We start from the raw sequence: 144,179 nt of genomic DNA, 5'->3' as shown, positions 1-144,179 counted from the left end.
CACTTCAATCCAATGATTTGTGTCATGTCTTCCAACATAATCGTCATCTTAAAGTCTCCAAAGTTGAATACATTTGACGATGGACTCCAAAACTGCACAATTGAATTTACGAGACATTAACTGATGTTCACGGCGTGATCTTAAAGAATTTTAAAAAATGCATCCAATCCAAAAAATCTTTATGGGACTCCCTCAGTACTAGAAACCACAAGTATTCTTTATGCCAGAAAAATCAGTGTACGAGGGGTGGTGGAGGTCGGTGTGGTTGTTGGACTCACATGCACATATTCAATAGTTATAACAATTTCACTTATTAAAATGCAAGTACACAAATACACAAATAAACACGTGGTTATGCATAGGATGCATGATGCATATACACAGACTAGTGATAATTATATAAAGTGCATAATAAACATAATTTAGTAGATTAAGAATGTTAGCTATGTTCATTATTATTGCATAAGCACTCCAACTGTTAATGTATGATAAAAGAAAAACCTGTTATAAGCCATGGTACTTTTGATCTTAATCCAAGAGTTGTTAATAAAAACCAAAACTGAGTAAATCATTAAGATTTCATTAGATTCTTTTAGTGATGTGTGTGTTTATTGTGGTCCTGAACAACTATAACTTGTGGTAATATACTCTTGATTTACATAGATATAATATCACAAAATATGGTAGTATCTATGCTTACACACACATACAAACATCGAATGACAGTTATATATGACATTTTTAACAATTATTGAATATGAAATTGATAATTAATATAGAAAATAAATATAGAAAAATATATGTACCTTGACACTAGATATTGTTTGTTGTTGTGACTTCCTACTCGAAGCATGCACTCTCGCCAAATGAGGGAGAGGAGAAATATTTTGTGCACTATATAGCCCAACATGACTCTCCTCTACATCTAGGCTTTTACTCTCCTCCACATTTGGGCCAAAAGGTAGAGGTAAAATTGCCTCCATCTCTATCTCTCCACTACCACTACAAGTGGCCACATCTCTAGCTTTCTCTATTCAGAGATTGAGGTTAGTAACAACCTCTCAACCAATTGGTGAAACTTTTTTACCATTGAGACCCCCTCCTTCAATGTTTATGGGATGTGAGACAAATATTTGGCCGCAATCTCACAAATTTTTCTTTTAGAATTAGCAAGACTTGTGGGCCAGTCAAATTTTTTTAGCAGTTGAAAGTGCATACAACTGCTTGGATGAGCACATATTTTTACGCTATAGATCATTAAGGCTATATTTTTTGGTGGACAAGTTTTGACAGCCAGATTTTTTGTGTTGGAGCAGGATCCCTCTTTATCAGAGTGATAAACCTATTGTATGTGTCAAGAAGTGTCTCATGAAACACCACATAATCTTCAAATCCTAGAGGCAGGCATCAGGCTGGCTGGCCTGAGTTTGTTTAGAGCTCAACCCACCGAGCTTTAAGTGCAGCCCAACTTAGAGATGGCCTAACCCATTTACTAACGGGTCGAGCTTTGGCCCGTTTCTTAACGGGCTCGGGTTTGAAGAGTAGCCCATGACCCGACCCATTGGCTCAATGTGAAGCGGGTTGAGTTGAGCCTGACTCGACCCAAACCCAACTAATTAGTGCAACTAATTAGGTAACAAATAAATAGTTAACAAGTTTACATGTACCCAACTAATTATCTTTCTAGTTTTCATAAAACTAATGCAATTGATTAGGTAAATAATAATAGTTACCAAGTAGCTATGCCATTAATTAAAAATTTAAAATAAAAAAATTAAAAAATTAAAAAAATTATATTATTAATAATTAATAAATAGCACTGGCTTAGCGGGTCGGCCTGGTAGCCTGCGGGCCGACACGAACCCGACAGCCCGTAGGCCGACCGGCCCCAACCCACTATATAGCTGGCCAGGTTTTGGCTTGGGAACTAACGGGCTTGGGCCTAAAACCTTGAACCAAACCCGATAAATTGCGAGCCAGGTCAGCTTGGACCATTGGGTCGCCCAACTCGTTGCCCACCCCTAGGCTTAGTAAATTGTGTGTTCTTTATCTTCTTTGTTGTCATCTCGAAATAAAAAAAACTTAATTCCTATGATAACAAGAGGGGTACAACCATAATTCAAACAAGCGACCAAGACAAACAATTTTCTATATTTAAAATGAGATAAATGAACACAGAAGCAATAGTAACGCAATAAAATAGACATGCAAAAACAAGCCAGTCGAAGGATATAATCGACACATACAACCAATTTTAAAAAAATTATAAACTTTTTGAAAAAACAACAACAAAAAACTATTCACCAAAAAACCTATTCATCAATAATTTTACCGAAAAACTCATTTGAGGGGCACCAGTGAAGTCATTGTCGATGGGTTTACCAGAATATTCGTAAGAGGTTGCCAAAAAAATTGCCAAAGGGAGGCCAAATTTTAGGGTTTTTCACCACTAGTGAATCGTTGCCGATAAGGAATTTTTGCAAAGTCATCGTACAACGGAATATTGACCAGAATGTTGTTGGAATGTCATCGGAAGATTGCTAGAATGATTGGGGACCACAAGAAATTTAGGGTTACAAAAATAGGGCATCAAGATGCAAAAAAAAGAGGTTAAGTAATGAAGCATTATTTATATGGGATGAATTTTCGTAAGAAAAAAGAATTTCAGAATAGAAGTGTTATGCAATTAAAAATTTTTGCAATGTCGGACTTTCGTAAGTTTTTCATAATTTTGCAATACTTCATGTGATACTCTTTCAAAATTTCATAAGGTAAAGACTTGCGCAATACTTGAAGGATTTTCGCAACGTACCTTGTGATACTCGTCACGAGTTTCACAAGTGTTTTGGAATATCGCAACCTCATATATGTTTTTGTTGACGAGTTTTGTGAGTCCACCAACTTTTAGCGTCGTGACCTAAGAAAATTAAAAATTCGCAGTTGCAAGGGGTAAAAGCATCTAAAAAAATGGAAACCTACAAAATTATTCATTTGGCGGATTTGGTAAATCGTGGGGCATTTTTTGAAATGGGTCATTTTTTCCGTACAATACAGTTATTTTCCATACATATGTGTGTGTGTAAAGTGTTTAATGAACTAATGAATTAGAAATCATAAGTGCAAGTTGTATTGACTCAATCTAACCACATAGATGTGTTCAACACAATTTGTTTGCTATGAAACAAGCATTCGATAGTGCATTTCTAATGTAAAAATGTAATTTTTTGAGTTTATGAAATTTTGGCACAATATGAGCTGTTGATTTTTTAACCCCTTTAAAAACCTAATTACTTATCATAATCACATTATTCAAAACAAGATCTACTAAACAAACCATGTAGGTAACATATGTAACATTTGATCTACAACAAATTGGAAGTTGTTACTCATTAGCTTTCCTCACCTTCATTAGTAGCATAAATATATATGATTCAAAATGCGTATACATTTTCAAAGGCTCAAAAATTATGTTTTTTTATTGGAAATACATAATCAAGGTGTTGATTCCCAACAAATCTAATCATGCCAAACACAACTCTAGGGTCAGATTTGAGAGAAGTGTTTGACATGCTTAGTTCACAACTACGTTGAAGTTTACGTGGTTCATGGTTTACATAGTATTCCCTCTCTCTCTCTCTCTCTCTCTCTCTCTCTATATATATATATATATATATATATATATATATATATATATATATATATATATATATGAAAAAGTAGTTGTTGTCTATCAATTTTATGGTCTATCGCCAACCTACCACAAGCGAATGAGTGTTTTCAAGTTATTTTTTGCAAATCCGACCCTGTAAATGATCCAAGAGTCGGTTCTCACTAAATCGAGCATGCTAAACACATTTAACGATTCATATCTATCATAAAACACTTAAAACCTATGGGGTGCAATGAGAAATGGGGCCTAATATGTTCAGTTTTGAACATATGATGCCCCATTTCTCATTCTGGTTCATTCTGCCCCGTATGTTTTAAGTGTTTTATGATAGATCTGAACTGTTAGATGTGTTTAGCATGCTTGATTTAATGGGAATTGACTCTTGGATCTTGTTTTTTTGATGAAAAAACATATTTTTTGAGTCGGGAAAAACTTATACCTTCATAGCCATTGATTCTGGATCTCCACAAAAACCTGTATACAGGTCAGATTCTGGTGATCCAAAAGCCGGTTCTCACTAAACAAAATCTATAGATGACATCTATGGTGTTAGATGTCGATTTTTGATGGGGCCTAATGAGACCTAACAAAAAAGAGGGCTTAAGAAACACATCAAAAACGCATATATATAGTAGCTACTTATTGTCAGCCTACCATATGCAAACTGATATTTTTGTATTGTTTTTTTGTAAATCTAACCATGCAGATGTCTTCAGCATTTTCAATTTACTAGGAAACAACATTTGGATAGTGTTTTTCTGATACAAAACATGATTTTTAAAGCCTTGAATATTTATAAAAATTTTAGACTTGATTTTTAAACCTTATAATCTTACCTCCATGTTCGAATAAGATCATTCAAGAGTTTACATCTATACGATATGATTTAAAAAAACATGAAAAGACCTTCAAAAGCCTGATAGGCAGGTGGTAAGCTGAAAAGGAGTAAGCAACTACTACCACACACACACACACACATATATATATATATATATATATATATATATATAGAGAGAGAGAGAGAGAGAGAGAGAGAGAGAGAGAGAGAGAGAGAGAGAGAGAGAGAGAGTAGGGTGTATCGTTTAAAGTGTGATGATTTTTGAATAATTGTGCGGGATCAGCGGTGCAAAAAAAAAAAAAAGTTTGCACACAAAAAGGTCTTTAGCGGCAGTCAAAATCACGCCAAAAACCTGGGTAGAAAAATGAGTTTTAACGATGGTTTTGAATCGCGCTAAAAATATTTTTTTTCACAAAAAAAGATGTGGTGCAAGGCCGTGCGTGACTTTTGTCTGACTAAAGGGGGTTCTGATGATACCCCTTTCATGTGTGTATATGTATCTAATCCCAACCATGATGCACATAACCTTAGAAAAGTAGGACGAAGCTAGCGGTTAGTCCGACGCCCAATTGTTCAAGTTGTTGCTGGATAATCTTGATGAAAGGAGGTAGAGGTTCGGTGTTACCTTGGAGGAAGCCCACCAAAGCATGATTTTTTACGGTAGTGGGAAGACACTATATACATATATCCATTCCCAACCATGGTGCACGTAAGCTTAGAAAAGCAAGACAAATCTGGTGGTATTACAATGAATCCAGTGGATCATGAAAGGAGGTAGACCTTCAGTGTTACCTTGGAGAAGTCCCATTAAAGTAGGATTTCAGAATCTTGCAAATTTTACTGTCGCATTTCAACTTAATAGGATAATTTTACATAAAATACCTCTTAGTTTTATTTAGAATTTTTATATAAAGATTGTGAGTCTCTAACAAAACAAAAAGACTAATGCCTAAAGGTAGGGGTGGCAATCATGTTTGCGGGTCGTCTCGTCGGGTCAGCATACCTCAACACAAACCCGACCCGTTTATTAAACAGGTCGGCTGTGGCAAACATGAACTCGACCCATTTATTAAATGGGTAACACGACACAGTTAACCCATTTAATAAACGGGTCGGGTCGGGTAAACGAGTTGGCAAGTTAGCGAGCTGGTTGGCGGGTCGGATTTGTGTTGGCGGTCGGGTCGGGTTTGGGTAAACGGGTTGACCCACCCACCTAACCCATTTATTAAACGGCTCAGTCGGGTTGGCATACCCCTAACACAAACCCGGACCATTTAATAAATGGGTTAGTCGGGTCAACCCGTTTATGACACGAATCCTTTTAAGCCAAACCCGAACCCACCTAAGAAGGGGGTTGGCGAGCAGGATCAGATTTTGCCACCCCTGCCTAGAGGACATTGGAAAACCTAGCTGTTGCATGAGGGATGGAGGGAAGGCAAAAGACCAAGAAAGAGGGAAAACAAAGAGGGAAGGAGAGTTTTGAGGGTAAATTAACAAATTTACCCTTTTAACTCGATTTGTGATAACCTAGTCTATGAGAGTTTCTTTTTAGTTAGCGTTAGAAAATCTAGGTGAGTTTTCACAAATATCCAAAGGATGCAAACGGGTCGGGTTTCAGATCCCGAAATACATTGGAGAGTCAGATCGGTTCGAATCCGAAAACGCCAAACTACAAAAGACATCTCCCAAATCATTCAATAAGCGGCATCCTTTTCTTCTTTCTTTTTCTTCTCCTCCTTCCTCAGGCTCGAAAAGTTTGCAGAAAGGAATGAAGTCTTCTGCAAAATCGGGGCAGGAGAAGCACACGAAGAAGAAGAAGCACCCGGCCCACCCTCTCCCTCTCATCGGCGTTGACCCTTCCTCCAAGCTCCTGCCTTCGAGGCACGAGCTCTTTCAGCTCCTCGCCGTTGCCATCATTGCCATCATCGTCGCCGCCTCCTGCAACCTCGCCTCTAACCGCCTTCTCCGCCGCCAGAGCAAGCCCTTCTGCGGTAACGGCGAGGTTTCCTGTAAGTTATCGTGGTTTTCGCGATCCCTTTATTGTTTTTGAATCCGACGACTTTTGTTGTTGAATCCTGCAAATTATTTGTGTGTGTTATGCGTTTAAATTGTTTCATCTGCATTTTTTTGGCGAGGGGAAAGAAACGAATCCGTGTGTGTGAAATTTGAATTAGGGTTTTTATTTTCCTCTGGGATTCCAATTGGAGGATTGATTTTATGGAGCGGATGGACGTGCGGGTTTCCGTTCTTTAGTCTTGTTGAATTTGGGCATGGGATCATCGGCTGGGTGGAAATTGACTTTGGAGTAGTTGGAAATCGGGGTATGTCGGGAGATAGGAATTGGAGAATGCGGTGTGATAGAACGATCAAAGAGAATTGGATGGGTGAAGGTCGATGGGGCAGGCGGATCTTAGTTCAGAAAACTTGAGGAAAATCTCTTCCATAATGACAAGCGTCGAAGGGAAAGGGAAAAGAAGTTCAGTCCAATTCCGAGGCCACTCATCCAGCCACCCTTGAGCCCAGCAGCATGGCCAAGTTGAGCTAGGGTTGCACTCAAGCTAGGCTACGTCAGAGTCAAGAATTGGGTTCAATACTGCAATGAAAAGGCACCTAAACTAGGTGGCTCTGGGTTTTGATGTGGCACTCGATGCAAGAGAACCATGCCTGGGTCAAGTAGGTCTAGGTTGGGCATTTTAGGTCACTGCTAGGCGATCTGCCCAGCCACTAGCATTGATTTGCTTGGCCATTGACCAAGAAGGGTGCAAGGAACTACGATAGAGATCACATAGATAAGGCTTCTTTTGAATGAGTTAAAATTAAAAAATACCAAGATCATTTCTATTTTGTGAAATCAAAATTTTGTTGATTTTTTTATGGGAGTGGAAAACCGCCTCTAGAATTGGAGACCTGATTGCGCTGGTCTTAGCTTGCTGTACTTACGATCTTCATCCCGGTGGCATAAAACCGCGGTGTACTTCCCTCGACCCCCAGGATGAGCCACCATGCTTCACCTTGCAGAAGGAGCACCCACATGGGGACTCAAACTTGGAATAGGGGGAAAGTTCCCTATCTACAAGCCAGAGACCAAGTGGGCAACCCCTTGGGGTCCTTTGTCAGTGGGCAACCCCATGGGGTCCTTCGTCAATTTTGGTTCAACATGAAAAATAATTGCATCAAGATTCATGAACATTTTATGAGACACAAGGTTGAGGATTGAGAATTGGAAGCAAGGTTTATTGGGTTGAAGGACCAAGTTGCTGATCTATTTACAAAGGTTTCACAAAAGAACATTTTGGTTTCTAGAATACATGTTGTCCATGGTTAAAGCCCATGTAGAACTTGAGGGAGGCCATTAGAATTAGTGTATGGTGGACTTATGTTTCTTAATGCTTTTATTATGCTAGACTAATTAGGGACAGTTTGGAAATTTCACCTCTAACTGATAATCAGTGGCATTTTTGTTGTTTGTTTTAATATTGAGTATATACAAGAAGGTTAAAAATCAGGATCCACATAGGGGTTTTTAGCTCAATTTCTCTAACTCCTCCATTCTTTCTTCTTCAGGTCATTATCTCCTAAGAAAAACTTTTACTGAAGTGGGTTATGAATTATGATGCAATGGAACGAGTGCCTAGTAACTATAATGATCATTTCAAAGATTCATATAATTGACATGATGTTGGCAACAACGATCATAATATGTCCATGAGAAACATAGAGTAGGGGGTTTTGGATTGAAAATCATAATTTATATCATATAACAAAATTAGAAGAAAGATACGTTGTGTTTCTAGACGAGCACAGGTGATGCAAGAGCACTACAAAAGGAATCAAGTTTGAAAAAGTCTATCTGGATCCATTTTATTATTTTGGATTCTTTTCGTATTCGGATCTTATCTTTAGATCCATCTAGAATTAGAGTTTAATGTTTGCTTATAAATAGTTATGAGAGATTTGTAGATGGTTGATTGATTGAGATTCTTGGTATTTTTCTTCAATTTATAAATTATTTTATTGTTTAATTTTCATTGTTTTTGCTTTCTTGCTTTTCATAGTATAGCTTGCATAGATGTAGAGGTAAATTAGATTTTCTCTGTAAATTTGGTGACGATTTTACATCAATTGGTATCAGAGCGAGTTTGTTCCCTCAATTCGTTCACATGAACGATTCGAGGGATAGTTGGCATCGAGAAAGTGAACAACTTGGAGAGCAACATCGATCAATCACATGTCTTATGATTACCCTGATCGATGACAAGTTTGGCCGCCAACAAAAAGGTTGCGTGGCCGCATGATCAATCACAACATCTACCCATGATGACCACCAACCAGCTGTATCTCGTGGTCTCTGATTTGTCACGACATCAATTAATGGCGATCCAGGTGCCACAACCACCACCATCTTCATATGCTCCTTCACCTACCACTACCATCAATTGGCTGGTGGCCACCATGGATGGGTAGCGACTCAGGCCATTCAATGACCTGTCGGTTGGCCCCCATACTTCTCCCTATTCCCTTCTTCTCCTTCTACTCCTTTTAATCCACTACTTGAAACCAGTTCAGAATTCCAGAACCGGTTCTAACCCTCATTAACCCCATTCACTCTGGTTCAAACCTGAATCCATCTCAAAAACCTATAAACCCAATCTGGTATAACCCACTCCATTAAACCACTAATATCCCTCTTGTGTCCCATATCTACTTCAGAGACCACTTTAACCTACCCAATTGGGTCAAAATCTGACAAAAAGTTTTAGTCCTAATCCATCATACCCTCCCATGGACCTTATTGAACTCGGACATAACCCCAACTTCAATATGAATCAGGTCAATACCAGACCCAAAAATATTATGGGATTGGATTGGGTTTAGACCAAACTTTTTATCCCCCAAACCTTGATCCAGAACCGGTCTCAACCAAAATCGGGTTCAACGACATATTATTATTCAGATACAGTAGCGATCCAACCAGATCCTACCCAAGCCCATCTCCCTACCTGTCCACCCCTAACCCAATTCAAGATCCAAAGTTAGTTCAAACCCTATCACAAACCCAAAACATCTCACAGGTCCTAAGACCCAATCCTATCAAGCCACAACACAAGCAGAAAGTGGATCCAGTAGAACCAAATTCACGTGAGGCTTATGGAGATCCAATGGCAGAATTTAAAGTGTTTATGTCTCACTTATGATGTTGCCTTCTTTACCAAGGTTTGAAGTCTATGTAGGAGTATACTGAACGGTATTGCTAGAAGTCCAGATTCAAGAGACCACCAAGGAGAAGGTCAAGAAGTATATTTTTGGATTATGTTTTGCATACGTGATGAATTCAATGGTGTTGAGATCTCGTCTTTGGAGAAAACTATTCACTATGCTCTAGATATCGAAAAAAAGTTGGCAGGGGAAAAGGAGAAGCCTCTACATGTTCCTAAAACTACCCAAACCCACCCAGTCCAAAAGAGCCTACTGTGAAACCTCTTACAATGCCCATTTCAAGCCCTGATCCAATTAAGGAAGACTTGGATTCAAAACCACTTAGTGCATCAAAACTTATTTTATTGGATCCCTCTAAACCTAATTTGGACTTGGTGCTAAACCCACTTAACCCGCTCCAAAGTGAATTTCTCCAAAACCTACCTATGCTAAAATCTATTTAGGATCTAAACCCCAATAACCAGATCCAAAACTGTCATATACCCATCTTCCTTAACCCAAACACATTCAAGAGCTTGGACTCACTTAAATCAAATTATCATGAGAATAAATACATAACAGATACCTTGATGTTTGGATCACGAATAGCTACTGGCGAGATTCCTTTAGAGTGGATCTAGAAGAGAAAGAAGATGAGGGTGTCAACCGTTGGCGGCCAAGCTTGCCGCCGGTCAAGAACTGCTGGCGGGTAGACGGTTGGCCCATTTTGTGGTGGTAGAGAATAAGGTGAAGTGGAAGACAATGATGATGGTGGTGGAGAGTAAGAAAGCAGTTTTGTGGTGGTAAAGAATAGGGTGAAGTGGAAGATGGTGGTGGTGGTGACTAGGTCGCCATTGTTTGATGCTTTGATGAATCGAGTGACCACGTAGTACTGCCTGCCATGGATAGATGTTGTGGTGGACCATGCGGCCACACAACCTCACTTGTCGACATCCATGCTTGTCGTCGATCTGGAAAATAATAAGACGTGATCTATTGATGTCGCTTCCTGGGTTCTTCACGTTCTTGATGCCACAAGACCGTCCCTTTAATAGTTCGTGCGAACGAATCTAGGCAACAAACCTGCTATGATTAGGAGTGTCAACGGGTCGGGTTTACCCAATCTCGACCCAAACCAAACCCTATAAGGTTCGAGTATGGTGATAAATAAGAAGACCCGATTAAGATCCGGGTCCGGACCTGAAGGTCTAATGCATGGATCTGGGTATAGTTTGTGAAATTTTATACCAAACCCAGACCCAACCCGAGTTTTGATTAAGACCCGCAATTTTTCAATGTAAAAATGATAAAAAAATATGGTTTTATCGGGTATGGTCCGAGTCTGGTTCATATAGTTATTATCGGGTCCGAGTATATTTTTTCTTATAGTATCGGGTTCGGACCCGATATCATACTCGAAAATCGGGTCCAAGTCTGGTTCCACCTGGGTCCGAACCAAACCCGACCTGATGACACCCCAAACTATGATACTAACTGATGCAAACCTATAGTCAGATTTATAGAGAAATCTAATTTACCTCTATTCATATGCAAGTTATACTACAAAAAGCAAAAAGACATGAACAATGAAAATTAAATAATAAAATAATTTATAAATTGAAGAAAAATATCAAGAATCTCAATCAATCAACTATCTATAAATCCCTTGTAACAACTATTTATAAGCAAACATTAAATCCTAATTCTAGATTGATCTTTAGATAATATCTGAATATGAAAAGAGTGTAAAATAATAAAATAGATTCGGATAGACTCAGTTCCCTTTGTGGCACTCATGCATTAACAAATCTTATTCCACCTTGGGGTATGATGCTGGGAGCACCTTGGCTAGATGATTAGGTCCATGGGTTGGATCTTGAGGCATTTGGGTGTAGTCTAGAATTTTTTGAACTTTATGTTGAACCAATCGCAATAGATTTGGATCTACATATGGTTGTTATCCCAGACATCTAATTTCAGGGTTTTCGTGGTTGTTGGTATAATTTGGTATGTTTTTCTTCAAATCAGGGAAGGGGTTCTCATAAAATCTTCTGAAATCGACATTATTAATGTTATTTTATTCTTGAACAATGAATACTGATATTTGTGTTTTGATTGCTTTCTTTGAGTTTAATCATCTTTTGAAATGGAATAACGAAATCATGTTAGTAGTGTTAATCAATTGATGATGGGCTAATCTTAAGGAAGGAGTATCACTGTCACGGGCCTATTTCTTCAATAGGCCAGTGCGGTGCGACGGTCCTTCCTTACCGCTGCAAGCCTTCCGGTTGCTCACTTGCTACTCGGAAGCTTTGATAACTGAGAGTGTAAGAGAGCAATATAATAGAGAGGGAGAGAAAATCGCAATCACTCGAAAGCAATCACAACGAGGGTGAACAAAAGAAAGCTCTTCGCATTTGCATTCATTTACATGTTTGCCCAAGGGCACATTACAGTTCAGATCTACGGGCTGACCCTTCAGGGTATTTTTCAACCTGAACCAAAGCACATGGGTGGCTCTAAGAAAGTTACGAGTGACTCGACACTTTACATCAAGACTCAACCAAAGCAAAACAGACTCTAGACACAACTGTACAAAGTAGGTCGCAGGAGAACGGGCTCCCCCCCTTCAAGTCATGCATCACACTCGGTGCCATCTGCTTTGTGGTAGGCCCTGACTTCGGCCGGATAGCGGTTCTTCATCCGGAATGCTGGCTCCCACGTCGGCTTCGCTGTCTCCTCCCACTGCATCAGATACTTCTTCGCTTCGCCCAAATAATTGACCTTGTGGCGAAGGATCTTGTTGAGATGCTTCTCGGCCCGTTGTGCTGTCGGGGCCCTCTGCAGGATAGGAGCGTGTTGTGGCACACTATGTTCTGGATCTTCCTCATCCGCATGGAATGGTTTCAGGTTGCACACATGGAACACCGGGTGCACCTTGAAGTTTGGGGGCAGGTCCAGCTTGTACGCTAGGTTGCCCACTTTGTTGGTGATGGTGAATGGTCCCTCGTACTTTCTGATCAGTTCGCGGTGCCGTCCACGGAAGATGCCTGTGCGATTCGGGTAGAGTTTCACTAACACCTGGTCCCAAACATGGAACCCAATAGGACGACAATGCTTGTTCGTCCACTTCTTCATCCTCTTGGCCGCTTTGTGTAGAAATGACTTTGCCAGTTCGGTCTGCTCGTGTCAATCTTGAACAAATTGATAGGCAAGTGATGGCATTCCATTCTCGTCCAGCTGCTTACTCAACTCTTTCAATTCAGTCAGCCTCATGCGATAGGGGGGCTTTGCTCCAGGGGTCAACTTTAACTTGTAGTCGACTTCGCATCTCGGTGGTAGACGTTTCAGTAGTTTTGGGGGCATCACTCCTCGAAACTCAGCCAATAGTGGAGAAAGGGTCAGCGACATTGTTGTTTTCACCTTCCGTTCTTCGGTGCGTAGACGACTAGGGATGTCTGATCTTTCCGCTTGATACTCTTCTTCAATTGCATAGTAGATAGCATTGAAGACTTAACTCTAAGAGTAAGGCACTGCAACGTGTGAAAAGTTTGGCCCCATGATTGTCAATGAGTTGAACTTCGGCAACATCATCACATTCTGGTTGCGAAAAAACTCCATGCCATAATCATTTTGAAGTCGTCTAGAGACACCACTAAGAAGTTGATTTTGCTGGCCCAACTCTCGATTTGGATAGCTACATCCTTTGCTTCACCAAGGATTGACTTAGTCTCAGAGTTCCACCGTCTTGATGGTCCTCTGTTTTGGCCCAAACTCATGCCCAACTGCTTCGCCTCTTCCCGCGAGACGAAGTTATGCTTGGCTCCAGAGTGTATCATTGTTGTAGTAGACTTTCCATTCACAATGACTTTCAGATACATGAGCTCTTTGCTAACCAGCATGCTCTCAGCTGCACAACTTCTAATTGCGTTGATCGTTTGCATGACTCTCATCTTTGGTTGGACAACCTCGACGTCACTACTCTCCGCCTGCACTGCATTGACCTGTCCGTCGTCCTTCACGATGCGCTTTGGACATTGCCTGGCAATGTGTCTCTCGCCACAAAACCAACAAGTCACAACCGACCTTTTGTTGCCGTTATTGTTGTGCTTTCTATAATTCTGCTTCTTATCAAAATGGTGTTAGGTCGATGACTCACCTTTATTGTTACGCTGATCCTTCTTCTTGCCTCCGTAGTCTGACTTCTTCCCAGCCTTAGTCGACGGAGTGAAGGACTTGCGCTGTGTATCCACTAGTCGCTCGACCGTTACATATGCATCTTTCAAAGTCTAGGGATTGCTGATTTTCACTTTGGACTGTGCCAAGACTGTAGTCCTACAATAAACCAGTTGAGTTTGTCTTCATCCGATATATTGGGTACGTCTAGCATGAGCTTCATTTACGTCCAGTGTGTTTGAGTTCTGCCACCATCCGATAAGCTTGGCGTTGTACATGTTTTAACATAAAGTAGTTTCGTAGCTCATTTTTGAAGGCTTCAAAGGTATCAATCACGCAGTGACCCCTTTCCATGTCGCTACACTTCCGTCTCCACCAGGCTATAACATCTTCGTCAAGTAGAGTTGTTGCCTCCTTCACCCTGAGGTCTTCAACCAATACATTTTGAATGTTCAAGTAGTCTTCCACCTGGAACTATTGAATTTAGTTGGCCTCGACACATCTATCTTTGATGGCTTATTGCCACTTCCGCCATTGAGGGTAACTGTCTGCTGCAGAGTGCGGTTCTTCGGTTCTTCAACTAAAGCTCCTCAACTTCAATATGCAGGTTGGTCCCTGTTGTAGTCAGCGAAGTAACCTGCTTCATCAACAAGTTTACCTGCTCTCGCAGGCTTGTCACCTCGTTGTCCAGTCCTCTGAACGACTCAACTGCCCGTGAAATCGCTTTCTTTTGCGAAGTCACATCAACCACCAATCTGTTGACGATCGCGGCCATCTGCTTATGGCCTCGAGGTGAACCTATCTCCTCGGCCTCGACAACTGCCTTTCCTTTAGTGCTCTGAAAGTTATAACGGTGTGCCACGATGTCTTGCTCACAAATTGAGGCTTGTCGGCGCGTCTCTCGACACCGACTCCTGAGGCCTTTCCTAGCTCGAGAACGGGCTCTGGTACCACTTGTCACGGGCCTACTTCTTCAATAGGCCAGGGCGACACGATGGTCCTTACCACCGCAAGCCTTTCGGTCGTTCACTTGCCGTTGCGGAAGCTTTGATAACTGAGAGTGCAAGAGAGGGAGAGAAAATCGCAATCACTCGAAAGTAGTCACAACGAGGGTGAACAAAAGAAAGCTCTTTGCATTTGCATTCATACACATTTTTGCTCAAGGGCACATTACAATTCAGATCTACAGGCTGACCCTTCAGGGTATTTTTCAACCTGAACCAAAGCACATGGGCGGCCCAGAGAAAGTTACAAGTGACTCAACACTTTACATCAAGACTCAACCAAAGCAAAACAGACTCTAGATACAACTGTACAAAGTAGGTCGGAGGGGAACAATCACATTATTTTGAGCAATTGTGGGGTTACTTTGGTGGGAAGGCCCATGTCATGTATCCCACTTTATAAGAAGAACCTGAATTTCAATTATCATGTAGCTTGTGTTCATATGTGCTCTTTCACTTTTAGCTTCTTGCTTTTTCTTTATGTTCATTAATTGTGTGGTCATACTATAATTTGTTCACTTGCATTTATATTTGTCTTCGTGTCTCCATGTTGTGTGGCATGAATCATGCTCTCTCTTCTTGCCTCATGTTTTACTTAGTTTTCTGCTATTTTCTCACTTGTATCTTGATCTAGACTTGGTTTTGATCTAGACTTGGTTTTCGGCTTGTAGAAAAAGACACCACAATTTGGTTCAAGCTGGATGTGATAATTTGACTCCTTATTAACTAGTCTTTCACTATGCAAAATTAGGAAGCAATGTTGTGAATAGCATTGAGGCGTAACGAGGCGCACGACCTACTCATGAAGCGAGGCATAAGCCTCAAGGCGCAAAGCGTAAGCTTCAAAAAAATTATTTAAAAAGCTTATCAAATAAAAAAAAAACTGTGCATCATTGATAAACCAATAATGAATAATTGGATATTAAATAGTGAATTTCATATAAATTACAAAATGAATTTCAAGCAATGACTATAATGCAATAATTTAATTGATCCAACAAAGAAGATGTGATCATTTAACCAAAGAACAATTGACAACTAATATTAATACAACATAGACAAATAAGTAGTGTGAACTGTGAAGTAAAAACTAATAAAATATCAACCAGAGTTATTAAACATAATAGTTAATGCACTTTTATAAATGGAAAGTGCAACAAATTTTACAAGCTTTACGTTACTGGAATCATAGACTCAACATCCATATAAGAAACAAAACTAAAGAAGAATTGCCTATGTCCCTATGCTATAAACTAAGCTCCATCATATTAATGTAATATACGTGAACAAATTGGAAACCTATCACATAGGCACATTGTACTATAAAAAACTTTGTTAAGAAACCGATTGGAAACTATGTCACATGGGTGCGGGTGCGGCACTTCCAAAAAACCCGGGTGCGGGGGTGCGGCAGGGGAAAAAATGTAAAAAAAAAAAAAAATATATATATATATATATATATAATTTTGAAGTTTTAACAGTTTTAACATTTAAGAGTAAACATTGTCATAATATGATTCATCATGCATGCAGTATATCAACCTAAATATCAAATTATCAATCAAATAAGTAAAGCAATTACATAAATCGACCTAAATATCAATCAAAAAGGGAAAAGAGGCTAGAAAGAGTAAAGAGAAAAAGGAAAAGAGAAAAAAAATTGCAATGATCACAGGTATCCAATAATATACCATTAGGGTAAAATGCTGCCAAATAAATCCATGTATGGTCACAACAAGCAAGACAATGATCAAAATAAAGACCAAATTCCTTGTTTGTTCAGCCATTAAATCAGTTTTAGGCTTGCATTATCCTTGAAACTGTGATCATTGTGACATGACCATCTATGATCAGAGAAAAAAAATTTAAGTTCAGCCACATTCATTGCAATAAGGAGCAGATAGGGAACCAAAATGATTCAGAGATAGTAGATATGAAACAAAGAATCCGCCATTTGGTTGATTACTTATTCATTAAAGTAAAGCCATCTATAAAGAACCCCAATTTTTTTCACAAAGACCTCTATAAAGAAAACCCAAAGCTTTCATCACTGAAGAACCCATGAATCATGAAACCCCGATAGCATACCTTCATCCATCTTTCCACCAACAAAAGCTAAATTACATTTTCTACTAAAAATCAAGCCATTCTTTGAAGTAAACGCAGGTTTTAGGCGAAATGGACCCATCAGGGGTGGACTCATGAATCACCAGACAAACCCCACAAGGAACCGATACGAACGACGAGTGCTCGGGGGCCCCTTTCTCGCAGAACCTATAGCAGACCTTCCTCACCGGAACCCCCGAGAAGATCCCCTTCCCCGTGCTCACAACCTCTTCGACATTCCTCTCCAGAACCAGAGCGTCAATCAAAAAAAGAGCCAGATGGGGGAGGGGCTCGGCCCCTCCCCTGTCGACCCAAAAAAAGAGCCAAGGGGGGGGGGGGGGGCTCGGCCCCTCCTGTGCCGAAAAACGAGGGAGCAGGGGGGGCTCAGCCCCTCCCCTGCCGACCCAACAAGAGACCGAGAGAGGGGGGGGGGGGCTTGGCCCCTTCCCTGTCGACCCAACAAGAGAGCGAGAAGGGAAGGGGGTGCTCGGCCCCCTCCCCTGCCGACCCAAGAAGAGAGTGAGAGAGGGTACATACCTGCGAAAGGAGAGGAGGAGCCGAGAGGCGGAGCTGGGGCGGCGATGGGAGAGAGCTCGAGCTCAAGGGGAGAGGAGAGGAGAGATTAGGGCAATTTTTTTTTGCCCTAATCCTCATTTTCATCGGGGATTTTTTTTTAACGCCCAAACAGTGGATAAAAATGACTCTGGGTGCGTTGACCGCACCCAGGGTCGTGTTGACCGCACCCGGTGCCGCACCCGCGTTGCGTCTCGTCGACGCGGGTGCGACATCTGTTTTGCCGAGTCCCTGTGACATAGATTGGAAACAAAAAAAAGTAAACAAAGATACACAAATTACACACACTTGCAGATACACACACGTACACACTGCACCCAACACACACAGGCTCTACATTCATATATACACTAAGCACATTCATTCACACAGAACACATACACCATTGAGCACACTTACACACAGACACCCACCCACCCTGTGACGCCCCGAAAGTTTTGAGATATTTTCTTATAATAACTCTTTTAGAAAACACAACGGAAGTCTCATTTTTTTTGAAACTGCGATAACCTTGGGCATGCCTCAAATTTAAAGTAAAAACCATTCATTCATTTAAAGTAACCAAAATAATTTCATTCATTTCATTGAATGAAATATTAGAGTTTTACAACCAAAATAACAATAGACTCTTGGATGTAGTCCAATTCATTCCAAAAATATCCTTGAGTTCCTGTGTACTGCGTTATCCATCCGCCTACTCTTGTGAGCCTGGAAAATATTTTAAAAAAAGCGTGAGACAACTTAATGTCTCGTATGATTCCACTGACCTTTACTCGGTCTCTAGTATGCAACGCACATAAAGCAAATAGAACATTTTTAATCAACAAGTCATCATTTATATGACATTACATCGTAACATGTAATTGAGGCATACCAATTATGCATATGGCATGACTTACCTGCATGACATGAAATAATTTATATCTTTTCATTTAAATTACTTTTGAAATTATATGACATGCTTGCAACCATCGCAATTTAAATGATCATTCTGATTTAATTTTGGAGACACCACTTCTCGGGCTACTTTGGGTTCTTAAGCCTCTAAGGGGTGTTCTTTCAAACATTTCATTTTATATTTTAAACCTCTGGAAGAATACTAAGATACTTATACCAGAGTCTATGATTCTTCATCAAGACATCCCTCTCCCTGGGATTAAGAGTCCGAGACATTTCATCCCTATCCCTGTAGTCAACGTAGTACACCACTAGACATATGGCTGCAGCTCCACCTCTACCTCGAGTATCAGAGTCAGTTGTCTCCTAATCCATCTTAGAGGGGGAGACAGGTTCACATTTGACCCAAGACATGATTGCCGAAACGTACCCATGTCAACACATATTCCATGGAATTGGTGTTTACACCAATTCACATTTGACCGACTTGCTCGTCCACATTTGACAAGCTCTAAATTATTAGTGCAACTTTTCTGAGAATATTTTCTCAATGCATGCCATTTTTTAAAATAAATGCAGCATACTCAAAATTTACAATAAGTTGCACTTTTTTGGTCAATACCCATAAAATTTTTCATACTATGCAATATGCATTTTGAAAGTAACCATGAATAACATGAATTTACAATTGAAGATACTTTTATTTTATCACATATTTATGCATTACAATATGCATTTCAAAACATTTAAACATAAATGATTATAAAAAATGATGCAACATTTGTATCAACATAATTCAACGCATCATATCATGCTTTTTCAATCATTAAATTATGAATGAATCTCTGGACAATTCCAAAATCCTAGGTTAACACTCATGGCTTAACCACAATCTTATGTATATATGTTGATCTTAGCATACACATCAGATACAAGTCTCATAATTGTTTTTTAATATAAGGGATCTAAACCTGATCTTAGCATACTCATCACATATAAGTCTCATAATTGTTTTTTAATATAAGGGATCTAAACCTGGAATCCATGAAAATAAGAGTGTTGGATATTTTCAACTATCTTAGGAAAATAGTGCCAACCTTAGGGCCTACAATTTTATTTCACATCCTCCACAATATAGAAAATTAAATTCTAAAAATTAAATAATAATTCAAATAAGTTTGTAGGATTCATTATGAGGTTTTTTTCCCATTTTGAGATTTTTTGAAATATCAGAAAATACCTGTTCTAAATCAGATTATAGTACAATTTTTTTTTTTAAAATTTGAACAACCTTTGCTCTATTTTTGAGCAATAATGCCTATGAATTTACTGAAATTTGAACAATATTTGGTCTATTTTAATTTGAAAAATTCATAAATTGTTTTGAAAATTTTGACATAACTTCCTCTCTATCAAGTCATAAATGAGAATTTTAACTAAAACCTACATTATAATAAGTCATAATTTCTAAAAATTTTGCCAGAACCTAGTTTATAACAAGTCACAATTTCTGAAAATTTTGCCAGAACCTAGTTTATGAAAAAGGAGAATAGTGTTTCGGGTATGGATCTTGTACCAGACCCGAATTCCATTCCTGTATAAGTCTGTTTTTATTTGTATCCGGGTTCAGATAATACGCCAGGCCCGACCCGAACCACTGTATTCACTTAAGTGTATTTATATTAACATTAGGTCACGATTTCGATAATGAAGAAATCGTGAGTCGTAGCCCCCTTCTCATAAACCTTTTTCGTCTCTCTCTTTCTCTCTCTCTCGTTTTCTCAATGCAGGAAAAAAGGTGGAATTCTAAGATGGTATCAGAGCAGAGATCTGCCTAAGGGTCGGAAAGGGTTCTCGTGAGGTGCGACTCGGCTTCCTCTTCTTCTTTCAGCGAGCCACCTTCATCTCCTTCAGTCGAACCCATCAACAGCCCCTTCAGCGAGTCCTCTCCATCTTCAGCCGAGCCCATCAACAACCTCTTCAGCGAGTCCTCTCCATCTTCTTCAGCTGAACCCATCAACAACCAATCTGAAGCCCTCATCTCTTCTAAACAGGTTCTGATATTCACAACAACAACAACAACAACAACTACGCCTTCATCCCAAAACAATTGGGGTCAGCAATATGAACCAAAAAAGAAATTCATTTTGGGTCTTCCACATGAATCCTTTTCCTCCAATCATTTCTATCCAACGCCATGTCCTCGGTGAGGTTCAAAGCATTCATATCCTTTCCTATCATCTCCATCCAAGTCTTCCTAGGCCTACCCCGACCTCTTTTAACTAATATATTTTCCCATTTCTCCAACCTTCTAACTGGAGCATCATTAGGCCTTCGCCGAATATGTCCAAACCACCGTAAACGATTCTCTCGCATCTTATTTTCAATGGGTGCAACACCTACCTTCTTACGTATCTCTTCGTTCCGAATCTTATCTTTTATTGTATTTCCACACATCCATCTAAGCATCCGCATCTCAGCTACACTCATTTTTTGAATATGATGTCTCTTGGCAGCCCAACATTCTGTACCATATAGTAAAGCGGGTCTAATAGTCGTCCTATAAAACTTTCCCTTCAACCGCAATGGCATTCTACGATCGCACAACACTCCAGTAGCACTTTTCCATTTCATCCACCCAACCTTTATCCTATGATTTACATCTCCATCAATTTCTCCATACTTTTGAATGATGGATCCCAAATATTTGAAATAATCATTCACCGGTATATCTTGCTCACCAAGCTTCACTACACTCCCATCACTACTTCGTTGCTTACTAAACTGACATTCCATATATTCTGTCTTACTCTTACTCAACGTAAAACCTCTTGCTTCCAAAGTCCGTCTCCATAATTCTAACTTTGCATTAACCCCAACTCTGGACTCATCAATCAAAACAATATCATTAACAAACATACACCACGGCACATTTTCTTGAATTGATCTCGTAAGTTCATCTATCACTATAGCAAAAAGGAAAGGGCTTAAAGCAGATCCTTGATGTAACCCAACCGTTATCGGAAAATTGGTTGTCACCCCTCCACAAGTGCGGACATTGGTTACTACTCCTTCATACATATCTTTAATTATACTAATGTACTTGAGAGAAACACCTTTCTTCATCATTGTCCACCATAGAACGTCCCTAGGTACTCTATCGTATGCCTTCTCTAAATCAATAAAAACCATATGCAAATCTTTGTTCCTCTCTCTATATCTTTCAATAAGTTGTCTAAGAAGATGTATAGCTTCCATAGTTGATCTTCCAGGCATAAAACCAAATTGATTCTCCGATATCATGACAACCTTCCTCAACCTAGACTCAATCACCCTCTCCCAAAGTTTCATAGTATGACTCATGAGTTTTATACCACGATAGTTTGTGCAATCTTGTATATCACCCTTATTCTTATATAAAGGCACCAAAGTACTCTTCCTCCACTCATTAGGCATCTTATTTGTTCGCCAAATCAAGTTAAAAAGATTTGTCAACCATTCTAAACCTTTCTCTCCCAAGCATTTCCAAGCCTCGATAGGTATACCATCTGGGCCAACTGCCCTTCTTGATTTCATTTTCTTCAAAGCCTCTGCAATTTCTTTCTTTTGAATCTTGCGCATGAAGTCACGATTTATCTCATGAAAAGGAATGGAGAAGTCTCCAAGATCTTGAGCATGACTATCATTAAATAGCTTATCAAAATAATCTTTCCATCTCTCCTTAATCTCCTCATCTTTGACTAAAACCCTTTGCGTTTAATCTTTGATACATCTAACCATACCCAAATCCTTCGATTTCCTATCTCTCATCTTTGCAAGCCTATAAATATCCTTCTCGCCTTCTTTGGTATCCAACTTGTCATAAACCTCCTTATATACCTTAGCCCTCGCGTTTCGAACAACTTTTTTAGCTTCCTTCTTTGCTATCATATACTTCTCCAAATTCTCATTATCACGACTCTTACTTAGATTTCTATAACACTCTCTTTTAACCTTAATAGCTAATTTGACATTCTCGTTCCACCATGATGTATCCTTACCTAGTGGTGCACCGCCTTTAGACTCACCCAATACCTCCTTAGCTACTTTTCTCATACCACCCGCTATCTTATTCCACATTGATTCTGAATCCTCCTCGAGACACCAATCAACTTCCTTAACTACCTGCTCTACAAACATTCCTTGTTTAGCTCCTTTCAGTGCCCACCACTTAATTCTAGGATCTATCCTATGTCTATCCCTTTTGCGGCATTGTCTAATTCTAAGATCTAAAATTAAGACTCTATGTTGTGTAGCTACACTTTCTCCTGGTATAACCTTACAATCGATGCAACAACCCCTATCTCTCTTTCTAAGTAGGAAAAAATCTATCTGACTCGTATTAACCCCACTTTTAAATGTTACTAGGTGAGACTCCCTCTTCCTAAACCAAGTGTTTGCTAAGATCATATCATAGGACAAACAAAAATCTAAAATCCTTTCTCCACTTTCATTTCTTTCTCCTATACCATAGCCTCCATGGATATTCTCAAATCCATCCCTACTAATGCCTACATGTCCATTAAGGTCACCGCCGATGAAAAGCTTTTCTCCATAAGATGTCTCTTGTACTACTCCATCTAAATCTTCCCAAAATTGATGCTTAATGGAATCATCTAAACCTACTTGAGGTGCATAAACACTAATAATATTAATAATATCCGTACCTAATACTAATTTAATAAGTAAAATTCTATCACCCTTCCTACGGACCTCAACTACATTATCTATAAACTGACGACTCATAGCAATCCCTACTCCATTCCTATTCCTATTTATTCCTGTATACCAAATCTTATATCCCCAAGGTTTTATCACTTTAGCTTTCTCACCTACCCATTTAGTCTCTTGAAGACATAAAATATCAATCTTTCTCCTACACATAACATCTACTAACTCTACCAACTTACCAGTTAAAGACCCTATGTTCCAAGTGGCTAACCTAATTTTATGGTCTTGGACTAACTTCTTTACCCCCACCCGTCCAACAAAGTGAGGGAACCCTTGCCTATTTGACACCACACCCGGGCGCCGGTGTGACGCGTCGCTTCTGGGCGACGACCTAGCAACCCTTGCACATTTATCACTGCCTCCGGGCCTAGAGAGTACAGCGCGTCGCTCAGTAGGGAACGCCCCAACGAAATTCTCATATTGGTTCATTTTCATAGGATATGACAAAGTTTTTATGCTGGCTGTCACAGGCCTACCGCAACCCTCCTCCTTTATCCGGGATTGGGACCGGCAGTGTATAACTACACAGGCGGAGTTAGGTTCTGATATTCAATCGAATTTTTAATCTTTTTTACACTTTATCTACTCTTCTTCTTTTCTCCTCTTCTTCCCTCATCCTTCTCTTTTCTGAATTATACTGTGCACCCACACCTCAAGTGGGTCTCTCTCTCTCTCTCTATCTCTTGGATCTGAGGCTCACGTGAATTCTGTTCACGCTAATCCAAACCGTAACATGAGTGGTTGTGTTTCATGTGAATCGCTGAAATCGACACACGTGAAACACCAGACCAATCACAATTCCTGTTTCTTTCATTGATATTACCTGTTGGATCTTCTTGGGTCCACCCTTCTTTTTGCACTTGCACATTCAAATATATGTTTACTGTTCTGATTCTTATTTCTGCAAATATATTTAACGTGTGAAGGTATTTTTCACACATCGTTGAATAGCACAAGTTGAACCTGCGTTCCTGCATCCTCTGACTGATTCTGTCCATTTACGACCTTCTGTTAAAAAAAAAGGTTAGAATTTTTTGTGGATACTTCTGTTGATTCTAATTCTCAATGGATCCTTATCACTCTCAATCAAACCTCTCTTCAAGTTTTCTCAACCAGCTTGTTTATGAAAAGTTAAACATCTCAAATTTCTTGATTTGGAAGAGACAAATTATTCATTTCATAAGGAGTCAAGGCCTCTTAGGCCACCTGGATGGAACCACTTCAGTCTCACCAGAATTTGTCTCGAGAGAGGAAAAAGATGACATGACTCTGAAGGGATTCTCAGAAGAAACTCATAATCATCCAAATACTCAAGAAGTTTTGACCACAGGAGTGACTTATGGTAGAGGACGGAGACGAGGACAAGGGCGAAGTGGACACGGAGGGCGTGGTTTGCTTCCCACTCCAAACATGTCAGCTCATGCGCAGAGACCAAGATCCACTCCTACTTGCTTCTTTTGTAACAAGAAGGGGCATATCAAGGCGAATTGTTGGCATAATCAAGAGAATAAAGGAAAGGGTTTGTAGACAGAAACCAAAAGAAAGTTCACAAATACCAGAGACAGTGGAGAGATTAAAGATTTGTTGATATCTGCCTTGTCAGAGTTAAAATTGAAGCAGAGTGATGAAGGCACATGGTTTGTCGATTCAGGGGCAGCAACTCATGTAACAGGTGATGCAGGTAAAATTTCTAACCCTATTCCTTATTTCGGAAAAAGTAAGATTGTCACTGGAGACGGATCCCACCATCCTGTTTCTCATGTTGGAAAGACTGTCATTCCCATGTCACATTCCACTCTTACTCTTTCTGACGTTCTTCATGCTCCTGACATTAAGAAAAATATTGTCTCCGTCTCTAAACTTATTGATGATAATAATGCTTCAGTTGAATTCACTCCCTTCTCTGTGCAGGTCAAGGACCTACACACGAGGGAAACATTCGCTGAAGGAAAGAGACGAGGCAACATGTATGTCTTTGAAGGAGCTCCATGTCATGATGTTCGCCCTGCTCACCTGATTTCGAAGCCTTCGTTAGAGTCATGTTCATCTTCTTCTTCCAGTGTTTTTAATATCTCTGAATGTAATAAGCCATTCTTATGGCATAGTCGGTTAGGACATTGTGGGAGTCATTTCATTGAGAAACTTGTTTCTAATAATCTCATTCCAAAAGAAAGTCTTAATGGGGATGAGAGTAATCATAAATGTTCTAGTTGTCTTTCATGTAAGAGTCATGTATTGCCTTTCCATTCCATTAATAAGAGAGCTTCAAAACCTTTTGAGATTATTTGTTCTGATGTGTGAGGACCTGCCCCAATTGTCTCTGGGTCTGGAAGCAGATATTATCTAATCTTTGTTGATAGTTATTCTCGATACACTTGGATATATTTCATAAAAAATAAGTCAGAAGTCTTCTCTTTGTTTCAAAATTTCCTTTCCTTGGTCAAAAATCAATTTTCTGAGTCCATTCAATTTTTCCAATGTGATGGAGGTGGGGAATTCTCATCCCGTGATTTTATTTCTTTTCTTCGAAATAACAGAATAGGAAGAAGGGTGTCCTACCCTCACACTCCTCAACAAAATGGCATTGCTGAACTAAAACATAGACATATTGTTGAAAGTGCCATGAGTATACTTCATGACCGCAATCTTCCCATCAACCTATGGACAAAAGCTTTTCATTCTGCCGTGCATGTGATAAATAGATTGCCCATGGTCGTTCTGGAAAATAAGTCTCCTTATCACTGTCTCTTTGGAGCTCATCCTAGTTATCATGATCTGCGTGTTTTTGGATGTGTTTGCTATGTGCATATTAATCGGTCCCTGAGAAACAAGTTTCAGGACAAGGCCCAGAAGTGTAGGTTTGTGGGATACGCAGATGACTACAAAGGATATCAGTGTTATCATCCCACCAACAAACGTATCAGAATCTCAAGAAATGTTGTCTTTGAAGAACAAAATTTTGATGACAGAGCTGATGCAACGAATATACCAACTGAAGTTTACTATCCTTGGTTGAGTTCATAACTTTTTGCTGGCTCCAATGAAGCATGTTCATCAGATTGTGTGCAGCGAGGAGAAGAGATGTCTGAGAACACTGAGACATCGGGGCCACAGAATTTAGAGAAAGTACCGGACAGATACAAAGGCATTGTCTATTCTAGACAGAGACCGACAACATCAAGCCATTCAGATCATGTCTCAGTCAGCAATCCGACTTCTTCTCACACTCTTGAAGTCAGAAAATCAAGTCGCATACGACATCCCATTGACAGGTGGGTTAGCTATAACAACTTCTCTTTGGATCTTCAACTCTTTTTAATTGCTCTCAATAAGGAAGATGAGCCCATTATGTATTATCAGGCAGCCACTTCTACCAAGTGGGTAGAAGCCATGAATGATGAAATGCAAGCTTTGCATGAATGTGGAACCTGAGAAGTTGTTCCCAGACCACCTGAAAAAAATGTTGTCGGATGTAAATGGGTCTACAAGATAAAGTACAAGCCATATAGAACCATTGAACGATACAAGGCAAGGCTCGTGGCAAAATGATTCACTCAAGAAGCAGGGCAAGACTATGATGAGACTTTTAGTCCAATTGTAAGAATGAGAACAATTCGGATTATTATTTCTCTGGCTGTTGAACATGGATGGAAGTTGAGTCAGCTTGATGTAAAAAATGCTTTCCTGCATGGGGACTTGAAGGAGGAAGTGTATATGAAGCAACCCCCTGGATATCAAGAACAAAATTGTAAAACTCATGTGTGCAGGTTAAAAAGAGCTATCTATGGTCTGAAGCAAGCATCTCGCTCTTGGTTTGACAACTTCTCACTAGAGATTCAGAAACATGGATTTTCACGTTCCATGCTGGACCACTCATTGTTTATTTTCAGAAGTCAGACTGTGACCACTCTGTTATTAATATATGTCGATGATATTGTTATCACAGGAAACTCTGCGGCCCACATCCAAGAAGTAAAAGTCTTACTAGGTCAGAGGTTCAAAATGAAAGATCTTGGAGCTCTACGCTATTTTCTTGGTGTAGAAGTTGATAATCAGGCTCATGGCTTAACACTCACTCAGCACAAGTACACCATAGATGTTCTCAGCAAGGCAGACGTGAAAGACTGCAAACCTCTGGGAACTCCGAGCGTGCTTCATCAAAAACTTAGCGCTCATGATGGAAATCTGTGTGATGATCCCACCAGGTATCGAAGCATAATAGGAATGTTACCGTACCTCACATTCACCAGACCTGATATTGTTTATTCAGTCAATCAAGTGTTTCAATTTATGCATGCACCACGTACTGGATATATGGAAGCTGTCAAGAGAATCCTTAGATATCTGAAAGGGATTATTGGGGATGGATTGACATACTCACCATAGTCATATGACAAAGATGATCATAGACTCACTGTATATTGTGATGCAAACTGGGCACGAGATCCTGATGAACGAAGATCTACATCAGGACATTGTGTCTTCATTGGAGGAAATTTAGTCTCTTGGAGCAGTAAAAAACAAAAGGCTATCGCTAGATCAAGTACTGAGGCTGAGTATAGATCTATGGCTGCTGCTACTGCCGAAGTCACATGGATCAGACATCTACTGACTGAAGTAGGAGAAAAGATCTCCCACACTATCTTGCTATGTGACAACTAAAGTGCTATAAACATGTCATTCAATCCAGTACATCACAGTCGTGCTAAGCACATTGAGATTGACCAACACGTTGTGAGACAGAAAGTTGAAGAAAAAGAGATTGAGCCTGAGTTCGTCAATACTGAAAGACAAGTTGCGGACCTATTTACGAAAGGGTTAACCAAGGATCGTTTTTGGTCGCTTAAAGGCAAGTTGTGCATGGTCCATAACCATGATCAACTTGAGGGGGGGTGAAAAAGGAGAATAGTGTTTCGGGTCTGGATCCTGTACCAGACCCGAATTCCATTCATGTATAAGTCTGTTTTTATTGTATGTTTTTATTTGTATCCGGGTTCGGATAATACACCAGGCCCGACCCGAACCACTGTATTCACTTAAGTGTATTTATATTAACATTAGGTCACGATTTCGATAATGAAGAAATCATGAGCCGCAGCCCCCTTCTCATAAACCTTTTTCGTCTCTCTCTCTTTCTCTCTCTCTCGTTTTCTCAATGCAGGAAAGAAGGTGGAATTCTAAGAGTTTATAGCAATTCATAATTTCTGAAAATTTTGCTATAATCACCGCATAAATCTATATGAGGGACCAGATGAGTTCTACGAGTTCATACCTGATTTTACCAAAATTTCAACAAGGCTTTCGTGGTGTTATCTCAAAATTGCCGCCAAATTGGGTAGAACCTCTGTTGGCCAAGCTCCAAGGGCCGAATTTGTTTGGGTAGGACTAACCCAAGCAAACTAAAATCGTAGGAAGGTAGAGGCAAGGGTTATTAAACTTTCTATCACAGTAGATCGGAAAAATAATGGAGTCTAGGTTGATTTTTTTAGAAAGGGTTTTAGAGAGAGAAAAAGGGAAAAGGGAAAGAGAAGGGAAAAGTGGGAGAGAGAGAGAGCTAGATAGAGAAATGGGAGGGGCGAGTTGTTAAAACATATGTAATAATATATCTATATCTATATATATATATATATATAAATATAGATGTATATTCACCATAATACCCGATAGGGGTATTATGGTCTTTTCACAAGTACCCAATAGGGGTACTTGTTTTATTTATTTTATTTTGCTGTTTTTTATTTTTGTTTTTTTATTTTTTAAAATGTATTTTGGATACCGAAAAGGGGCCCCACAATGGAGTCGTTGGGGGGCCCCCCAACGGTCACAATTGTGACCGTTGGGAGCTCCCAACGACTCTATTGGGAGCCCCTTTGGTCTCCTTTTCTTATAAATAGGGGGAACCCCCCTTGTATGTTGTATTGCTCTTGAGAGCTCCTCTTCAATAATAGTGATATTATTTTTCATGTGTGTAGCCTTTTTATAAGGCCTTTCGTATATCCCTTAGTGGATTTCCTCTCTTTTGCTTGTTGCATTTGTCCGTGTGGGACATAGTGAATGATTTAGCATTCTTGGATTCTTCCGCATATTTCATTACATGGTATCAGAGCCATACGATCTTCTAAGGTAAAATCGTGTATCTCTCTACTTCCTTTTTTTTTTTTTCTCTCACCTCCATTTTGTAGCAATGGAAGTCAAGATCGATCTATCATTCAAGCTCAATGGGAAAAATTACATGATGTGGGCATCCGCAATGGAGAATAATCTCAAAGGCAAGAAGCTTTGGGGTTATGTAATGGGGGCCATTCCGGAACCCCAACTTAAGCTCACAAAGATGGAAGAAGATCAAGAGAAAGCACTTGAAGGCGATGCTCGTCTCAAGGCTATTGAAGATTATCATCATCAAATGGAAGATTGGGAGAGTAACCATGCAAAAATCCTAGCATGGTTTATGAACAATGTTGAACTTAAGGTATATGCAAATATTGCAAAATTTCGCCGGGCAAATGAAGTTTGGTTTTTTATGAAGGGTATGTTTACCCAAAAGGATCTTGCAAGAGCTTATTTTTTGCAAGAAAAAGTGAGAACCACAAAACAAGGTGACATGAGCATACAAGACTATTATAGTGCTCTAAATCCTTTGTGAGATGAATTGGCTCTTTTAGAGCCTAAATGGGTGTCTATGGAGGATGTGGTACTAAGACAAAAACAAATGGAACAAGCTAGATTGTTTCAATTTTTATTTGGGCTTCGTCCCGAATTTGAACAAGTTAGATCCTCACTTCTCCATAGATCTACGTTTCCTCCCTTAGAAAAGGCTATTGCCGAGATTACTCAAGAAGAGACTAGGCATAATATGGGTAAAAGCATTGATGAAGTTCTTGCCGTATCTAAACCCGGCAATCATGTCAAAACATACAAACCACCTCATTTTGGTAAGCAAGGGAGTGGTGGAAGAAAAATGATTATATGTCATCATTGTTATGAGCCGGGGCATATTAAACCCGTTTGCCTAAAGCTAAATGGAGCATTCAAGCCAAAGGTGGCTTCCGTTGAAGAATCATCCACCAAAGAAGATGACGGCAAGAACGGGGATCTCAAAGATACTCTTGGACAAATTTCCTTGGCTCTCCAACAAATTCTAAAGGCTACTTCTTCTACCTCCGGTGCCGCCATTGCCTCATCATCACCTCCCGGTACGTACTCTTGGATTTTAGATTCCGGAGCTTCCTTTCACATGACCCCTCATGAAAATGCATTAACCAATGTGCACACCAATTCAAAAATGTCTTGTGTCTCTACGGCCGATGGAACTTTTCTCAAAATAAATGGTGTTGGAACTCTTGATTCTAAAAATGTTCAAAATTTCCTTGTTCCAAAAGTTAGAATAGTTCCAAAATTAAATCTTAACCTCTTTTCCGTTTCTCAAATAGCCGACCATGGATGTGAAATATCTTTCTTATCCCAAGGGTGCTTTGTGCAGGATCTCCGGTCCGGGAAGCGGATTGGGCAAGGCCATAGGAAGGGAGACCTTTATTTTATGGATAACTTAATGCTTCCAAATACCTCATTTTGTACTTATGTCCAAGACAAAAATATTGAAACTTGGCATAAAAGGCTTGGACATCCAAGTTACTCTAAAATGTATCTTTTTCCTTTTGGACACAAGTTTTGTAAAGAAAAAGATATCAATTGCAAAGATTGCATTTTTGGCAAAATGAAGTCTACTCCTTTTCCTATTAGATCCTTTGTGACAACAAGACCTTTTGAATTGGTGCATTCCGATGTGTGGGGGCTATCTCCGGTTCTATCTAAAGGTGGTTATTCGTATTATGTTACTTTTATTGATGATTATACCAGATATGTATGGATTTATTTTCTTAACTTTAAATCGGAAGTTTTTAACTTCTTTAAAGAATTCCATGCAAAAGTTCAAAATCAATTTCAAAGTCAAATATCCATTCTTAGATCCGATTCGGGTGGAGAGTACTTATCAAATGATTTTCAATCATATCTAAAACAACATGGCATTTGTCATCAAAAATCTTGCCCAAGAACTCCTCAACAAAACGGTCTAGCGGAAAGAAAACATAGGCATATTTTGGAAACCACTAGATCCTTACTCATTTCTAAAAATATTCCTAAAAATTTTTGGGCCGAAGCCGTGTTAACCTCCACCTATTTAATCAATAGGATGCCATCTTCAAAATTGAACAATATCTCTCATTATGAAAAACTTTTTAATATGACACCCGACTACAATCGTCTTCGAATCTTTGGGTGTAAATGCTTTGTTCTTTTACATAAAAGAGATAAATTGTCACCTAAAGCAATAGAATGTGTATTTTTAGGATATGGTGAAAATAAAAAAGGCTATAGATGCTTTGACCATAAAAACAATAAATTATTTGTCTTCAAAGATGTGACCTTTTTAGAAGATGAAAATGGATTTGAAATATTGGAAAAACCAAATGAAATTGATTATATGTTTATCAATGATCTTTTAGAAGATTCAAATGACTCTTTGAGTCATCCGGAAGTTTTAGAAAATACTCATGATTCTCATGATAATGATGTATCACCAACTAATGGTGACAATCTCCAAGTATACACTCGGCGTGAGGAAGCCCAACCTATTAGTGCTTTAGAAAAATTCTTGCGGCTTAATGAACCCCTAGAAGAGACCTCCCTTAGGCGTTCTTCTAGAGCATCAATTCCACCTAATAGGTTTGTCTCATATGAAACTCTCTCACCTAACTATAGAGCTTGTCTAATTGCCTTGCATTCTTACTATGAACCTTCCCATTATAATCAAGCAAAAAGTATACCTCATTGGGTTGAAGCAATGCAAGTTGAACTAGATGCTTTAAATAAAGCTAAAACTTGGGAAATAGTTCACCTTCCTCTAAATAAGAAAGCTATAGGATGTCGATGGGTCTACAAAGTCAAAACAAAAAGTGATGGTTCCCTAGAACGTTATAAAGCTAGATTAGTTGCTAAGGGATACTCACAAGAGTATGACATCGATTATGAGGAGACTTTTGCTCCCGTGGCTCGCATGACAAGCGTTAGAACTTTAATTGCGGTAGCATCATCTAACAAATGACCTATATTCCAATTAGATGTTAAAAATGCCTTTCTTAATGGTCAGTTGAATGAAGAAGTATATATGGACCCTCCGCCGGGAATCAGTGTTAACCAAGGTCAAACCCTTCGGTTATTAAAAGCTTTATATGGTCTTAAACAAGCCCTTAAGGCTTGGTATGATAGATTTAGTGCTATCATGTTACAATTGGGATTTCGCTCATGTTATACTGACACTCTCTTTTTGTTAAACGTGCAAGTAATAGTATCATCATCCTTCTGCTTTATGTTGATGATATGATCATCACTGGCAATGATGAAAGTGGTATTCTTAAAGTTAAAAATATGTTAAAACATAATTTTGATATGTCTGATCTGGGTTTTCTCAGGTACTTTCTTGGTATAGAAGTTGCATACTCTCCTCGAGGGTATATATTGTCACAGATGAAGCTTGCTGCAGACATATGTTCCAAATCTGGGATTTCAGATGATAAAAAGGTGGAGACTCCCGAGGTTATCAATGCTAAACTACGACTGGAGGATGGAGTTCTGCTGGATGATCCTACGCCCTACAGGCAACTCATAGGCTCCCTCACCTATCTGACTATCACCAGGCCGGATATTGCTCATGTTGTGCACTCTGCAAGCCAATTTCAGCATGCTCCTACATCTGTGCATATGAGTGCTGTGCTCCGGATCATTCGATATATTAAAAATACTTTGACTAAAGGGCTATTCCTATCCTCAATCTCTTCCTTAGATTTACTAGCTTATACTGATGCTGACTGGGGAGGAAACCCAAATGATCGAATCTCAACTACTGGCTTTTGTGTTTTCCTAGGAGATTCGCTAATTGCTTGGAGGTGCAAGAAACAGCAGAAAGTCTCATTGTCTTCTACTGAAGCAGAATACAGGGCTATGGCAACTACTACAATGGAGCTGGTGTGGCTTCGAAGTCTTCTTCAAGATACGGGAGTCGAAATTACCGGTGCTTCGAAGCTTTGTTGCGACAACAAAAGTGCCATCTACATTGCCAGCAACCACACTTTCCATGAGAGGACTAAACATATTGAAATGGATTGTCATTATGTACGTGACGAATATCTTCGTGGGACAGTTACACTGCCATATGTCACTTCAGAATATCAACTTGCAGATTTCTTCACCAAAGCCCTGCCTGCTCCTCGCTTCTTGTTCCTTCTTGGCAAACTTTCGGTCATTCCCCCGTAAAGTTTGAGGGGGGGTGTTAAAACATATGTAATAATATATCTATATATATATAAATATAGATGTATATTCACCATAATACCCGATAGGGGTATTATGGTCTTTTCACAAGTACCCAATAGGGGTACTTGTTTTATTTCTTTTATTTTGCTGTTTTTTATTTTTGTTTTTTTATTTTTTAAAATGTATTTTGGATACCGAAAAGGGGCCCCACAATGGAGTCGTTGGGGCCCCCCAACGGTCACAATTGTGACCGTTGGGAGCTCCCAACGACTCTATTGGGAGCCCCTTTGGTCTCCTTTTCTTATAAATAGGGGGAACCCCCCTTGTATGTTGTATTGCTCTTGAGAGCTCCTTTTCAATAATAGTGATATTATTTTTCATGTGTGTAACCTTTTTATAAGGCCTTTCGTATATCCCTTAGTGGATTTCCTCTCTTTTGCTTGTTGCATTTGTTCGAGTGGGACATAGTGAATGCTTTAGCATTCTTGGATTCTTCCGCATATTTCATTACACGAGTGGGATGAGAGAAAGCGAGACACCCCTTGGGGTATTTAGGGGAGCCCCCCCCGTGTGTCGCCAAAATGGAAGGGTTGCCATGTGTTGGCAAAGAGTGAAAATCGTCCCCCCCTCCTTTCTGGGTGTCAACACTTGAGAGGAGAGAGAGGGAGATATGGTTTTCGAATTGATTCTGGGTGGTGGTTTTTTGAAAACCATGCCCAGTATTTTCGAAACCCCCCTGAATTATCAAAATTTCAAAAGAATCTCACCCTTTTGTAGTTTAAGTATTTACCAGAATATGCCCTTAGGGTGGTAACTTATCATTTTACTCCTAGATAATTTAATTATTTCTCGGAATATATCCTTGATTGTAAAATTATTATTTTGTCCTTGGATAATTTAAATATTTATGGATCCAAATAAATATTCAAATCCACAAAAAATATCTATTTGGATAATATCGAGATCCATTAAAAGATCTATATGAATTTATTTAACATTTAAAAATTATAATTATTAAACACCCACCCAAACACACACAACGCTAACTGAAAACACCCATATGTTAATCCACACGTTACAAGTGTCACCTTCGAATGTCAAAATCCCCTTTGCATGACAAGAGGGCAATAACAACCGCAGAAAAGAAAAACAGTAAAAAGAAAGACAAGAAAAAAGAACAGAGAAGAAATAAAAAGAAAGAAAGAAGAAGAAAATGAAAGAAGAAAAAATGAAGATGAAGATGTGGCGGAAAGGAGAAAATGGAAGAGAAGAAAAAGAAGAAGAAGAAGATTGGCAGGAAAGGAGAAGAATGGAAGAGAAGAAAAAGAAGAAGATGGGGCGGAAAGGAGAATAATGGAAGAGAAGAAAAGGAAGAAGAAGAAGAAGGGGCAGAAAGGAAAATAAGGTGGGATGGAAATGAGAAGAATGGAAGAGAAGAAAAAGAACGGTGGAAGAATAAGAAGATGAAGAAGAAGAAGAGGTGTAGAGAGAGAGAGTACTTGTGGGGGAGGGGGATCTCGCTTCTGTCAATGGTTGCCGGAAAATTCACAGCCGATGGCTGTCGGTTGAAGGGAGAATGAAGAGGAGAAAAGGGAAAGGGACCTAATCGATCGCCCCCACCCCCACTCTCTTTCTTAAAGTTTTTTATTTTTTTTTTAACAAAGTTGGTGAAATGAGGGCTTTGACCTGCAATTGACCACAACTTTATGATACGAGGCATGCGCCTCATGGCCGAGGCACACCTCAAGGCCAATGAGGCCTACGCCTCTACCCCACTTGCGCTTTTCATGAGCGCTACAAAATTTTTGTTCCAACGGTTCGCTTCGAGGCACACTTTTTGCACCTCGAAGCACGCTTATAACAACACTGCTAAGATGCAACTTCAACCTCTTAAATAACTTTAAAATATCTTTGGTCCAAAATTTCCCTTAAAATTTTTGAGTAATTTGTGTTACACCACATAAGTGGGGTTAGTGCAGCTAAAACAAATTGTTCAATTTTCTTATTTATGTTAAAGGAAGCTTCATGCATACTTCCCTTTTGATATACTATGGAAGATAATTTGTTCTTTGTGAGTCCTCTTAAAGCTGTTGTTCCTTTTCTCAGTTTGCTGTACTTTATTGTACAGTGGTAAATGTCATTTGATTTTCTTGAGTTGTTAAATCTCATTAATTGTCATGGGGTGGGTTTTCTTTTGCGTATGTGGATTTTTTATCATCTTGGTCTGATAGCAAACCTGAGATCTTCTTGAAATTTGGGTTTCTTTTTTCCCTTTTCAGTTTAATGAGATGAACATTCTACCTAATTTGCTCAGTTTGTGCTAAAAGAAATTCCAGAACATTTAGTGTTGTGCTAATATTTGATTATTTGTAATGCAGTGTCCGCAGCAGTTGCATAACTGATAATATTCTTATTGCAGATTTATGTGAGCCTTGCCCAGCTAATGGTGTGTGTTTTGAAGGCAAGTGGCAGTGTGTACATGGGTATAGAAAGCATGGGAGATTATGTGTAGAAGATGGAGAGATTAATCAAACAACTAGGAAACTTGTGTGTGACAGGCAATCTTTCTTTATAAGCTCTTGAGGCCTTAGAGAGTTTCTGTGTATTCTTAAAACAATATAAACTTTTTGTGTAACACATTGTTTAAATGCAGTCAGAATGGGTTCTACTTCATATCTGCGGAGCACATGCGCAATTTATGTGCACAGGAGCGGGGAAAGAGTGGGTCTGTCTTCAAATCTATTTGATTACATGAACTTCAGACATTGCCTTCTAGGAAATTTATGTATGAAAATAAAAAATATGCATAGCTTTGTCTATCTGTATTTGCAATTCATTCAGTTATGCACTAAGATTTTTGCTTGTTCTTTAAGTGACATATATTTGCTTAATCTTGATTTAGATTTTTGGGCTATTTATTAGTTTAAGGAAGAGGAGGTCACAAACATACTTGATGGATATGAGTTGCCTGCTCTTGGTTCAAAAAGCAATTTGTGTGTATTTATGAAGCAAAAGGCAATGGAATTATTGCTCACTGTACTGGAGACAAAGGCAGGCTATGATGGGTATGGTGTTTCTCCATTCCTTCTAATTTTTGTTATACCAGCCTGAGGACCTTGTTCCTTAATCTGATTGCTTTGGTTGTAATTTTGAGCAGGACCAAGGAGTTTAAGTGCCCAGACTCACTTGCAGAAAAGTACAAACCAATTCTCTGCCTTGTCAGTGAGTGGATCTTCAAGCATGTTTTGATTTTAGTGGCTGTAACCCCCTTGGTATCGCTTCATCCTTAGTTTGCAAAAGGTTACCTCATAGTTTTCAAATATTGATGTATTAACCACTTACAGTTTACAGATGATGGCTTTCATAAGGATTTTTTTGAGAACTCATCAAAATAGAAAACTCTCGGCAAGAGCTGAGCAACTCTATGTACAGGTATGCTTACAAGTTATGTTTCAGCCGTCCAAATCTGTTACTAATACACAGTTGGGTTTAGCCTTTCAAAGTGGGGGGGAGGGGGAGAAAAAGCAGTTTGGCTTGTAAAATTATTTTACTGTGCATATGATTGTTTTTCATTTGGTTTATTATTTAATAGTTAGATTGGGGATTAAAGGGCCTAAGGAACAGAAGTTAATCCGAACTTGGCTTGTTTTGCCTCATTCAGCGAATCCTTGGTTCTCAGACAGCTCCAACCTATGATCAGCATGCTTAGACCTACTCAACTAGGCACTGCACTGCCTGCCATGTTGTTGGGGTTCATGATCATACAAAGACAGTGCTGACTTGGGCTTTCTGAGGCTTATGGTGTTCTGGTCCAAGTTCTTTAAATTTTCCTATTTTTCTTTTTCCTACCAAAGTTCGCTAAAATTTACTGTATATCTATATGTGAACTTGATATTGCTCCAATCCATTATGCATAAGGATGCACATGCATGCATGGAAATTCATGGTAACACAACCTACCAGAGCTTCTGTGTTTGGAAAACAAATTAACCATTACCTGTACTTCCCTTATGTAACTTTATTTGCATTTTTTGCATAAAAAACTCAGTTGGTTCCACTATCTTTTAACTGGCATTGCTATTGTTAATTAGTTAAGTGAGAACTGTATTTTTCCTTGCATGCTGGTCCGTTAAATTGGCAACTGCAGTGACAACTCCTATTTGACAAAATATTATTTTTTGAGTTCCTTTGTTGTCAAGATATTATGTTTGAAATCCTCTTGTTTCAGCCTGATAGACCTCCATAAATGACTGAATGCAGTTCCATTTGGTCAGTGAAAACTTGGGGGAGTTACCAGAATTCTGCTGATCATTTTTTTGATATGTTAACTTGCTTTGCAAACAACTTTGCATCTAGATATTTCACATGTTTTGGTTGTTGAAAATGTTGTTCAAAGTTCAAACATTTTATGGAATGGTGCTTCTCTGCAGTCGATACCATAAAATAATGTTCTTGGTGTTATTTCAGAAAATCCATCATAGTATTTTTTGCTATTTGCTTTGCCTGCACTTTATCTTGGAGTTGAGCTGCAAACTTGGATCCTACCGGACGTTTTCCCTGTTATTTTTGCTGTGCAGAATGTGTACTTAACATGCCTTCATTGTATCTATTGCACATCTTTGAACCTAAAATTAAAGGTAGCCAAATGGTTTATGTGGCTGTCTCTTGCCTAGAGATGCAAACGGTTCGGATTTCAGATTGGAAAATGCATTGGGGAGTCAGATCAGTTCGTATCCGGGGCAGCCAAAATTTGCAAAATCCCCTTCCTGAATCAGACCCGTTTGCAACCCTACTCTTTCCCCGCTGGCAACTAAAACATCAGGTTAACTCGGTTATGAGTCTGGTTATGGGCAGTTATTTGTTTTATTTCTGGCATAATATCTTTTATTTATTTTCCCCAATATTTGTCAACAGCTTAATCTTTTCATTTTTGTAGTTAAGCTGTTTGCTTGATCATTGAATCTTGACTGATTGACACTCAGTCTGATGTGATGCATCCAAGTCCTGAGTTTGTCATTTATGCACGTGATGTTGGTCTATATCTTAAGCCGAACTTTATTATCTATAACTCTTACCTTCATTCTTCTGCTTTTGCTTGAAATGCGTTCTAGAAAATTGTGCTTGTGAAATATTGTGTAATCTATGTCAAGTTTAATGTTCTTTTAGCTGTAGGATATTGCATTTTGGGAATAATAAAATGAATTTACAACATTTCTGCAGTCAGTATATTTCTCTGATATGCATTAACTTGGCCGCTTTGTCAGAAATATAAGATACTATAGCTACTTTGTCAGGTGTGTGAAATACTTGAGGAAACCGCCATAATGGCAAAGGATGCAGGTGTGGCAGGTGAATCTTGGGTGGTTGCATCTCGGCTACGGGATCATCTACTTTCTCCAAGAGAAAGGAAGAACAATGCTCTTTGGAAAAAGGTATTTCTACTTCTTAAACAACAAATACCTGTTGCATGTCTCCTTTTTAACCACGCAAATTCAGTTCAACTTTTATTTATATAATAGAGCAACATAGTTCTCTATTACTTGCATTTTGGTATTTTTCAGAGTTTGTTATACTTCTCTTCTGTTGGGATGTTGATTATTTTAAAATATAAGCCGTGTGAAGGTAGTAACGGTATCAGAAGTTTGATCATATTGTATCAGTATTTCTGAACTTATCTATCGATGTATTATCATCCTTATTCTTTTTTCAGTTTTTCCAAATATTCTTTCGGACTTCCTGGAAAAAAGCCCAAACCCAGCATCAGCAAATGCATTCTCAATATTTTTATTTTTTAGGCGATAAAGTAGCTACATGTTGAGCTCCTAGGGGAACCACAGACTCTTCTAGTATGTGTCGCCTGGTTACGAAACTGGGAATAAAGAAGATATGAAACCAGGAATGTGAAGCTGTTTGGAAATTGTGCTGAATGAACTGAAGTTACTTTTGCATAAGTCAGCTTAGCTATGATTAAAAACTCAAAATGTTTTTGCTATGACAGAAGGCAGATAGCTAAGGTGATCATTCAACTCATGAAACATGAACAGTTGAATCTAGTTGCCAACTTGTGTAAATGTTCTTGAACCATATTGATATGAATCCAGGTGCTACTCTTGTACATGTATTGATCTTCTCCCAATTCAAGGACCCTATCTCTAGGGTCAATTCCCAAAAAGGGACCAAGAAGAGAGAATTCTTATTATGATGGATGAGTGAATTCTATGTAGTTGAATCCCTCCTCGGCTCTCGACGAGGCTGCCTAGGCGCAAGTCTACCACCTAGGAGTGCCTAGGTTCCTAGGCAAGTAGCTAGGTTGGAGGAGGGACACCAAGGTTGATATTTTACATTTGTTTTTATAATATTTAAAAGCATTATAATTATGTTTTGTTTTTTGAGTATTTTGAAATATTTAAGTGTCTTGTTTTTTTTTCTCTTATGTTTATGTTTTTCATATTTTTTTTATGCATCTCTAGGTGACAGTTAAAGAAATATTTATTTAGATGAAGTTGAATGTTAGAAATGTAATTATGTTTTAATTATTTTGATTCATTCATGATTTTTTTTTAAGTTTTGGGTGTTTAGCTTCATAAACTGTGTTGAATATGTATGTTATATTATTTTTAAGAATTTATTGTAATTAATTGTCTTTTTATTGGTCCCAGCTAAGCCGGCTAATCCCGACTAGGCCTCTTAGGAAGCTGGCGCCTAGGTGCCGACTAATGCTTTTGGCCACTTGGAGTGCATTACAAGAGACTCATACTTGAGAAGCTAGTCAATGGACCCAAGCTACTATCCATATCCAAACCCAATATGGACCTAAAGACCCATTATAGGCCCGTTTTATTTACATATGTGGATCCCATTCATACCAATCACTATATACAATCCTCTCTTGAGGCCGACCTTGGGTGAGGTACACAACACATACCTTTCTAATATTGCGTTGAACCATGGGAGAGTCCACGTGACAGTGCTACCTTATGCCACTCTTTTCTCTACAGTCATGTATATCATGTATATCATGATAAATGGTCAAGCATGACAAATCATTTGATCTTTGAACCCTAACAAGATTAACCAAATTCAGGACTTCCTATCACCTCATCTCTCATGGTTAAGGTACAAAAGGCATATGCTAGAGATTCACATATTGTGGCCATCTAGCAGTGTGTTCAATGAACTATTAAGATTGTCCAGACATTGGGACTTCTTGTTATTGTCATGACTCATGGCTAGGGTACATAGGCTTGCCATGACGTATCCTTCCTTTTCGCATCACTTTTGGGGACTGATGTGGAGCTACAAATTATACTTTTATGGCATGAAGTCTCAGATTTGCTGTGTATCATATTGTCACAGGCATAGAATTTTTCGCAAACCTGCGACGCGCCAGACTGCCCAGGCTGGCCAGCCTAACGGCCAAAGGCCACACACCAACACTTTTTCATGTGCTAAATCATTTCATTGGCCCTGAACACCACCTCGTGCGCAACTGCCTAGCGGAAGTGGATCAAGTACATTTTCAAATGCGTATTCTATCTAGTCCATGCCACTTTGTTCATAGCCGCCTCATACCAACTATCATTTTCGAAAATGACAAACTTGCCTTAGCCTTGCGTGCCATAGAGCGTATTGCGACTCCATGCGCACGCTACAACTAAACCTCGCCACTGAAGGAACAAGACCTTTCGGCTCTCAGTCCGAAGATCAGTTGATGATTGAACACCGTAGCGAAGAGCACCACCTAGACTCATACGTCGACGCTTAGGCATTCACTCGCCTAGCCTCGAGTCACCATACTCGGTTGGAATCACTTAAGGTAATCCATGAGAGAATTAGCCCTAACCCACACGCACCCCTGTGCATCCAAACGCTACCCGTGGGAAACTCCTGCAAGCCGAGAGGTCCTTAACCAAATCTCCAAAGGCTTCATTTTCTGATCCGCTGGCATTGCTTAACCAAATAATGCTTCACGTCTGTGCCGCCACACAACGATGCACTAACGACGATATTGTTGCCTATCACGTACCGTGCTATCACCGCATGTCACCGATCAAGGCAATGCATATCGCACATTCCTACACTCGATGCATTTTCCACTTAGTAGAGATCCACACTACACATGCCCCATTCCGAAGGCTCGGTTCGGGACAATATGGCTTACAGCCATGGCTGATTCCCCAATGTATGTAATGACCATGTTGGGAAGTGATGGTCCATGTTGATTTTATGCATAGGATGAATTGCCCAGATCCACTTTTATCTTACCATTAGGGATCCACCTATGTCACAGGGATTCGGCTAGCAGGGTGCCGCACCCGTGTCGACGCGGCTCAACGCGGGTTCGGGTGCGGTCAACCCGATCCTGAGTGCGTTGACCGCACCCAGGGTCATTTCAATCCATTTTTTTGGATTTTTTTCACGAAAAAAAATCTGCTGGTCTTCACGAAAAAAAATCTGCTGACAGCTGCTTGATGTTGCTCTTGTTTTATAAAGGGGCACTTGTGTCCACAACATCTCACGAGCTTTGTTGGCATCCCAGATTCCCATGCTATTCCTGCCTCCAAACAATTAATTCGTAGCGTTGGAAAACACACTGTTAACTTGGAAATGATGATCCATCTTCCTCAAAAATTAAAACCAAAATTCAGGAGCCTTTTGAAGTCTTTATCCTTCAAGGCTTCAACGAACCAGATCCTTCTTCGTCAAGGATTTTCTCTCTCCATAATAAATGATAATGGTGGTGGTAGCCTTGGTGGCTATTAGTATTCACTTTTCTCCTGACGAGATGTCGTAGCCTTGTGTAGACCTCTTTTTTCCACATGTCAAATCCAATAAATTTCTTTTAGCTGTCATCTGTGTGCAACTGTATATAAAATGAAATTTGAAGAACCCTAGGCAGTGGCGTGGCAGTGGAGCCGTAGGCCTCGTAAAGACTCTCTCCAACAAACCACATCAAACCTTTGCTAATATTTTTTTTCGTGAAGACCAGGGAATTTCAGACATGATTGAATCATGACAGTCAGCAGAACGCAGCAGTCTGGGTCGATAACTGGACCCGACCTGCTCCGGGGGAACCTACGGTATATATATATATATATTTTACATTTTTTCCCCTGCCGCACCCCCGCACCCGGGTTTTTTGGATGTGCCGAATCCCCGCACCCGCACCCATGTGACATAGGGATCCACTATTGGTTAAGTTTTGCAATTTAACCTTGCGAAACTGGAAATGAATGAGCAAGTAAAGCATTTCACTGTTAAAAATAAAACTAATAAAATATTTAATTATTTAAAGTTAAAATTGCTGGTTTTCCCACCTTTATGTCATGGGGGGCCTTCATGCCACCACCCTTTTCAAAAGGGTTGGGCACCTCGACAGGCAATGGACCATAGTTTTGGGCGTGGCAGGGCTCAAACCTGCCTGCAGGGTGCCCGGCTCAGTCCCTGCCCTAGTTTTTGTGTTTCTTATCTAAATATGCAGCAAAAGGCTATCTTAATTACCAATTTTAACATTTGCACTTTGATGTTGAGCACTATTGTAATTCTCAGATGATAGGTTGTGTGGAAGTGTTAGAAATTGGTGATTGCAATGGTACCATGCTATGAAACGTCAGTGATTATGGTTATAGAAGATATGATGCATCCAAAGGCCACAACAGTTATCTATAAACAACTGCAGTAGATACAGTTGATATTTAACCGGTTAGTTGTTTATGAACTGTAGATGGATAAATCAATAAAATGCATGTTAAGATATATTTTCCTACAAAATTAGTGCCACTCTTTGTCTGATTGCTAAAATTATAGCCTAATGAAATGGCCATTTTTATCTGGTTAGTGGCTTCCCAAATTTTGCTGCACATTAATCAAATGAACATACTATGCAAGATGCCCTAAAACCCAACTGAGTGCATGACATATAGTTGACACTAATTGAAAACTTGTAGGCATGAAAGGGCATGGAAATGGATATATGTGGAGATCAATCTGGAACTTGATCAGTTTCACAATCCTTATTTTGAAGTGTTTCTTGATGAGGATATCATTGTTCTGTCTTATCTGGAATTAAGGGGGCATTCACAAGGGAAAGTTGATGTATAAGTGAAGTCCTTGGGTTGGGGGGTGCGGGGGTGGTGCCTGAAAAAAATGAGACTGGTGGAGACTTCCCTGGTTGCAAACCTGGCCCAAGTGTGAACGTTTGAGTTCAGAACTTTCTATACAAAGGAAATCCAAGTTATATGATAATTCTTAAGTATAAGGGTTGTTGTAGTGAAACCTGTGTGTGCACGCATGTGTCCTAATATAGTTGTTGAGATCAAGTATGTTTCATGTGGTGAAAAAGTGGTTTCTTCTTTCTTCATGTAGGTTGAAGCGTTGGTCCAAGAAGATTCTCGTTTGGACCAGTACCAAAAGTTGATAAAGGGTGAACCAAAAATAGTCTGGGAATGGCAAGGTATGAAAATATGATGTCATGATCAAATTGTTACTGTTAATATTGCTGTCAAGCTCATAATGTGGTTAGGGAAGAAAATTTGTGAAAATGGTTATTACTGAAAGCTTTTATAATCTGATGTCGCCCAGTTTCATTCATGAGACCATGGTTGGCAAACCCGGCGCGTCGACTCGGGAATCACCCGAGTTGACCCGGATTGGACCCTAACTGGGTCACCGATTCAGGACCACCGATCAACACGTTTCTTATGTGTATTTTATCATGCATTTTGTGTTCTTAATGTGTAATGTTCATAAAAGAGTACTTGTTACAAAAATAATATGTTTTTAAATCATAAATATTAGCAATATTGTATGGTTGAATACTTATATAACTTAGTCATTATGTCGTGCTAAATTTAGTGATTATATATTACGGATTTTGATTTTTTTCATATTTTAACACTAGAAAATGCATAGTCCTAACTCGTCTGAGTTACTGAGTTGACCTGCTGACTCGCGAGTCAAAGGTCGAACGATCTGAATCTGAGTCACGAGTTTGCCAACTGTGCATGAGACTCCTGTTAGTCGAGAAAACTTTGTTTGAAGGCGTTTGAATTCTAGATAGCATGCTTCTAATATTTTTCACAAACCATGGTTTTGATTCTTGGGTTTTGCATGGTCAATTTTTGAATATTATGAAAACTGATTTAGCGAGTAGACATCAACAAAAATTGTCATCTGATATTTAACATGCTTTCTTAACTATGGGGATCCTGGGCATCTATGAAATACAAGAGAAAGAAGAATAAAATGCTATACAAACCTTTTGGCCTATGAATGTGAAAGAAATGTAGAAATCCTGTGGTCTATCCAGTATATCCTAAAATATGATTTGAAACTTGCACATGTGATATCCATCACTGAACTTTCTAAACTTAGTTATAATTCTAATACATCTAGTGTGTTTAAAGCTATGTCACAAGGACACGAGTTTTGACATGAGACCATTTTTGTGCAATTTTCTATTAAAAATAGTACACAATGGGACATGACAAAAATCCCTGTGACATGTTTAAAGAAAGAACATCCTTCCCTATGCTTGAAGAACAAATAAGTGGAGAATGAAAAAGCCAAGCGTGTTGATCGAATGGCGAAAGTCTATTGTGAATTTGAGATCTATATATTATCTAGTCTTAAAATCCAATTATCTAAATCTTATGTTTTTTTCTTAAGGGGAGCTTTAAAAGTGCAACTAGATTTTTTCATGGTTAATTAAAACTTGGGGTCTTTTCTTGTTAAAGTTGCAGTTAGATCATAGATGTATGCTACAATTAGTTTTTTACCCATAAAAATTACAAAAACTGTTTGATAGATTAATATCATATCATATTTTGATCAAATAGTGGGTGGGGTTTGGATTGCAAAGGTGAATGTTGAGAGAGAGAGAGAGAGAGAGAGAGAGAGAGAGAGAGATGGTGGATGATAACCTGCATTAATAGAGATTGGGTATGATTAAGTGAGAAATAATTTATGTGCTTTATTGATAATTTAGGAAGGTAGGCGTTGCATCCATTGAAAATAAGATGAGAGAGAATCATTTACGCTGTGGTTTGGACATATTCGGCGAAGGCCTAATGATGCTCTAGTTAGAAGGATGGAGAAATGAAAAAATATATTAGTTAAAAGAGGTCGGGGTTGCCCTAAGAAGACTTGGATGGAGATGATAGGAAAGGATATGAATGCTTTGAACCTCACTGAGGACATGGCATTGGATAGAAATGATTGGAGGAGAAGGATTCATGTGGAAGACCCAGAATGATTTTCTTTTTTGGTTCATATCGCCGACCCCAATTGTTTTGGGATGAAGTTGTAGTTGTAGTTGTAGTTGTTGTTCTTGTTGTTGTTGTATTGATAATTTAGGAAACTTATTAAAGTTTTTTTATCAAGCTTTTGAAAATCTGCCTTAGTTAAATGATGTATCAAGTCACTTCGTTCTTCCATGTTTTGTGTTTTGTAGTTGAAGGCTCTCTTCATTCGAATAGATTGAAGGTCAAATCAAGCAAGGGGAAGGCCTCTGAACAAGTAATTGAATCTTCTCTTCAGGTACAACGGAAAATACAGCTATGTGAACCAGAGGATTGACATATGAATGTAATTATACATTTTTTGTAAAAAAATGTTCCTTAAAAAATGTAATCCAATTTTGTGTGTTTTTTTTCTTTTGTTCATTAAGTGTTATTTTTGACTTATAAATTTTATTTTGTTTTATTTTCACATGTTTACCATATTTCATTATAGGCAATGACACGTGCCATAGGAAAATTTGCAAGTACTAAAGTGTAGAGTCCAAATCTTATTGCGCACAAGTTTGAAACAATTATTTATTTTTGTAAATAAGCCAGTATGAGCTTAGCTTAGTAGGTTTAGGATCCAAATTCTATTATTTTCAGCTTTGAAAAATATATATTTTTGTAAATGAATTAACTCGGCTCGTTTAACTTGGGCTTTTTCATGAGCTCAAACTTGACTCGGTTCTAAACAAGAAATGAGTCAAACGCCCCTGTTCGATTTGTTTGGCTTGTTTACCAGCCCTGGCGGTCTGTTTAATGATGCAACACTCCCGATTTATGAATTACGTCTACTTGAGTGACTGGACTGGGCTTCATTCAATACCATAAGTGATGATAGGTGAGACTTGTGAATGTCACCAAGTTGATGGGAGGTCACAAGTTTGAAACCCACGGGTGGCGTCCCTTACTACAAGATGGATGGCTGGATGTACTTCCCGGTGGGCATGGGAGATCTCAAGGGTTTTACCAACTGGTGGCCAGCCAATGTGCAGTGGGTGATGCGGGCTTTTTTCCCTTGGATTATCCAAAAAAAATTGTTGTGGCAAGCTCCTTTCCATGTTCTCCACTGCCTTTATAGCAATCAATAAATCCTACAACTCCAAAGCGATGTGTTCCCTATCACTGTCACCTTGCTCAAGTCAGGTTTGGTAGGTCTCACCATGCACCATTAGTGCGTGTTTGCTTTGCAGGACAAATGCCACATGGGCCGAACACTTGTGTTTGTCCTGGACTTGCCAGTTGTGATGCAGCTAGCCTGCAGTATCAAACACAGGACATCACTCGAGCAGGGACTGGTCCATCCCCACGTGAGGATGTCCTGCGCATCAAACATGCCCTTAGGGCAAACAAACAAGATGGTGCACATATCACTTAGTAAAATACATCTTTAGTAAGAAATCCATGTGGGGAACCGAAAAGAAAGTTAGGCTTGTTTGTGGTAGCAATGTGGTAATCAACACTAGTTGACAAAGGCTGTTGCATCCATGTCTATATTAAACTTGAAAATGATATAGAAACCACTCCAGATTGGTGGTCCGATGGAGTGGTCCTTTCAAGATATGCATTGATAGTAACTTGCAGCTTTTTACTCCATAGTCCATGCATCTCTATGTCTTCAAAGAGTGCCAGGTAAAATTTGTTACAGGAGCTGTTGGGGTAGTTTCAAGCAATGTAAAAATCGTATGGGCCATCGAATCATTTGGCCAATGATTCAGCTGAATCGGCTGATTCCAATTCTCAACTGAATCGACCAACTTTTAACCAGCAGACGACACATGTCATAAAAATATCAAAGTACTATTACAAAAAATATTAAGCAACTTTTTTTAGCATTTTTTTATTTATTTGAAAAAATATTGAATGGAGTCGGTTGTGAATCAAATTTTTATCGATACAATCGATTCACAATGATACTGACAACCAGTGTTGTGAGTGGCGTACGCCTCAGTACCTGAAGCGTACGCCTCAGAGGCGAGGCGCACGCTCAAGGTACTGAGGCGTTGCTGTGATGCGCCCCTCATCAACCTCCGACCAGTTGTGACCACCGACCACCGGAGTTGCTGTGCTGCAGCTGCTGCTCAGTCTTCTCCGACCACCGGACGACCGGCATATCCCTCGCTTCCGTACCAGCTGGGTGGGTGGTCCTTCTCTTACTGCCTCCCCTCCCACCGCTTCACTTCCATTCCAGTTGTGAGAGGCAGTACCTGAGGCGTACGCCTTAGAGGCGAAGCGCAGGCTCAACGCCTCAGCTTCGCCTCATCGCATTTAACAACCTTGCTGACAACATTGGTTTCAAGAAAATGATAGCCAGCGTGGGATGGCTGAGCTTTCACCTATGTTAGGGCAAGAATCATCCATTTGATACCAACGGGGGCTACGCTTGTCTGGTAGGAGCAGCTAGTGCACGCCACCTTGTGTTGGGACGTTGCAGTTTCAAAACCCAATGGTATAGTTGTACAACTGGTAGGGGTCTGCCTAACCCCAGATAGACTTTAAAAAAATAAATAAATAAATAATCACGCATGTGATGAGTAGGGATTCTTTTAAGAAACGGGTACAGATGGGTAACGAGTGAAACGTGTGTGCCAGTTCCAACAAGGAGATGGTTGAAAAGGACCAACTTGTGGACTCAAGAGCCTAGCTTTAATGGGCACCAATTTGGCATCTTATTGGGATTAGACAGAATTATGTTTTTTTTTTTTTTTTACATATAGTAGCTATTTTGTATGAAATCTTTCAAATAAAGTGACGTTTTAAGTTGAGTGTTCTTGCATGATGCATCGCCGCTGACAGCCACCTATCTTGGCATTTTCCGACATAGGTGTGGTCTCTCCATCTCGAGAAATGCTAAGATGGGTAGCTGTTAGCGCAGCAGCAGCAGCAGCACTTCATCATGCAGTGCCACTGTATGAAAAATCCCATGCAGTGTCGCTGTATAAAAAATGTCCTCATAAAGTAAATCCATTTTGTGAAAGGGAAAGAAAGAAATGAGCACAATGGCGCTGAAGTTTATATGTGGGGGTGATTGTTGAGCTGTTGGTTTATAAATGGGTGTTTTTTTTTGTTTGAATGAAAGAATCATATGCTTATTGCATGATTGGGCTATTCATTGTCCGCATCAATATAATGTACATAAGAATGTAAACGGTTGGGATGTGGCCAGTACCATATTTGACTAATTGGATGTTGGTTAAAGCGGATTTGAATTTGGATTTGGATTTGGATTCAGTCAGTGAAAAGCTCATACCAGATATACCTTTTTTCATGTAAACAGATTCATATATCTGTCAAATTCAGATAGCGGACCAATTCCATAACAAAAAATAAAAACCATATCTGCATCCAATTATAATCTGATATAGATTTGGCACCAAATGCAACTAAAGGGAATCAAGTTCAGTCAGCTATTGGATAAAATCCGATTCATTGGCATCCCTAAATGTACAGATGCTAGGGTTTATATGCATCTATTTCGGATCCAGTTATTATGTTGGGTCCATTCTAGCTAGGGGCGGAGATACATATGGGCCAGGGTGGGCAACATGGAAATCCCCAATAAAAGGGTTCGGGTCAGGGATGCTGTGCCCCCCAAACCTACTCTCTCTCTCTCTCTTCCAGCCGGTCCACTGCCGTACACACCCACAGTTGATTAGAGGCTAGTAAGTTGAAGCAGAGCCACAAACTCAGTGTAGGGGCCCATAGCTCAATTTCACCATTATTGACATAATGCAATCACATACTAACTTGTAGCAGCCACATGTGAAGCCTGACAAAGTTTACCTAACCTAAAAGCCTTAGTCTGAAGTTTACCCTTGGGAGGCTGGTCGAATGGAGCCTGGAATAATGATTGATATGGGCAAAAGATAGAGGCATGATCCAATCTATCCAGGCTAGCAACAGTGAGTTGATATGTACATTTCTGACGTTGGTTGTAATTGGTACAAGTGAATTCATGTGTTGGGCATTGCCTAGGTTCATTTTCCATGTAATAATGCAGGTGCGTGGGTCTGGATCTATGTCACATAGACATGAGGACTCGTGATGGGTCCGATTCAAAAGTTTTATTTTTTTTGGAAAAGACGACACTAGGGCAGGGAATTTTCAAAATTTTTACTCAATAAAAACTATTTTTTGATTTTTTATATTATAAAATATATTTTTATTGAAATAATACTTAAAAATATTAAAATATTTCATGTTTGTGTCGTGTCCACTGCCATCCTTGATTTAGCATTTTATCATTTAAGCTTCCTCTGTATTTCAACCTGAATCTGACCAAAACCCAAAACCCAAAACCGACAAAACACCCTAACTCATTAAGTGTAAATACTGAGTTTTAAGTTAATGGAATTTGGGTTTGCTTTTATCTTTTTTCAATCTGAATCCGATTAGGTCAATACCGATTAACTGGGACTCGATGATGCATGGATCTGACCTCAATCCCAACCTGTTTACATTGGCAGGATTTTTTACAAGGGTGAAAAATGGGAGGACAGATCAAGTGATTCTGACAAAACATAAATTTTTGTATTTTGAAATCACCACCCTCCATTGTAAAATGATGACATCAACACTTTTGATAGACCCCCACTGCCCACATAACCAATGGTTGTGATTGAAGTGATGAAGGGTGGTGCTTTCAAAACACAGAATTTTTTTGATTTGTCAAATCACTTGATCTATCCTATCCTGGAAAAATGGTAGTCTCTTTAGTTGGATAAGACACGATCTTTCCAACCAAGCCATATTTCTTCAGTACCTCGACCATATCCATGAGAGGGTAGTTTCGTCATTAAAGAAACAACGTTTCATTACCCCGTGAAATCACTTTATCTTTCCTTGGTCTATGCTCGTTATCCACTTAGCTTGAGTTTGTCAGAGAAGGCGTGTATGTATCCGAAATTACGAGCGTGCCATGCATATTCTGTGGCTACAGTTAAACGGACAGCAACCACTCAGAACCCTGCAGAACGCCCACTTAAATCTTTTTCTCGGATTTTTTTTCATTTATTTGTGCAAATTTTATGTGGATCATATAAACCGCAAGAAACAATAGAACAAATCTGGCAATAACTGAAAACACCCACCTTTTTTGTTTGAATAAAAAAACACCCACCTTTTGCTCGTAATTATTTCTCCAATATGTTTGTCTGTAAAGATGGGTTTTTTTTATCCTTTTTCATTGAGGCCCTACAGATTTTTAGTTGGTATCATGTTTCTGAGGCTTTGCTTGAAATTCTGGAGAATTCATTAGCACCCAGTTGTTTTTTACTTCTAAGCGGTCTCTGAGATAGACATCTTTTGAAGGTGACAACAGCTTCCGTTTTCTGCATGTGCAGCCTTCTCTCTCTTGGATATGATTTAGTGGTGGTTGGGGGAAGTGGGTAATCGTGTTTCAGCATGTTGTAGTGAATATCTTTCGGAGGGAGCTTTAGTTAGGTGTTCTTTGATGAGGTTTGCGGTGGCTCTGCCACTTGTTCATTCCCTGTCTGTCTGTCTCTCTCTCTCTCTCTAGATTGTCATTCGAGTCAGGGCCAGCATGGCCTCATTAAGGCTCGTGTGGTTGCCTGAAAAACAAATTTATTGTGCTAGGATTTAGGATCCTACAGACTAGAGTCTCCTCATTGTGGATAGCGTCTAGATATTTGTCTTGTTAGTGGAAATCACATGTTAACCTCAAACTCTTTCAGTGGGGAATGAAAAGTTTAGGAGGATTTATCGGTTCTCAAAATGGATTGAGGATTTCCGAGGAGAAACTCTTCTTGGGTATTTTTGAATGGAAATAATCTGCATCAGCTATGGTCCTCTCTGCTGATGACTTGTCTGGATGGAAAGATTTCCCTAAAGGGCTCAAGGTTCTGCTCTTGGAGGAGGACACTCACTATGCTGATGAGATCAAGTCTAAGCTGGAAGGAATGCACTATGTTGGTAAGTTGATATTCTGCTCTTGCTTTAGGAATACATGTGCCGTGTTTGTTATAATCTGCCTGAAAATTTTCTCTTATCTTTATATCTTTTTTTGGTATGTGATGTGATGACTATATTATGGCTTTTAGATGATTCTTTTGGAATCATGCTTCTTTATCTTGGCCCACAGGAGACTAGCCACCAGTTAGTGACTTCTGTGTTGTATTCCTTGACGAATTTCCTTGCATCAGAAATAACATTAGTTTTCAATTAATCCTTTCCACTTGTCAAATTTTTTGCTGAGATGTAATAAGTGGGTATTGTCTTGTTTTTTTTGGTGTGAAATGTAGCCGATATACAATAATGATTGGAGTTTTGGGTATTAAAAAAACAAGCGTTCATGGTAGCTAGTCTCCCGGTTGTAGATACTGAACTTGAAATAGTGCCTTACAGTAAGCAAACTTATTTAATTTTCTTGTCAACTGTTGAACTAGAAATATTCATGTTTTGGAACTTCAGATTTTCCTTTCACTGGTCGAACATATGCCCTTATTTGCTGAAAATGTTAATCTTGGATTGCCTGATTTCTGCGCTCGTCTCTGCAACTTTTGTTCAAAATTCTCCAATCAACTTTGATTAAATCAATCCGAGTCAACTTGTGGCACTAAAGTTTCGAAGCTACCTCTAATTTAATTCTTGAATCGTATCCACCATTCCTCTCTGTTCACCCTTACTAATGTGAATTCTCTAGTTACCAACTTACCTGTTGAAACTGAATTATATTCACTTATGAAATTACTGACCTGGTTTTTGGCACAGTTTCTACATTTTATGATGAGAATGAAGCTTTAGCAGCAGTTTCAAGTGATGCCAACAGCTTCCATATTGCTATTGTTGAGGTAAGAATTTCATCTTTCTATGCAATGCATAAACCACGAATGTCAATCTTTCAATTACAATTCCCCAAAAGCAAAAAAATACATGCATGAAATATGAAATATTCAGAATCTTTGACTCACAAGGCAGTCTTCTGTACTAAATATAACCTATGAAGTCATATGCTGACATGTTATAATAACTGAAGGGGTTGAAGTTTATACATTATCATGGTTTTCCTATGTTTATGCCATATCTAAAACCTTCACAGGTGAATGCTGTTAATAGTGAAGGATGTTTCAAATTCCTTCAGACAGTTCAGGACCTACCCACCATAAGTAAGTATCAAAAGTTTTCAAGTACACTACATGGTCAGTGTAGATATAAGGTTCTCTGTATTATGCTTTACTTCCATTTTTCATTTTTGCTTCTTCGTCATTTATCAGAAATGTGAATCAATATAGAATCCGTAATGCTAGTATTGAAGTATGCAGAGATTTAGTTGCATTGAGTTCTCTGACATAAGCCTCTAAACTTTCCTGTTGCAGTGATTTCAGACACAGATTGCCTGAGCACTACAATGAGATGTATAGCAGTGAGTTCCTTTATTTTTTATGTCCTCAGTGTCTTGCTTAAGCATTTGAATAATGTGTATGCATCTGCGCGCACACGCAAGAATGTGTGTGTGTGTGTGTGTTACTGAAATTTGTGTCCTTCAATCTTTCAGCTTGGTGCAGTAGAATTCCTTCAAAAGCCATTGTCTGAAGACAAGCTTAGAAACATATGGCAACATGTGGTCCATAAGGTACTCCTACGCATTTTATATATTCTGGCACTGGCAAACTCTCAACCAATGAATTTCTTTTAAACATGGTCTTACATGCACTGTTTCCTCTATTTCATGCATATCAAAAAATTAAACTATAAATTGGAAACTTTCTAAGTCTATTAGCTCTGTACAGGCCTTCAATGCAGACGAGAATGTTGTTTCCAAATCTCTGAAACCCATCAGGGAAACAGCAGCATCTATGTTGCAACTCCAACAGGATAGAACTGAGTCTGATTATGACCAATCAATACCAGAAAATTCCCTGCCACCTTGTGAGGCTTGCCTAGCAGAACAAGAAAGTGATATTGACCCTTTATTAACAAGTGATAAGTTTCATGTGCCTTCAACTCCTCAGTTAGGGCAAGTGGTCTGTGGTGTTGATGATTATGACATCCATGACCAGCTTCAATGGTTAGTAAATGAGGTAGATAATGATGGAATGTTAACAGAATTGAAGAACTTTGGTTACTCTGACTCTAAATCTGTCAAAATTACTTGCAAGAGTGATTCAGTTGAGAATGATGTGGAAGTAAATTCAGCTGTTGGTTGTAAGTTTGATGAAAGAAATGATGCCATGCATGCTGTTCTGAATTCACAAAATGAAGAGAACGTGGAGAATAAAATTGAGGATGCTAAAATTGAAGAGAGTATTTCAACTTCTCAACTAGAAGCAGAATGTGGTGTCGATGATTATGACATCCACGACCATCTTCAATGGTTAGTAAATGAGGAGACAGAGAATGATGGAATGTTAACAGAATTGAACTTTAGTCACTCTGACTCTAAATCCGTCGAAATTACTTGTAACAGTTCAGTGTGTCATGTTGCTTTTTGCATGGAGAATTCACATCCAAGACTGGATTCAGCTGAGAATGATGAGGACGTAAATTCAGCTGGTGGTTGTAAGTTTGATGGGATAGATCTTTCCATGTGTGCTGTTGTGAATTCACAAAATGAAGAAAATGTGAAGCATAAAATTGTGGGTGCTAAGCATGAAAAGGGTATTCCTCCCAATGCCACAAGAGCCTCCAAGAAAAAAATGAAGGTGGATAGATCTTAACTGGACTTCATATTTTTAGTTTTGACCAAATTCTTAGGTTCTATAAAATGTTTTTATCTATGCTTCAAATCTAAATGTTGTCCTTTTGGGTTGCATAGTATTTTTGAAAGGAAAGCAACTTGATTTTGATAATTTGAGGTTTACTGAAGCTGTTGCACCTCAAGCTATTTACAAATTTCAACCAAGTTCTCAACCTCCACAAAATCAACTCAAGTATTTGACATGCTGACCCAAGTTGTCAAACTCCTGACCGTATAGTCTCCGTTGAATACTTATTTTACCCTGATTTTGGCTTGTCAAATGACAGATTTGGAACCATGTTGATTTGGGCCCATTTATGGTTTTAAAGTTTGGAACATCAATTTGTGCCATTCATCTGCACTTGCAAGCATATCATTGTCTTCCGAGACTTCTTGGGTAATGACTAACTTCAACTCTTGCAAATTATTGTTTCTGTGAAGGTTGATTGGACACCAGAGTTGCATCGGCGCTTTGTTCAGGCTGTTGAGCAATTGGGAATAGACCAAGCTGTACCTTCTAGGATACTTGAATTGATGAAAGTGGAGGGACTAACCAGACATAATGTGGCTAGCCATCTCCAGGTTAGTCTGGCAAAAGGAATTCCAATTCGTTCTGAATTTTACCCCCCACACAAAAAAAACTTAAGCTTCCTTGGATAACAATAATAATTATTATTATTTAATTTATGGGGTCCTGGTTGAGCAAGTTTGGCCTGGCAATTTTGCCAGAGAAATACAACAACAACAACAACTACGCCTTCATCCCAAAACAATTGGGGTCAGCGATATGAACCAAAAAAGAAATTCATTTTGGGTCTTCCACATGAATCCTTTTCCTCCAATCATTTCTATCCAACGCCATGTCCTCGGTGAGGTTCAAAGCATTCATATCCTTTCCTATCATCTCCATCCAAGTCTTCCTAGGCCTACCCCGACCTCTTTTAACTAATATATTTTCCCATTTCTCCAACCTTCTAACTGGAGCATCATTAGGCCTTCGCCGAATATGTCCAAACCACCGTAAACGATTCTCTCGCATCTTATTTTCAATGGGTGCAACACCTACCTTCTTACGTATCTCTTCGTTCCGAATCTTATCTTTTATTGTATTTCCACACATCCATCTAAGCATCCGTATCTCAGCTACACTCATTTTTTGAATATGATGTCTCTTGGCAGCCCAACATTCCGTACCATATAGTAAAGCGGGTCTAATAGTCGTCCTATAAAACTTTCCCTTCAACCGCAATGGCATTCTACGATCGCACAGTACTCCAGTAGCACTTTTCCATTTCATCCACCCAACCTTTATCCTATGATTTACATCTCCATCAATTTCTCCATACTTTTGAATGATGGATCCCAAATATTTGAAATAATCATTCACCGGTATATCTTGCTCACCAAGCTTCACTACACTCCCATCACTACTTCGTTGCTTACTAAACCGACATTCCATATATTCAGTCTTACTCTTACTCAACTTAAAACCTCTAGCTTCCAATGTCTGTCTCCATAATTCTAACTTAGCATTAACCCCAGCTCTAGACTCATCAATCAAAACAATATCATCAGCAAACAACATACACCACGATACATTTTCTTGAATTGATCTCGTAAGCTCATCCATCACTATTGCAAATAGGAAAGGGCTTAAAGCAGATCCTTGATGTAACCCAACCGTTATCGGGAAATTGGTTGTCACCCCTCCACAAGTGCGGACATTGGTTACTACTCCTTCATACATATCTTTAATTATACTAATGTACTTGAGAGAAACACCTTTCTTCATCATTGTCCACCAGAGAACGTCCCTAGGTACTCTATCGTATGCCTTCTCTAAATCAATAAAAACCATATGCAAATCTTTGTTCCTCTCTATATATCTTTCAATAAGTTGTCTAAGAAGATGTATAGCTTCCATAGTTGATCTTCCAGGCATAAAACCAAATTGATTTTCCGATATCATGACAACCTTCCTCAACCTAGACTCAATCACCCTCTCCCAAAGTTTCATAGTATGACTCATGAGTTTTATACCACGATAGTTTGTGCAATCTTGTATATCACCCTTATTCTTATATAAAGGCACCAAAGTACTCTTCCTCCACTCATTAGGCATCTTATTTGTTCGCCAAATTTTGCCAGAGAAATATTGTAAAATATTTTGAATTTTTTTTCTTTGAAAGCAAAAAGAAAGAAAGAAATCCATGTCAAAAACCTTTAATGGTGACAAGGATGCTGATGGAAATAACAGCCGGGTTTACAATTTCTAAACATAGCATATATTCGTAAATAACCTTATTCATGGACTCAAATTTGATGGTTGTAACACTGGAATTGAGACATTGCATGGTTGTAGGTGCATAGAGACATAGGAACACATTGAATTCCTTGGCATGTCAATCTTACCTTCATCTCTTTCCAGTGAGGGTGTTCTGATAAACTAATTGATTTGATTTTTCTTGTTAACAGAAATACAGGGTGCACAGGAGGCATACTGTGCATAAGGTAGATGAGGCTGCAACAAGAAAGAGTTGGCAGCAGCATAGAGTGGCAATGCAGAGGGTTCTGTATCCTTATAAGCCACTCATGGCTTTTCCTCCATTGCATTCCAATGTTGGGACGCAAGCTCCTTGTTACCCTGTCTGGGGCCATCCCCCTGCTCAGGCATGGGCACACACTGGATTTCCACCACTGTATCCACCAGAAAGTTGGCCATGGATGAAACATGCTGATGCATGGGGCTGCCCTGTTCTTCCTGTCCAACCTCCATGCTCTTACTTCCCTCAAGTGGGTACTCTCTCTCATGGGCAAACACTTTTTTTTTTTTTGGATTTATAACCCGAAGAAACCGCACCTAGCACAAAGACCTGGTTGCACTGGCTCAGCCTGCCGTACCTACTGTCGGCAACATAAAACTCCGAGGCGACAACGAGAATGGATAATGTGATCTGTCAAATCACTTTTAGGCATCCTCACCGTCTACAATATGCACAAAGACCATGAGGTCCTTGTGAGATGAATCAATGGACGGTGAAGATGTCAAATCACTTCCTTAAAGCGATTTGACATATCACCTGAACTGCTCTCGGCTAGGACCCCGGCCCCCGGGGCCTATGATACTTATTGGCTTGCGCAGAGGGGCGACACCCATGGGAATCGAACCTGGACTGTCCATCTAGCAGCCAAGGCCCAACCCCCTTTGGGGCCATGGGCAATAAAAATCAATTGTGGACTGTGGACATATGTGCATGTAGATTTTTTTTTCTGATTGGGTGTGACCTTTCTCATTCTGATGCAGAACATGCCTGTATATCGCGAGGGAAATGGTGATGAATCATGGAGGAATTTTGTTGATCTCTGCCAGGTATGCGTTTTTCTCCTCTGTATTTGCATGCCATAGGCAAATGTATGCACTATACTGTACAGTCATTCATGCATCAGATATTTACAAGGGAATCATCACTTTGCCGTTCATGATGAAGTAACGTAGGGACCATATTCATCATGCACATGGTTACATGACATTCATGTGTGCTACTAATTATCAGAAAAGCATATTCATATTTGCATAATGAATGATCCTATTCACATCGTGGATTTATTTTATGTTCATACATACATGGTGCATCAAGTACGTCCTTAGGCATGTTCATGTTGAGACCACATGGACCAAAACCCTAGGGATGCTACTATCAATACTTTGGATAAATACTCAATTGAATGAACTCAGACATCAAATTGAGTTCATTCCTTTTAAAAAATGAACTCAATTTGATGTCTGAGATCCATAAATCCATTCGATTCATGGAGGGGGTTTATGTATTGCTACCATTCACATGGTTGCAAGTCATTCCATTTGGTTTATGCCTTCTTATGGACAAGAATAAGTCCATGATGAATTCATGTCATCATCATCATCATGGTTGCATGTCATTTACATTATGCACTTACCATGCATTCATGCATGTGGAATGTGGGTATGTGCAGCAGGACGAGGAGGTGATAGACAGAGCGGTGAGGGAGACCATAAGCAAGCCTTGGCTTCCACTTCCCCTTGGCCTCAAGCCCCCTTCTGTCGACAGCGTCGTGTCCGAGCTCCAGAGACACGGAATCAGCCGCATTCCACCGTTCGATATCTGACACGACACGCCCCCCCCCCCCCCCTCATCTTTTTTTTGCTGTGTGGGCCCCGCAAGCTCGTGAGGATGACCCTAGCGAAACGTGGTCGCCTTGCCCGCCTCTCGAATCCCCGGGTTGGGTCCCACATCGTACGTTCCAAATCAAAGGGCAGATTTGGTTTTTTGTTTTTCTTTATGGTCTTGGTGGGCCCCACTTCTTGTCCACCACCACTAGTTGGCCCGTATGAGACGTCAATGTACATCCTCTGCATATTCTGGAAATATTATCCGAGATCCATGTGCCTCCCATCTTTTTCAGTGCCTTAGAAGATATGGGTAGTAGGGTCAAAACCTAGATCCGATCCATTTACTGTGTTCCGGGTCTGCATTGGCCGAGTTGGATCCAAACTCTGGTAAGCATCGGCAGAGTTAATTTTTTTTTGAAAGGGAAGCTGGGGTTAGGCAGACCTCTACCAGTTATACGATTATATATACCATTGGGTTTTGAACCTGCAACGTCCCAACACGAGGTGACGTTCACCAGCTGCTCCTACCAGACAGGCGGAGCCCCGTTGGTATCGCCAGCGGTACTTACATGGATGGGGGCAATCTGTTCTGGTTGGATATTTTCTTATTAGGATTTGGATTTCGGCTTTGATCCAATCTGGACAAGGTTAAGCCTCATAGAAATTTGGACCTTTCCCTGACTCCTACACCCCTAAATATGGACTAATCTGATAAATCTTCGTATCTGGATTTTCTCGGCAAGAGAAAAACCACGTGATAAGTTAAAATAATTAGTTTTATTGGGAAAATGCCAGGAAAATATCGGCATATATAAAATTTAAATAAAATTAAGAGTATATGTAAAAATATAATCACAAACTATACCTTCAATTACTTGGGTGCTCTTCCTTATGAATACAAACATTTGAAGAAATATTCTGACAATATTTATAATTTAAACTTCTTCTGGGAACCCCGCCGACACCTATAGCATAGTGACAAAAAAATAAATTAAAAAAAAACATAAAATTATTTTTTATGAAAAAAATATTTAAAATTTTATAAAATAAATTTATGGCTAATATTTACGTTTTAAACGGATGTGCAGTATCTCGTTTTTTTTTGAAAAAACAAACGCCAATATTTGTAACCAATAGGTGGACTTTGCTTTAACGCCCAGTGCTTATGCAAGCCTTCATCCGCATGGACACAGCATCCTCAGGTCGAGTTTGGTTTGAACTCAAGTGGCCGAACCAGACCCAAACCTGATTTGAGATGATGGTACAGGGTCCAAACTTGGGTCTAATCGAACCCACCAAAAGAAACCATACCCGCATCCAATAAGGATTGCATGAGCCAGACCCGGACAATACTCGGTAAAATAATATTTTTTTACATTGAAAGTATGTGGATCTTAATTGGAATTTGGGTAGGTTCCAGGTCTGGAATGAAATTTCACAAACCATATACTGATGTAAACAGGGAGGGCCCAATTTACGAGAAAATTCTACCCACCACGATTACCTCTTCTGTATATCTAAGAAAAGCTGGAAAAGATAAGAAATAACCGAAAACTTAAAAAGAAAGCAACTAAGATTCCCATATAAACTCAAATCTCTACATAGGGCTCTCATCTTTTTATAAATGAGATCTCCCAAATCCCAATCCATGTAAACTACCTAATCTGATCAACTCTTAAAAAGATAAAAATCATCTTAATTATCCTAATCTAACCAAATTTGAATATCGGATCAAAGATCCATTACAAAATAATCCAAATACTAAAAATAACCTAAATGATAAAAAATCCAAAAACATCAAAGTGGATCCAAACGAATTCTTACGGACAACCATGTCTTCTGCGTAGCTCCTGCATCACATACCTGTCTCCATTTATTAATCAGACCTTTCAGGTCCGACCTGGATTCTAATTGGGCCTTCTTTTTTATCACCAAACTCTAACCCTATATGGTTTGGTATGGGTATGGGTCTGGTCCGGGTCAAACGTGACCTATTGACACCCCTACTTATAGTACAAGAGTTAGGAGCCCTTGCGAGCTTCCATAGTATACTGTTTGGGCTGTTACTAGCATGGATTTGGATATTGAAACCAACCACTCATGCAATAGAAAAGGTTAGAACCATCCCCAGCCTTCCCCTCTTGAGTTATGGGACTATGTATGTACGGCGTGGCCCTGTTATGCTATTAGACTCACTGGACTACAATTATGTTAAAGCAAATACCGTTTGAAAGTATTCCATTGATTTGCTCTGTATGCGACCTGTTATCGGCAATTAGGTCTTATCATCGACTAATAAATCTAGTTTAAAGTGTTGAGAAGATGGATCTGAGTATTCCGGCAATAGATCCCTGTTGAGTCGAGAACCTACTCGCTTTTATGAACCATTGGATCATTTTAAAACTAATGGTATAGATGAAGGTTAAACGTCTTGTGTCTTTTCATTATTATTCAAAAAACAAAAAAAAAAATTAAATGAGGAGTTAAGTATGACCGTTTTCAAAGCTCAACAGTAAATAAATTTGACTTGGGTAGCTCTCTCTCTCTCTCTCTCTCATGATAGCAACATGCACATGGCATGCATGAATGCGCATCATCCGTTCGTATATGCATGAGAGAGAGAGAGAGACAGAGAGAGAGAGATGAGTTTTTTTAGATACCAGAGAAGCATGCACGTGTGAGCATGTTATCCATTCATGCCTATCACTTTATCCATGTATGCATGAGAGAGTGTATGAGCATGCCATGCATTTATATCCATTATGCATGAGAGAGAGAGAGGGAGTTGCAATCTCAAAATTCATTTTACTTGCTTTGCAAACCGTCCCACCCAACTTATTTAGTTTTGGGTTTCCAATAATAACGGAAAAACATGCATATTTAACTCTCTTTCTAAAATTGAAAATGATCCAACGGTTTATAAGAGGAAGTAGGTATTTGAGAGGACTTTCTCTCTCTATGTATATGGAATTTTTAATTTATCTTCAGTTTTTTCTTTGCCGAGAAAATCACAACGAGAATCGTGAATATGGTTTATTTATGTTATTTTTTATTTTATATGGTGCTATTTTCCCAGATTTTCTTCTCCACTGTGCCATTTTGATAGCGCCATTCATGTCCTCAACTACAAGTTGAACACAAAAAGGGTGTATGCATGATCCATAAACTTCTCTGTAACATGAATTGTAGGATTGGAAAATGAGAGGGAGTTCAAGTTGGAGACCATTCCCAGGTACACTTATCAAACTTCCTTTTGCTTTGGTAGAAATTTAGTTTATCTATTACGCATTTGTCTATCAAAAGATGAATTGATCCGCAATGTCTATCAAAGATGGTGTTTGGATGGATCGTCCATTTACTTTAAAATTGGGATTTGGCACCATGGTCCATGGGGGTACAAACACAACATACCAACTTGCCCCAAATTTCGAAATGGTGCATCCAACCACCCATTAATTAAGTTGTGTTTAAATATGTTCATTCTCCAAAAATGTGAAAATTTGGATGGCTATATATATTGGTAGATTCACATAATCAAGGGTCATGGGTTCAAAATACATAACTAGAACTTTTTCTGTTTTTTTAATGATGAGGACCTTTTTTTTTTTTTGAAGAAAAAAGGTTAAAATAGATTTTAACCTTTTGGATAGGTGTGCTCAACCGGAAAGGGGTTAAACTATATTTTAGTTCTCTCAAATTTAAATCCATTTAAAAATTCTTCAGTATATTTAATTGTTTATAATAGTAAGTTTGGAACACAGCCTGATAATGCATTTGCAATATTGTCTGACATTGCAATGTTATCCCGTTCACCCTATTTTCCACATGTTTGGATGATATAATCTCAAGAAAAAAAATTTGATAAGGGGAATATTTAAGTTAAACCTTAATATTTGAATTGTAAGGCTGTAGTATATGAAGGCTGCTGATGATGAACATCCATCTCAAACATTTCTTGAGATGGACGCTGCACCCATCTTGAGAAAAGCCAAGATGGGTGGCTGTCAATGTGATTACTTATATTTATAACAAATACAATTAATTTGCAATACAAGATATGTTCTATAGGACTTCATTTGTAAAACAACGGCAGCCCCTGTGTGCCAGCGGGATTCGATCCTGGGCCTTCAGCTTGACACAGGACCTCGCTGTCCACATGTCGAATTGGTATCTTTCCTGATCCATTAAATTCTCCATGCACAAACTCTTTATCTGAATTTAGACACTCACTGCAAGTAAATCTTTGCCACCAAGCTCTAATTGTCCGAAAAAAGGAGGTCTCAGATTCTCAATCATATTAAGTTTCATGAGGGAGGATGCATGGATTGCCATTTAGCCCCAGACTGACCAACAGATCATCCATTTACTTTATTATATCATCATGTAAAGAAAGACTCATATTTACATAATTACATTAAGAAGGACTGCCATATTTACGTAATAGATGCTTAACGTTTAGCATTTAGCAAGTTCAGGAATTTAAACTTCACCCTTGCCTAGACCCAGACTTGACAATACTCTAATATTCAGAGTTTGTGATGTTGGTCATGTCCCGCTTGACCTTCAAATTTTCAGGTATCTCATTTAATCATAAGATTATGCTCGCAGCAATTTATACATGTAATTATGAAGATATGTCCTGACTTCATGCATGCAAATTTTTCATGTCTTTCAATTTAACTTTTTTTTTTTGTATTTTATGTTATGCTTGCAAACATCTCGCATTGGTTGCATCGTGTTAGCCCGTGACTATGAGTACTCAGGCCTCTCATAAGGAGTTCATTCAGACAATTAGTAACGCACTACTAAGGCATGCAGTTATAGCTCTACCTCCGCCATATATATCGAAATACAAAGTCTCCTCCGCATGAGTCGCATGACTAATTGTAACAATAATAAAAAGGTTAAAATAGTGAACTCATCCCCCTAAAGAATCCCACTAGAACAACTAAAAGTATGTCCCAAACGGCCCACAAGGGTTCCACTCATCAGGTAGGGGCAACTTGTGAATGTCACCAAGACATCACAAGTTTGATACCCATGGGTGGCGTCCCTTACCGTAAGGTCGAAGCTGGGTGTACTCTCCGGTGGGCAGGGAAGACCTTTAGGGTTTTACCAATCGGAAGCCAACCAAGGTGCGGTTGGTGATGGGGTTTTTTTCTCTTGGATTATATATATATATATATGTGTGTGTGTGTGTGTGTGTTCGAATGATAGGAAAGGATATATTCGGCGAAGGCCTAATGATGCTCCAGTTAGAAGGATGGAGAAATGGGAAAATATATTAGTTAAAAGAGGTCGGGGTAGGCCTAGGAAGACATGGATGGAGGTGATAGGAAAGGATATGAATGCTTCGAACCTCACCAAGGACATGGCATTGGATAGAAATGATTGGAAGAGAAGGATTCATGTGGAAGACCCATAATGATTTTCTTTTTTGGTTCATATCGCCGTCCCCAATTATTTTGGGATGAAGGCGTAGTAGTAGTTGTTGTTGTTGTGTATATGTTCCAATGATAATATATGTTGGCAACAAACTCACCAAACCAACCTCTAGAAAGAACTGAAGTACAATTTCTCTCTGTCTATCCTGTTCAAGTACTTCAATAGTTGCTTCAACTTGGCTCCGTGTCACTAATATGTTGGATTCATTTGTTCATATAATATATGATATGATGAGAAAATGAAATAATGATTGTACTTGTCTTCGTTAGCTGTCCAACCATATACATGCAAAATAATTATCAAACAAAACAATTTCATGAGTGAAAATCCACAATAGCACAAGAAAGTTCAAAAACAAATTGCCTTGCCATTTCAGGGTCTTCCACGTTGCCAGACAAAGTTCAAGTACTCTAATATTACAGTTCATATGAACTTGGTCATGTTCCACTTGGCCCTCAAATGTGAACCAAAAGCTTTTATTCATATTAATAAGTGCTTATAAACTTGTGACAGGCTAGGATAGTGAACTCATTCTTTAAATGATCCCACTTCATGAACAACTAAAAAAATGTTCAAATGATAGTGTCACAATAATATTTTGAATTTTGGTGAGCGACTTGATGTTGTCCACAAATTCACCAAACCAACATCTACAAAGATAGAAGTACAATATCTTTATTTTCTTGCCTCAACTTAGCACATTGTGCCATTAGTTTATTGGATTCATATAATCATGATATGATGAAAGATTACTGTACTTTACACAATATATCATGAATTACCTGTCCAACGATATACATAAAACCATGATAAACGTGAAAATAGGGATGACAGTGGACCGGGCTGGGGGACAAGGTCTCCACCCCTGCCCGGTATTAAAATCCGAACCTCCATCCCCCGCACGGGTTTGAATTTTAATTTTCATCTCCGCCTCCATCATCGTTTCATGTCCTCCATGGAGGTAGGGTGGGGCCCTGTTTCCCTTTGGTTCATTGCCATCCCTAAAGAAGGATTGGGGATGGGGCAAGGCGAGGCCGGGTGGGGCAGAGATCGAGACGGGGACGGGGTGGGGCAGGGGAAAGTGTAAGTCCATCCTCGCCCGCGGCTGAGCAAGGCAGGAATCGGGATGAGGACGGGGCAAGGTAGGGGAAAGCTTAAGTCCATCCTCGCCTCTATCTTAGCATGGGTTTTGATATTAACCTCCATCCCCATTTCATGTCCTCCATCCCCGGCCCAAATGAGCCGGGCAGGTCCAGTTTCCCCTGCCATCCCTAAGTGAAAAGCGACAATATATGATACAATAAAAGACAAAAACAATTTACCTTGTCACTTCCGGGTCTTCCACGTTTCAACTTTTTTTTTTGTCTAAATAAATTGGAGATATGCGTTATGAGTCAGATTAAATGGTCTTTTCTGGCCTGCCATTGTGGGCAGTGGCCCACCTCACTACAAAACTGGGAGTTGGTGCATGGTCTACTGTCACTAGGCGTTAGTTTTATGTCTCAGTTTTGTCAATTTGATTTGCATGATCTCTACTTTGTTTTTTATGTTGATGTTGCTTTTCCTCCATGGAATTGCTATACCTGTTGATGCACCATTTCTTTTATTTCTGGGCATGTTCGGTTGGATCACATGAGAATCAGTTTCTCATTTGAATATGAGAAAGTGAATCTCATTTGTATAAGCAGCCGAACATAAAAAGTAAGCTGCGAGAAAGTGAATCTCATTTGCTTTTGCAAACGAGTCACTTTCCAATTTGCATGAGACTCTGAATCACATGTGGACCCCAACTGAATCATGTTTTGAAAGGAGCAGCCAAACCTACCCTTAGAAACATATTCCCACATTTGGCAGTCAGATTGGGAGCCCCTTACTTTTTAACAGGGTGTTTGAAGCATGAGAAAAATGTTCTTTTGTTTGGAGGGCCAGTAGCCCAAGACCTCTCGCTTATGATAGTGTGACCTAATAAACTAGCTATCTTGTTAGAACCTGAAATTGAGAGTGTTTTTGCAGCACACAAATGCCTTAATTGTCAAAGTGTTTTTTTTTATAATTCAAGGGGAAAACTCATCCATCACGGACTGCACATTGGCTGACCTCTGGTTGGCAAAACTTTTGAGATCTCCCCACCAAACAAGCTTCAACCCTGCGACAAGGGACGCCACTAGTGGGTTTTAAACTTGTGACATCCCGTCAACTTAGTAACATTCACAAGTCACCCCTACCAGATAAGCAGAACCCTCAAAGAGTTTGCACGTATCTGCCTTTAAAAAAAACAAGAAAATCCCATAACATCTGTGTTACCATATTAGTAGGTGTGGACACCAAGTTAGATAACCGATGAGCAGTTGGGTACCTGACCGAGATGATTTAGTCGAGAAGCATATTGGCTTTTGGGGAAAACTGTTTTTACCAAATCTGACCCTATAGCATGGTGAAAATAGTAAGAATTGACTTTTGGATCATGATTTTGTAATATGAAAGTACGTTTTTTGAGAGTTGAAAATTCAGTACATTGTAGATCATTGAATGTTAAACCCCTCAAAAAATATGCCATACACATTGGAAAACATGATCTAAGGGTCTGTTTCTACTAAACAAACATGTAGATCACAACTAGATAGTCGGATGTGCAAAAAAGATAGGATTATGGAAGCCATGAGGGTAGCAAACTTCATCCAGGTTTGATTTGATTTGGGGCAGACTGAATCCCAATAAGAGTTGGTCTCAAACCGGACTGACTAGCAAAAGTGTTGGGCCCGGGCTGTTTACTAGCATTGTTTAAAAGTACTTAAAACCCAGCCAGATAAGACCCAGGTCCGGCACAAACCGGATAAGAGTGTGGTCAAGCTTTAGGTGGACCTGGGTCTGGGTCAGGCCGCACAGGGCTGACTGGATATCTACCCCTACAGGATGCCATGCAGGACCTGTGTTTGTGTATCAGAATGAGTAAAATTTGGTTAATGAATATGAGTTATCCCGAATAGTAGGGTATGCTTGGGTTTTAATCAAAGACCAATTTTGTCTTCTTGTTATGTGTTTGAGGTATTTTGGTTAATTTGTTAGGAGTAAAATTGATATTAACATGGTAATGCAAATTTATTTAATGAGTAATGAATGTCATGGGGGGCATGTGAAAGGGTAGCATGTGAATGGTTCATGTAAAGGAGAATACTAAAAATGGGTACGTGAAGAGTTTTTGTAACTTGCATTGGGGCTTATAAAAAAAAGGCCAAAAGTCATTAAAATTATGTTGGAACTGTCTATAAAGGGTCTCAATGCTTGTATGTATGCATGAGTGGGACTTGCACTCGTTGAACAAGTGAATTATTAGTAATTTTTTACTCTTTTCTTAGTTAGCTTTTCTTTCTTTGAGTTGGGTATTTTTTCTCTTAATTAAGGGTTGGGTTTTTTCCCACATCCCCTGCCTTTAGATGGACAAAGAAGAGAATCATAAAATAATATAGTTTTTACATTTCTTTTTACTCTAAAAAATAATATATTTTGGCAGTCTGCTCTTACTTGGGGGTCAAGCTATGTGGCTTACAAGACCATTTTGTCATTGCTGTAGATAAAGCTAGAAGCACAATAAAGAACAAATAAACCCTCACTCAAGTATATATATACCCAAAGAGTCAGACCTGCAATCACACAGCAACTGTAGCAATAAAGGGTCTTTAGAATCATGACTTAAAGACTTTTGTAGTGCAAACACAGTCTGACCTAAGTACCATATGGGTGTTCAATATATATATATATATATATATATATATATATATAAGTGTGCTTCTATGATGATATTGTACCACCATAACTTACTGTGGTACACACTTAATTTATCTAGATTTAAGATGCAAATGCAAGATCTAACCTTTGAATAATGTTTAGCATGTTCTATTTACTATTTTATATGTTAAAAATGAGCTGAAATATGATGTTTTATATAATTTCTAAACCACCCTTGATTTTTATGAATTGTGAGATGTTGATTTCCATTTTTCTTAAAAATGAGATCTTATGATGTATTAAAAATGGTAAACCCTTTGAGCATAGTAAATAAACCATGCCAAACAGATATATGGTTAGATCTATCATTTGGTGGCTAGATTCATACAAATAATAGTGTGTACCACCATATGGTATCATGGTACAAAACTACCTTATATAGTAAAAGTGATAGCTGTTTAATACTTTTTTTAACATATGGCTAGCCTACTATGAGTGAACGGGAGGTTTTGAGTTTTTTTTTCAAATCTGACCCTATGTATTTTGGCATACTCAATTTGCTAGGAAGTGATACTTGGATTATGTTTTTTTGATTAAAAACATAATTTTTTAAGCCTTCAATATTTATGAAAAACTTAAACCGTCAATATTTAAACCTTATCAAAACCTACATGCATATCCGAATCAAACGATTCAAGAGTCCATTCCTATAAAATAAAAAATGTAGAACACATATGTATAGTCAAATTTAAAGAAAACCCCTTCAAAATACTGGTAGGCTAGAAAGTGATAGGCAACTACCACCTACTGTATATATAAAGTAAAAAATGTCTTGCCTATTGTCAGCCTACTACCAACTAACAGGTATTTTCATTTTTTTTCACAAATCTAACCCTGCAAACATGTTCAGCATGGCCGATTTGCTAAGAAATGACACTTTGATCATTTTTTCAATAAATAATATAAATTTTTAAATTGAATATTTATTAAAAAAATTAGAATAACAATTTTTAAACCTTATAATCGAAAATGCATTTATTCTTATCAGATCAAACATATAAAACATATCTCTACAATCATATTTAAGGAAAACATAAAAAAAAAAACCTTGTAGCTAGCGGTAGGCCGTAATACTAGTATACAGCTACCACCTCTCTCTCTCTCTCCATGGCGGCCTGGTTTCTTGTGGGCGGGGAAATGGGTTGGTGGGGGAGGTAGAGAGAAAAGGTTTGAGAGTTGGGACCAAAACTTATCCGGTCATATTCATTATTACCAAAATTGGTGGTACTCTCTCTCTCTCTCTCTCTCTCTCTCTCTCTATATATATATATATATATATATATATATATATATATATATATATATATGTTCAACATGATTTGTTTGCTAAGTATGAAGCCTTGAATTGTGGTCCATTGTGAGTCATTGATTATTGGACCCCTTTAAAAACTTAATTACTTGTCATTATTCAAAACAAGTTTCCTACTAAACAAACCATTTAGATCACATCCATAACATTTGATCTACAAAAAATTAAAAATTTTTGAAGAGAAAAATGATTTATTCTCATCAGTTTCTATCTTCATTAGTAGCCAATATATATATATATATATATATATATATATATATATATATATATATATATATATATATATATATATATATATATATATATATATATATGTGTATGCAAAATTGATTCGTGCTAAACAATAAATTTTTTTATATTTGGAGCCTCTAAAATTTAAAAAGATTTTGGAAGTTGATTTTTCAAACCTTATAAAAACCCACCCATGTGTGGGAATCGAACACTTCAAGAGCTGATCATGGGTGGGCTTGTATAAGGTTAAAGAAATCAACTGTCCAAAATCTTTGTAAAATTTTGAGGCTCCAAATATCATTTTTTCCATCCAAAATACATGATCCAGATGTGATTTTTTTGTAAATTGATCATGCCCAACACATTTATGGGGTCGAAACACAGAAAAAAATACAGGAAAGGCAGAAAAAAACATTTAGCATGTATCATTTAACACATATCAACTTCACACCTATATATATATATATACACACACACTTGGTACCCTCTTGACAAAGTATTAATCAAACCCATCAGGTGTCCTTGTTGTGGTCATTTTTTTAGTGATAACATCCTTTAAATCAAACTGTTTACAACAAAATTTCTGATTTTTTTTAATTGTGAAGTCCTATTGCATTGTGCCACATCGATTTTTTATTTATTTTTAAAATCCGGGCTTTACTTTAGTACCCTTGGTGTTAATGCCCTACTCTCTGGGAGAAAACCATGGTTTCACGCTTTATGTTGTCCATCTGTCCAACTAGACGTGTTTGTCCCTTTGAAACACTCTAAACATCGAATCTATAGTAAACATCCAATATAATTCATGTCTTCCACTAAATAAACTGCGGAGATTACACCTGTAGCCTCTAATCCACCAATAATGCAGTAAAAGGTTGGGGGAAGAGAAAAGTGGAGCTCAGTCGATAGCATGGTACTAGCGGGAAAACCTAATACCTCTCTCTCTCTCCCAACATACTCGCTAGTGAAAACCTAATACCCCTCCCTCTCTCTCTCTCTCTCTCTCAACATACTTGCTAGTGATCAAGAAAACTTTGGTGCTTATGTTCTGCTTACACAACTAAACCAAGTAAATCTTGTCATGAGTCTTTTCACAAGACGGCTCAAAGAAGACCGCTGACGCATACCTCTACACAGTGCCACATTATCACCACTGCTAGTGTGATGGTCTACATCAGTCACAAGCAACCCAAACGTTCTCACCTTTCCCTTAACCTTAGTTGGCATTCCCTTAGTATCAGCATTATTCTTGCACATAAAATGGGATACTATAGATAAAGGCCAAAGTTATCAGACCTACTTGAAAGATGACAAGATTTCCCCTCACTTGAGCTCGTAGCTAAATCGTCCTTGGAAAGGAAAAGAATCTTCAGAAAACCAGTTTTCCACTATATAATGAAACTACAGGGACCCACTTTTCCTTTGGTTTTGGGAAATTTCTTGTTTCTTAAGCCAAACAGAGGCTAATAGCTATAGATTCCTGTAATTCTCTAATAAAGTTCCACAGTGGTTGAAAGCAGCCTGTCCTTTAAAAGCGCGATCTCTTAAGGTGCTTGCCACTCACACCAAAGCCACAGTTTCTGGACAATATTTAACAGCTAGATTTCACATATCCCAAGTTTTTTTTTTTTTTGGATAATCTCAAGGGAAGAAACCCATCACCAACCGCACATTGGCTGGCCTCTAGTTGGTAAAACCTTTGAGGTCTCTAGTGCCCAGTGGAGAGTACATCCAGCTTCGACTTGGGACACCACACATGGGTTTCAAACTTGTGATGTCCGGTCAACTTGGTGACATCCCAAGTTTTCATAGCTTAAACCATTATAACACAGAAAAGAAGACCATGTTATTGAATCCAGCGAGGATCAAGTGCAATGTGATTGTACACTTTTAGTGTGCTGCTGCACCTGATCACCTACCAATTTTGGGATACAACCTGTCAGCTGTGGGGCCCAACAGCAGATGGTGGGCGATCGAGTACAGCAGCACACAAAAAATGTGCAATTGCATCACGCCTGATCTGCCCTCTATTGAGTCACCAGTGCAAGAAAAGGGTCAATTTCTTTACTAAAGCTTGTTTAACCACAATAATGATAGCCTTCATTAAGTTTTAGAATGACCACAGCAACAAAGCAAAGATGATATCAAGACGATTGTAAAAGCCTGGCCCATGCAGAAGCTGAAGACATCTAACAAAGAAACCATGTCAATCCATTGAGTATAAAGTTATAAACCTCAAAGTAAAGCATCTCATGCAGCCAACCCATGTTTTGGACATATCTATAGAAAAAGAGAAAAGCAGAAAGGATGGACATGAGGGACAAAGGCAGTGTAAGACCACTACCACGCATGCACCTGACAAGCTCTCTTTGTAGGTGAAAGGAAGGAACTCAGGTTACGTCCAAACAAGCAGCCAAAGTTCCCTGCCCTCCTTTCTGAGAAATCACTCCACGTGATGCTTCCCAGGCATTTCTCTCCACCACCAAAGCATTGATGGCCAGAATAAACCTTGAGGAAATACACCTTTTACCTCTACCCGTGCTTCATTGTTGGAGACGCCATTCTCTCTGTATTGACAGAAACCCATTTCAGTTTTGCTGAACTTTCGTGGATTTCTGCCTCTGTTTCCACTTACCTGTTTTAGGTCAATCCAGTTCAAAGTGAACCTTCCTGTTTCTACTCTCAGTCGCGCAAAATTATTTTCAGGTACTTCTTTTTCTTGTTTCTTTTATGAGTTACTGTACTAACAGATTTAACTCTAAAGAAATCCTACTTCTTGGCTGTTGTTGCGATGTCTCACAGTTCTTGTTTCAAGTTCTCTGCATAAGCGACATTCTCACACTGCAGAAGAATACCATCTTACAGTAGAACGAGATCCGAAGATAGGACGATTAAGTGCTGAATTTCTGCTTGATTGGTCCACCATCATCTTGCACAGATATGTTTTTGGATGTCAAGTATGAATCAAGTAAGTCCTGGTCATATTGAACTGTCTTCTTTTTCTTCACTTGTTTGAGTTTTGAGCTATCTGTTAACTTCTGCAGCTATCAATTCTCGATTATGAGGATGAACTGTGTGTTTAGACAGTATGGGCAATGCTTTAAGCAGTATTCCGAGATAAGCAGTTCCACCAAGGCAGTATGATTCAAAAATGTCAACTGGTCTGAGTTTGGTGTATAGATGATTATAGAGTTCTGAACTGCTGGGGAAAGAGACTTGTGGTGGCTTATTACCACTAAACTAAATGATGATTCATTCAACCACAAGCAGTACAGTACTTTTATGCCTCACTTGCCAGATATCATGTGCTGTACAGGTGTTTAATTCTTCAGTCGGATATCTTACAGCAGCACGTGGAACCTTGTAGCTCCAGATCAATGGTGTAAAGATGCCCAGTTGCATAAGTGAAGGTTTCATCAACTGTTTCAATTAGAAAATCATACAAAAAAAGAACCTAGCAAACCAACCAACCTACATGACTTGCAATAGTGAGACCACGTGGTGTGGCAGTGGAGATGCCAAAAAATTACATAGAACAGCGTTGTGCTTGTGTTTCCGTGTTCAAGTATATGAATTATCTAGTGTGATGATTTCAGTGAGATGAGTGCAGTACTCTACCCATTAAAGGAAAAAGGCAGAAATAAATTCAAGTCTAGCTACTTGGTTCTCTATGTTAGGCCGTTATCTGTAAAATAGCATTTCAAATATGTATGGAGTACATAAATACAGCTATTTTTGTCATGTGTGTGTGCAACCATGTCCTCATTCGGCCCTGAATTTCTAGGGATTCAGATACATATTCAGTCACAGAGTGTGTGTGCGCGCGTGTGTGTGTGTGTGTTAGGTGCCAAACCAATACACCAAAAATGCCCTACGAAGATTAAGGTGTATAAAGTAAAGTCCTTAAACCACCAGGATCCTAACAATCCACCACGCTCCGCAGCCGACACCTCCAGCGGCCCACTCTAGGATTTCTCTCTGACCTCAACTTCAGGTAGCCCTTTCCATCTTTTGGCATTTCTCACTCTGTGGTCCAGGTCGCAGCTTTAGGGATTCGAACTTGAGACATGGTGGTTGATCTGATACCAAATGTTAAGTGCCTAACCAATACACAAAAAGGTCTGAAGGTGATTAAGGAGCAGAAAGTCAAGTCCTTAAACCGCCAGGATCCTAACAGTACACACACACACACGAGCCTATTATGATACACAGCTTATTAGGGTATACTCTTGATTCATATAGAAACTCCAAGAGCAGAAACTAGCCTTTGGAACATGTTTGGCATGTTCTCATAATCATTATGTATTAAAGCCAACACTGATATGATGTTTATGGTCATTTCTGAACATACTTATCTTCATGATTGTAAGTTGTTGATTTTTCAGTATCATGAAAATTGAATCGTACAACATAGCTTCTGCCACTTGGCTACAAGGCTTGTCATGGAGCATAAAAAGGATCAAACCTACTATATAACAGAAATCAAATAGACCTTTATATGGCTTCTAAAAGCTATTTTCCATGAGACTAACAACATCAAATGCTCATGTTTAGTTGACATAATATAAGTTTCAATAGCTTAACATTAAGATGCACATGAATGGTTACCATACTATGACCACTTTTTCTTTTTTCTTTTTTTTTTTTGAGGCAGAAACTTTGGTAATGCCTTAATATTGCATGCCTTTCATGCCCTTGGGACAATATCACATGAATGATGAACAAGTTCTAATCGCTTGAGAGGAAACTTTGCTCTTCATTTTTTTTAAATCTTTCATGCCTCTGTTTTATAGGTACAGTATTCCGTAAATATATCAATACAACAGCTCATTGTTAAGCAGCACAAGAATGATGAAAATGTTGTTCAAGGGAAACTTTGATAATCTTTTTGTCTTAGCATCCTCTGTTCCCTTGATACTGCATTAACTGTCAAAGACTCAACAATCTTAACCCAAGATCAAGCTACACTTAACGCACCACGTAAAAGTACTAGTAGGGATTTGTTTATATTATTAGAAACACTTCCTTGAGGAAAGGCTAAACCATAAATAATTTTAGACCTACAAGATTAACATCCTGGAGAATCAAAATTGTGTGGATCTCGAGTACACCAAGGACATATATTTACATGCATCTGATTCACCATAATTACCATTTCTCATAATCATAATTATGACTTCTGATCATTTTCTGTATGACTTACTGCACTTTTTTTCGCAGCATTCCACATTCTTAACCACTGGCAAGAAAAACTTCAATTCAGTGCACCTTGTTTTAGAGAGCTACTTCTGACACTTCTCCACACCTTCTTCCTTGGCATCTTTCTGCTTCAATACCTCTGGCAAAAAATCAGAAAAGCATGTCAGAAATGGCCTACAGAAGAAGGGAGAGGTCTGCAGAAATGTCTTACAGAAGCACCTTCACTCTTGGAAGTCAATTTGGGCATCACATATAAAGGAACTGTAGCTTGCTGTTCTTTGCTATTAGTAGTCCACCTTTTGATACTGATATGGCTACTCATTGTTGGAGAAAGCAACGAGTACTACTGCAAATCTCAATCATCTGTTATTTCTGCAGAAGTGACACAAGGAATGTCCTCATTTGTAACATTAGTGATTGTTTTCAATTTTCGAAGGGCACGTTCCACAATAATTCCATGGTTACTACGGGCATGGTGGATATGCAACCTTTTCCAGTCAATTTTATGCTCACTGCTTGACATCAATGCTGTTATCACATATCATCGCCCCCTCGGACTAAAAGAATATGCTGACTTCCCCAATTCAATCATTTATATATATCTGTTCTACATTGCAGTTAGAGGAAGAACAGGCATTAATATTCCCTTAAGTAGCATCACAGACCCACTCTTGCAAAAGGAACAAGAAAAATGTGCACAAGGAAACAGGGATCCAGCTCCATACAGTAGAGCCAATATCATTCAGCTTGTCACTTTTTCTTGGCTCAATCCACTGTTTTCTGTTGGAATCAAGAAAACTCTGGACAAAGAAGACATACCTGATGTTCACATCCATGACTCTGCTGAATTTGTCTCCCATTTGTTTGATACATACTTAGGTTCACAGAAAGGCATCTCATGTAATCCTTCTGTCTACAAAGTAATTTACCTATTTATTAGGAGGAAAGCTGCCATAAATGCATTATTTGCAATAACAACTGCCAGTGCCTCATATGTTGGTCCTTACTTGATTAATGACTTTGTGAAATTTTTAAGCAGGAAAAATGATAGCAATAAAAGAATCGGATATGTTCTTGCTTTGGCATTTTTCAGTGCAAAAGTGATTGAAATGGTATGTCAGAGACAATGGATATTTGGAGCAAGACAGCTCGGACTGCGCCTACGAGCAGCTCTAATATCACATATATACAAGAAGGGCCTGCGCTTATCGAGCCAATCAAGGCAAAGCCATACAAGTGGTGAAATTATTAATTACATGAGTGTGGATATCCAACGCATCACGGACTTTATCTGGTACCTAAACATAATATGGATGCTGCCAATCCAGATCTCCCTTGCCATATACATTCTTAGTACAAACTTGGGCCTTGGATCACTAACAGGACTTGCAGCAACTGCCACAGTAATGACATGCAACATACCAATCACTAAATTTCAGAAAAGGTTTCAGTCGAAAATCATGGAAGCCAAAGACAACCGCATGAAAGCAACATCTGAGGTTCTCCGAAACATTAAGACCATAAAACTTCAAGCATGGGACACACATTACTTTCATAAACTTGAAAATTTACGAAAAATAGAGTATGAATGGATATGGAAATCACTGCGTTTATCAGCTATCTCTACGTTCATATTCTGGGGTGCCCCTACCTTCATATCAGTAGTGACTTTTGGTTCATGCATCCTGATGGGGATTCCACTGACAGCTGGGAGAGTACTATCAGCATTGGCAACATTCAGAATGCTACAAGATCCCATATACAATCTCCCAGATTTACTTTCAGTACTTGCACAGGCTAAAGTATCAGTTGATAGAGTGGCACAATTCCTTCAAGAAGAAGAATTGAGGCCAGATGCAGTTGAGATCATACCAAGAGATGTGGCATCAGAGTTCACTGTAGAAATAAAAAATGGAAATTTTAGTTGGGAGCCTGACTCTAAGCAATTAACACTGGGTGGGATAAACTTGCAGGTGAAGAAAGGAATGAGAGTGGCTATCTGTGGGACTGTAGGATCAGGAAAGTCAAGCCTGTTGTCATCCATGCTTGGTGAGATACCAAAACTGTCAGGCACAGTGAAGGTGAGTGGCACCAAAGCGTATGTTCCTCAATCCCCATGGATATTGACAGGAAATGTTCGAGATAACATTCTCTTTGGAAATGCACATGATCATTCAAGATATGATAGAACAATCAGAGCATGTGCCCTGACAAAAGATTTAGAGCTCTTTTCCGAGGGAGATCTGACAGAAATTGGAGAAAGAGGCATTAATATGAGTGGAGGACAGAAGCAAAGGATACAAATTGCACGTGCAGTTTACCAGGATGCTGATATTTATCTTCTTGATGACCCTTTCAGTGCAGTGGATGCTCACACAGGCAGCCACCTGTTCCAGGTAAGCTTTCTAATGCTAACAGAGGTAACTAATAAATAAGCAAAGAGAAAAGAGAAATGACAGACATCATAAAAGTTGGAGAGCCAAGCATTACCTAGAAAGTTTTCTATTTATTAACAATATGCATAACATGTAGGATTGCCTGATGGGACTTCTCAAAGAAAAGACCATAGTTTACGTCACCCACCAAGTTGAGTTTCTTCCAGCCGCAGACATCATTGTGGTGAGTATCTGTTTGATATTGCTCCATTTGTTGATCTTTCATAATAATGATGCAAGCTTAAATAGATTCTACATGAGAAACACCATTTTCAAGGTTTGATAGTCTATCTTCCAAAAGTGTTCATTTTTGACAATTTAGTCTTGTCAGCTCAAACATGATTTTCAGAAGACGTTGATTTCAAGTATTAAGATGGCCAGAAAAATTAGAAATTTCATAATGTTGAAGAAATGTTAGATAATCTAATAAAACTAATTCAGAAGAGAAAGTTAACATGTGATAATGAGGAAAACAATTCTGTAAACAGGTTATGAAAAATGGGAGGATCACACAAGCTGGAAAGTTTGAAGAGCTTTTGCAGCACAACATAGGATTTGAACTGTTAGTAGGTGCTCACAACCAAGCTCTTGAAACAATTTTGACTGTAGAAAGTTCAAGCAGACTGATACAAAAGAAAAGCATGACAGAAACTGAAGAAGAAAATCCCGTACCACAGCTCGGATCAAGGACTCATCTTCAAAATGGGAGCACTCACAACTTAAAGCAGGACATATGCCAAGAGTCCACCAACCAAGGAGGCAAATTACTGCAGGATGAAGAAAGAGAGAAAGGAAGTATTGGCAGAGAGGTTTATTTGTCCTACTTGACAGCAGTTTGGCATGGTGGTTTGGTCCCGCCCATAATCATAGCACAGACCATTTTTCAAGTTCTACAGGTTGGAAGTAATTATTGGATAGCATGGGCTTCTCCTCCAACAGATGAAGCAGAGAAAATTGTCAGCATGGCTACCCTTTTCCAAGTGTACATACTTCTCTCAGTAGGAAGTTCACTCTGTGTACTGATTCGTGCGACTCTAGTTGCTATTACCGGCCTCCTTACAGCGCAGAAGTTCTTCACAAAAATGCTTAGTAGCGTCCTTCATGCACCAATGTCCTTCTTCGATTCCACACCAACCGGAAGAATCCTAAACAGGGTCAGTATGAAAACCTATATAAACAACATATATGGTGCATATATGTTCATCACCAGCATACTCAAGACGATTCAACCCAACTAAGGCCCTCGAGAAGAGTTTAGTCTGTAGAAGACTGAACCAACTTTGTGGCAGTAAGGTGGGATGTTTGTCTGAGTCACTGATGATTCAGAATGAGATGTGGAACCCTAGTCTACCCATGATCAATCCCTCATTCCATGTCCTAATTAGAAGTTTGACAGATAGACATATTCATGAGGTCTGTTCTGTAAGTAATTCCTTAGCATCATCTGAACTACAGGCTTCTACAGACCAAAGTGTTTTGGACCTGGAAATTCAAAATAGGCTGGGTTGGTGTGCATTCTCAGTCATACAGATTCTGGGTACCATCGCGGTAATGTCACAGGTAGCGTGGCAAGTGTTTGCCATATTCATTCCAGTAACAGCAATCTGCGTTTGGTACCAAGTAAGTCTTATCTTGCTTTGAGTTTTTTATTTACCATATTCAGATTGTGCATGTCTTTCATCATCAGTTAAATAGAGGTCACAAGTAAACTAAGCATAGAAAACTATACTTGGCCCAATGCTTACCATTGGTCGGAAGGATGCAAAAAATTCTGAGGTATTCCAACCACATGTTCATATCAGGAAGCCCAAATAATGGCTCGAATTTGGATCAACTGTTTCTTGAATTGATAGTTGGCTACCATGAATGGGTTACGTATCAGATTTCTGATGTGTCAACCAAGAACTCAGAACTGTAATCTGAACCATCTTCTTCATTTAATCAAGGAAATGGCTATGCAAAATAAACTGAAATTCATGGTGATTTCTTGCTTGTGCCTGGAAGACAGCTGGCAAATTCTACCCCGTCTTTTGATTAATCCCTAAAATCAGCATCTATTTAATGCATTTACATTCTTACACACACCTGCACCATGGCTTATTTTAACTATTTCTGTCGATTTTACCACACTTAACTGGAGAGAAGGGATTTTTTCATGTCTCACAAGAAATAAAATGCCCTTCAGTTATCTCTTAAAAACGAAAAGGTTTTTGTTGCTTGTAGAAAAGGAGGGATAAATTTTGCAAATCCCATACACTCTCTGACTTAACATCACTAGCAGCTGAATCCCCTCATAGATGCCCATTTCAATGGCACACAAACTTCAAGATCTGGCATGTTTACAACCATTCACACCAGCATTGTTTCTTTCCAGCAGTGCAGATTCTGATGGTAGTGGATTGTGGGGAAGAATGCAGCTACAAATGGGCATTCAGAAAAGAAACACTTTCCAGAATGCCCATTAAGACACCACAAATAGACTTGCTGCCCCTAATGTTTTCTTTCCAGTCGGGAGAGGGGCATTTAAACTGCAGTAGGTCTTTGGAACATATTTATAGAATCATGGCTAAGTAGCTTGATATGGTAAAGAAATTGATATTTTGCAGCAATATTACACACCAACAGCAAGAGAGCTTGCTCGTTTGGCAGGCATTCAAAGAGCTCCAATTCTTCATCACTTTGCAGAATCACTTTCAGGTGCTGCAACAATCCGAGCTTTTAATCAAGAAGAACGTTTTATCAACGGAAATATGGATTTAACCGATGCCCATTCAAGGCCATGGTTCCACAATGTGTCTGCCATGGAATGGCTTTCCTTCAGGCTCAGCGTTCTATCGAATCTTGTTTTTGCCTTTTCACTAGTGTTGTTAGTCAGCCTCCCAGATGGTGCAATAAATCCAAGTAAGAAATCCAATCAAGATTCTGACCACCTTCAAAATTTTCCATCAGATTATGTCTTCTAAAATTCCATGGAATTTCCATCTGCAGGCATCGCAGGATTAGCAGTGACTTATGCGCTCAGCCTAAATGTACAGCAAGCCACCATCATTTGGAACATCTGTAATGCAGAGAATAAAATGATCTCCGTAGAAAGGATTCTCCAGTACTCAAGAATCGCCAGTGAAGCTCCCTATGTCATAGAAGAATGCCGGCCACCAAGTAACTGGCCGTCTATCGGATCCATTTGCCTAGAAAACTTGGAGGTAACTCCTAATTTAATCACTTTTTCCAAGCTCGATCTATTCTATTCCTATTTTATTACATCGATTAAACACAACATCTCATGGGAACGATCAAACTGTGATCCATTTGCCCAGAAAACATGGAGGTGGCTCCTAATTTCATCACTTTTCCATGCTCGATCTATTCTATTCTCATTTTAATACATGTATTAAACACAATATCTCACGGCAACGATCAAACTGCGCCACATTATCAAGAAGATGAAGGAAAAAAAAAAACGGAAGAAAAAATAACAATTTCCCTCCTTCCGATTCTTCCAAAAAAAATTCAGGTACGATACGCCGAGCATCTTCCATCGGTTCTGAGGAATATCACCTGCACGTTCCCGGGGAAGAAGAAGATCGGCGTGGTCGGGCGGACTGGCAGCGGAAAGTCGACCCTGATCCAGGCGCTCTTCCGCGTCGTGGAGCCGAGGAGCGGGCGGATCGTGATAGACGACATCGACGTCGAGGCGCTAGGGCTCCACGACCTCCGGTCGAGGCTCAGCATCATACCCCAGGATCCCACCATGTTCGAAGGGACCCTGAGGGGGAACCTCGACCCCCTCCAGCACTACACCGATCGGCAGATCTGGGAGGCAAGTCTGACCCGGAAAAACCCTAAACCCTAACCCTAATTCCTGAAATTGACTCTCTGGTGCTCGTTTTTTCTCCACAGGCGCTTGATAAATGTCAGCTGGGAGAGACGGTGAGAGCCAAGGAGGGAAGGCTGGACTCACCAGGTATTTATACTTTTCGCTCCGAGACGAAAACTCGTGTATCGGAAATCGAAAACGGTTTTGTGTATATCAAACCCGGTAGTGTTTGTATCCGACCGGTTCGGAATCGACCTAGTCGGCCCAGAGCTGGCGTAGCTAGGCTCGTCGAATGTGACCCGAACCCTGGGGTTGGCTCGGGCCCAAGTTTTGTTTGTTCAGCCTTACGTTGCAAGGGCACCACGTTAAAAAAAGTGATACGTTTTTTAACTCGTAAAACAGGTTCGGCAAGTTGAACATGAACAATAGGTACTCGGCTCAGCTCAATTCATTTAATCATTATGTATTAAGAAATATGTTTTAGATCTATTTTACATCATATAATATATGAAAAACATATAATTGAACTATTTAGTTTAAAAAAAATAAGTTTAATGGTAAAATCTTATTATTTTTAGTTTTGAAATTAACAATGTTTTTTTTGTAATCCTATTGCTTCCAACTCTAAAACAATGTATTTTTTTTAGACAAGTCAGATCAAACTTGGCTCGTTTAATTCAAACTCATTATGAGCTCTAACTTAGCTTGGTTTGCCACAAGAACGATCAAAGCTTGAACACTTCATGCTCGGCTCGTTGACCAATCCTAGTGGATATCATATCCATTAGAGGTGTTAATGGGTCAGATCCTTGGCAAAAATGGGTGTGTTTGGATTTGGATTCAACCAAATGGTGTTGGTATTGGATTTGGACCCAGGTCCAATTGAACCTATCATAAGTCAAACCATAACTAGGTCCAATTAGGATTGCATAAATGAAACTCACCCTATACCTCCTAAAATATTTTCTTTTAGTTTTTACATTAAAAATATAAAAATATTATTTATATTTTTTACGTTAATCCAAGTCTAGTATGGAATTTTACATGCAATACCTGGTTCATATATTAATGGGACACTATAAATCCCACCCGAAATCTTGATCAGACCTCCTTTCATATCAAACCCCAAATCCCATCAACCTGGTACGTGTCAGAATCGGGTCATACCCAATGTCGGTGTCTCACCCGGAGGGAGGATCAGGTGCAATGTAATTGCACACTTTGACTATGCTTGGCCCATTCAATGATGAACGGTGATCAGGTGCAGTAGCACACTAAAGGTATGCAATCACATTTCACATGATCCTTTCTGTTTGACATTTAGGCCGTGAAAAGCTCATGTGCAATATGATTGCATAAATATTTGTGCATTAACCACGTGATCATGTGCAATAAAAAAAGTAATGCTATGGTGTTTCGGAAGTACCTACTCCCACATAATAAATCATGGTTGTAGGTTGTATCAGTTAAACCTCATGGATGTGATCAACTTAGTTTATTTGATATGAATCATGCTTTGGATCATTTTTTTTTTATATATAAAAGTAAGATTTTTTAAGTCAGTGAAATTTTGATACATTGTGAGTGTTTTAAGGGTCTTAAAAAACATTCATAAAGGCAATAATCACATGATACAAAACTTGTTTTCTACTAAATAATGTTTATAAATCATATCTATAGGTGTGATCAACTATAACAAATTTGGCAATCTAAAGCTTCCATTAGGTGAGAGTAAAGCACTTATTCACGTTCAAGTTAATGCTACTGTGGCGGCCATCTTAGCAATTTCTTGAAGAGATTGGTGTTTATGGTAACTAGGGTAATTAGGCAACTCCATCGATCATCTTAGTAGAGAAATGTCTATCATAATTATTTGAAGGTTGCCACATGTTTGGCACCTATATGTTGATGGAGTATGGATCCAGTCATTTGACATAGGATGGGTTTCATCATACAGTTCTATCGGTACAATCAATGATTAGGATTGCCCTACATTTTCATCTCGATGTGAATTGACCTTAGCTGTATGCTTCGTAATGTCGACTTCCTTTTAAGTATATATATATATATATATATATATATATATATATATATATATATATATATATATGATTGCATCGAGAGGAGATTCGATGATTGGACCAAGTACCTTGCAAGGTATGCATGCCCCGAGACAGGTTTTGGAGATGTATCACATCTAAACATTGGGCCTAGTACTTTTGAAAGGTACTTGAGCCGAGTACTGGATCTGCTCTGTGTTGCACTTGCTAGTTGGACTGCAAGGTTGTCTTGGCCTTTACATATTCATCAAATCAGTGATTATTGTCTCCCATGCAGTGGTGGAGAACGGAGAGAACTGGAGCGTGGGACAGCGTCAGTTGGTGTGCCTTGGCAGGGCGCTACTGAAGAAGAGCAGCGTTCTTGTTCTCGACGAAGCCACGGCTTCCATCGACACTGCAACCGACGGCGTGATTCAGGAGATCATCCGGCAAGAGTTCAAGGACTGCACCGTCATCACCATTGCTCATAGAATACACACAGTCATAGACAGCGACCTCGTCCTCGTCCTCAGCCAAGGTACATGATCCGCTGCTAGAGAACCCCATGCCGCGTAAGGGTTCCGAGCCAATCACATGACAGCATGCAGGTTCCAATCAAAATGTTGTCATGTGATTGGCTGTGAACATTAGCACGTGTTTGATTGTGCGTCCCGTGCATCGATCACATGGGATGCCACAGCTGCACCGCACCCGCAATCAAGCAGCGGACACATGTCTGCTAGATGCCCAGGATGCAAATCTTTTGTACTGATCCCTCCTCATGGGACAGTTTAAAAAAAAACAAAATAACAAAAAAAAAAAAACTGTCCAGGATAAACTGGACAGTGTGTCCTGGACAGAACAACTGTCCTGGTCCAGATGTTCTGTCCTAACTTGGACAGGGAGACAAACACTCCCAAAGGGATCACTTAAGAGATCCACAGTTCTGTGTGCACTAAAGGTGCATTTAACACACTGGACAGGGGGTGCGACTTGTGCATCCCTTGAGAAACAATGCTATGGGCCGCTTTGTCCCCTGAACGGGTTTGTTATACGATTCAAACACGCCCTAATGGAGAGAATCTTGAATTTGAGCAGGCACTGTCGTCGAGTATGACTCTCCTGCAAAGCTACTAGAAAGAAGGGATTCTTCATTTTCCAAGCTTATTGCAGAGTACTCATTGAGATCTAAGAGCTTCAACAATTTTGCTACTTTATAGAAGACAATTGCATCAAGGAGGGAGATTAGAGGATGGTTAAAGCTATAATAAGCCTTGTCTTCATAGGCTCCATATATATGTCTATAAGTTATGCTTTGTATCAGCTATATAGTACGAGCAGAATGTATGAAACATTAGTTATTGATTTACCATATAATGACTTGCTTTACTGTAAGCTTCTGAACTTATTTGCTTAATCTGTGTAGGAATTTTAGGTTCCTAAACTCTAAGCCTAGTGATGGGAAATAAGCCAAGTCGCTGGTGGCTCGGCTCATAAAGAGCTTGTTCAAACTCGTAAAATAGGCCCGACAAGCTGAATATGTACAATAGGTACTCTGCTCGGCTCGACCTGTATAAGCTCGTTAGGTAGTAAGAAACATATTTTTGATATATTTTACATGCATTTTTTTGTGATCTTATTTATTCCAGCTTTGAAGCAATGTACTTTTTTTTATAAACAAGCTAGCACGAACTTGGTTCGTTTAACTCAGACTGATTATGAGCTCGAACTCGGCTTGGCTCACCACAAGATCAAGCCAAGCTTGAACACTTCAAGCTCGTTTTGTTCAGCTGGTTTACCAGTCCTAACTAAGGGCCTACATACGATCCGGGCATGAAATATGGCTCTTACTGATTTGCTATGCTTGGGAAGGCAATAAGACCCCAAAATGCTTTATCCAAATTCCAATAAGATATTTTACAGTCCCATATCACAGCATTTGTTTCTTTTTTAGACAATTCAAGAAAACTATCTCACTCGCTGGAGAGCTCATTGGTGTAAAGATCAGAGGCAAGGCAAAAGTAGGATATGCCCAAAAGTTCAAGATATATTTGTGGCCCATTTTGTCTTTTCCAGAATTTTTTTAAGTTTGGGTATTGGTTAGTATTTGGATTAATCTCGGATCCATATCAGATTAAGATTTTTTTATTTTTATCAATATCCATTGTAAAGGTTTCTAGAGAGATGGATAATAAATTATTAAATTTTTTCTTTAATTTTCTGTTATTTTCTATTAGAACTAAGTTCTCCACATATTAACATATAGTATTAGTACATCATATATAGTTTCCTAGATGGTAGATTTTCTGTGAATCCATTTTCAGATTTGCATCAAAAGCCAAGTTCCCCATGCCCACCAGGGACTACACTTAGGTTTAGCCTCTCGTGACTAGGGGTGTCAACGGGCCTGGTTTACCCGGACCCGACCTGAACCAAACCCTACAGGGTCCGGGTATGGTGATAAATAATAAGACCCGACTCCGGACCCAAAGGTCCGATTAATACATGAACCTGGGCACAGTTTGTAAAATTTTATACCAGACCCAGACTCGACCCGAGTTCCTATTAAGACCCGCAAATTTTCAATGTAAAAATGATGAAAAATATGGTTTTACTGGGTCTGGTTCATGTAGTTCTTATCGAGTCTGGGTATGTTTTTTTTTTATAGTGGACCTGATTAGATCTGGGTCTAAACCCGATACCATAGCCGAAAACTGAGTCCAAGTCTGAGACCACCTGGGTCCGAACCAAACCCGACCCCTTGACACCCCCTACTCGTGACAATTGTTTTAGCTTGGTGATGTTCACAAGTCTCTCCTATTGAGCAGAACCCAAGTGTGCGTCTCTATGTTTTTTCTCTTAATAAATCTTAATAGATTTTTAAATAATTTCTTTTTTGGTGAAAAATACTGAGATAGTTTCAGGGAATTTAAAGCAAAAATAAATAGAAAATTATTAAGTAAAGCCCACAATAAATCGCCATATAATCAAAATGGGTCTTCAAGTCAGTCATGTGAATTTAGTTGCAATTGGAAGCCAGTCTTTACCACTCCTAAGCGTGGCCTTAAAGTTGTGTAGGAGTGGAGGTATCATCTTTTGCTTTGCTCAATAGTGTTTTCTTGGTGTAGGCTTTACATTCTCTACGGCATCAACCATCAATTTGATAAACTATAGCACAAAATTTCATTGCGAAAGTTGGCCAACTTCCTAATCTATTAATTTTGCTCACCATCCAAACACACCCCTCCCCCCTCCTTTATATAACTGCTGAGAATTTATAATTGATATTACACCACTGTTCCTGTTCATCTTTTTCAGTAAACTTCCCAGTTTTCTTCCAACAAAGGCAGAAAACTTAGAACCTGGTCAACAAAAATGGATGCACCCACACACATGCATGTTCGCTAAGATGACATTTAGCAGGGGTTGATCTAGTCTTGGGGGGCAATCCATGTTTATTCTTGTTCCTAAAGAGCAAGGAGCTCATGCCATCAACCGATTTCGGCCAATCTATCCTATTGGAACTCCCCTCAAAATCATCACAAAATCCCTGCCCACAAGACTTAAGGGCATTGTTGTGGCGCCAAAACAAAGTGCATCCATTTCAGGGAGAAGACTACACGATAGCTGCCTATTAGCCCATGAAGTCATACATTCCATAAACATTTCAAAGAAAAACACATTCATTCTGAAAATTGACTTAGAAAAGACCTTTGATTCAATTAGTTAGCCCTACTTAACTCAATGCCTACAAAAGTGTAATGTCTCGAATTTTCAAAACAAAACTTTGTTCAAATTTCATGATTTTTTTTTCTTTACAGCAGAATTTAGAGAAAGATTTAATAGTGAAAATAGACGATACTTAGTTATCAATTTAAAAAAAAATATCGTGCAAGTCACTGGTATGTAGTCAATCACTCATTATCTACTAAAATATTTAAGTAAATCAAAATGAGTTATTTATTACAAACAGTACTACTTGGTAAAGCAGTACTAAATAAAATTGGGTTTGTAAATGAAATATCCAACACAGTCTAGAGAAACCATGGATCTTGATGTCGCCCTGCTTCACATATTATACAGCAGGTTCAATACTTTTATCCCTTATAAAATGAGGTTAGAACCATTTCTGATCTAGTAGAAAAGTATTACAATTCTAACAAGTACAATATTTTGAAGACATAAAAAAACACTTCATGGCCACAGTTGAAACATCGTAGCGCAAGTCTCTACGACTTAGCGTATTGGTATCCCATGAATCGAAGCAGGAGCTCCTCGAGCCTAACTTAACTATACAGATATAATTTGGGTCTTTTGCCCAGTCGATCTAACAATGTACCGAGATAAGTACCTTACACAAGGTAATGCATTAGTAACACTAACGTGCATTCATTCATTCATTCATCAGGTGTACCTATAGCTAATGCATTGTTTTGATAATTGCCATATTAATTACCTCCTGGTATGCAAGAGAACTTAACTTCAGTATCAAACAAAGCCATCTAGGTATTTATTATGCTATATATTTTTTTATGCCTAAAGGCCTGAGTGACCCTGTTCGTAGTGGGGCGACAGTTTTTATATTGGGATGAACCCTACTAGGTCATTTCAGATGTGTCTTTCAGGGTTGAATCCCTAGATCTTAAGGATAATCCAGCCTCCTAACCTTTGAGTGATCGAGCGATCGCCTCAACTCTTTGTTTGATAAGTTAATGTATATCATTCGAGGTGATTCCATCATCGTCTACCTCGATGAGCGTAAAGTCTTAAAGGGGTTTGATGACATAATCTTTCTTATTAGAACGTCGAGTGCCACATAGGCAATCCAGTATATTCTGCACGAAGAGAATATGAACTCAACTTCAATCAGTCTTCTGAAGCATGAGTCGCTTTTCATATGGACAAGGACTATATTTATGTTTTGTTTATATACATGCAAACATCGCTCTTGATGTCTATGGCCTTCTCGAGCGCTTCACCCCTTGCGGGTGGATAACCAACTCTGGCACAATGGGGCTTATGAGTATTATTCTTGTACAATGTTTTATAGAGGCATGCATAATCAATGATCACTTTGGATCAACTGCTCAACGTATTTAGCGGCAATGAGCACTGACTTAACAAAGCAAAATGGCTAATCTGACGCATCAACCCTTAATAGTATGATGCCCTTGAAGGCAAAAAATAAACGAGTCATCCCAGCAGAGTTCTAACAACGAGGGCATCATCATGCCATCCATACTAGCTTAGGTGAGTATTTTGCCAAAAAATTTGGCAGCATCTCTCATGTTTAATAGAAAAAACATGATGTCCTTTTTAGCTCAGAGAACATCTTGTTAGAAATTTCTGTAGCAACTCCCCTATTTAACAGAAAAATTGCTATGTTCATTTTTGGATAGATGTGCATCATTCTGTATACTTTACATCTTTAATGGTTTATTGAAAATTTAGGCCTTATGTTGGTGACTTTGATGTTTACAAAAAAAAAATTGCGCAAATCTGAAACATTTTCAATGAGGTTTTTTCATGAAAAAATGTTTGAACGACGCAAGGCATTTGAAATTGCATTGGGAGATAAAGATCAATCACCATTTGTACGCTTATTAAGGTAGTCTAGAAGGTGTAAACCAAGGACTAAGACCATATAACACATAATTCACTGTAAATATCAAGCGATAGTCGCAAGGGTACATGTGTGAACACCGCAAAGCTTGTGGTGCTCTAGAGGGCGTGAACTAAAGACTAGGACCAAATATTGTTTTAGAAAGGTGTACGACAAAAAAAACTATCGTACACGATAATTACTTCAACAAATAACTTGAAAGAGAGAGAACGGTGTGCAAACCTACAAAAATTTGACAACGGTGGCTCAACGCAACGTAGAGGCACTCCTAGGTCATAGCTGATATGTCTTTATGTTTGGTATGGTGACAACCAAGAGCGTCTCATGCAGAACTTGTCGATGCGATGAAACAATGAGGTATAGGTTAAAAATGGATTGGACCTAGTTTAGGTCCAAGTGGGTTCAAACCTACTTCAAGTGGGCTAGACTAGGTCAGATGGGTTTGACATAGTTAAGAAAAAGATAGAGGAGGTCAAGTTGTCAGGGCTAAGGAGTCTTAACCCAACTGGGTTTAGTCTAGGTTAGGTGAGTCCAAGCTCACCTCAAGTGGGTTTGACCTAGGATAATGAAAACATGCCCTAATAATGTGAAAGCTCAATTATGGATATGTTCATATTTCAAAATATGTTGCATGGTTGTAGTTGTTGTTGTTATCTAATTGAAATGTGCTATGATATGAGTACCCCAATAGTATACATATGCATTGTTATTGTGTTCCTAGTGTGACTTGATGAGTACCCCTATAGTATCAATATTCAGGTAATGAGTAAGAAGTTGAAGCGATGGTGGGATGTTGCAGGTAGTGTCGAGAAACCATTCTTAGATCTGAGATTTGTTTTGAAAACAATTTATGAATTGTTAAGACATGTTATTTGATTATGTTTCCAAACAATTCAATTAAATTTATTAATAATATTGTCTTAATGCTATTTCAGATATCAGATTTCTGAGTTGGACCTAGACTCAAGTCTAATACAGAAATTGAATTCAGTTTCATGTTGAATTATCATACTTATAACCCGCCCAAAATTCTAACCAAAATAATATAAATATTTTTTTTGTATATTTTTGTTTTCTTGATAAAGGGTTCTTGTCTTTGTTGTCTCTTTCGTGAACTCATATCTAGTAGTTAAACGCTAGCATTTGCGCACAAGCTAACCTCTTAGAGCTTAGTCTGATTGGAGTGGTGTCATCAATAAGGCCTTACATAAAAAAAAATAAAGTATTTTTGGATTAAAAATTTTGAGTGTTATACATGGAGGTGTTTATTATAGTTTATTTGCTAAGAATTACACCTTAGATCACATTTTTTAGAGGTAAAAATAATATTTTCTGAGTCATGAAATTTTACCTCGTTGTAGGCTTCTTATTCAATCTCCAAGCCCTTGAAAAACATGTTTACACAAGTTGCAAACATTTATTTCAAAACTTATTTTCTGCTAAACAAACTATATAGATCATTTGTAAAGTTACATTCATACAATTTTTGAGATTATGAAAAATGTTTTTTTAAATTACATTGTACATGTGAAGATCTGTAGCAATATCTCTTTATGTTAACTAGATAATTGGCCTGCTTTTATGGTTAGGCTCTATAAGATAAATGGTAAAAAAAAGTTTACATCGTATATCTATCAAGATTAAAAGTAAAAATAAAAAGAAACATAAATATAGTGATAATTTTAAAAAGTTATAAAATAGTTTTATTTATAGTTAATAAAAGGGAGAGAAAGATGTTTTAGAGAGAGAGAGAGAGAAAGTTTCCTCCTTTTATGTCTATTAAAAAGTGGGGGGAGAGAGAGAGAGAGAGATATTCTTCATTTTATAGTCGTTGCAGGTGTGCAAAGAAATAGAGGGTTATAAACAGTAACTCATTAATGCTTAAAAAAATTTGCAATGTACTATGTAAGCAATGCTTCATTTTTTTTATGTGAACTCTATACAAATATGCTCATATAAATTTTTTAAATTACGTTATCAACTCACTTGACAAGAATGTTAATAAAAAAAAGAGTTATAAAGCATCTAATTTTTAAGACTTGATACCTTTGCTTTGAGAGGGTGGTGTATGTTCGCCCCCGATGATTCACTGAATCCCACGTCTGTGTTCGGGGCTTTGAATGAGCACCACGTATACAAGCACATGGGGCTCGTATTCCCGTGTATGTTGACATAACTTTGCATCGGACTCTGGTGTTGTTGCAAAGACTTAAGTACCCTTTCTTGCTATTCTTCTCATAAAGTGATGGTTTGAGAAAATGACAAAAATGCCCTTCATTCAAAAAAGAAAAAACAAACAGTTCAAAAAAAGGACAAACATGTCCTCCATCCAGAAAGTCGAGGATGATGTTGACTCTTCAAAGTCTTCTTCTTTTTCTGTTCAAAAAAAGGACAAACATGTCTTCTTCTTCTTTCTCCGTAAAACACTGTAAAACCCTCTCTCTCTCTAGAGAAGAAATCAAGGGAAACAAAGAGTTCTTCCTGGAGAAGGCCATGAACATCAACCCTCTCACTCTCTCTCTCTTCTCTCTCTACTTCTGTGCACATCCAAAAGACGATCCTACATTGCTCCATCGTCATCTTCTTCTTCTTCCTTCTTCGTAAAACACTGTAAAACCCTCTCTCTCTCTCTAGAGAAGAAACCAAGGGAGGTAAAGGGTTCCTCCTGGAGAAGGCCATGAACACCAACCCTCTCACTCTCTCTCCCTTCGCTCTCTACTTATGTGCCTGATTTAGAGTTTTTGCCCTTACAGGAGGGGGTCCGGGGGTTCATCCCAGCGTGGGTAGCATCATTCAACTAAATGAGTTGTAGATCCTGATTCAGAGTTTTTACCCTTATAGGAGAGGGGTTTGGGCGCTCCTCCCAACGCGGGTAGCATCATTCAACTTGAAGAGTTGTGGAGTCTGATTCAAAGTTTTTACCCATTCATATTTTAAGGCATTAGATCTCATGTTTGAACATCCACGCATGTGCAGTTTGCTTTCATCATGTTCAGTTGCTTTCTAGATTATACTTTGAATTCTTGTGCATTTTAGATCTATTGATTTGTATGTAACCAGAGCTCATTTTAATCTGAAATTTTTACTGCAACTTCATGCATATGTCTTTATGCTCTCCACCAAAAATCAGATCATTCTGAGTTTGTTTGACTCACTTTAAAAATCGAGATTCAAAACCTGTTATTTTGCACCGTCAGAATTTTAGCAGAATCAGGACCAACTTGCGGAAGTGATTTCTCCCTAACCAGAGATGATCTTTCCGATCCGTAAAAAGGGTTATTTTCTAAATTGAATCTAGTTTGTTCATACCAAATTTCAGTGATTTCTATGGTGTTTTCGTACCAGTTTCGGGTCAAAAACCATAACCCTGTCACCCTGTGTCATTTTAACGGCTCAGATTTTGATCCATTTTGTTTGAATTTTATTTTCCTAATAAAAGATCATTTTTCAATTCTGTAAAACGGGTTCTCTTCGTTTATGTGTCTAGTTCATCCCTGTAAATTTCCAGAATTTTTCATGGTCAATTACTATTTTATTTTGATTAAATACCAGAACCTTATATCCAGATTTTATAAATGTTCTGATTTTGGCCCCCATATCATGACTGCTGTAGCACTTCTTCAACAAATCGTTATTTGATTGGCAATATTCTTTAGCAAATTATTGTTATGGTTTTTTTGAGTCTCTAATGAGTCTCTACTATGATTTGTAGTATTTTTGGGTCTCCAACGAGCCTCACAATGATTTATAGTGTTGTTCAATCTTTAAACTATGATTTATAGTGCTTTGGGGTCTCCAACGAGCCCCACAACAATTTGTAGTGTTTTTCGATCTTTTAACTATGATTTATAGTGTTTTCGGGTCTCTAACGAGACCCACAGTAATTTATAGTGTTGTTGGACCTCGCTATAGCGATTTGTAGTGTTTCTCGCTAAACACTACAGCGATTTGTGATACAAATCGCTATCCGAATCAGGACCAACTTGTCAGGGTCATATCTCCCTAACCAAAGATCGGATTTCAAATCCGTAAAAAATGGTGTCTTTGTTATGAAGTCTAGTTTATTCCTGTAAATTTTCAGCGATTTCTATGGTCATTTGATACCCCATTTGGATCTAAAACTAGACCCCTATCAGTCTGCCTTATTTGAGTGACATAGGTTTTTATTTCATTTTGTAAGAGTCATATCTCCCTAACGGAAGATCATTTTTCAAATCCGTAAAAAGGGTTTTCTTCCTCTATGTGTCTAGTTTATATTTGGAAAGTTTTATAACTTTTTATGCTCATTTGATATTTCGAACCTGTTAAAAACCGAGACATGTTATAAAATATTATAAAACTTAAAAAGTTTGAAACTTCCTCTATGTGTCTCGATTTTTAACAGGTTTGAAATATCAAATGAGCATAAAAAGTTATAAAACTTTCTAGATATAAACTAGATACATAGAGGAAGAAAACCCTTTTTACGGATTTGGAAAATGATCTTCCGTTAGAGAGATATGACTCTTACAAAATGAAATAAAAACCTATGTCACTCAAATAAGACAGACTGATAGGGGTCTGGTTTTAGATCCAAATGGGGTATCAAATGACTATAGAAATCGTTGAAAATTTACAGGAATAAACTAGACTTCATAACAAAGATACCACTTTTTACGGATTTAAAATCCAATATCTGGTTAGTGAGATATGGCCCTGACAAGTTGGTCCTTATTCGAATAGCGATTTGTATCACAAATCGCTGTAGTGTTAAGCGATTTGTAGTGTTTCTCGCTAAACACTACAGCGATTTGTGATACAAATCGCTATCCGAATCAAGACCAAATTGTCAGGGTCATATCTCCCTAACCAGAGATTGGATTTCAAATCCGTAAAAAGTGGTGTCTTCGTTATGAAGTCTAGTTTATTCCTGTAAATTTTCAGCCATTTCTATGGTCATTTGTTACCTCATTTGGATCTAAAACCAGACCCCTATCAGTCTGTCTTATTTGAGTGACATAAGTTTTTATTTCATTTTGTAAGAGTCATATCTCCCCAACGGAAGATCATTTTGCAAATCCGTAAAAAGGGTTATCTTTCTCTATGTGTCTAGTTTATATCTGGAAAGTTTTATAACTTTTTATGCTAATTTGTTATTTCGAATCTGTTAAAAATCGAGACACATAGAGGAAGTTTTAAACTTTTTAAGTTTTATAATATTTTATAACATATCTCGGTTTTTAACAGGTTCGAAATATCAAATGAGCATAAAAAGTTATAAAACTTCCTAGATATAAACTAGACACATAGAGGAAGAAAACCCTTTTTACGGATTTGAAAAATGATCTTCCGTTGGGGAGATATGACTCTTACAAAATGAAATAAAAACCTATGTCACTCAAATAAGGCAGACTGATAGGGGTCTGATTTTAGATCCAAATGGGGTATCAAATGACCATAGAAATCACTGAAAATTTACAAGAATAAACTAGACTTCATAACGAAGACACCATTTTTTATGGATTTGAAATCCGATCTCTGGTTAGGGAGATATGACCCTGACAAGTTGGTTCTGATTCAGATAGTGATTTGTATCACAAATCGTTGTAGTGTTTAGCGAGAAACACTAAAAATCGCTATAGCGAGGTCCAACAACACTATAAATCATTGTGGGTCTCGTTAGAGACCCGAAAACACTATAAATCATAGTTAAAAGACCGAAAAACACTACAAATCGTTGTGGGGCTCGTTGGAGACCCCAAAGCACTATAAATCATAGTTAAAAGATTGAACAACACTATAAATCATTGTAAGGCTCGTTGGAGACCCAAAAATACTACAAATCATAGTAGAGACTCAAAAAAACCATAACAATAATTTGCTAAAGAATATTACCAATCAAATAACGATTTGTTGAAGAAGTGCTACAACAGTCATGATATGGGGGCCAAAATCAGAACATTTATAAAATCTGGATATAAGGTTCTGGTATTTAATCAAAATAAAATAGTAATTGACCATGAAAAATTCTATAAATTTACATGGATGAACTAGACACATAAAAAAAGAGAACCCGTTTTACAGAATTGAAAAATGATCTTTCATTAGGAAAATAAAATTCAAACAAAATGGATCAAAATCTGAGTCATTAAAATGACACAGGGTGACAGGGTTATGGTTTTTGACCCGAAACTGGTACGAAAACACCATAGAAATCGCTGAAATTTGGTATGAACAAACTAGATTCAATTTAGAAAACAACCCTTTTTACGGATCAGAAAGATCATCTCTGGTTAGGGAGAAATCACTTCCGCAAGTTGGTCCTGATTCTGCTAAAATTCTGACGGTGCAAAATAACAGGTTTTGAATCTCGATTTTTAAAGTGGGTCAAACAAACTTAGAATGATCTGATTTTTGGTGGAGTGCATGAAGACATATGCATGAAGTTGCAGTAAAAAATTCAAGTTAAAATGAGCTCTGGTTACATACAAATCGATAGATCTAAAATGCACAAGAATTCAAAGTATAATCTAGAAAGCAACTGAACATGATGAAAGCAAACTGCACATGCGTGGATGTTCAAAAATGAGATCTAATGCCTTAAAATATGAATGGATAAAAACTTTGAATCAGACTCCACAACTCTTCAAGTTGAATGATGCTACCCACGCTGGGAGGAGCCCCCAAACCCCCCTCCTGTAAGGGCAAAAACTCTAAATCAGGTTTCACAACTCATCAAGTTGAACGATGCTACAGTTAGTGTGCAGGTCAGTCGGTGTTTGATGGAGAAATATTGGATCGTTTGTTGGATGTGCACAGAAGTAGAGAGAGAAGGGAGAGAGAGTGAGATGAGGTTTTACCCCTCTCTTGTAAGGGTAAAAACTCTGAATCAGGATCTACAACTCATTTAGTTGAATGATGATACCCACGCTGGGAGGAGCCCCCAAACCCTCCTCCTGTAAGGGTAAAAACTCTGAATCAGGCTTCACAAGAGTCAATGTATAGGTCAGTCGGTGCTTGATGGAGCAATGTATGATCTTCTAATGGATGTGCACAGAAGCAGAAATAGAAGGGAGAGAGAGAGTGAGAGGGTTGATGTTCATGGCCTCCTCCAGGGGAGATTTCTTTCTCGGATAATCCTGCAGTGCAGAGACTGGGTCTTAAATAATCATCTTCGGGGCACTTAAGTCTTTACAACCACTCCTTTTCAAGAACCGTCATTTTTTTTGCACCAATGGAGGAGAGGGTACTTAAGTCTTTGCAATCTTATCAAACTCCAACGCTAATTAATGCTGACAAACATGGGGATACGAGACGCACATGCTTACATACGTGGTGCTCTTTGGGACCCCGATCATGAGATGTAGCTAACTGCCCTGTTCGGGGGGGGGGGGGAACATATAACCTGCTTTGCTTTGCTTCTGCTTTTATAATATTTAGGATTTAGAATATAAGCATGATTTCCCTTTCAAGGAGCACCAAAAGGTTTCCCTTTCCCAAAGGGCTCCACTCATTTGGATGGTGCAACTGGTAAATGTCACCAAGTTGAAAGACAATAGTAAGGGTTGGAAAACCACAAGTGGGTATTCCTAATTGCTGGGAAGCCAAAGGTGAGTCATGTACTCCCCGGGGTGGGCGAGGGGACTTGAGCCTGGGAACGAAGCAAGTTTTTCTTATTAAAAACCAAGGTTTTGTCTTTGATATTTCTGTATTTTTCAAACTCAATAGGATCCCTACTTGGATGGTCATGTTAAGTGATCTGGTTCTCGATGAGGATTTTCTTTCATAAAACAAAAAACTGAAAACCTGTTTATTTTTCATGTACAGTGGTGGGAATTGAGAGAGAATTGGAGTGTGGGGCAGCGTCAGTTGGTGTTCCTTGGGAGGGACCTATTGAAGAGGAGCAGGGTTCTTGTTATGGACGAGACCACGGCTTCCGTCGACACTGCAACAGACGGTGTGATTCAGGATATCATCTGGCAAGAGTTCAAGGACTGCACCGTCATCACCATTGCTCATAGAATACACAGCAACTTCGTCCTCGTTATCAACCAAAGTATATGTTCCTCTGCTAGAGATCCCCACGCCTCCCCCTAAGGGTCTTGAGCTGATCACATGACAACTTCCCACAGGCCCCATAGCAACAGAATGAATGCAGGCCCCACTAAAATGTTGTCATGTGATTGGCTGTGGCACATTAAGGCTTTTTGTAGTTAATTTGATTAATTGGAGTTTTTTTTTATTGATTAGAGATTTTAATTGATATTTTTTATAGTTAATTTGATTAAGGCTTTTCTTGTATTTGATTAGAGATTTTGTTTTCTTTGGTTAGGGTTTGAATTAAGATTTTTTTTAATTTTATAGTTTTTTTCTTAAAATTTGGGTTTTTTGGTTTATTTATAATTTATTTTATTGTATTTTAAGGAGGAAAGAGATAACAGAAAGGAGGAAGGAGATCAGAGGATGATTAAAGCCAACTAATAAGCTTGGCTAAATAGGCTCAAATGACTTGCTTTACTATATGCTTATAAATCTACTTGCTTAATTTACTTCAAAAGTAAGGAATCAAAATTGCTTTGCACCATGTAAAAGTATTTGGAGTTCATGATCTTGGTCGCCTTTCCATGACTTGTGGCATCCCTCGTAAACATATGAATGCAATTGCTGAAATGAGAAGGAATGCTCACAAGGGTACACTAAAAATGAAGTAATCATAATTGTCGTCTTTTTACAGTTGCATGCAGTGGTCATATCCTTTCTTTTGACAAAAGATCATGCGGTTCCTGACGCCTATGCTTTTCCAAACATGCACAAACAATAATATGAGATTGGTTTTAATGGGTGGTGCACCGGACGTTCAAAGAGGACAACCATTACCTGTTAAATTCTGAGCTGGCATTGCATAGCTCTCTCTCTCTCTCTCTCTCTCTCTCTCTCTCTCTCTCTCTCTCTCTCTCTCTCTCATGAGTCCTATCGATGATACCATATTATTCATTAAGCATTACTTTTTGTGGGTGCCATACTTAGACATGGCTTTCTCTGTATAAAGTACCTGTTAAATTCTGAGCTGGCATTGCATAGTTCTCTCTCTCTCTCTCATGAGTCCTATCGATGATACCATACTATTCATTAGGCATTACTTTTTGTGGGTGCCATACTTAGACATGGCTTTCTCTGTATAAAGTACCTGTTAAATTCTGAGCTGGCATTGCATAGCTCTCTCTCTCTCTCTCTCTCATGAGTCCTATCGATGATACCATAGTATTCATTAGGCATTACTTTTTGTGGGTGCCATACTTAGACATGGCTTTCTCTGTCTAAAGTACCTGTTAAATTCTGAGCTGGCATTGCATCTCTCTCTCTCTCTCATGAGTCCTATCGATGATACCATATTATTCATTAGGCATTACTTTTTGTGGGTGCTAGACATGGGTTTCTTTGTATTAAGTACCTGTTAAATTCTGAGCTGGCATTGCAGAGCTCTCTCTCTCTCTTTCATGAGTCCTATCGATGATACCATATTATTCATTAGGCATTACTTTTTGTGGGTGCCATACTTAGACATGGCTTTCTTTGTATTAAGTGAAGTTAATGGCACTGATATATATATTTCTGTCCCAAAATAGATTGGATTAACCTTAATCAAGTCCGATTAATCTAATATCGTTTAGATAAATGCATAAATGCACACACGTATCTGTACCTCACACCCAAGTTTTTTGAAATTGTTGTGTGGCACCTTCCTCACCTGCACCCCTATCCACATCCACACCTGCACATAGGGATGCACACCGAACCAAGCTGGCTTGGGCTCGACTTGGGGGGATCGTCCACTTTGTAAATGAGCCAAGCTTGAACCAGTGTTTGAAGTTCGGACTAGCTATCAAGCCAAGCTTGAACGATAGATAAGGCTCGGTTCATTGAAAACCTCATATATATATAATATCTTTGCAAAAAATTCAGAATTGCATTGTTACTGTAATGGGTAGGGTGTTAGTCTTTATTAATAAGGTGTTCAGTTTAAATTTTACATTTTTTCGTTAAATATAGATTTTTTTCAGTAATAATAATCAAAAGATATGTTTTGGCTTAATAATAGGTCCCTTGGTTAACCTTAAAGAGGTTGGGAGATCAAATCCCCCCTCTGCAAAAAAATTGTTTAATAAATCTTGTTTAAGCTCGGCTGGGCTCAAGTTCGGACAATGCCTTATAAGCTCGGCTCCGAGCTCAAGCCAAGCTTGGACAAACTGATTTTGAACTGAACCGAGTTCGAACAGCCCATGCTCGGCTCGTGTGCATCCCTACCTGCACATATGTGACATAGATTGTATTGAATTTACAATTTTAATTACTTAAACAGGTTTGTTTAAAAATCTAAAAAACAGTAGCCCCACATTGCATCAAAACTTCATAACAAAAAGGCAGATTTTGTTTAAAATAATTTAATGAGAGTAGTAGTTAATTAACAAAAAAATATTATAATTAAGCACATACCAGTCATCCGCTATGCATCTATGACGTTTGTGGGTTCTATAAGTAGTATGATATCCTTTGTTTTTTAGAGGGAAAACTTAGCATGATATCATCAAAGGCGTAGGGGGGGGGGGGGCAGGACTGGTCTGTAGCCCAGTCCTGCCTCCCGAAACAGTTAAATTTTTTTTTTTTAAAGCCCAGCCCTGATTCCATATGAAATAGATTTTTATCCATTTTTGTAGCCCAGACCAGTCCTAGCCCAGCCCTGACTGCAGCAAATAGTTTGATTCGTCCATATGAAATAGATTTTTATTAATAATTATAGCCATTTTTTATTTTATCTCAAAAAAAAAATCGGGGGAACCCCGACTATCACACAATTTTTATTTTTTTTTGCTACACCCCTGTTGCCCCTCTGCGCAAGCAAACGCATAGCATAGGTCGGGGCAGAGGTCCTAGCCTCAAAGTTTTACGCAGCTGGCACGACGACCGTAGGTATGGCAGGCTGAGACGTGATCAGGTCTTAGTGCAAGGTGTGGTTTCTTCGGGTCATAAATCCAAAAAAAAAAAAACATGCCCAACCCAAACCTAACCCATTTGCTGTCCTATTCTAACCTCACTGCATGCGTACAAATTCAACTAAAATTAGCACAAATGCACAATAAAATGAATAACATAATACGTATTATTTGGGAATATTTATTAGACCACTCCAACATCGGAAATTTTCTCTCTCTTGGGTGCAACTGGGCTATAACTAAGTCTAGGTCACAATAAAGTCAGACCAAACGATCAGACACTGTTAACAACTCTAGTTATTTTAACCAAGTTCACAAACTATGAACTTCTAACTGGTTTTTAAAATCATGAACTTGGTCACCTTTCTTGTGATCGAAAAAGTCGATACTTGAATTTATCTAGGAAGGATACTGGAGTAGTAGGAATGACATTGGACCCGGGGAAAACCAGGCCCTGCCCTGCCTTGCCCCGTTTGGACCAGGGATGGAAGAAGGAATGAAGGTTAAAATCAAAACCCGTGCAGGGATGGAGTAACGCTTTTTTCCATCCTGATCCCGCCTTGCCCCGCCCCGCCCCGCCCCGCCCCGCCGCATCCCTAATCCTTCTTTAGGGATGGCAATGGGAAAACGGAGCCCCATCCCGCCTCGCCCTGTTTGGACAGGGGATAGAGGACATGAAAAGAGGATAGAGGCTTGGATGGAGGAGGGGAAATGAACTTTGAAGTTCATGAACTCCGTTACGTTTCACTAACGAACTTTTAGGTTTAAAAATTACAAGTAAAATTGAAAAAGCTGCTCAATTTATCGGACATTTACAAAAAACATGCTCAACTTTTTCCAAAAAAATGCTCACATTCTTTTTCAGCTTTGCAACAAAAAAAAAAAAAGAAAAAAGAAAAAGCTGAAAGGTATAAAATTGATTCTTTTTTTCAAAGGCAAGCCAAGGTTTGGCAGACCCATCAGTCATTATTCAATGTACCACTAGGATTTTGAACCTGCAACATCCTATCACAGGAGGAAGACGTAAACTGACAGCTCCTACCAACCACACGGAGCCCCGTGATATGGCAATCTCGTGCCAGCGTGCTTAACCTCGATGGTGAGAACATTTTAGTAATTTCATTTAGCTAAATGATGGTGTGATTAGGGTTGGGTAACATGACTAGCAGTTTGGCATGGCTCGAAGAGTTGAGCTGACCTACATGAGCGGAGCACGAACATGACAAGCTTGGGTAGGCTCATATAGGTTTGTTTTACATATTATATACTTATATATTTATGCATATATTATAATATATATGTATATATAATATAGGTTTCATATATTTATTATGCATTTTATATGTATTTTATATATTATCAAGCTTAAAAATATTTTTTTAAAAAACATGCCTACTTGTGATCAGCTCGCCAAGCTTGGCTCATAATGAGTTTGGCTTGGCTTGCGAACAAACTCGAGCTGGTTTGTACCCTTACCGAGCCGAGACCGAACAGCCTAAGCTAGGCTCGTTTACCAGCCCGACGTTTGAGTGTGAGTGTTAGGATCAAGTAGCACCTTAGTAATGAAAAAGGAAATTTTCAAATAACCACTAAACTTTTTGGTCTAATTAAAGTTTGGAGATCGTTTGTGTAAATATTATTCATAGTGGATCGGTTTTTGTAAATCACTGAAAATTGCAGTTTCTTTACAGCATGGCCATGGACCCCACTCGTTGAACGTACGAATAAAGAGGAAAGTCGCCAACAACTCACCATGGGTCCCACAATGTTCAGGATGATGTGGGGCCCATCGTATCACGCGATCCGATCGTACGTGCCAGCAATCGTCATTTGGCCCCACCATTTATGGTCGAATATTCGAAGGAGCTCGATTGGCTCATGGAGCTGACTAATGTTGAATTCCGACCCACAAAGCTGCTCATCGAATCGTCTCGCAACCTTCTTGAGCCCGGCCAACTCGCTTGAGCCTGGCCAAGTAAATTTCCAAGCCTAGTGGGCTCAATCTCTGATCCCCATGACCCAAGGAACGAACTTAAAACTTGACTGAACCAAGCACACGATGAATGGACCCTATATGACTTACTCAAGCCACCATTTGGTCGTATTTTTCGATCCTTAATTGCATACTCTAGAAGAACTAGTTTCCTTCAATTATATTGGAAATTAGTTCATTCACGATTACGCATTGAAAAGCTCGCTCAAAAGACACCAAGAAATGTTAACGAATCGGTCATGTTCTCAAATGAACCATGATTCAACCGGTTCATTTAACGTAATGTGGTCGTATCGAGCTGAAATACAGGAGTTTTTACAAGCCGAAACATGGACATTACCGAGCCAAGTTACGAGCATCACGGTTGATGGTTCAATTACCAGCCCTTCAAGGCCGGTTAGAATTAACCGAGCTAAGAGATCCAAACGACTCGTTTTCAGGAAACCCGTATCAGCCGAGCCGAGAGAAAGCCAAGCCGACCACGCTGGCGTTCCCGCGGATTTCTTTGTTTCCGGTGCGCGCCACTTTATCGCCCACGTGGTGAACGGTGATTGGCTGGCCCGCCTAAATATACAGCAGATAGGAACTTAAAAATGGCATTCGTATCCCTCCATCGCTCTCCCTCCCATCATCATCGTCATCATCGTCTCCGTCTCGACTCTGTTCTAACTCTTAGAAATCCAAGGAGGTAAAAATTTCTCGATCGAAAACCCTAGATTTGCATAAAAATGTCATCGATAGTTCATTGCTTTCTTCGTTCAAATTCAATTATCCAGAAATCAATCGTCTGGGACTTCCCGAATCCTCAATTATCTCGTTATTTTCTTGAATGATTTTCCGTATTTTCGTCGTAGAAATCACTCGCGATCTTACATTTTCTTGAAATTTCCCGTGAAAATCGAAATCGTGTTTCTCTTCTTTACTTCCCCCTTGGTATTGTTGTTATTTTGGTTTTATTTATTTTTTTCATGTTTCTGGTTGGCAGGTTTTTGAGGAATTTGGGGTTCTTAATATCCGGGGAGCTCTCGGCGATCATGATTTAAGGTTTTTAGAGTTTACGATTCGGGAGGATCGTGATCTTCTCAAGGAATGGCGTGCAGAGGGTTCTGGGAATGCTTGCTGAAGCTTCTCAATTTCCTGCTCACCCTGGCCGGGTTGGCCATGGTGGGATACGGGATCTACTTATTCGTTGAATGGAAGAGGAGCACCGCGGGTTTGAATCTCGTGGCGGGCGAGGGGTCGGAGGTAGTAACGCTCGGTCGGCCGCTGCTAATGAGCGTCTCGCTCTCAACCAGCATCCTCGATAAACTTCCGAAAGCTTGGTGGGTGGATTCTTGCTTTGATTCGTTGGTTCTTTTCGGTTTTAGATTTGTTTCTGTTTTAATCTTACGGATTGAGACGGTCGTTGGTCGTAGTAGTTGTTTCAATTTATGACGTTCCTCTTTTTGGTGCATTATATCCGTAATTGTATGCGTTTTGGATTTTTGGCTGCAATTATTTTTTTTGTGTTTTGGCATTTTGGGAGACTCTAATTATTTTAAGAATGAAGGAGATTGATGGGTTTTGGTGGGGCTGTTTGTCGTCGTAAATTCACTAGCTGAATCAGGTCAAATTTTGTTGGCATATTCCATGGCTTTTGGTTATGATAGTACATATTTTGTTGGCCTGGGCAACCACCAAAGTTATTGATTACATTACATATCAATTTTCAATTTGCAGTTACCATTGTTGTTTACAACATGATGATTTTGAGTTGTTGTTCAAGGGTTTGCATTTAAGATGTTATTCAAGTGGGAAAATCCCATATACGATGAATAGTTTTTGTTTCTGTCAAAATAAGCAGGAGTCCTGATCCTGTTAGTGTAGTAACTAGAAATGGAATGAAAGGTACCAGAGATGGGCATCCATGGAGAGTTGCAATCCCCACAATGTTTCTGATTTGGCAGTTCTATCTATGATCTACCATTCATGGATGTTGATACAATCTCTCTTTCTTGGAACACCTTAGGATGCCAATTAAATTGTTCCCATGATTCTTTGGCATAAAGATGGAAATATCTAAAAGGTATGTTGCTGCCATTCCTGAAGATTAAGATCATCAAAGTAATGTCCAGATAATAGGTAGGAGCATAAACTGAAACATCGTGGAAGTATGGCCATCTCCCTGTGTCCTAGTTTTATGGGACTCTCATGTTGTAACACTACCAACCATCTCCATGTTGTGTCCCCTACCCGTGTTTGTCTCTGTGTGACACAGGATGGCTCTGCTAATGTTCCACAAAAGCTGGTAACTCGTAAAGAAGCTAACAGTGACAAAACAAGAGATGTGATTTGGATTGCTGCTCTTGCATTTGATGGGTGGACCATTCATGAGCAAGGTCTAATTGGATGGAACAATCGTACACTCTTAAAGGACGTATTATCTCAGGTTGTTTATTCGCCCACTGCTTTTGATACCAAGTGTCAATTTTTAGGCACAATATGAAGAGGATTACAAGAAATGGCAAAATACCATTTTTTAATATCACTTTTCCATTCTTCGTGTCATTGACCAATCCATTATTTTTTCATGACTTTATAGACATGAGATAATTCTTGTTCTTTTGAAACTGCAATCTGTCATCTTATTCATTAGAATTCTTAGCATCCATTTAGAATGGCTTGCTTAGATGTTTTTAGATAAAATTAGTGCAAATGCTTTGCCAAATTTTCTGTTATCGATGGTCGTATTTGAGATGCCTTAGAGCTAGGTGAGGCATTAATTTATGTCTGGGAATAGTTCCTTATGTTTTTAACAGTTTGAATTTTTATGTGTATTTCCATCATATCTTAGCACTTAAAAGGTTCTAATATGTTTATATTTTAATTGTAAAGCTCATTTTTCTTTCTTAGATAAGATGCAGAGAAGATACATGGAAAAGTTTAGCCTCTTCTCAGAACATTCATTTCCTACTTAGTTACCCATTGTGCTGTGTTTTCCAAGGCAAATTAGGTCATGTGTTGAACTTATGTAAATTGAAGTTAGAATCCAACTTACTTTGGCATCTTGGTGTCTGTCCTGGAGTTACCTTTTGGATGTTTAAAGCCCTTCAAATTGATTCATGCAAATACCAACAAATCTTTGTTCTACACTCATTGGTATAATGAAATAGCGGAAAATGTAAAAACAATGCCACTAAGGGCTTACAAGATCACAATCACAAAAGTGCACAAGCACAAACCAATGCCACTAAGGGCTTGCAAGATCACAATCACAATGTGCACAAGCACAAGTCCACTATGGGACAATGCAATAGCTAACAAAGGGCAACACAAGAAGGTAAAACATAATAGTCTTTATTGAACAAATGCTTAAGTCAAAAGCATTAAAGAATAGGGGGAAGCACACCCCTATTTATACAATACAGAGGAGAGAAGAGGGACCCTTGAGAGCTCCCAATAGAGTCGTTGGGAGCTCCCAACGGTCATATTTCTGACCATTGGGATTCCCAACGACTATGGTCTTTTTTACCATAGAGCCTCTAATGACTCTACAAATTACAAAACTAAAAAATAAATAAATGAATAAAAGGAAAAATAATTGTTTTAATAAACATTTTTATTACAAGTGAAATGACTAAAATGCCTCTATAGGACATTTACCTATTATGATACTAATAACAATATATGTATATATGTGTGTATATATAGGTATATACATACATGTATACATATATTTTAACAATTGGCTCATACCTAATCAATGTGGTAATGTGCGGTTTTTATTTTTTTCTTTTGGCAATAAAAGAATGTGGCAAGTATGGAGGGATGTGCATGCACATTCACGTGGCTGCTCTCTTGTCTTAGTCTAAGTGATAGATCACGTAAAACACCTGGTTAGTGTAGCTATAACTTGACCTAGTGAAATGACAACATGGATGTCAAGCATAAATTTTACATGACCAGGTTGAGACTCGTGCATCATCGCAGTCTCTGCCAACTACTTTTGAAGTTCTACTCAGGCCAGTAGGTTGATCCAGTTCTTCAGGCTTGGTTCATATTCTACTATTCCACAGGGAACCTGTTAGAGATCTAGCTTCCAGTGTCCTCATAACTTGATTGCATTCTGCAGTTGCCTAGAGATTTCATTTTTTCAGTTAACATGTAAGGTTTTCAATGAAAAATTCAGGCTACTTGGTTCAATGCAGAAACTGATGGTACACTATTTATATTTTTTGCAGGTTTATTTATTTATTCGTTGGCATCGGAGTCATCCTGTTTATCATTTCTTGCTTTGGCTGTATTGGAATAGCAACCAGGCGTGGGTGCTGCCTGTCTTGTGTATCCTGCTTCCTTGCTTAATTTGCTTCAGTCTCTAGCTATTGTATTATTCTTTAGAATCTTTACAAGTTTTAATCCTACTTTACTAATCAATTTTTCATAACATTTATCATGTCTAGATCACAACTCTTACATTATGACCAGTCCTTTTCATTTTATAAAGTCAAAAAGTCATGACTCATATTATGAAAGGAACACTGCTTTTTATCGCATTAAGAAAAAGTCATTCTTGTCTTTTTCTTTTTAAATGACATTTTTTCAAGTTGTAAATCTTGTTTTTTTTTCAAATGATATATGTCGAAGTTGCAAAACATGGACATTTAAAGCTATCTTCTGATATTCTGCTATCTGTCAGAAGAAGAGTATATAAAGCCTTCTGGGAGATAGTGGCATTTTATCATGGTGTAATTTGGTGAAACATTAAGTGGTTTTACAAGATAAAGTGCATTCATGTTTCTGTCAGGCAATCAGTAATGCAGTTCATAAGAAGACAATTCTTGTGTGTTTTTCAAAGTTGCAGATCATGGTTGTTTAAAGCTATTTTTTGATGTTATGAAATTCAGAAAAAGATTATAGAATGTTTTATGGAAGGTAGTGGCTTTTTTCATGGTGTTTGGTGAATCATCGAGTTTTTTGCAAGATGAAGGGCATTACGTTTCTGTCAGACTATCATAAAACTTGAGGTGTTGTGGTTCACTAGTGCTGTATTCATGTTTAAGGTATGCGCATTCCAGGCACTTCTGAGATTTCATTCATTATGTGCACACACACATAAAGAAAAAAAAGAAGAAAAGGCACTTACATGAAGTTCAGTCATGGTTGCTTGTAGTTTTTAGCAATTCAAATCATATATTGACATCCATGGATGTTTGCTAGCCATTTTTTTCTTTATCAAGTGAGAAATGTACTTAACACAAACAGTACTCTATACTGGTGTTCCTATTGATCTTGGCAGAGCTTGGACTTGCAGCTTTCATATTCTTTGACCATAGCTGGAAAGATGTGAGTGTTGTATATGTATTTTCAGATGATACATTCTTTTCTGCAGATGTACTGATGTCATTGCATTGCATTTATAGGAAATTCCAACAGACAGCACTGGAGATTTTGACATGATATATGATTTTCTAAAGGAACACTGGAAAATCGCCAAGTGGGTTGCTCTAGGAGTTGTTATTTTGGAGGTATTTTGCTCCCTTTTCCCCATGTTTTGTAAAGATTTCAATATTGTGATTGATGTGCCACATTGTCTTGACTCCAAATTTTGTAAAAGGAAACTAGATAAAGAAGCTTGGATATTCTCATGTGTCTCAAATCCTGAGTTAGTATATCTAGTGTTAATCATCTGAACACATATATTCGAAGTTATTAATCTTCCAAATATGTGTAAGTTTCATGGAATAAAAGATATAGGTTTCTTTTAATCCATATATGTTTATTATGTTTTTCTTGTATGAACTTTATGCCTTTTGCATCAAAACCAAGGTTGTAAGTATCGTATCATTACCCGTATCGGTCGGGCCCAAAATAATATACGAATTTTATCATATCATAAAAATTATAATTTTTAATAAAAAACATTCAAAAATTCTATAAAAACATGAAAAATAAAAAAATAGCAAAAAATCTTAAAAAACATAACACATGAGACAAAGATGGATTGCACAAAATACATCCATAGAATCACATACGAAGCATTTATGTCTATGAGTTGCATAAGACATCATCAAATATCAACTATCTCACACGAACAATGCAAAATATTAAATATCTTGCAATTAAGAACATGCCACAAGATTCATACTTTCATATTACATAAACAAAAACAAAATATTATGAATACTTAAGTGTTATTAAATAAGCAAGTTTTTAAAAAATATAACCTGAATCATCATTATCTTTTTCTTCTTCTCCTCTTACTTCTTTGACACTTACATTATCTCCAATATATGTGGACTCTTTATCATGTACCTCTTGTGTTCCTTCCACGTTGATCCACTGAATGTTCTATTCATTCAAAATGTCTATTTTTTCTTGAATTCATGCATTCAATATATCAAAAATCTTCAAACTAATGATTTTAAATTCCTCTTTGTGCCTCCTTGATGATAACTTTTCTATTTGCCTAAAAAGATCACATGAAAAAATAAAAACTAGTTCGGATTTGTATGATATAAAAATAACTTTAAATAAACACATGAAAATGACAAATAAACTTTATAATTTTATATACCTCTGCCTCAGCCATAAGCTGTAGCGAATGTAGATGAGGACATTGAGCCTTTTGTAGTTCAGTCTATTTTTTTCTTTTTGTATGAATCTGCTTGAAAACACTTTAGTTTCTCTCCATCCACTTGCACTAGACATTTGGTTAAGAATGTGAATGACAAAAGCTCTCAAATTTGGAACATCACTTTCAAACCTAGTCCACTACATGTTTCAAAAAAAATAAAAAAATAAAAAATTAGTAAGATAATAAAAAATACAATCATACAAAACATTATAATTGAATAACAATATAAAATTAAAATTAAAATAGACAAAATAAATTACCTTAATGCATTGTGGCACGGTTTTACACTGTTGCAGGTCTCCCCATATCATACAATGCACTATCATAAATTTTTATTTCTTTATGAATTTGACCTTGAATGCCATAATCAGTGTTCAACCTTTCGACGCAATCCAAAAGTCCATTGTTGACTTTTCGGAGCATTTTAAATGTAGGAGAATATCTAAATGCATGATTTAAATAATATGTTGCAACATGAAGAGGTTGATAAAGTTGCCTAGTCCACCTATGATCAATGATGTTCTATATAGGCATGTATACTTTTTTTATTCAAATTATATTTAATGACCTCTTTTGTCTTATCCATGGCCTCATAAATATAACCCATAGTTGGTATGTCTTCATTGTCAACCAATCGAAGTACTTTCACCCAAGGTATAGTTATTCTCAACGTCACTTATGAATTCCATAATTCACTTTTAAATACAATATATACAATTTTTCTTGGCTTTCCTTTTTGTGCATGGGGATATGCATTTTACTCATCTGATGAAAACATTTTTTTAGTGTAGTTCTATTCTTTAGTAGATTTTGCATTTTCAAAAAATTTGTAGCAAATCTAGTAATTACACTACGAATCAACTCAACACACTAGTGTACTTTCTCATTATGATTAAAATTTATGCATGATTGTAAATAAATTTAATAACTTCTTGGCAACATTCAAATGTGTTGTATTTCATTCATGTTGCCGATGTTCTCAAGCATGAGGTCTATGCAATGGACTGCACACGGGGTCCAAAAGAATGACCCATAATTTTTTGCCAATTCTTTACCTGTTGCTCTATAATTTGTTGCATTATCAGTAATGAATTGAACAATCTTTTGAAGTTGAACATCTTCCACAACCTGATAAAATACTCTGAGCAATATATTTGTTGTCTTGGGGCATATCAGACAAATCAATTGACTTAAAAAACATATTTCTTTTGGGGAAATAGACAAGAAAATTTATCAAGGTCCTTGACTTTCTATCTGTTCACTCATTTGCCATGATAGCTGCACCCAGTTTCTTTCCATGACTGTCTCATTTCATCACAATATGCTTTCACTTCATTCACATTAGTATCTAAATTTGTTTCTCTCAAATCAAGATATAAAGGTATTTTATATCTAGACCCGATACTAATTATGATATCTGTCATGACCTAAAAATAAAAGAAATTTGTTGTATTAAAAGGAATGCAAGCATCATAGAACCATCTCTCAACTACGATATTCGCCTACTCGACTAAATTTTGAGAAGTCATAGCAATACTAATGTTGGATTGCCCCACAAGGGAAAAAGCTCTTAATAGAGCCTGTAGCTCTACCTCCTTTTCGAAAAACTCCTTTCTTATTTTTCTCCTCTTACTTTTTTTTGTGTCTGTGACACTACTACTACTATCACCAACCACACTTTTTCCATTTGCTGCAGAACTTCCTATTTCTAATGTTATGCTAGGGGTTATAGGATCAAAAGTAGGGAGTTTATTTTCGTCTTCTAAGGGTTGTGCATACCTCGTTTATGTCTATCTATTTTTCTTGGGTTTTTTTCTCTCAAACTATGTCACATGGGTGCGGGTACGGGTGCGACACGAGTGTGGAGCAATTTTAAAAATTTTGGACACGAGGACACGGCTATATATATAACAATGATAAGATCCGACCTCGATACCGTCTTGGATCCGGGTCGGGTCCGAATCCGGACCCGCCCCGAGTCCAAATTGTGGATGGACTCGGCCCCGGTGCGTTGACCGACTCTGACACTTAGTTGACCGTGTCCGAAGCCGCACCCGTGTCGGAGCATGTTGACACGGTGCGTCGACCTTTTAGCTAAGTCCGTGTGACTTAGCTCTCAAACTATTGGGTAATTGCTGGCATTGTCATTTCATGGCATCCGACAAATTCCTTGACATGCAAGGGGCAACATTGAGATCTATCTCGGCTAAATGATGCATAAATCGAAAGCTACCGCCTAAAAAAATATTATGGTAATAGTTGCACTCAATTTTCAAATCAGTTTCTACTCATTACTTAAGTGCCCCATTGCCATTCCAGATCATCTGATGTCATCTTTCCAAAAAAAACCTCAATAAGAAGCAAAGAATAAGGTTTTTTTTACCTTAACCTACTTTCTTGAGTGAAAAAATAGTGAAAATGCACTCTTACTTGAGCAAACTACAAAAACGCTCTTCCTTATGCACGGATCATCCCCCAAATCGCTCTTGCGACTCCTAGGGTGCGTGAATACTCCTCTAATGGACTCTACACAAATGAGGGAGTCGACTCTCAAGAGGTCTTTAAAACCCAACAAGAAAAAATTACGATTCGGCCATTTTTAAAGTGTGTCGAAGTATGATATACCATGTATTGTACGATACAGATACGACACACACTCGTATCACGATCCGAGTGTGTATCATATCATTATTTTCCATAGTAATGATATGTATTGTACTGTATTGTACGATGTGGTACGTCACTTACAACATTGATCAAAACTATCATGCATGGCATTGATACAATATTTATTGCCAAGGTGTTTTTGAATAACAGAAAAGACGAGAAAAGCATTTTGTTAATCTGATGATTATTAGAAAAGTGTATAACCAGATACATGCACAAACAGAATGTGTCTGGTTTTACCACTACATTGATTACCCATGTGGTCAGCGGGGCCCTGTGTCAAGCTGAAGGCTCAGGATCGAATCCCACTGGCGAATGGGGGCTGCCATCGCTTTATCATGGTTGGGTCACGTAAGGCTGGATGGTCGTGTCTTCAATCCGGAGTTTTACCTTGCAGGGAGGCAGGCTCATTAAGTGACATGGTTCTCGGTGTGGGTTTCTGTCATAAAAAAATAAAAAACGTATGTGGTTTTGGGTATTTCAACCATATTTACGCCAAACATCCATTGGATGAAAATTGCTTACCTTTAAATAAAAGGATTAGTGTTTCATTGCCCTCATGTTTGTGTGTGTGACATTGCCTGTTTGCTTGGGTGGGTGTGGGTATGTATATACATATATATGTATAGAGAGAGAGAGAGAGCATCTATAGCCCATCTGAATTGTGCAGTTGAACTGTACTCTCATGAGAGAGTTCATCTGGCCAACCTCCCTTGCAGTCAAATGGTTCAGTTGGGGCCATAGATAGTACCTCTCTCTCTCTGTGAAAGACAAACTACTTCCAGTTTTTGTTGCTCAACAAAGCATGACTTGTGGCTCCTTCAGGTTAGGAGGAAGCAGCTGCTTGTTTACCCATTGGTGGCGCATTAGAATGCTACCGTGTGGATGCATACACATGCCCACCTGTGTGCTTGTGTGTGTGTATGTGGAGAAGTGCCTCCCTTAAAAAGAAGGGAAAAAGGATAAGGAGCCAGATGAGCTCCAGGAGGCCATTTGTAAATGCATACAGCGCTTCTTGCCTGCATATTGTTCCAACTTTTTTTCCGTAGTAGTGGGCATCGGATTAACAGGTATATAATTGTCGGGATGCCCCAAAACATTAAAGCATTTGCGGTCTTCCGTCCCTGCTTTTGTTTCTTCGCTTTTCTCTTTCTGCCAGGGTGAGGTAAGGAGTAGTCTCAGAGTGGCTCAGTCATCGTGTGTGTCATGTACATGGAGGACCTGCATGAGTGCTTGCAGACATATACTTTACAGCCTTAATCAAAAGGTCTTGATTCAACTTTCAAAACTTGATTGGGCAATGGCATCTATTTAATTTGAGGTTCATATGAGACATTCGCTCTGTGTACTCTGTTAATTTTTGTACTTGTTCTTTGCACATTGCTGATATCTGCATATGCAGAGACTGCTTCATCTAAAATTTTCCTGTGGTGCAGGCTCTGACATTCTTCTTAGCCCTTGTGGTCCGAGCAGTAAACAGTCCACCTGGAGACTATGACAGTGATGATGAGTATATCGCTCCGAGGTCTGGAATCCGACAACCATTGATAGGTAGACAGGCTATACCAGCAACTGGAGTGCCTGTACCTGGTGTCCCTGATCAGCGTGTTGGTAGGAATGATGCTTGGAGCAATAGAATGAGAGAAAAGGTACTGCATTGATGCTTTAAGTCCGACTCTCGACTATTTCTGTTGGCTTTTTGTAGGCGGTTCTTGACTCAGATCAAGCCATATTAGGTTGATCAGATCTTCATAAGTTGGTGTTTGACCATCCCATTTTTGCTTCATTGCAGTATGGCCTAGACACAGCAGAATTCACGTACAACCCCTCAGAGTCAAATCGGTATCAGCAACAGGCTGCGCCACCGGCCGAGGAGAGGAGTCGCTGCACCATAATGTGATTTCTCAAAGGTCATGTGACTGCAAAGTGCCTTCTTGGGAAGTGGAAGATCATGAAGCCAGATGGTTTCTGTGAGTGATGTGTGGAAAACTTTAGTGTAAGGTTGCACAGAACTAAAGATATGTACATTTATTGGGCCCTTCTTTTTGGTATTTCTTTGTTTCCAGTCATTCCTTCTCAAACACTCTTCCTTTTTTGTGAGCACTCTTGCTGATGTTAAACTCAAGTATAAAACAAGGTTTTCTCACGAGGTCTGTCACATGGATACTCCATTTTTACTCCTGTATTATTGGTAGTGAAAAACTTCACCAAGATGGCCGTATCCCTGTGTCTACAGCCGTATCCATGTTAGACATAAGTTTCCGATGACCGGTGTTACCTCTGGACAAAGGCAAGGCTGATGAGAAATTGGAAGTTGATGATTGTCAGTTGGTAAGTTCATTAAAAGCTTTGCTGTTTCAGATCTGGAAATGATCGTCTATGAATATGATAAGCCGAAACCGCTTCAGGTTCAGAGACCTAGCCGCTCTGGCTCAGCCTGCCTAACTACGGTCTCTGTCCATGTCAGCGTAAAACTCTGAGAGCTTACCCGTCAACCCCAGGGAGTTGCCAAGCTTGAGCTTACGCAGCAGGGGGTGGCGTCCATGGGATTTGAACCTAAACTGCCCTTCAAGCAGACTTGGCCCCATCTCGCTACGCCAAACCCCTTGGGTCTGGTAGTCTTTTCTCTTTGTGTTCAAGGTATATAACATCCTTATGGACCTTTGTTCTAGGCCCATGGTTCATGGGTTTAGCTTAGAGCTAGGGTATGTGATGCCTTTGTAGAACACCTTTCTGGTTGAGCTCACTGTGTTGTTTAGGGCCTTTGGGCATCTTGAAGTTGCACACAAGCGTTTCCACGGGAGTACCTGAAATGCTGTTTTTTGGTTCTCTCAATATCACGATGCACTCCAAGTTGTATCAGACTGCAGCAAGTGCAGAGCATGAGGCCTAACAAAGTCAGGATTCTCACTTATTGTAGGGATGTAAACAGATCAGACTCGGGGCAGATTTATGCATTACCATACTGAGTCCGACCTAATTGGATTCGGAGTTGGATGGAATCAGATAAAACAAAATCTGGATCTGACTAGCTTAAAACCAGTTATGTACACTTAATCTGATTCGGGTTCAGGTTTAAATGTAAAACTCAATACTGAACCTAAATCTGATTATTAATCAGATCTGGAAATATCTACTTAAGTCGGATGTTGGATTACAAGAAGTTCAGCTAGGTAAAGCTATATACAGTGATCAAAGAGCTTGGTTTTCATACCAAAAAAAGATTTACATGGTGAACTAATCTAGGGTGGATCAGGTGCAATCAATCACATTGCGCACATTAAGTATGCTTGAATGCCCTCCATCTTTGGGATACAGTCTGTCAGCTGCCACGCTCAACAACTGCTCCAGTACACTCAAAGTGTGCAATGTGATTGCACCTGAACTACTCTATAATGACAGTGAACATATTGTGAGAATTTGTTTCAGCCCTTAAAAATATCACAATATGTTCAAAATATTGTGATATCTACTACAAAATAAAACCAATATCATAAACACTATCATGCCCATCTTTGTCATCATATAATGAAAGATGCCATATGATTAAAGTAGATCCGGTTTGAAGTGCCTCGGGGGTTTCCACAGATGCCGTTCATCCAATTCCAAACCACCATTGTTATTCATATTTTGGAATTAAGAACCAAATGTTTATGTTTAGAATCTGTTCCAGATTTTGACACGTTTTCCTTATGTCACAAAGATAGATGTACGACTCGACAGGCGATGCAAGTAAAGTGCACGAGTTTGAAATAAAAAATAGGACATGAAGACATTATTCTTTTAATCAATAAAGAGATTTTTTATTTTTTAGTTCATAAAAATGCCTTGTTCATGGAAATTTTATTGAAAACTGCTCAAAATTGTAAATATATATATATATATATATATATATATATATATATATATATATATCAGTAATCGTCATATCGTGTCCGGTCTTGTCACCAGGGATGTGCGACCAACATGGCGTGTCTGTGTGACATTGCCCCTATCGAGTCGGGTCGGGTTCGGAGCTCCAACAGAAAAAAACCCACCAAGAAGACAAGGTGGGAACTTTTCAAACCGCAGATTCAAAGAAATGGCACCACAAATGTGAAATGACAAAAATAACCCTTACTTGCTGAAGCAATTCCTACCTCCTAATGTTGTCAGTATCGGTATCTGCCCTGAATCGTTTGGCCACCGATTCAGATGTATGGGATACTCAAGTGAATTGTTCTGTATCGGCCAGAAAATAATAAAAAATATTATGTGTCAATCATAACCTGACATGTGTTAAACCATTAAAATAATAATAGTAATTTATTTTTAGTATTTTTGCATTTATTTAAAAAATAGCCGATTCAGGGTGAAGCGTATCGATTTTATGCTGATACGCTTAGTATCGACCAATACGTACGCATTGATACTGATAACATTTTGAAAGCTATTGCAGTTTTTCCATCTAAATAATCAAACGAAATTCAAAAAAAAAATAATTGGGATCGCCATTCTTCTATCTTAAATCTCCAAATTTTCACATTCGTTTCGATTTCTTGATTTGCTTTTTGTCGTTTCTCATCGTTGTTTCGACGCTCCAATCGCATTGGATTATTTTAACACCATCCCCATTGTGGGGAGTTTGTGGGAGGAGGGGGAACCTCCGCCTCTTCCTCTTCCAAGAACTTGATCGTGGGAAAGGAAGGGGGTAGGTGAATGGTTCCCCCCATTTTTTTAAAAGAGGGCGATAATGGGGGGATTAACCGACTCCCCATGACTATAAAAGCCATAGGGAGAGCTCATTCCCTTTCCCATTTGACTACTAAGAGAGAGAGAGAGAGAAGCAAAGTGAATGGGAGAAGGAGAAGAAGAGGTGTCACAACCACCGACCACTAGGTGAGTTTCTTTCTCTCCCTTTTTACGTTTAATGCAGAGGTCGCTCGCAACCTTTGGTTGCTGGCGAGTAGCAGGGATAAGAAGAATCCTGTCTCTGTCGTTTTGTAAGAAGAAGGGATATCAGAGGGGGTTTTCCCTTGCTATCGACACTAAAAAGAAGGGGGTTGGAACCGTCGGTGATCGGCGATCGCCAGTGGTGCCGGCCTACTTACAGGGGACTACAGCAGTCCGACAATAGTGTGGTTATCAGAATTGTCGCATACCCAGAATGGCAAACTTGTTCTGCGTTTTTAAAGACCAAGTCGGTCATCAGTCTGGGCACGACCCTGACCGAAACGTGTCAGGTACAGATCGAGATGTCACAATTTGGGCATGTCAAACCAAGACAAACGCAATATATATATATATATATATATATATATATATATATATATATATATATATATATATATATATATATATATATATATATGACAGACTGACGCGGGTCTGTATTGACAGACAGACCGAGTCGGGTTTATATTGACTGACTGACCAACTCAGTTTGGATAAATCGAGTCAGATCTAGGTTAGGTAACAGATCCACTCGGTTTGGGCAGACCGAGACAGATCTGTGTTAATTGATAGACTGGCTCGGTCTGTTTAGACCGAGTTGAGTATAGATTAATTGACAGACTGACTCGGTCTGAACAGACTGACTCGGTCTGAACAGACCGAGTTAGGTTTAGATTATTAGACAGACAGACTCAGTCTAGATGAACTAAGTCTGGTCTGTGTTTTTCGACAAGCCGAGTTAGGGTTTGTATATTGTGACAAACCATCTCGGTCTATTCAGACCAAGTCAGTTCTAAATTAGTTTAGCAGACCAAGTTAGTTTGTATTTGTGGACTGATTTGGTCAAGACCAAAGTCGGGCCCAATATGGGTCAGACCGACTCAATCTAAACTGAGACAAATCAAACTTTTGATGTATATAAAGATATGTGTGCACGTGAATGATCGGGTGCGGTGGAAAAATCGAGACAGCGAAGACGTCAAATTTTTTATTACAAATTAGATCCAAGTTTGGATCCTAATTTGGACCCAAAACTCAAGTCGGATCACGAACACCCAAGTGGATTCGAAACTAAGTGGACTTAGAAGAGTTTAGTCCAAAATCCAAGAATGTCCACCATAGATACTTTGCATATGCCAAATCATCATAAATAGGTTTGGATCGAGTGTACCAGATCCAAGACCCAATTGAAATTTTGATTTAAAAAACTAAGTGATCCATTTTGAAATCAGAGTGGATTTGGATCCGGAATTTAATACGAAGTTGACATGGTGTAACGAAGTGGTGTAGAGATGACATAGATGTAGCTATGATAGGTCAAAAGATCAAAAAAAAACTATTTTACTCTTGGTATGCCTACATAGTAAACAAGGCATAACTTGGTACCCCGAAGTCAAATTCAAGTAATTCTTGAGTCTTTGGATTCTACTGCTTGAGTAGAATCCATTAATAGGAGATATAAGAACAAACTTCAAAATAATGGAGTCAAATTTTGATATTTTAGTCTAAGGGTGTTTTGATAAATTTAATAATAGTACGAGATATTTATTGATTTCAGACCAAAGGTTACGTAAGATTGAGAATTAGAATTTAAGTGTTACAGTTAAGTGAACATTTACAAATTTTTTCTTAGTTGATTAAAGCATATACTAGCTACTTTAGGCATTCTTCAATGTGATCTTAAGTGCTTTAAGTATGTTAGTTTTGTTTATTGTTAATAAATATTGTTTTGCATGTTTAGGAACGTATAAAGTTCAAGTGTGATGCTTAAATCTGATCATGCATATTTCCTGATTTATGATATAAATATGGCATGGCTTGACTACATATAAGAGATTGATATGTTATGTGAGAATTGAGAGTAGAGTTTGAGAGTCTCAAGATAGGTATTACCATAGAGAATGTCACGCTTATGCCTTGGGAGGGGCATTATAAGTGTCATGAATTAATCTATGGTGGGTTGTCATCCTTAACAGTTTAGACATGTGAATATGTGTTAAAAAGTAGTTAGTGGACATACATTGATGATTGTAGAATGCACTAACTTCAATATGTGAATATTGAGATAAAGTTGTGTAGAAGATGACCACACAGAATATAACAGAGAACTCTACTAGAAGGCATGGTCTGGGGCAATGTCGAAGTGTGTGTCTCGTGAATAACTTGAAATATCTCAGATGTTCTTAGGTGACCCTTAGTAATTAAAATATTGTCCACTAGACACATATAGGATGTAGCATGAAACATAAAATCTTGGGGGCAGGTATAGCTCCTTAAGACACCTTGAGGGCAGATATAGCTCCTTGAGACACCTTGGGGGCACGTATAGTCACTATGGCTCTTTGGCTAGCTATCAATTGAGCTCTTGAGCTCCCGGCTTGCAACTGGTGAGCAACTGCAGCACATGTGTTTGTAGTCTGGACCGGTTTGGACTACATTGTTGTGAATGATTCATATGTCTGGCCAACATTGTAGACTTTGAGTTATCTACATAGGTTGCTACGCCCGATGAGGCTATGTCTAGAATAGTTGATTAGAGTAGAAGATGTATTTGATAATTATATTAGAGATACAGTAAAAATAGGGTAAAACTCATAAATAACATATGTGCATATTTAACAAACTAAACTAAAACTAGGAGCTTAGAACTCACTACAATTGTAACGGTCGTGTTTATTTATAAATGAAATCTTATTGGGTTGTAGACTCACTCCCTTCCTTTGGTTACAATTGTAGGTTCAAAAACTGCTATCACTCACAAAACTTAGTATCGGACTACAACTCTGCTAGATTAGAAGTATGGTTCACCAGTGTTGTTAGAGGCGAACGCCTCAGTACCTAAAGCGTATGTATGAGAGGCAAAGCGCAAGCTCAAGGAACCAAGGCGTTGTAGGGAGGCGTTTGTAGGCTCGAAGCGCACACTGCACATGGGTGAAGCACACGCCTCGCATCAAGGCGCGCTTTTCTTCTAAGGCGTATGCACTCAAACCCCTGTCGATCAAAACCTTGTCACCCAACGATCAAGAACTATTGAAACCTGTCGATCCAACCCCATCGCTCAAACCCCTGGCGGCCAAAACCTATGGAATCCTATGGCTTGACGATCTTCCTTCTAGTATGGGAGTCATCCTTCTCCGTAATTGAGGGTTTTGAGGAAGGTGGTAAAGATATCAGGTGGATATAGGGGAAGGTAAGAGGGATTTGAGAAAGATGGTTTGCAGGCAACTAGGTTTGATAAGGGTGGTGGTGGTCTGGTGATGGAGGAGCAATAGTGGGCAGAGAGGGTGCAACCAGAAACTTGGGAAAAAGGGGTCTCTCTCTCTCTCTCTCTCTCTCTCTCTCTCTCTCTCTCTCTCTCTCTCGCACGCGCGGGTGTCTCCGGTAATGGTGGTCCATGGAGGAAGTCTGGCATGAGCCTCCGAGAGTGGATCTCTCTCTCCGACGAGGGACGATCTCTGGCAGAGGTCTATCTCCAACGATGGTGGCTTCGGCCCAGAGAGAGAGAGTGAGTAGTGGGCAGGCCATTCTTTCATTTTATTGTGTTCTCCCTCATTACCATTAAGCTTTCCTTTGTACTGTTGGGCGACACCACCTCGCCTGATCGCTTTCCCAAGTGGGGTGTAAGTGGGTCAGATCCAACAAAAGCTACTTCCGGCAAATATAATACTTAAAATATGCACATTCTACATGTGAGTCCGTACTCGGATCTGAGTAGGAAGTGTCGATATCATATTCAAATTCGGATATGATCTGATATTTCTTTAGAAAGACCATACTTGGATCCGATAAGGATTACATAAACCCAACCAGATAAAATAATATTTTTTATATTGAAAATTGTGGATGGAACTTGGGATGGATCTGATTTTGGTATAAAATTTCGTAAACCATATTGGACTTCATGGGTCTGACCCAAATAGTTAATCGGATTCCTTTCTTTGTTACCAAACCTTGACCCTATCAAATTCAGTATGGGTCCAAATCGGGTCATACCCAACCCATAGCATGGTCAAAATAGTAAGAATTAGCTAATTGACTATTGAATTATGATTTTTCAAAGTAAAATACGATTTTATAAGGGTTGAAAATTTGTTACATTATAAGATGTTGCTTTAACCCTTGTAAAAACTTACATACATGTTGGAATAACAAGATCCAAACACTGATTTCTATCATGGTCTAATTTTGTCCAATAGTTGAAGAATTAACTTATTTTATATTAATTGTGCATTTGAACTCTATTATTACAACAAAAATTTTGTGCATAGAAGGTATTTCTAGAATAAGTCGATTTGGAGATGACCACACATGTATTCAATATGATTTCATGATTGTAGATATAACTTGTTTTATCTTTCACTATGATTCTAACTTAATTATGGTTTATATGTGCATGCATATAAGAAAATGAATAATACGAGTTAATTATAGGAAAGTAGTATTTATTTTATACTGACGTTTATTAGTAGTTCTTATTTAAAATTTCCATTATTTTATTAATAGTATATATTTTATTATTTTGATCATGAAGCTTACGCTTCAACGCCTCGAGGGTTACGCCTCGCTTCATAACAGGTTCAACGCCTTGCTTTGCCTTATCGCATTTAACAACCTTGTGGTTCACCTATATTCTTTTATTCTGTTTTTTTTTTTTGTATTTGAATGTTATGATATTATAAATGGATATATGAACTTTTAATTATTAAATAAAAAAAATATGGCATGGTTTTGAGTTTGCTTTTAAATTATTGAGAAATTTCTCTCTGATAACTAACATCCATGAACTCGGGCTCGAGAGGCCCCAGATCGAGGCCAATGAGGCTTGGGCATCCGGGCCCCTGGCCTAACAAAATTTTAGGGGCTCATTTTTAAGGCCAATGAGTATTGTTTAGGTAGTTTATATAAATATTTTGTATATTTTTATTTAATATAATATAAATATTTGAAATATTATATTTGTTTAGTGTGAATGCAAATTTTATTGTTATTTTGATTAGGAGGCGCTGCCCCCGAACTCACTATTAATAGTGGGCCCATTTTTTCCCTCGGCCTCAGGCCCCATGAAACACAGGTACGGCTCTGCTTATATGGTTTCCAAAAAATACTAATTTCATCTTATCATTCTATCTGTTTCCTTGATTTGTTCTTCAATCTCCCGGAAATCCCCCAAAAGTTTCGGTTTTCTCCCGTATTTCCTCTTTTCTCTGTCGAGTTTTCTAGCGTTTCGGTCACGAAGTGCTTGGATTTGGGGAATTGAAATCGCATTCCACCAAAATTCTCGTGTCAAAAACAGGGGAAAAGAGAATTTTGCAGAAATTCAATTCCGAGCTCCACCCTATTCCGTGAACCCAAACACATCCATCGGTGGGAGAATGAAAATCCCGGATTCGTTTCGTGCGTTTAATAGAAATTCTATAAATCCATGATTTTCTAACCAAATAGTTTACTCGACGAGAAGATTCAAGAAGGTTTAGATCTGGAAGAGGAAACGGCAATGGTGAGGATATATCCACCGTTCGTTTGCTTCTGGAGAATTGGAATCAGATCTCCCTGTGAGCAGCTCCCCGGGGAAGATAATCTATTAATGAATTTCTTGCCTTATGCTTCTTAATTATTCATAGAATGGATTGGTTCGTAGTTTTCGATTTGTAATATTGGTTGGAGAACATTTTTCATTCCCTTCAACACTTCGTAGACTCAATGTGAGAATATTTGGTGATTGGTGGCTGAAAAATATGATGTGATTGTTCTTTCAATCACAAACAATGATTAGAGGGCTTTTAAGGAGATCCTTTATCCTACTAAGAATGATGAAATGTGGCTGGCGACGTTAGATCATGTGGACCATTTACCTTGATCTTCATCTTCTTTCCAATCCTTTGACCTTTTGCCCCTGGCGAAGGAGTGGTACAGAAACTGCCATGATTCATCTTCCTTAGAACGTTCTGGTCGAGTCCAACGGTCAACTTCTTGGAAAGCAAGTGGATCGATCGATTTCAATCCAATCTTTCATCGTAATCTTAAGTGGCTCTTGATTCCACCTCTACCGCGACCGGTTTCAACCAAAGCAATTGAATGTTCACCGGCTGAAAAGCTATGTTGATGGTAGTGCGCGGGGTGGACCACCTCTGCATTACCATTTACGGTTTTTTCTGCTTGTCCCTTGCAACTCTCTCTCTCTCTCTCTCTCTCTCTCTCTCTCTCTCTCTCTCTCTCTCTCTCTCTCTCTCTCTCTCTCTCTCTCTCTCTCTCTCTCTCTCATGCGCTCCCCCATTCAATACTCTGGTCTGAAAGCATCACCCCTACGGATGATTCGGGAAAAAATACTGAAAACCAAATGAAATCTGTGTATTTCAAATACTGAAAACCATATGGATTGGAGAGGGATAGAATCGTTGGTTCTTGCTTTTGACTATTTCAAATGACAGAAAGAGAGCCCTCTCCATGCACATCCAGGTGTAAACACGGAGCAAGCCAACTGGCTTGAACGTAGAATTGGATGCTCGGAGGCACTACTGGCTAGAGTCTTTTTGGAAAGGTATCCCTGTCAAGTTGGATGGCTTCAAATCTTTTTGGACTAAATATTATATTAGATCTTGTTGAATTTGCCCATCTTGCATCTCATCCACCAAGAATGCTTGTTTAGTCGTTTCATTGTTGTTTGCATTTCATTTCAGGGACGTGGGTGCTCTCTCCAGCACACAAATTCTGTCTTTCATAGGCTGTATCTAAAAGTATGAGTTGTAAGGTGTTCTTTGATGGAGCATGGAAAACAAAAAGCTGTGCTTTTTATCTTGGCAATAACATTCACCTCTAGTTTTGTTGTTTGACCGAGACATTTTTCTGTTTATGTTGTTTTGCTTTCCACGTGGAACTGGTGTTGTATGTTTGCTTAACTTGTTTTGGTGGGCCATGGCATGATGGCAATCTTGGTGGGGAGATATTCGTGCATTTGATGTTTAGCAGGAAGGGATTGGTTGGTTGGTCTTAATCATTGTTTTAGGACATGAAAAGCCTATTCTGTTCCACACTTTTATGGCCTTGTAATAAGATGTAATGTTTTTTATCCAAAATGCTAATTTAGATCTACTGGCAGGATGTTGCACTGAAGCTGCCGTTTGGGTCTTCCCGTACGCAAGTCAGGCCAGCCTTTCCACTTTAGAACAGATCATGTTGCTTTATCATCATCTCCAATAAATTGGGCTTTCTGCATATGGTAAGAAAATGACTTTGCTGTCTAAAAATAAACTTTTGTAAACTATTTTTTGCTGTAAAAATATCTCATTTGTCCATCTGGTTTAAGTTAGTATCTAGGGCATGCTAATGGTTGCTATTGGACATACCACAATCTGCATTTATGCAAAAATCAATGTTGATTGTGAAGTTTATTCCTTTGGGAAAGTATCATTGTACTGTACTTCGGTTGCTCTCATGCCTTCCATATTTAACAGCTAGTTATTTCTTTACACTTTAGTGTGCTTAATAATAAATAGCTAGACTACCCACAAGGGCTCCACTCATCTAGTAGGGCAACTTTTGAATTTACCAAGTTGACAGGACATCACAAGTTCAAAACCCACAGAGGGCGACCCTCGCCTTAAGGTCCAAGCTGGTGCACTCCTTGGTAGGCAGGGAGAACCTCAAGGGTTTTACAAACTGTAGGCATGTCAATATGCAGTCAATGATGGAGAGGGTTTCCCTTGGCCTAGCCAAAAATAAATAAACAAATAACTAGATTATTTATTGTGTTTAAAATGGGTCTAACATTTTAGGACCAAACAATAATTGATTAGATAATTTAATATGTTGATGCTGCAAGCCACTTCCTAGTTGTTGAATTGGTGCCCTGATACTACTTTTTGGCTCATGTTTAAGCTTCTAGATGTCATTACTAATGTTGGCCAACTTACATCTCACATGCATTTTCTTGATAGGTATGTGATTTCCCATAAGCTTTACTGCTTTACCTTTCGTCCAACGAGGAATCTCATATCCTGACATATAATTCTTGCTTTGGAGTTTCTTGCCAACTTGCTTGCTTTCATTTTGAAGAAGCACATCTTCATTAGTCTCAATCTGAGGGTTATCACACTGTCATTTAAAGTCTTTCTTTACTAATTGTATGCTGTACTTTATGAGGAATCATCACCTACTTTCTCTTCCAGAGCTTCCTCAAGAAGCTTGCCTTGGCTTATAAGACTTTATCCTGAGTAAGGATCTGCCATGAGAGCTCATAGACCGAAGCATTCAGAGGTATTGCAGCAACAATGTTTTTAGGTGTTCCTGTTCTGGTCTCTTCTGTTTAGGAAACTTAATTGTTAGTGCTCTTTCATGTGCATAGTCCTTTTGGCCATCCATTGTGTTTAAGTGGCTTAATGTTAAGCCCAAGTTGCATGACTTTAGTGAGGATGAACCGGACACAGAGAGTGAGGATGGTGGTAGGTTGCATTTGGTGTGTAGAATTTCCATCTGCTTAATTAGTTTCAGTTTTCACTTGCTCTACTCAATCTTATGCTTATTTTTGTCTCAAGATGCAAATGACCTAGAAAGGGATCCAATTAAGACAATGCATGGAAGCCAAGCTGTATCCAAAATTCAAGGTTCAGGTAATAATAAGTTCCATTCATTGGGACACTGAATCTTGAGTCCTGATCCCGTTTTTGCATCTACATGTGTCATGATCCTTGAGTGGATTTTGTTTGGAAAAGAAAATATTGATAGACTTTGAAAATGTTTGCTCAATTTGTTGATGACTTGATGATAAGGGGTTCATTTTCAGTTCATCCATTTGGAAATAGCTATGCATTTTCCAGCCAACTCTAAATTCAATATTTGTTACCTTGAATGGTTTGTGTGGTCTAAACATCAAGTTAATTATGATTTGGATGATCATATACAGGGTGCTATATAGGCCAGAACTTTCTATTTTGCATGTACCATTTTCTTTGGCATCTTGATGAACCAACTTTTATTATATACTTGGTGTATCCTTTCATCTTCTTGCCAACCACACTGTCATAACTCGTATACAATCTTTCAGGGCCAACATCAAAAGACCATCTATGGAGGCTAAGGGGAGGAAAATCAGAGATGCTCTGTGCTGAATACATAACTGATAAAGAGATAAGGTCTACCTATCAATCCAATACTGATACTGGTGGTGTCTTTGAAGCCCTTAAATTTTTTATCCCAGTGTCTATGTAAAATATTTTGGATTGCAGAGTTACAATAGGGACATGGAATGTCACAGGAAGACTTCCACATGAGTTTCTTGATATTGACGGATGGCTTTGTACAAAAGAACCTGCAGACATATATGTGATTGGGTAAGTAGTTGGTTTGTGGTCAAATCTTTGAACCAATTCATAATTTCATATCACATGTCTGAGTTCAGTGTCAGATTTCTTTTATACATGCATACATATGTAGACACACACACACACACACACACACACACACACACACACACACACACACACATATATATATATATATATATATAGAGAGAGAGAGAGAGATTCAAATAGCTCCTAAACCATCTTAAACGGTTTCAAAGGGCAAAACTTTTGGGAGTTTGCTTAATCTGGACTTGTACATGCATTCTTTATATATTACTTTGTAGAAAACATGTTAGATTAGGTATCTTTCATGTTTAGATGTATTTTTTGGAGAAATAAAAAACCAAGGCTCTTATTGCACTGAAATTGATGAATTAAAAACTATGTTTTTTGAAAGTGTTTAGGATGGTTTTGGACATAAATTGTTTAGGAGGCTAGGAGCTACTGATTAATATATAAATCAAATTAAATAAATAAATATACATATGTATGTACTTGTGTATTAGAGTTTCTATCTAATACTGATCCTCCCATTTGCAGTTTTCAAGCGGTAGTTGCTTTGAATGCCAGGAATGTATTAGGTGCAGAGGATAGCAGCCCAATCCCAAAATGGGAGGCCATCATCCGAAAAACACTTAATCAGACCCAGAAAGAGAAAATAAAATGCAAAGCCTATACTGCTCCTCTCTCACCAGTTTTGAATGCATCTTCTGTTCCTGATGAACTTGATGATGATATTCGAGTTCCCGATGTAGATGCTGGAAGCAGTAAGTGTGATGCACACTCTCCTTTTGGAATGGACAATGTTGTAGAACTGATAAACTCCGGTGAGAGGCTTCAGTTGAAGGAGGTTTCCGGCCTTGATGGAGATAGTAGATTATGCTGGACAGAACATCCACTGCACACAGCAGTGCAAGGTCATTCATCTCATAGATCAAAAAGAGTTTCTAGTAGTTCTGGAGTGTTGGGCTCTCACAAAGTTGAAAATCAACTTGTTTTAGCTTCACCAGGTTCAAAATGCAACAGCAAGCTGAAAACAGTGTATCATAGCTCAGGAAAACTTGGATTGATCTGGCCAGAGGAGGATGAGATCTCTGTAACAGCTGCAAGCAATCTATCAAGAGTTCCTTCTACCATCACGACTGATGCTGATGTGAACATTGATCCTTCTTCCAATTTCAGAGAGGATCAATGTAGTGATACAACCGAGCAAGAGTGCAAAAGAACTCGTGCCAGATATGTGCGCATTGTCAGCAAGCAGATGGTAGGAATATATGTCTGTAATGAAGTATGTGGAAATATAAGGAATGCAAAAATGCATTCACAATCACCAACGGAGAAATATCAAAAGAGAGCAATACACAAGTCCACTATGGGACAACACAAACACAAGCTTTATAAAAAGCACAACTAAAATAAAAAGACTCTTTTATTGAAAGAGTGAGCATAAAATGCTTAAGAAATACAAGGGGTCTCACCCCTATTTATACAAAGAGAGAGGGCTGAAAAAGGAGACAAAAGGGGGGCTCCCAAAGAGTCTTTGGGAGCCTCTAACGGTCACATTTGTGACCGTTGGGGGCCCCAACAACTCTATTGTGGGGCCCCCTTTTGGCGTGAATCCAAAACTAAAAAAATAAAAGAAATAAAAAAGAAAAAGAAAATAAAAAAAGGAAAATACATTGTTTAATCAATAATGTGAAAAAGATTATAATACCCCTATCGGGTATTATAGCCTTATATATATAATTTAAACTCCCCCCCTCCCTCAAACTTTACGGGGTGATGACGGAAAGTTTGCCAAGAAGAAACATGAAGCGAGGCGCAGGAAGTGCTTTAGTGAAAAAGTCCGCAAGTTGATATTTTGATGTAACATATGGCAATGCAGCTGTTCCACGTAGATACTCATCTCGAACATAATGGCAGTCTATTTCAATATGTTTGGTCCGTTCATAGAAGGTGTGATTGCTGGCAATATAAATGGCACTTTTATTATTGCAACACAGTTTTGAGGCACCAGTGATGTCTACCCCCATGTCTTTGAGAAGACTTTGAAGCCACACAAGTTCCATTGTAGTAGTTGTCATAGCCCGATACTCGGCTTCAATAGAGGATATGGAGACTTTCTGTTGCTTCTTGCATCTCCAAGCAATTAAAGAATCTCCTAAAAAGACACAAAAGCCAGTAGTTGAGATTCTATTATTAGGATTACCTCCTTAATCTGCATCAGTATAAGCAAGTAAATTTAATGAAGAGGAGGATGATAGAAATAGCCCTTTAGTTATAGTATTTTTTATGTATCGAATGATCCGGAAGACAACACTCATATGCACAGTTGTAGGGGCATGCTGAAATTGGCTAGCAGAGTGAACAACATCAGCGATGTGAGAAATCCAATGAGTTGTCTGTACGGTGTGGGATCTTCTAGAAGAACCCCATCTTCCAACCTTAATTTTGCGTTGATTACTTATGGAGTCTCCACCTTTTTATCATATGAAATACCAGACTTAACATATATATCTGCAGCAAGTTTCATTTAAGACAATATATATCCTCGGGAAGAATATACAACCTCAATGCCAAGAAAATATCGAAGAAAACCTAAATCAGACATGTCAAAATTATCTTTTAGCATATTTTTAACATTGACAATACTATGTTGATCATTTCCTGTGATAATCATGTCATCAACATAAAACAATAAGATAACAATATTCGTACCTACATTTTTCACAAAGAGAGCAGTATTAGTATAACAGGAATGAAAAGTCAATTTGTTCATGATATCACTAAATCGATCATACCAAGCCTTGGGGGCTTGCTTAAGACGAGTGTTGTGAAAAGCCTTGAGGCGTAGCGAGGCGCTCCACCAAAATCTGAGGTGAGGCATAAGCCTCGAGGCGTAAAGCGTAAGCCTCAAAAAAAAATTTGAAAACTTAAAAAAAAAACTATAAAAAATATCTAAAATTATAAATAAATAAAAAATGCTTTATTGATGAAGCAACAACCAACAAGAAATAAAAAATCTCAAATAAATACTGAAAAATATGAGATTAACATGTAAAAGTAACATTAATGCAACACTTCTATTTTCTACTATATGACCTGCAATACACAGAATTGAAATTCAATCTAATTCTGTTTTCTACTATGTGACATGCAAAATACAAGCAGTGGTCTTTGAGTAAAGAGGCATCAATACAATGGCGTGAAGATGAGTAACATTAAAGCCATAATTAAAATTATAAGAAAATAAGGTATCAAGCATACTTAGCAAGATAAGAAAACAACAAAAATAATTTAGAAACAACATATAGTAAAAATCAACCACTAATGTTGTTCTTTACCAGTTTTAAGAATAAACATTATGACCAACAACAAGGCCAAACTAGCAACTCAGACATTCACAAATAATCATTATGTTATACTGAGTTTTTAACATAATCAGTAGCTACCAATACAAACATGCACGCATGCACACACATAGACACACATACACATACATATAAATGTATATACAATGCATGTTGTACAACATAAATTCTATCTATTTCATGTTGTATACCAACCCAAAATTTAATGCTAAAGGAGAGTAGAACTCAATCAAACTGCAGACTGTTATTTCACACAGAAAAATAACAGAAAAGAAAAATATATACAAATTTCTTTCATATCTAAATGACAGAAAAATAACAAAAAAGAAATTTTGTAAATGAAGAGGGGAAGGAGCATTACCTAAATGAAGAAGCTTGTGTGGTCGAGAGAGAGAAAGAGAGAGACTGCGTGTGAGAGACGAGAGAGACTTTGTGAGAAAAATAAGAGAGAGAGAGAGAGACTATGTGAAAATAGATATAGGATCGGGGGCCCTTTTTTAAACCCTAATTTTTTGTCAAATGAGGGCTTTGACCCCTCATTTGACCAAAATTTCAAGGCGTGCGCACCTCTCCTCGAGGCGTGTGCCTCAAGGCCTATGAGGCACATGCCTCGAGGCTTTTATGCCTTATCCTTACGCCTCAAGGCATAAAGCCCCTCGCCTTGAGGCAAGGCGCGCTTTTTGCGCCTTGAGGCATGTTTTTAATAACACTGCTTAAGACCATATAAGGCTTTTAAAAGTTTAAGAGTTTGACCTTGCCCAATGTTAACTCCAGGTGGTTGATCCATATAAACTTTTTCAATTAGATTTTCATTTAAAAAGACATTTTTCACATCAAGTCGATATATAGGTCATTTTTTGATTGATGTGACAACTATTAAGGTTCTAACACTTGTCATTCTGGCTACAGGAGCAAATATTTCCTCGTAGTCAATTCTATATTCTTGTGCATATCCTTTAGCCACTAATCTGGCTTTATATCTTTCTAAGGATCCATCGCTTTTGGTTTTAACCTTAAAGACCCATCGACATCCAATAGGTTTTTTATGAGGAGGTAGGGTTACAATTTTCCAAGTATTGGCCTTTTTTAGGGCATCTAACTCAATTTGCATAGCTACAACCCAATGTGGTATAGTTTTGGCTTGATTATAATGAGTCGGTTCTTAATATGAATGTAGGGTTATCAAACATGCTCGATAGGTAGGAGTAAGAGACTCATATGACACAAACCTATTAGGTGAGATTGATTCTCTAGAAGATCTTCTAATAGGATTTTCTTTTGAAGATTCGGTGAGATGAGAAAAATTCTCCAAGGCACTAATAGGACTTTCTTGACCTTTTCTGGTATAAACATTAATGTTTTCATTACTGATATCACCATTAGATGGTGATATATCAATATTGGATACATCACATGTATCCTCTATATCCTCAAGATGATTCATAGAATCATTATACACATCATCAATAAGGTCATGTAGAAACATGTAATCAACTTCATTTTGGTTATCTAACTTTTCAAATCCATTCTCATCTTCCAAAAAGGTTACATCTTTTGAAACATATAGTTTGGTATTTTTAAAATCAAAACATTTATAGCCTTTTTTATTTTTTCCATAGCCTAGAAAAACACATTCAATCGCTTTTGGAGATAACTTGTCTCTCTTATGCAAGAGAACAAAGCATTTACAACCAAAGATGCGAAGACGATTGAAGTCAGGAGAGAATTTAAAAAGTTTTTCATATGGAGATACATTCTTTAGTTTAGAAGAAGGCATTTTATTTATCAAATATGTTGACGTTAAGACGACTTCGGTCCAAAAGCTTTTTGGAATATTTTTAGATACAAGTAAAGTTCTAGTGATTTCAATAATATACCTATGTTTTCTTTTCGCTAGTCCATTTTGTTGTGGAGTCCTAGGACACGACTTTTGATGACAAATTTCATTTTGCTTTAAATAATTTTGAAATTCAATAGACAAGTATTCTCCACCGGAATCGGATCTAAGAATGGATATATTACTTTGAAATTGATTTTGTATTTTTATATGAAATTCTTTAAAGAAGGAAAACACTTTCGATTTATGACTAAGGAAGTAAATCCAAACATATCTTGTGAAGTCATCGATGAAAGTGACATAATAAGAGTAACCACCTTTAGACATAACCGGAGATGGACCCCATACATCCGAGTGCACCAATTCAAAAGGTCTTGAAGAGAGGAAAGTTCTAGTTGGAAATGGAATAGACTTCATTTTCCCAAAAATGCAATCTTTACAATAGATGTCTTTTTCCTTACAAAATTTGTTTCCAAATGAAAAAAGATACATTTTTTAATAATTTGGATGTCCAAGTTTTTTATGCCAAGTTTCAATGTTTTTATCTTGGACATAAGTACAAAAAGAATTTGTAGGAAGGTTTAGATGATCCACATAGTAGAGGTCGTCTTTCCTATGGCCTTGCCCAATCCGCTTTCCAGACTGGAGATCCTGCACATAGCATCCATTAGATGAGAAATATATTTCACATTCATGGTCGGCAATTTGAAAAACTGAAAAAATATTTAGATTTAATTTTGGAACGACTCTAACTTTTGGAACAAAAAGATTTTGAGAACTTTTAGAATCAAGAGTTCCAATACTTGTGATTTTTAAAAAAGTTTCATCGGTCGTGGAAACACATGAGCCTCTTGAATTTGTGCATACATCGGTTAATGCATTCTCATGTGGGGTCATATGAAATGAGGCTCCAAAGTCTAAAATCCAAAAATACATACCGGGAGGTGAAGTAGATGTAATGGGCGCACCCGATGTGGAGGATGTTTTTTTTCTTTGAGGTTATTCTCCATTGCGGATGCCCACATCATGTAATTTTTGTCATTTAGCTTGAATGATAGGTCCATCTTGACCTCCATTGCTTCCAATAAGGTAGTATGAGAATAAAGAAGAGAGAGAGCTACAACTTCACTTTACAAGAGTCGAGTGGCTCTGATACCATGTAATGAAGTATGCAGAAATATAAGGAATGCAAAAATGCATTCACAATCACCAACAACAGAGAAATATCAAAAGATAGCAATACACAAGTCCACTATGGGACAACACAAACACAAGCTTTATAAAAAGCACAATTAAAATAAAAAGACTCTTTTATTGAAAGAGTGAGTATAAAATGCTTAAGAAATACAAGGGGTCTCACCCCTATTTATACAAAGAGAGAGGGCTGAAAAAGGAGCCAAAAGGGGGGCTCCCAAAGAGTCGTTGGGAGCTCCCAACGGTCACATTTGTGACCATTGGGGGGCCCAATGACTCTATTGTGGGGCCCAATGACTCTATTGTGGGGCCCCCTTTTGGGGTGAATCCAAAACTAAAAAAATAAAAGAAATAAAAAGGAAAAAGAAAAATAAAATAAAAAAGGAAAATACATTGTTTAATAAATAATGTGAAAAGACTATAATACCCCTATCGGGTATTATAGTCTTATACATATAATTTAACAATGTCTCCATTTGGGTCCGTTGGACATTGAGAAGACATATAACCAGTCTGAAGGTTTGTCCAGTTGGTGTAGGCCTGATGGGTTACATGAGAAACAAGGTCCTCTATCTCTCAAAGTCATGCTAGTGATCATACTCATCAACTTTATTTACTAGTGTTGTCTTTGTTGCAGGGCTCTATTTCAGTCAGCATGTCTCTTTTCCAGACAAGGTTATGCTTTGTTTGTTCTCATTTGACATCTGGTCAAAAAGATAGTGATAAAGAACGTCGCAACTCTGATGTGCGTGAAATCTTGCAGTGCACAAAATTCTCATCTGCAATTGCTGCTGAACAACCGCAAACAATCACCTCACGAGTAAGAAGAATTGTTGAGACCTCACTTTTTTCAAAGTTATGTTAGTTATGCATCACAGATATGCTCTTCAAACACACCATTGCTTTGTTGTTGGCATGTCCATTTTTTTGCAGTCAAATCTTTTGGTTTGGGGATTTAAATTATTGCCTCAATATGGAAGATACTGAAGTGAGAAAGCATGTTGCCAAGAGACAATGGGATGAGCTCATCAGTAAGGATCAGGTGAGACTGCCACTGATATGTCGTTCATAACAGCAATAATCAAGGAATTACAATGTTTCTTGGAGATTTCTCTTCTGGGGGGTCTCCACAATACTTCCTAGTTTATAACAGCGGCAGTTGCTAGTAATACCAGTATCATGCAGCTTTGCAAAGAGATGTGGAGAGGTCGTATATTTGATGGATGGAAGGAGGGATGGATAGATTTTGCTCCCACATACAAGTATGAATTCGACTCAGATGCATATGCTGGCGAAAATTCAAGGGGAGGAAAGCAGAGATCACCTGCCTGGTACTTGCAAGACTTACCTGCCATGCATGTTAGACATATGAAATCTGTTCACGGTTACTAGACTTCAATGTGCATCTGTGTGTGTGTGTGTGTGTGATTCTCTCAAAGTGTTTTTCTATTAGCTGGTTGGTATCTACCAGCTTAGATCTTATGGTCATGATCGGCTGTTGCATGTTGCTATTGGCAGGTGTGACCCTATACTTTGGTTTGGAAAGGGAATCAGGCAGCTTTCTTACACTAGAGCAGAACTCAGGCTCTCTGATCATCGACCTGTTAGTTCCATGTTCTTGGTGAAGGTTGAAGTTTTTAGCCATCGGAAGCTTCAGAGTGTAGTCAGTTTATCCAATGCAGGCTTTCATCCTGTTGATGGACTCATCAATGAAGAAATTGATAATGATGAATCTCCAGATTTCATGGATGTAAGGTAGCTCCTTGTCTAAGTTGTGTAAGATGGGAAATAAATTAGTGAAAGACTTGTAACTTGTTTGTTGCTTTGGCTGTAAAGTCCAACAGTTGGTCTTTTTATGAATCAACATTATGTTGGTATTGTTGGTAGCCTCATAGAATTCTTTATTTCTCAACATTATATGGTATTTGAAGTTGGCATGGTTGCAATTGTCAGATTGAGATCCCATGAAGGAGGGTTGAATCCAGAACCCAAATGTACGTGGTAACACTGGATCGGGTAGAAAAAAAGAACTAAAAATAAACATTTTTACAAGAAAAAAAAACACTGATGAATCACATTGGTTTGAATTTAAACACTGGTTCAGGTGAGCAATGGGGGCTGATTATGAATCCAATCCAAGTGAAAAAATCTTTGATTGAGCATATCCAAGTTTGATCCAGGTGACCAATGGGGGCTCTGCTTGTCTGGCAGGAGCAGTTAGTTCACGTCACCTTGTGTTGGGAAGTTGCAAGTTTGAATCCCAATGGTATAGTTATACAACTGCTAGGGGTCTGCCCAACCCCAGCTTTCTCTGTCGAAAAAAAGTTTGATCCAGGTACACGTTCAGATCATTATCTAAAGATCCATATACAAAAAGCATCAGATTCAAATAATCTGACCGAACCTGATCCATTTGCACTGTTGGCTTCCCAAGCCATGATTGGATGACATGAGGCATCCTACCACATCCAGACCACTAAACCAACATATTTTTTTAGGGGGCTGTCACGACCCAACCCAGATGCCAAGAACCAAACGCAGCCAACAGCAATTCTCATAGTTGAGATTGTTTACACTAAAAAAGTGGCTTGAGCTAAGTTTTATGTATTTTCTAATGGGCAAATTGCGTTAGAAGTCTGAGTAACACATTGATAATTGACTAAAGATATTACCCATGTTTTAACCTAAATTCTCTCTCTCTCTCTCTCTCTCTCTCTCTCTCTCTCTCTCTCTCTCTCTCTCTCTCCACGCGCGTACAACAACACAGAGATATACAACCACCTCATGACTAAATAGCCCAAATTCTCTTTTAAAAAAAACTTGACAAGGAACCCTTGCCAAGAACCTGGTGGACCACCCATCCCAAGAGAAGCAAACTCCAGGTGGGGCCCAGAACCACCTGACTTAAGTGGCCCACCTTCGAAAGCCACAGACACACTCTTGCACCAGGGGGGTTTGATCCAGCGCCTTCATCTCAACACCTTCACAACCACTCGGCTAGCTACACATGAGGACGACCCCTGTGGTGGGTAACACTTTGAGATAGCCCAAATTCTACGTACTGTAACCCTTTGAGATATAGTCTAAAAAATGCCCTTCATTCCTTCTTGGAATTGTCTAATGCGAAGAGACGGTTTCTGGCTTTGTTCAGGGCTAAATCTGCCTCTTGACAAAGTAATCCACACACCCATTTTACCGTCATCCTTGGACAAGCTCAAGAAACAACCAACCCCGCTTTAAAGAAATAATTGGTGAAGGTTTTCTAGTCTTGTCAATTCAGAATTAAATTTTTTGAGAGGTAGAAATGAGGAGGTTGGTCCCATGATGTCAAGAAACCTTTGTGGAAGGGAAAAGTCTAACAAACCACAATAACACCTGTGGGAAAAAACCATGGGTGACCCACAAAAGAATATTTTGAAAACTGCCATGGGTCTCTACTCGAATAAACAATTGAATGGTAGACACGACAGTTGAAGTAGTTCATCCACCATACACACGTCTCCTATTCTTCCTTACTTTCTTCATAGATAAATGAAAAATAAGTGTCACGAAACAGAGAGCAATGCAAGCAATAAGTGTATAAAATGTGTTAAAGAGGTAGCCTTACTGCTGTGCAAAATCAAGATTGAAGAATGAAGCTCCTTTGGAGACTCATTGCTTCAGTCCTCATCGCCTTCAGCCGTTTCATTTGTTTGGTTGGTGCTGGAGAGCTTGTTGAGGACTACTATAGCGAGTCGTGTCCCCTTGCAGAGCATATAGTGAGACATCATATGAAGGTTGCACTCTGGAGGGATCCACGCATCGCAGGCTCGCTGCTTCGACTCCATTTCCATGATTGCTTTGTCATGGTGATTTTCTGTCATTCGCTTTTGGTTTTAATAAGCGCATAATGTTCATATTTTTGTTATAATTTCGGACTTTTTTTCGTGTTTGGTATATTAAATTCTACACACACACATGAATGACTTGATTCTATCTTGTTTTTTAAGCTACCGAGATTTTAGAGTTTTGAAAGACTTAAGAAATTATTTTCAAGCTTCCAACTTTATAAACTGGGAGCAATGTCATAAATGTCACTATCAAGGTTTCCTCAGCAAGGGAAAATCTTGCAATAATATAAAATCTGGATTTTGAGAAAAATATCAGCTTATGTAAGTTTCAAAAACATAGAAATATATACTGTACATAAAACAAAAGGTGTTAATACAGCAGTAACATTATAATAATTTCAAGATAGCCAATTTTTTAAAATTATTTGTGGAGATTTTGGGATTTTATCAGTTTTTGAAAACATATTCCATAAACCCTTATTTGCGGTTATGGTTAGGGGTGGCAATCGGGTCGGGTTGGCGTGTCAGCATACCTCAACCCGAACCCGACCCGTTTAATAAACGGGTAACCCGACACGACCCGCCAACCCATTTAATAAATGGGTTGGGTCGGGTAAACGGGTTTTCAGGTTGGCGGGTCAGGTTGACGGGTTGACCCACCCGCCTAACCCGTTTATTAAATGGGTCAGCCGGGTTGGCGGGTTGGCATACCCCCAACCCGAACCCGACCTGTTTAATAAACGGGTTACGCGGGTCGACCCGTTTATTAAACGGGTTGGCTTAAGCCCAACCCGAACCCGCCTAAGAGGCGGGTTGGCGGGTCGTGTCAGAAATTGCCACCCCTAGTTATGGTTAGGTGCTCTCTCTCTCTCTCTCTCTCTCTCTCTCTCTCTCTCTCTCTCTCTCTCTCTCTCTCTCTCTTACAGATACATGTTTTCAATGAAATGAAATTTTAACAGTTTCTCGTGTTAAAAATTCTTCAGAAGTTTGATTTCAGAAACCCAAAAACTACATCCAAAAAGCAGCCTAAGCCTACTTCCACTCCAGGTTACAAATATTGTTTGTATCATGAAAAACCTATCAAACAAAGTTCTAGAAAAATTTTACCCTGAAAAGCCTAGTGATGAATTGAAGAGATGACTTTTTAAATGAAATCATGTACAAACACCTACATGTGAACATTTTAATTCTGGCCAAACTATACTTAAAAGTTAAAACCAACAGTAAAAGGCAATCTAAGAACACATATATCGTGTCCATGCATCTGTTTGTGCAGGGGTGTGATGGATCGGTGCTACTGGACAGCAGTGGAGACATAGTAGGTGAAAAGGAAGCAGTACCAAACCTGCACTCTGCCAGAGGATTTGGGATGATTGATCGCATCAAGTTCACCTTAGAAGAAGCTTGTCCTCAAACAGTTTCATGTGCTGACATTCTTGCACTTGCTGCACGTGACTCTGTGCACCTGGTAAGCCCAAACATGTAGCAGAGTTGCTTGCCGAATACTTCACCAGTAATTCTCAGGAATGCATGTTATTGATAGGGCTGGTAAATGAGGCGAACAAATGAAAGCTCGCCTTGTTCAAGCTTTGACCTGTTTTGGCTCAACACAAGCTTGAACTCTAGCCCAAGCCAGCTCATTTTAATAAAAAGTTAAAAAAAATTGAAGGACAAGGAGAAGAACTGCTGCTACTGCTAGGTTCATGAAAATAACCACATAAAAAAAAAGTTCAAAGAACAATAAAAGTAAAGAAATCGGTTCATAACCATTTATATCATCTGTTGCTCATTTGCACTTGGTTACGTGATACTCTCTCTCTATTGAAAAAATAACTATCAGGAACAAGGTAATCCTTTATTTATATAGTATAGTCCCTCTGAGAAAGAAGAGAAGAACAGGAAAGAAAAAATGGATTGACTATTTATTGCATCTTACTGAAAGATTGAGTTATTACTGAACAAAAGGGATAAAGGGTGAGATGGATTCAGAAGCATCCTTTTTTATTTGTTATATCTTATCACGGACCCACTGATCTAGTTCACTTATGAGCATTTTGATTCATCTTTATTTTTTCCTACAGTATGCCGAAGCATACCTTAGATTTATTCATGACCATTGAGGAGCTGTATGAAGCTGAGGTCTCATGTACGGTTCTGGAATAGAGATGGGAACAATGATGTTATCATCGACTATGATTATCTAACAGTTCAAATACGGTTGATATAGTTGAGTCACAGTCATAATATGGTTTTTGGGGGTGGAATCTTTGGCGTCAACCTATAAAGTTTATAGTTTTTATAATTTCTTCACTAGCAGAATGTGAGAGATTGCCTTTTGATTTACCGGAAGCTGAAGAATTAGTAGCAGGTTATCAAACTGAATATTCAGGTATAAAATTTTGTTTATTTTATGCACATACACAACCCCCCTGAGAGAAACAGCCACTCTTTCAAGCTTTGTTAAACACAATGAGTTCATAAAATAGGCTAATATGAGCCTGAAGTAGCTCATTATCAAGCTTCCAGACAAGGCAACTTTGTCCATTTATTAGCACTACATGTAATTAGTCTAAGGGTGCATAAGGCGTAGAAGATCTAGATGTGCAGGAATTCTTGCAGGATTGAAATATACTCTATAATGCTGCCAAGAACTAACAATAGAAAATTAAAAAATCCAGGAAAATACCTGGTCTAGAATTTAGGTGTACCTCAAAGCAGTGAAAAGTGGAATGCATACCACCATAACTATGCCGGTCCTGGCAATATTTGTAGGTTTAGAGTCACCTAGAGAATACTTTGAGCTAAATAAGATCAAAAGTACCATGACCTGACTGCTGACTTTCCCCTTTCTACTTTTGGATATAAGAGAGGAGGCCCATTTTGGCCAGTGGAATTAGGAAGGAGGGACTCGTTAGCAGCAAGCCTCTCAGGCGCAAACCGGAATATTCCAGCACCAAATTCAAGCATAGAGACCCTCATCAGCAAGTTCAGAGATCAAGGACTAAGCAAGCTAGACTTGGTATCACTGTCTGGTATGTCAAATCCAAAGCCCCTTCTTTGTAGTGAAATTACTGTATGGCACACATGCACACACACACGTCCTTTGTTAGTATGCTTAATGCAACATATCCAATGTTGCTTCAAATTCTGAATGTGGACGTGATATTTTTTTTTATGAAACCCACAACTGGGATTCATCTTAGCATGAACAACATGGTTTTAATTTTTAAAGACTCGACCTTACCCACAGTTGACCAAGCCTAATGAGTTAGATAGTAAGACCAACCAGTCCGATTGAGAACTTTACCTAGACCTTAATAAACTAGGAGAACAATCCAGGTTGCGCCCAATTACATATAGTTATGCAAGTATCTTCCTATCCTGGTTTAGCTCAATTACCATCCTTGTTGCTGACAATTAACAAGCTCTCCAAATGGCAACAGGGAGCCACACAATTGGTAGATCAAGATGTGTAAGCTTCAAACAAAGGATCTATGAACACCGCTATGATTACCCTCGTTATGCCGAGGATGACTACATGTTCCGGCGAATCTTAATATCCATATGTCCAGAAGACGGAGATGATGATAGACTAACACCACTAGACTTCAAGACTGCAACAAGGTTTGACAACCAGTACTACCTCAATCTCCTGCAGGGGAAGGGATTGCTAACTTCAGACAGGAACCTTGTTTCTCAAGATGCAGATGATGAGATAACATATTGGGTGTGGGCTTATGCATACAACCAAAAATTGTTCTTCAGGCACTTTGTGGAGTCCATGGTGAAGATGGGACGCATCAATCCACTCACAGGAAGTGACGGGGAGATCCGAGAGAATTGTCGTTATACCAATTCTTACTATAGGCATAACACAGACTTGAGGCAGGCATTCAAGACAAGAAAAGCTCAAGAGGTCAGTGAAGAAAGCTAGCTCTCGCTCTCTCCAAACAAAAAAAAAATCTTGTCTCCAGATCTATTTGAACAATGCATAAAAATAACATGGATACGATGTGGATGTGATTTTGTACAGGCAGGCAAATGATGGATTGAACATTTAAGGATGAGATTTGCAATCTGGAGACAGTTGTAACTCATTGTCTGTATCCATGCATTTTGATTCCAAAATCCCCTTTTCGCATTAAGCATAATGAAAATTATCACGATCAAGCATGTTACTATAACCAAAGTAACACTAGTAAAGCATCCATAACTGCAGCTTATCATCATATGACAAACTATTCAAGTCTTTTTAGCCAGTCTTTGATCACAACACCCTTTGGTGTGTGGTGTTCATGAGTTCTTTATTGCCCTTAATTTCTCTCAAGTGTGCATGTGCAAGAATAAGAGGTGAGTGTTCATAAAGAATCCCATTCAATAAATTGAAGGACAGTTAGCCAAGATGAAATGTGATATTACCGCATCAGTAATAAAAAAGAATAGTAAAAGCCATGGCGTAACTTCTCTAATGACAAACCATTCTAGACACAATAAGAAAGCTAACTGCCAATGCTAAATTTCTACATCAGAGTCTTTTATGATAACAAAACAAAAACCCTATGAGCATGATGGGATTAAAAGATCAGAGATGGTAGCTATTAAATTAGTAACTCCTTTTTACACAGTTGTTGACAGTTCAAGTAACTATAATCTGTTGATATTTTGCCACCTAGAGTGCAGTCGAACAGACGGTCCAAACTCACGAATTGTCAAGGATAGAAGACATGAGAGTATTCTGGTCATAATAGGAACCCAGCTGAGGGTATTTTAGTTATATTGTTGAACCAGTTTCAGTCCAACTCAAAGTCCTGTGAAACAGACTTGACGTAATACAATATCTGTATTGTTTTCTATATAAACATACCTAGGGACGTCCTCTCTTGCATGCAGAAATAGAGGAACGTCCCATTGGATTCATTCATCTTTTCTCTTTCTCTCTCTTCTTCACTATATTCAGACCTGAAACTCTGCCAAAACTGACAGAATAACCACTTACACCAAACATGAAATAAGATGTGCCCTATGGTCTCTCTCCCTGCACATTTATGAAAGCACGTGCAATGTGGGAATGCCAACAAGCAGGTGTTGAAATGGTTGAGAAACTGACAACACGATTCTATAAAAATTTTAGTGCACAGAAGTGGTAGATAGCAAGAGACATATCCTGACAAGTGGCAGCAACTGAGTAATGCAAGCAATAAATGAAGCATCAGAAATATTAAAAAAAAAATCTTTGCACATATAAGGAAAGCATTCCTGACTGATGGATGGTGTTTTCACCACAAAGGCACAAACAGCTTTCCTAATGTCAACGAATCATCCTGCATAAGTTTCAAAATAGTGTGTCCAAGAGGTAAATGCACAGACAAGTACTGAAACTATTGTTAGAAGGTACAAGGAGAATGCACTTCATAATTTGAAAGGGCATAAATTTACTTGCATCTTGAGGTCAAAGAGCTTTTGCATAGAAGTGATTCATACTGCAAGGGGCAAAATTCTAAACTGCATTAAAATTCAAATTTTCAAGAGATTGCACCATTTTGTTCTATCAGTTTAGCTTCTAGACTAATCATGTGTACTTGCTCCTATGCTTTCAACAGTACCCTGTTTCACTTCCTCCTTCTCTGAAGGCATAAATATTGGAATTGAACCAGTAGGGCATTGTTATGCATCTAATTCCCTAAAAACAAATGCAATTTTCTGCTCACATTAGAAATTTAGAACAGTCGCATTGTTGCTCCCCTTCTCATCCACATTCATTTATCTCACCCTCTGTTATTCAGTTTATTTGTCTGATAAGTGCATACTCTTCTATCTTATCCACTGTTACTAGGCTTGCTATTTGCGTTGGTTGGTCCCCAAAACCAACATAAACAACCATCTTGGATGACCCATAACACATGGAAAAAAAACTGTATTTAAGCACATGGCGTGCTTACACTGAAAATTCCAAGCTATGAGCCTATGAAGATGCCCCCAAATACAAATATTTAGAGCTTTATACTACTACTCGTAACTAAATTGTTAAGAACCGAAACCAACATTCAACTTGAAGCCTGAATCTGACAACCAAATTCATAGTTACCCTGAAATATGATTTCAGCAAAACGAACTTGCAAATGACCACCAAAATAATTTTTTTGCACAAAATGGACTTTATTAACCTTCTAAAAAAGCCTTTATCTATAAAGGAAATAACCAGAGATTCATCCGTCTGAGAGGCAGCATGCAATCTCGCAAGAACCCCTCCCTAGAGGTCTAACAAAATAAAAGCTATTACCTTCAGACTTAGGAATCAATTGCAGCTATCCATGAAAACAGAAAGTAGCAAACAGAAACAGTTTACAAGTGGCAGCCTCTTTTCTCGACACATTAACCTATTCATCTGTCTGCCAGCAAATCGTAATAGACAAAGGTCCCTATATTTAGCATAGGCTTCAAAAGCAGCATTAGTGGAAAAACATTAAAAAAAAAACAAGGGAAAAGACACTATACCGTTGGACCTTATCCGAGCACATGCTGTAAAACTACATCAGGTAAACGGAAATTACTAATCCAAGAAACCTACCTGGAAAAGATCCATTTTTCAATATGCTTTGCAACTTTCCATCAGTTGAATATGTTTGGGTTCTCACAGATCTCTACCCTTGATAACCATGTGCCTCGTGCAGAGAGTTGCTTCCGGGCCCTTTTCACCTCTAGGTGTTTGCATTTACCAGCATCTGAGATTATCTTTTTATATGCTGTTGTGGCAATCTCAATCGAGGGAACAAACTAGAGTCAAATTGATAACTATATATGTTATATACTAGTGCAGTTACCAGTGTACTTGGTGGCTACAGCAGAATCATTAAGTCGACAGCATCAGACACGGTACCAAGTAGACTCTGATTCAGTCGGGAAAAGATTCATCCAAAATTCCAAACAAGGCTAGAGTAACATTAAAGATGTGAGATGATCCATGGAATACCGTCAGGAAGACAAGACTAAGAGGCTATCATACAAATATAGACATGCTCAGTGATCAAACTAAGACATGTAGTTAACAAGAACATGAAATATATCTTTGGCCTCAATTACCGCTTCAATATAATACAGAGCGACTATTTCTTCCATTTTTCCACCTACAACTTAGCAACACTTGTGAACAAAAGACAAACTTCATTAAAACGCAATAAGTAGCTGATAGAAAGGGAACACAAATGTACATTTTTAAGCACTAGAAGCACCTCTAATGGCTTTCTTTAACTCTTCACTCACATCTGCAGCAGTTGGGTTCGAATTCCCTGACCTCCCCAAATACCCCGGCAGCTTCCGCTCCCTGATTCCGCTATCTGCACCACCTTTTTTCTTCTTTGCCTTGTCATCTACGTCAGAGCATTCAGTTCCCAGCAGATTACCACCATTTCCTTTTCCCATTCTCGACTTCAGCTCATGGATACTCTCTCTCACCAGATCGTTCTCCCTCCGAAGAGCCTGCAGTTCTTCCATCATGTAGAGCATCCGGTTACACCCTTCTTTCTCCGATTGGTTTGCCTGTGGAGCGACATTGCTGGGCAGCGGTCTCACATTCTCGATGCTGATCTTGTCTACGGTCAAGAACGGGAGCTTCATCCCAGCAAAGCCATCTCGGAATCCACCGTTCGCCGCCTGCGAATCCAGAGGGAAATTCATGCCCCAGCGGATCTTCAACATGGCATTCTTCCTCACCGGAAGCCTCGTCCTCGCGGAGATTGCCGAGCCGGAGCAGAACTCACGGATCCAGGCAGCAGTCACAGAGTGCGCCGGGGAATCCTTGAACTGCAGCAGCTTCCCCAACGGAATCTCCTCCATCTCATTCTCAAAAGAGAGAAATCCTCCGTTCTCCTTCGGATTCCCAATTTCGGAGGTCCCGAGCTTGCCGCGGGAGGGAGACGCGACGGACTTCCTCAACGAGAAATCGCCGAACTCCGGCTTGATCTGAAGCAGGAAGCACGGGTTTCCCCTACTCAATAGGCTGAATTCGGCGGCCATCGCCAGGACGGAGGACTTCTCCGGCGAGTTCGACATGCCGATGCCGGATTTTACGGCGAAGACGAAGGGGTTGTACGAGTCGTTAGGCCTATATGAGAACTTCAGAGAGAGACCGGGGATCCAGGCCGTCTGTAGGCTGAAGGAGAGATCTCCAGGGTCCCCGCCGGAGATCCCAGAGACAAACGGAAACCCTAGGATTCCCACCGGAACCTTCGCTCTCATAATGGGTTTCCGGTCTTCACGGAGCTTCAGGGAGGCCTTCATCCTCGTCTTCCTCTCTCCTTCCGTCGACGTACCGACGGAGGTTTCTGGCTTTCCGTCCACTTCGCCGGAATCTTGGAGCTAGGGTTTCTTGTTCCAACCCCCCCCACCCCCCCCCCCCCCCCCCACCCCCCCCCCCCCCCCCCCCCCGGGAAATGGAGGGTTTTTATTTCCCGAGTTCGGCGAAAGAGCGTGTTTGAATTTCCCCACTAAAATTTTCCCCGAGAAGGTGAGAATCTGTTTACGTAACAAACGAGCCTGGAGTTTGATTAAATTACGGATATGCCCCCAAAGTTTCGTGTTTTAGGAAATCAAAATTGATGGTGTGAGGGTATATTGGGTATTTAAACTGACAAAAATTTGAATCGTCGTGTAGCTTATGTGGGATAGATTTGGCAAGTATTGACGGTTTTAACAATATCTTTCAAACGCCAATATAATGCCAAAAAGCGAGGCGTTCAATTTTCAAAATATTTCCTATGATGAAAAATCACATTTATCTCAGTATTAATGCAATAAAAATTTTTATATAACATATGTTTATTTTATATTCGTATGTATTTTTATTTAATAATTTTCAGATTTCATGATGCATGTTAATGTTAAGCA

At 38.7% G+C, this 144,179-nt stretch overlaps 6 protein-coding genes and 1 pseudogene across 13 annotated transcripts; 6 read left to right on the top strand and 1 right to left on the bottom strand.

The window, feature by feature from the left end:
• The first annotated feature begins 6,198 nt into the window (after nt 1–6,198).
• LOC149819209 (Man1-Src1p-carboxy-terminal domain protein) lies at nt 6,199–46,249 on the top strand. Of its 3 annotated transcripts, none has more exons than XM_089986449.1 (9): nt 6,199–6,517; nt 35,961–36,088; nt 36,195–36,266; nt 36,464–36,606; nt 36,699–36,813; nt 36,893–36,973; nt 38,836–38,973; nt 43,907–43,994; nt 45,993–46,249. In XM_089986449.1, the coding sequence occupies exons 1-9, from the start codon at nt 6,277–6,279 to the stop codon at nt 46,115–46,117; spliced, it is 1,131 nt and encodes a 376-aa protein (XP_089842575.1). In that variant the 5' UTR covers nt 6,199–6,276; the 3' UTR covers nt 46,118–46,249. The 3 variants fall into 3 exon arrangements, with proteins under 3 accessions (XP_089842575.1, XP_089842574.1, XP_089842576.1); XM_089986448.1 differs by having other exon boundaries at nt 38,824–38,973; XM_089986450.1 differs by lacking the exon at nt 43,907–43,994 and having other exon boundaries at nt 38,824–38,973.
• Nucleotides 46,250–50,996: 4,747 nt separating this feature from the next.
• On the top strand, nt 50,997–58,931 carry LOC149819208 (two-component response regulator-like APRR2). 5 transcript variants are annotated; one of them, XM_089986445.1, is made up of 11 exons: nt 50,997–51,753; nt 52,552–52,631; nt 52,880–52,946; nt 53,157–53,203; nt 53,336–53,413; nt 53,571–54,154; nt 54,248–54,482; nt 54,959–55,099; nt 56,993–57,310; nt 57,822–57,887; nt 58,514–58,931. In XM_089986445.1, exons 1-11 carry the CDS (start codon nt 51,624–51,626, stop codon nt 58,661–58,663), a joined length of 1,896 nt encoding a protein of 631 aa, XP_089842571.1. In that variant the 5' UTR covers nt 50,997–51,623; the 3' UTR covers nt 58,664–58,931. The 5 variants fall into 5 exon arrangements, with proteins under 5 accessions (XP_089842571.1, XP_089842570.1, XP_089842569.1 ...); XM_089986444.1 differs by having other exon boundaries at nt 58,511–58,931; XM_089986443.1 differs by having other exon boundaries at nt 53,571–54,482.
• Nucleotides 58,932–71,780: 12,849 nt separating this feature from the next.
• LOC149819207 (putative ABC transporter C family member 15) lies at nt 71,781–84,323 on the top strand. The gene is made up of 12 exons (XM_089984407.1): nt 71,781–72,144; nt 72,241–72,406; nt 74,659–77,033; nt 77,170–77,256; nt 77,561–78,226; nt 78,528–78,692; nt 79,679–79,973; nt 80,061–80,275; nt 80,587–80,892; nt 80,973–81,036; nt 83,227–83,466; nt 84,027–84,323. Exons 2-12 carry the CDS (start codon nt 72,379–72,381, stop codon nt 84,146–84,148), a joined length of 4,563 nt encoding a protein of 1,520 aa, XP_089840533.1. The 5' UTR covers nt 71,781–72,144; nt 72,241–72,378; the 3' UTR covers nt 84,149–84,323.
• Nucleotides 84,324–102,122: 17,799 nt separating this feature from the next.
• On the top strand, nt 102,123–112,941 carry LOC149819206 (tobamovirus multiplication protein 2A-like). Its single transcript, XM_089984977.1, has 7 exons — nt 102,123–102,202; nt 102,500–102,836; nt 105,735–105,834; nt 106,756–106,836; nt 106,914–107,018; nt 112,231–112,443; nt 112,587–112,941. The coding sequence occupies exons 2-7, from the start codon at nt 102,604–102,606 to the stop codon at nt 112,692–112,694; spliced, it is 840 nt and encodes a 279-aa protein (XP_089841103.1). The 5' UTR covers nt 102,123–102,202; nt 102,500–102,603; the 3' UTR covers nt 112,695–112,941.
• Nucleotides 112,942–124,792: 11,851 nt separating this feature from the next.
• LOC149819205 (type I inositol polyphosphate 5-phosphatase 2-like) lies at nt 124,793–133,304 on the top strand (annotated as a pseudogene). Its single transcript, XR_016427404.1, has 7 exons — nt 124,793–124,854; nt 124,948–125,052; nt 125,605–126,328; nt 132,104–132,286; nt 132,400–132,508; nt 132,652–132,797; nt 132,985–133,304. The product of XR_016427404.1 is annotated as a type I inositol polyphosphate 5-phosphatase 2-like (transcript).
• A 1,794-nt stretch (nt 133,305–135,098) lies between these two features.
• Nucleotides 135,099–143,686, top strand: LOC149819203 (peroxidase 20-like). The gene is made up of 4 exons (XM_089986359.1): nt 135,099–135,314; nt 136,573–136,764; nt 138,163–138,328; nt 138,740–143,686. Exons 1-4 carry the CDS (start codon nt 135,099–135,101, stop codon nt 139,228–139,230), a joined length of 1,065 nt encoding a protein of 354 aa, XP_089842485.1. The 3' UTR covers nt 139,231–143,686.
• On the bottom strand, nt 142,509–143,573 carry LOC149819204 (uncharacterized). Its single transcript, XM_089986357.1, has one exon. It carries the CDS (start codon nt 143,571–143,573, stop codon nt 142,509–142,511), a length of 1,065 nt encoding a protein of 354 aa, XP_089842483.1.
• Nucleotides 143,687–144,179: the final 493 nt, after the last annotated feature.

The sequence above is a fragment of the Nuphar pumila genome, chromosome 13 (assembly GCF_984573655.1).
Source record: "Nuphar pumila chromosome 13, dmNupPumi1.hap1.1, whole genome shotgun sequence".
Lineage (NCBI taxonomy): Eukaryota > Viridiplantae > Streptophyta > Magnoliopsida > Nymphaeales > Nymphaeaceae > Nuphar > Nuphar pumila.
The sequence above is the reverse complement of the archived record's forward strand: the minus strand, read 5'-3'. Positions and strand labels throughout refer to the sequence as shown.

Excerpts from the sequence above, each read along its gene's own strand:
- LOC149819209 (XM_089986448.1), top strand. The coding sequence starts at position 6,277 with ATGAAGTCTTCTGCAAAATCGGGGCAGGAGAAGCACACGAAGAAGAAG. Across the intron at positions 36,974-38,823 it reads CTGAGCAACTCTATGTACAG|CTACTTTGTCAGGTGTGTGA; the intron begins GTATGCTTACAA and ends AAGATACTATAG. Across the intron at positions 43,995-45,992 it reads AATAGTCTGGGAATGGCAAG|TTGAAGGCTCTCTTCATTCG; the intron begins GTATGAAAATAT and ends TGTGTTTTGTAG.
- LOC149819208 (XM_089986442.1), top strand. The coding sequence starts at position 51,624 with ATGGTCCTCTCTGCTGATGACTTGTCTGGATGGAAAGATTTCCCTAAA. Across the intron at positions 54,483-54,958 it reads CCTCCAAGAAAAAAATGAAG|GTTGATTGGACACCAGAGTT; the intron begins GTGGATAGATCT and ends GTTTCTGTGAAG. Across the intron at positions 57,888-58,510 it reads ATTTTGTTGATCTCTGCCAG|CAGGACGAGGAGGTGATAGA; the intron begins GTATGCGTTTTT and ends GGGTATGTGCAG.
- LOC149819207 (XM_089984407.1), top strand. The coding sequence starts at position 72,379 with ATGTTTTTGGATGTCAAGTATGAATCAA. Across the intron at positions 77,034-77,169 it reads CAGGCAGCCACCTGTTCCAG|GATTGCCTGATGGGACTTCT; the intron begins GTAAGCTTTCTA and ends CATAACATGTAG. Across the intron at positions 83,467-84,026 it reads CGTCCTCGTCCTCAGCCAAG|GCACTGTCGTCGAGTATGAC; the intron begins GTACATGATCCG and ends GAATTTGAGCAG.
- LOC149819206 (XM_089984977.1), top strand. The coding sequence starts at position 102,604 with ATGGCGTGCAGAGGGTTCTGGGAATGCTTGCTGAAGCTTCTCAATTTC. Across the intron at positions 102,837-105,734 it reads GATAAACTTCCGAAAGCTTG|GTTTATTTATTTATTCGTTG; the intron begins GTGGGTGGATTC and ends TATTTTTTGCAG. Across the intron at positions 106,837-106,913 it reads TTGACCATAGCTGGAAAGAT|GAAATTCCAACAGACAGCAC; the intron begins GTGAGTGTTGTA and ends TTGCATTTATAG.
- LOC149819203 (XM_089986359.1), top strand. The coding sequence starts at position 135,099 with ATGAAGCTCCTTTGGAGACTCATTGCTTCAGTCCTCATCGCCTTCAGC. Across the intron at positions 135,315-136,572 it reads TCCATGATTGCTTTGTCATG|GGGTGTGATGGATCGGTGCT; the intron begins GTGATTTTCTGT and ends CTGTTTGTGCAG. Across the intron at positions 136,765-138,162 it reads CACGTGACTCTGTGCACCTG|AGAGGAGGCCCATTTTGGCC; the intron begins GTAAGCCCAAAC and ends TTTGGATATAAG.
- LOC149819204 (XM_089986357.1), bottom strand. The coding sequence starts at position 143,573 with ATGAAGGCCTCCCTGAAGCTCCGTGAAGACCGGAAACCCATTATGAGA.